Source organism: Mixophyes fleayi, chromosome 6 (genome assembly GCF_038048845.1).
Source record: "Mixophyes fleayi isolate aMixFle1 chromosome 6, aMixFle1.hap1, whole genome shotgun sequence".
NCBI classification, from domain to species: Eukaryota; Metazoa; Chordata; class Amphibia; order Anura; family Limnodynastidae; genus Mixophyes; species Mixophyes fleayi.
The window spans coordinates 15,009,785-15,131,534 of NC_134407.1; the positions used below are offsets into that span (position 1 = coordinate 15,009,785).

Sequence of the window (121,750 nt, forward strand, 5' to 3'; positions counted from 1 at the left end):
ATCTGGGGAATTTGGAGGCCAAGTCAGCACCTTGATCTCTTTGTCATGTCCTTCCAAACCATTCCTGCAGAATTTTTGCAGGGCGCATTATCCTGCTGAAAGAGACCACTGCCATCAGGGAACACCGTTGCCATGAAGGGGTGTACTTGGTCTACAACAATGTTTAGGTAGGTGGTACATGTCAAAGTAACATCCACATGAATGCCAGGACTCAAGGTTTCCCAGCAGAACATTGCCCAGAGCATCACACTGCCTCCACCGGCTCGCCTTCTTCTCATAGTGCATCCCGGTGTCATCTCTTCCCAGCAGTCCACATGATGTAAAATAAAATGTGATTCATGAGACCAGGCCCCCTTCTTCCATTGCTCAATGGTCCAGTTGTGCCCTTTGTAGACTTGCAGCAGTAGATATGGGCCAGCATGGGCACTCTGATCGCTCTACAGCTACTCAGCAAGCTGCGATACAGTGTGTTCTGACACCTTCCTATCATAGCCAGCAATAACTGCTTCAGCAATTTGTGCCACGGTAGCTCTTCTGTGGGATTGGACTAGATGGGCTAGCCTTCCCTCCTATGCATATCAACCCTGTCGCTGGTTGTCCTTCCTTGGACCACTTTGGTAGGTACTAAGCACTGCATACCGGGAACACCTGCCGTTTTGGACATGCTCTGACCCAGTCGTTTTGCCATCACAATTTGCATTGTCAAAGTCACTCAAATCCTTACGTTTGGCCATTTTCCTGCTATATATATGTATATAGTGCATTTACACTTTTTCCTCCACATTTTCCTTACTATATAGACCCCAGCGTTCTCCTCTTCTTCACATTGATCAGAGGAGTGAGGGGTACCCCAGGAGTCAGGAAGCGAGATAAATCGATGCCATGCGGAGTGTGTGCCGCTACATCCTCTCCTGGTGGAAGTTGGCCGTGTTCCGCTATGGAACAAAGTTGCTCTGCAAGTAATAATGAATTCAAAGCACTGTGGCAGCACAAGGCTATGTAGCACGCAGAGCCCATATTCAATTGTTGCACAGAAAGCCAAATATGTTTTACTTTCCATGTTTTTCTCTTCTGTTTTAGAAATTATGTTGACCCAGCGTTAATGTATAGAGTCCATACAGACAGCACTGCACCCTAAGGAACACAATATGCATAAATTATCTTGTTTGTTTGTTTAAATCACACGTTATTAGAGAAGGGTTTTACAATTTCCTATTGTAACGTTTAACAAGTTGGCTTTATGGCTCATTGATATTTCACAGGGCATTAAACGGTACTAGGCCTTTATTATTTAACAGTACTTCTGAGAAATCAGCAGTGTTGTTTTCATGCTTCCAGAACAGACAATAAAACTGGGGCAGAGAGGAAATCAATTCACCTTTGTCTTAACTAGTAGATTATGTTTAACAGAAAAATAATGACCGTCATAGGTGTAGAACTGTTCAGTACGTCCGGTGGGAGCCTGACATTAACGTGACGTTTCCTGCTGCCATCTGCATGTACAGGTTATATGAAATACAGCTTGAAGTAAATATACTTAAATAATTTGTCATTTCTACATAAAAAAAAAAGAAGAAATGGCAAAGACGCTTATATACGATGGAAATCAATATATGAAAGTAATTACCGGTATCTAAATTCCACAAATTCAGACTCACAATGATAGAGAATCATTCAGCAATTATACACCACTGATTACAAATACATCAACACAGCCAGACTGAAAGGAAGAGGCCACTACATCCGCCACTTACCAATACCCGCCACTATCTGCAATACAACACGGCTTGTGAAAACATTGCTGCAGACCAACATGAAGAGAGAGAGAGAGAGACACAGAGAGAGACAGAGACACAGAGAGATACACAGAGAGAGACAGAGACACAGAGAGAGACAGAGACACAGAGAGAGAGAGACAGAGAGACAGTGAGAGAGAAAATAAGAGACAGAGAGAGAGAGAAAATAAGAGACAGAGAGAAAATAAGAGAGAGAGAGAGAGAGAGAGACACAGAGAGAGAGAGAGACACACAGAGAGAGAGAGAGACACACAGAGAGAGAGAGACACACACAGAGAGAGAGAGACACACACAGAGAGAGAAGATAAGAGACAGAGAGAGAGAGACAGAGAGAGAGAGAAAATGAGAGACAGAGAGAGAATAAGAGACAGAGAGAGAGAAAAGAAGAAACAGACAGAGAGAGAGAGAGAGAGAGAAAAAAAGAGAGAGAAAAAAAGAGAGAGAGAGAGAAAGAGAGAGAGAGAGAGACAGAGAGAAATTTAATTTTAAATACCATTATTGCCATTTATTTTCTAGGTAGTAACATCCAGTAGGAATTAAACACAAGCATACAGAAGGATAAATTACCCGTGGCCTTATGGTGATTCCAATAAAAGACAAGAAGGTTTAGCGGTACTTCCCTCTACTAGGAAGATACATTAATTTATTCACTGCTCAGTACAAGTTATAACAGGGATTCATATTTTATTTTTCTTCATATTTCATCCTATTAACATCACTCATCCATGTTGTACAGTAGTTAAATTTTGTTAAAAATTCATCAGATAGAAAGAAAAGTAATAATTGGATTTTTTTTTACGACACTGACACTAAATGGTACGTAGGGAAATAGGAACAAATAAATCGAAACAAAGAAGAATAAATTAATACTACTTGAAACGTAAACTCCTTATACACCAGATTGTGCAGCTGGAAGACTTTAAGCACGTCCGCACACATTACCATCCCATTGTTCAGTCCGGCTACTTGCTTCTGTAACAGGGGGGTTCTTCCCGTAGGAGAGATGGCCACTTAATTGCTACAACTTTTAGGGGAGGTCAAGTGGCAAGTGTAGGGGTGGGGGGGTTTGGGCAGGGTGTGGGGGTGAGGAGGTGTGGCCTGTGTGGACACGGATGCATATAGATGACTAAAGGACTTGTCTGCTTTTGGACACCCCCCCCCCCCCCCCCACTTTATGAACAGACCAGTCATACGTAGATTATAATCTTGGACAGTGAATTTTTAGAAGTTGAAATCCTTGTTGTGTCGTTCTCTGTTCTATGACCACATTCACATTATATTTAAGAAGTCAGTCTAAACGGATCTTCACTGAAAATGACGATTTGTTATCTGTAAGGCAACGTGTAGATCACATTTTATTCATCACGATACAAAAAGGGGGCAAAAAAAACAAACACACAGCTATTCTAAAATATTACACGGATTCTCCGGACTTGTCCCAATCTCACCGGCATGTCGCACAAAGCGCTAGAGTATCAGAGGGCCATTCCCGGTTATTTTATGGTAAAGAAATTGGCAGAGTAAAATCAAAAACTCCTTTTTCTGACCTTTTTTTCGGTCATATTCTCATCCACTTTAGAGAATACCACTCAACTGGGTCACACGGGTCAAATTCAATATACATCTATATTAGGTCCTAGAAAGCAGATTATGTTTAAAAGAAACAACAAACAAACTTGTTGCCCCAAGCGCAGAATGGATAGTCCTGACGGGAATCCTCTAGTGATGGACAATATTGTACAAGGGGGCAGTTTTCAGGAGATAGTAGAGAATTCTTTCAGTAGTGTCTCTTGGCTCAGTGTGTTGAAGGCAAGGTTTTTCCGTACATTGATACTAATTGATCGAGCCTGAAAAACAAAACTCAGTGTTAACATGTGTAGAAACGATCCTCTCGGAATCTTGTAGATCTGCAAACTCTTTACAGTTTCCGATGTGATGCGGCTCGTCTGCATCCAATAAAGGGACGTTCATTATCTTGGTTGTTGCTGTCTTTGGTGGTATTATTATGTTTCGGGTTTACTTTTGCATCAAACCGGTTACAAATCCCCACAAAATGTTACCCAAACTGTTACCATAAATATGGTTCTTGCCTTAGGGCTCAGGTATATAGGTCTCTTTAGAAAATGGGTGAGGGATCATGAATAGGAAGAAGTGGTAAATGCTGCCTGTCTTCCATTTATTTAAAAAAAAAATTGGGGGGTCCATCGTTCTTTTTTATACAAGCTATGGATGCTAAAAGGCCACTTAACATAGGGATCAGTGACCCCTAGGTCAATTGGAATTCTGTTCTTCAAAAGGTGAGCAAAGTATTTTAAAAAGTGAGAATAAGGGATATATTTACTAAACTGCGGGTTTCAAAAAATGGAGATGTTGCCTATAACAACCAATCAGAGTCTAGCTGTCATCTTCTAGGATGTACTAAATAAATGACAGCTAGAATCGGATTGGTTGCTATAGGCAACATCTTCACTTTTGCAAACCCGCAGTTTAGTAAATCTAGCTCTAAGTGTCGATTTACCCAAACCTTACCTCTCCCAATACTTAACGAAGTAACCAGAGTTGGTGCCCTAAATAGGAGGCTGACAATTTGGACAGCGGAGAAGATGGCTGTGTACATAACTCATGCCAGGCTAAGCCTGAAGTGGAGGGTACCAATATGGTATTCAGTAATGCTAACAAAAAAATCACCTAAAGATTGTTTTTATCCTATTTAGGACCAGGGCTTTTTAGGGCTTTTTATGCATCATAGCATCTTATGGTCCAAAAACAATGTGCCCTAAGAGTATAGAAAGTTAGGGATTTGGGGAAACTCACCAGCTCCTTAAAGAAAGCGGCTTCTTTGTGTTGCTCAGAGTATCGTTCATACTGGTCAAGTCCATCCTGAAGTTTCAATGTCAGTGTGTCGTAATTGGAACGCACAACTTCCAACACCTAACAAGCAGATAGAAAGAAAAAATAAAGTATAATATGTACAAGTAACGAAAAACAACACCCAGGAAACACATTACATGACTGCAAACATTGGGAGTTCTTCACTTGAATTTTATCAAAGGCAAAATATCCCCAAAATTCGCTCCGTCAGTACCTCCCAATGTATCCGAGAAAAAGGCTCTATTCACTCTTTCACATCCTTAATTTCGAAATTGCATTTCACAGTTTAATACAGAAGAGAATATCCTAAGTAAAAGCACCTTTCAGATAAGGAGAGGCAGTTAGGTTTATAGCCAGTCTTACATCATTTATTGTCCCTATAGGATTTCTGTAATAGAATTAGGAAGATGCCTGCTAGCTGCAAGGCTTGGCACACACTGTGAAACATTACCAGCTACAGAAGCAGCTTCCCAGTAATTTGAACCACTTCAATTTACTGTCTGTGTTCTTAGATAGTTTTACCGAGTTTGCTGAAAACGTGTACAGTTTACACTTCACTCTCTTCTCTCCCACCTTTATTCTCTTACCAAAATTTGAATATAGACAGTGACACCTGAACCAACACAGGGCGCTTTCTTCATCATTTATTTATATAGCGCCACTGATCCCGCAGCGCTGTACAGAGAACTCACTCACATCAGTCCCTGTCCCATTGGAGCTTACAGTCTAAATTCCCTAACACACACAGAGAGAGACACTAGGGTCATTTTTAAAGGCAGCCAATTAACCTTCCAGTATGTTTTTGGAGTGTGGGAGAAAACCGGAGCACCCGGAGGAAACCCACGAAAACACGAGGAGAACATACAAACTCCTCACAGATAAGTCCATTGTCGGGAATCGAGCTCATGACCCCAGTGCTGTGAGGCAGAGGTGCTAACCACTGAGCCAATGTGCTGCCCCACAGGGCACTTTGCGAAAGAAGGTGGGAACAGCTGGACAAACACAGACATCTAATGGACAGAGGCAAAGTAGCCTAAATTATAGCTGTCTCCTTAGTATGGAGACAAAGGCGGTCACCCCACACTAAGTTCATTGACTAGACATAATCCGATGTGTAAAAATCGCATTGTTCTGAGTGTCTTTCCTGAAAACCAGAAGGATATGCCAAGTGAGGAAGCACATCTGGTGTAGTATGTCTGATATAGATTTGACTTTAATTAAGTCAGACACCTATTGAGAGACGATCGACTTTGGCCTCATTAATACGACAGGTGGATGAAGCACAAACTTCCCACCTGGACGGTTTCCAAGTCCCGAGTTGCTGACCGGAGAGGGGCTGAAAACAATCCTATTGAGTCAATGTTCAAGAATAAAGGTGTAAGCCTTGACTCACAACTATCATTTATTCCCCACATCGACTCTATATCTAAATCACGTTACATACATCTAAAGAACATTTCCAGAACACGCGCATATCTCACACAAGACACATCGACTATTGCAATTTCTTCCTTACTGGTCTTCCCAAAGTCAGACTTGAATCCCTACAATCTATTTTGCACACAGTGGCTAGATTGATTTTCCTTGCAAACCGTTCTTCCTCTGCTGAGCCACTCTGTCAGTCTCTACATTGGCTGCCTGTATTTCAATGAATCCAATATAAAATTCTTCTACTAACATAAAAGGCCGTCAATAAAATGGACATCGTCCTTATGGAATTGGTGCAATAAGTGATGACCACTAACTTTAATCAACATAAGAAGAGCGGAATTTACCAAACAGGTAAAACCAAACAGATACACAGCAGAAGTCATAATAATGCTCCATCGTCTTTTATAACTGTTCTATTATATTATTTCAAAAGCAAGAAACACAGCTATATTATCAGTCTAATATCACAATAAAGAAGAAGAATGGTACTTTTATAAACAGTATTCACCAATAATTGCTACAGTAAGTGCTTCTGTGGCACAATGTAGATAGTACAAATTACATGTGTCCAATAACTCCAGACGGGGCAGATAACAAGTGACAAACCAGCTACAGAGTCTCACACTTAGATCTTATATACCCAATTCAAACTACAAGGAAAATGTCTATGAGGGTGATTAGAGTGGAAATATTAACTAAATCTTAGGATAAGAAGACACTGGACTGATAGGCCTTTTATCCATACTTCTTTATTGTACACTTTATACTATCGCTGCATATTGAACACAGCTGTTTAAGTTATAGATTAAAATTACACAGAAACATGAGTAAAAATAAGCTGTATGTCATGATGTGATGCTCTCCAAAGATGATGATTAATGGTGCGGTGATGTAAGAGCCTCTGGCAGCTACACATGATGGAAATAGTCAATGACCTCACTAATGATTGATGCATTCTCAGTGATGTCACTGGTTCCTAGTGACTGGATAAGCTGCATTCTCAGTGATGTCACTGGTTCCTAGTGACTGGATAGGCTGCATTCTCAGTGATGTCACTGGTTCCTAGTGACTGGATAGGCTGCATTCTCAGTGATGTCACTGGTTCCTAGTGACTGGATAGGCTGCATTCTCAGTGATGTCACTGGTTCCTAGTGACTGGATAGGCTGCACTCTCAGTGATGTCACTGGTTCCTAGTGAATGGATAGGCTGCACTCTCAGTGATGTCACTGGTTCCTAGTGAATGGATAGGCTGCACTCTCAGTGATGTCACTAGTTCTTAGTGAATGGATAGGCTGCACTCAGTGATGTCACTGGTTCCTAGTGAATGGATAGGCTGGACTCTCAGTGATGTCACTGGTTCCTAGTGAATGGATAGGCTGCACTCTCAGTGATGTCACTGGTTCCTAGTGAATGGATAGGCTGGACTCTCAGTGATGTCACTGGTTCCTAGTGAATGGATAGGCTGCACTCTCAGTGATGTCACTGGTTCCTAGTGACTGGATAGGCTGCATTCTCAGTGATGTCACTGGTTCCAAGTGAGTGGATAAGCTGCATTCTCAGTGATGTCACTGGTTCCTAGTGACTGGATAGGCTGCACTCTCAGTGACGTCACTGGTTCCTAGTGAATGGATAAGCTGCACTCTCAGTGATGTCACTGGTTAGGCTGCACTCTCAGTGATGTCACTGGTTCCTAGTGACTGGATAGGCTGCACTCTCAGTGATGTCACTGGTTCCTAGTGACTGGATAGGCTGCATTCTCAGTGATGTCACTGGTTCCAAGTGAGTGGATAAGCTGCATTCTCAGTGATGTCACTGGTTCCTAGTGAATGGATAGGCTGCATTCTCAGTGATGTCACTGGTTCCTAGTGACTGGATAGGCTGCACTCTCAGTGATGTCACTGGTTCCTAGTGACTGGATAGGCTGCACTCTCAGTGATGTCACTGGTTCCTAGTGACTGGATAGGCTGCATTCTCAGTGATGTCACTGGTTCCTAGTGACTGGATAGGCTGCACTCTCAGTGATGTCACTGGTTCCTAGTGAATGGATAGGCTGCATTCTGAGTGATGTCACTGGTTCCTAGTGAATGTATAGGCCGCAGTGAATTAAAAGGCTGCATTCTCATAAATATTGGGTTCAGTCTACAAAACAGTTGCCTTTATTCCCATACTTTGTGTACACAACAGGTGATTATTAACTAGTGAGGCTGTTTCCAGCTATGAAGATGTGATATCGGTAGTGGCCAAGAGATGTGAAAACATTGGATTCTCATACAAAGGAAGAAAATAAGCCTAATGTAAAAGTAAAGAATCCACTAAAATATGAAGCAATGGGATGGTGCCGGAATCCCCCAAAAATTGAACACTGCTGACCTTAGGTAAAATGCTCCCTAAACTCCAGGCCATCAGCACTGGTATCTCCCGGTAGCTGGGCGTTCATGCCTTGCTCTAGGTAGCGCATTGCAGATCTTTGTATGTTAATGGAAATTATTACAAAGGAACCGCTGACTGGCCAAGTGTGTCAATCTAAAAGTATTTCCCCAGTAACCTCCACCCTGGTCTGTGGATCCATGGTGACAACACTACTAGAGAAACAAATCAATCTTCAGACCTGCAAAGATAAAATGCTTTCACTGTGTGATTCCAGTGACGTAGTAAGTACACTGCACAGTTACTGCGCTAATCTAGTGCAGTGTATAAAGCGCACCGCAGCATCCCATAACACGCCGTTAGATATAAACTATATACCAGAAATGCATTTATGGTTCCACCTTCCACTGTTTCTCCTCATTTCAACCAAACCGCACCACCAGTAACAGCCAACTGCAGCTTTAATTCTGATAATGCTGCTGCCTCACAGTACTATTCCGCTACCGTATGTATCAGTTGTTCCCCACACCTCTTAAGATTGTAAGCTCATATGGGCAGGGCCATCTTAAGCTTCTCTTTCATGTCATGGTATGCTATTTATTTGTATCATTATGTAGGTGGTCCTATAGTGGAGTAGACTAGACTTTGAACCAATGTTTCACACTATACACCATGCACAGGTACATAGGCCAACCTAGGACACATCTTGCAATGAACCAGGAGGACCTGTAAGCACCCTTAAAGAAGTCAGGTCACATTTATTACATAAATGACCCATATTGTCAAAATGAGAGAAGCCTTTATATCTCCGAAGCAGAGTTATAATTTTCTTACACACACACGCACCTCTCCTATAATCTGTTGGAGAGGCCCATACTCGGATATTATATGTACAGTTTATGCCAATGCTTTTATTAGTGAAGCTCTCCGCTAATCTATACCCGAATAAAATTTAAATGGCCATAATTATAGGTTGAAATCACAGGAATAACAATGAATGCGCATGAAAGAGCAATCACCATGATTGAATTATGTATCACAGCAGTGAATATGCAGATTGATCAGACATTCTCAGCTCGGTGGAATAATATGAAAGCTAAATATCAAAGGGCACATCATTTTTCGGTGATTGCTTTTAAAGTACAATAAGCTGTTTCTTCACACGTTTTTTTTTTTTTTCCTTCTATAAACTGAACACAGAAGAGTCAGATGGAAAATAAAGTTCAAATCTTCTTAGACAATGAAGAGATTACTCGGAGGGGTTGTGTTTGACCTCTAGGCATCTGCACATTGTATATGGGGGCAGAGGTAAGCTCCACCTGCGTGGGATTGCCAAATCTGAAAATGTTATAAAGTTAAAGCACAAAGTCTAAGTTGAAGTCAGCAAAAAGCACAGTATTGATATCCTACTTTAAGCGCCCTTGAGGGCAAGTTCTGTCATCATTACACTTGCTGTCTGTCTCAGTAGGCTTACGGACAGGAAATGTAGTGTGCGTAGGGACAACACTACCCCCACAATGCACAATCTTATCGTAAACATGCTCAGAAATATTCCTCATTTTTACATACTGTATATTTCATAATTGTTATTATTTGCTCTTTGTTATAATGCAGTTGACATTTTAGATTTAATAGACCTCTATATAAAACTACATTGGTGTCTTTGAAATAGCAAATCCATGTTTATTCTAAATGACGGTGGGATAAAAATAGAAATGACCTGCTCATCCTTCTCCACAAAGCTGCAATGCAAGTGTGCGCCCTTCTCTTTATACTACTAGAATGTCGCTGAATCTTCTTTTCTTCCTCTGGATCTAACTAGAATGTCACTGTTATTAAGCACAACATGCAAACAGGTAGAAAGGAAAGGAAAAATAATACGGAACAAACAACGTTTTAATGTACCACCATTCCAGCTAAACTGAGTAGTCTGGAACAAAAGTGTCAAAATCTTAAACTAATCTGTCGTTCAGTGCAACTCTGCACAATGGGCCCCTTCCTTCCCCCAGCATCATCAATCATTCAGGATTTCTAAGACCCCCCTCATAGATGGTTCCACATGTGCTGATCATGAGTATGAAAGTAGGGTTCCCGTACTTCTTTTTCAGGTTTCAAATGAGGTAAATTATGTATAAGAACCTATTCCTCCGTATTCTATAAATTTGGGGGCTGTGCATTATTATTATCATTTGTTTATAAGGCGCCACAAGATTTCCGCAGCGCCGTACAGAATACAAGACAGTAGGACCATACATGGTAAACAGAACAGCACAATAAACGAGTATTACCAAGACTCCCGGAGCAATTATAGTGAGGCTGGAGCAGAAGAAGTGGTATAGAGACAGGAGGGAAGAGGGCCCTGCTCCTAAGAGCTTACATACTAAGGGAGGGCAATCAGACAGCAGGCACAATGGGAAGCCAGTAGGGATAAAGTGCAGGGGGAGCGAGAAGGGACAGGGAAGAGAGAGGTGCAGAGAACGAGTATGGAGAGAGGGTTAGGTGGATGGCTGCTAGGCTTTAGGGAACAGTTGAGTATTAAGTGCTCGTTTGAAGGAACGCAGATTAGGGGACAGTCGGATGGAGCGAGGGAGGTCGTTCCAGTGAAGGGAGGCAGCTCGGGAAAAATCTTGGATTCTGGAATGTAAAGAAGTGATTAGGGTGGAGGAGAAGCGATGGTCATTGGCCGAGCGTAGTGAACGGGAGGGAGTGTGAATGAAGATGAGGTTGGAGATATATGGGGCAATAGAGCAGGAGAGAGCTTTGTAGGTGAGGGTGGGGGAAGGGGAGCTTGTGTAAGGCAAGGTAGAGGGGGAGGCAGAATAGCGGCGCATATAGGAAGAGGAGTCAGCCGTGTATAAAACGATGGGGGGAAGTTGGGAGCGGGGGAGGCCTGTGAGGAGAAGGTTACAGTAGTCAAGACGGGAAATGATGAGCTGGTACCCCTATAATTGGGAGAACAAGCAACAATTATATGGTAAATTTTTGGGGTTGCACTCGCTGCATGAGCGTAACTATGGGATGTCTATACAATAACAGAAATATATTTAAATGTGTAGGTTACAAAACGATTTACCTAGATCTGTGCTAGATACGCTCTACTAGAGGATGCTTCTACCAAAGAACTGGAGACAAAAATGGGAACCAACGTAAAAAGATCTGATTCTTTTACAATTACATACATCAAAATATGTCCAGACATGGGGCATACTGTCAAAGCTCTAAATCTATAGCTATACAAATAATTGCCCTATTATAAAACTATTAGACGTTAGCATATTACGCTATGACGGGTGTAGCTATCAGACCTGTATTTTTCCAGGATATACAGCTAGTTCTGTGTCAGATTTATTTATCATTTTCTTTCATACCAGCGAAGAAATAAATACAGTTTAATTATTAACCAGGCAACTAGAACATTTTAGGAACGAATGCATAAATCCGTAGCTGACTGTACCAAATATTTACAAAAGTGTTTCTGCCTCCACAAGTTTATGTAGGTGGCTGCAGAGAATTCACATATTCTGCTATTTAGTGGAACGAAGAGAAAGATACAATTTATTCTGTTTTGCACAAGAGTTAATTTTGCAACGTTCTGCAATTTTCATGCTGCTCCAGGATCCGCCAGGAGAAATATTCAGAAGAAAATGAGCAATTACGCGTATGCATGAGACACAGAGGATAATCACAATGTGATGTAACTAAACATTATGGGTCTGATTCATTAAGCCACACAAAATGAATGTAAATTGCCTAATTTTTATAAAACGCACATAATTCGGGCTCACGCACGTCCGTATTCAACTACAGGCGGGTCTGAAGAAACCTCTTTTGTTAAATACAGGTCTAGGTACGCTCTGCTCGGACAGACAATACACTGCAGGATACATATGTGGAATATAGGGTCCCAAAAGAATGCACAGAAAAATAAAAACATTCAATTATCAGCATCTGTTAATAATATAGGGCCTGATTCATTAAGGAAAGTTAAGTAAAAAAAAATTGAGTAAGTAGTCTCCTGGACCAAACCATGTTACAATGCAAGGGGTGCAAATTAGTTTTCTATACCAGTTAAATATTGTCAGTTTTTTCATATAGCACATAAATACTTGATAGCTTATTTGTACACTGAAATTTAAAGTAGATATTTGTGTTCTACATGGAAAAACTGACAGTATTTAACTTAGGTGCAAAATAGAAAACTAATTTGCACCCCTTGCATTGTAATATGGTTTGGTCCAGGAGACTACTTACGCAATTTTTTTTAACTTAACTTTCCTTAATGAATTAGGCCCATAGTCATTAATGAAAAATGTTTTTAAAAAATATATTCTTCCCCCCTGTTTTTGTCAATGAAATACAATTATCATGATGCGATTAATGTCTACTGTACATAAAAAGCATTTTTACAGTTGCACCTGATTGCAAACACATGTTCTAGCATCATACACAGCCGTCATCACCAGTAATCGGCACTTACACCCGACCTGTAGCTGGTACAAGTCACACGACAGGAAAACACGTAGCTTTGAGATACCCAGAGCTTGAATCCGACGCTGCTGGGTGAGCTGGAGCTTGGCACGCCCTTACTGTACACTGACTACGTGCCTGCGCCCAGTTCCCTCCCCATTCCGCAAATGAGATCGTAGGCCATGGTAAGTGTTCTTGGCCTCAAAGACGAATTTGATGTTCTTCCATTCACTGGTGTATAGTACGTTACTGGCAGGGCCGGACTGGCCATCTTGCACTTCAACAAAATATATTTGTTGATAGCTGCTCTCAGTTCCCAGACAGGAGACAGCCTGCAGAGGAAGCCGAGGAGCTCTAAGTACAAGATTTGGTAATCTGGTGAGACAAAGTGCTTCCCTGCTCACTCTGCAGGAAGATCCCATCCTTACGGCTGTCAGCAGCACCAGAAGCATAGATAAGTACAGTGGGCTGGGGATGGCATGGTAAATGTAATTAAAAGAAAAATGTTGTCCGGTGCTCAGAAACAAACAGAATTTAAAAATCACTGTGTCAGCATAAACATAAAGGAGAATTTTGTGCACAATATAGCTATATTGGGGTTAAGCTCACCTGCCGGACATCAAGGCATCTCCTGTAGGTGAGTCCCTAAGCTAGTGATACAAATTTACATTCAGGGTGTTCCATTTAAAACCTCCCTTTATGTTTATGCTGACACAGTGATTTTTAAATTCTGTTTGTTTCTGAGCGCCGGACAACATTTTTCTTTTATTTGCACTTGCACATTGGTCCTATTTGTCCTTGGCTGCCGTTTCAAATGATTTTATACACTTGTACACATTTCATTAATTTAAAGAAGCGCCCTTTTTTTCTTTCACTATGGTAAATGTAATGTTTTATTATAATCTATGTATCAATGCCCCGTGTTGGCCACACCCACAACATATGCAGCCACGCCCTTTTCAGCAGTTTCTTTCGTGCTTGCCCTGAGGTGGGCCTGTGTATTTTAAATGCCAGGGCTGATTTTTAGTCCCAGTCCGGCCCTGGTTGCTGGGGATGCGTAGAGTGATTTTGCGCAAAACATGGCACGTATTGGCATTTATGTTTCCTTCATTTATCAGGCCCCATGTTTCATCAGATTAGGGCAAATTAAAGCAAATGTCTGATTGGCTGTATTAGGATAGAGCACATTTGTGTTATTTTCATCATGTTAATAAATCAGCCTTTTAACCGAAAGTTTGTGAGCGTTGGGTTTCAAGCTTATGGGATCAGGGAGGTGAAAGAGAAACAATTATAGGTCAAGGCAACTGAAAGTTGGGGGTGTAACTCCAACACTTCTGATCCTACATAAATTACGCTATCTTCCTCTGTAAAACCATGTGCTTCGTGGAAAATCTAGGTGCAAATTACAAAAAAACCACTGGTTCAAACCTGCTGCTGCACTGCACGGCGGACTATTTGCGTTTCATCTTTATGAGAACACAGTCTATCAACCCCCGAGGTACATCCGTGAGGCAAGAAGGATGACATTAAAGTAGATTTACTAAAGCTTTTAAAAAGGAAAAGTGGAGATGTTGCCCGTAGCAACGAATCAGATTCTAGCCATCATTTATCTACTACATCCTAGAAAATGATAGCCGGAATCTGATTGGTTGCTGTGGGAAACAACGCCACAGTTGCTTTTGGAAGGTTTAATAAATCTACCCTTAAGTGTGTGCGCACAACATGTTCATTTTGTTTCATTCAGTCACACTGCTGCTTCCTGATGAACGGGCTGCCTTCATGAGCACTGGTTCGGCTTACAAAGTGACCGCTGTGTATCAGGTGACAAGTTCACTTTAAGAGGGTTTAGCTCGTTTTATAGAAGTGGTAGAATAGAAACTTTAGAGAAAATAAGCAGACACGGTGAAATCTACAGACAGTCAGTAACCATCCTCTGCAGTGACACCTCAGCAGGTCAGAGTGTGCCTCGTTCCTGGCAGCAATGCCAATGACACTGGGACAGGTGTGACACGGCTAAATCTAGCGAACGCGGGTGACTGAGAACAGGAGACCGGGAGGATTTCACAAGGTGAGCGCTGTACGGTTTGAAATGCAAACTGTACATTGTAACCATGTTCAGTAAATGTTCCCTTAGATGCACTACCGGAAGTTGTACTTCAATGTTGGAAACTATATGAATGCTGGCTGTTAAAATCACAAAACAGAGACATATGTCTGACCATGTTGAGGACTTGGCAGACATCTAGCTCTCCATAGGAACAATGGGCAAATAGGCCCAATAAGTAGGAATGACAATACAAATATAAAATCTCAATAGGAATAAAGCTTCATTATATAAAATATGTCTCAACATTGAGAACGAAACGTTTCTATATACACCTCAGACGTCCTGTCTAAAAGCCAGCAGAAGAAACTAGCATGAGGGTAATCAGAGACTAAGGCCTGTGTTCATGGGTGGTTTCTGATCCGCCCTCAGTGCGCTATCCTGCGCTACGTTCACTGGAAGGAGAACACAACAATAACACAAGGTCGGTACTTCTGGCACCAGCTGGAAATGCTGGATGCCGAAGGCTACATTTTTGGTCTTCCTGGTTTTTACCGTTAGTACAGACAGTGTGGTCCTCTTAGTGATCCATAGATCCTATACCTCAAGAAGCTCTAGTGCTGCATTCACCTCCTGTACAACAAAGCTGCAGGCCAGCGTTATAAACACATAAAAGGCCAAAAGCTTCCAGTGGGTGGACAAATGCAACTTATAACATTGTAGTGTATATTGTATTGTAACATTCAGAGATGTATGTTCATGGCTTTTCATATTGGATCACTTTATGCTAAATTACAACTTTGCACTGTGCGGTTCATCTTTAGATGCAGTAACACAAAAGTCACAGTTCTATAACTAAAGTAGATGAATCTCCTGACATAACATGAGCAACCAAAATAACGTAAATACAGATTGCTGTAATAATCCTCTTCAGGCTCAGATACACCACAAACAAGAGGGACAAAGAGGAAGAACTATGGTGCTGGCGGGTGGTGCTCTAGAACCTTTCACCTCCAAAACACAATGACCTGAAAGGGACAACCCAGCAAGCATATTAGTGTTAGTGCTGTTCACGTGGAGCAATCAAACACAATGCTGCCAGTTATCCAAAACAGATCCGCTGCTTCAGAAGACTGACTATTTAATCATGAGTCTGAACGAGCCGGTGGAGCCTGACTGCGGACTAGAGAAACATTTCTTTTCACAAATTAGCCAGAGATGTAGCAGTTTCCGAACAGAGATTCCAACCAGGAATAACTTTTTCCTGACTACACCACCATCAAACATAAAATAATTCAGTTTAGTGTAACGCCTCCAACATCCTGGTTCACTCACTTGTCACGCCACGACTACTGCAATGTTATTAACGGTTCTTTGCCTCCACTTCTATCCATATTGAATTCTGCTGCCAGGCTCATTAATCGCACTTGTTTCACACACTCCTTCGGCCGCGACACTCTTCCAAGCCTTGCGCTGGTTCGCTCTACCGTCCAGAACTCAAGTAATATCTATTTACCCTGGATAAGCAGTGAGGGGGAAGCAGACGTAGGCACAGCACAACTGCTGGACCGGGGTCTTTTCATGTACGCTGTGCAGTGAAGAGCTTTCAGCAATAAAATAAAAGCATTTATCAACTGGTTCTGAGCTGTCTCGTGAGTGTTGTATTTTCTGTATGTGGATTAAATGAATTTGCCATTTCTTATCCCGTCTAATGTTAATAATAAAGTAAACAATATAGATCTTATTTTTTTTATACAGTATCATCCAACAGAGCTATATGGGGAAAGTTACATGCACTAACAACGCGGACCAGGCACCTTGCAGACTGATTGCCATTGTTCAGATCAAATACAGTGACTTCAACTCCCGTGACTCCTGTTCTTCCCATTATCGGGTCATCACCAATACTCAGCACGGACCCTGATTTGACGGGAGCCCCTGGGAATATCCAGGGTTTCCCAACCACGCCAGACATCGCTGAGAAACAGCAAGGAATTTTTGCAGAGAGTTGCTAAGTTTACATTAGTTCAGAAATTAAAAGTTTTATGAAAAAAGCGTTGTTGTAATGTGCGCTTACGACCTCACATACTGCAGGTATGACTTTAAAAGTTGTGTTGCTCAGAATTACTGTTGGATCTCTCCCTGTGTCCTTTAGCTTACAGTACATAATTGATTCAATTTTCTCACATTCCCTGGTCTTTGAAACCAGCTATTGTAATGTAAATTCATTCAATCAGCCAACTGAAAAACAAATACAAGCCTGACTCTTGTGTACTGTGGGTAAATGACATTGGGATTGGTGTCCAACATTAATTCGAATAGCTGTTTAAAATACTTTTATATATACAGGGCCTGATGTACAGTTACTGGGAGCCATGCAAATAATTCTCTGTCTATAAACTATTTCCCTGACACCCAGTACCCAAGGAGTGCCCAAGGAGTGCCAGGGTGCGCCCCAGTGCTATTTAGCATAGGGGTGGTTTGCCATTGGTACAGGGAGGGGGGGTGGGGGCTCGTTTATTGGGTGTCATATTCTCACACGGAGGTTCACCCCATCCCTGTTATAGTAAGATCAGCCCAGCGCCAGATGAGGATTTTGTAGGTAGACCCCACTCTTGTTGTTCCTGTGATTTAGTGTTCACCAGCACAAGCTTTGGCACTGGAGTCAGTTATTTATTTAGGGGAGGGGGGGGGGGGGGTTGCTCGTTTTATTTATTTTTATTTAAAATGGGAAAATCAATTTTATAATGAATGAATAAAATGTGTGGTAGGAATCACCCAAGTATCTGGTACTACACAGAGAACAGTTACGTTATAGTGGCGCAATGCAAAATTGTAACTCAGAAATGGTAAAATCGCCATGTGCCGGATGTCCATTTAATGCTACATTTGTACACACAAGTTTCTGTTTCTTAGGAAGCAAAGTGTTGTTATATTTTATTTGTATCTATGTCTGGGAAGCGGAGGCAGGTGCACTGGAGCCTTCTAGCGTTATAACAATCCCATTTAATTAGCAGTAGAATCTATTTGGTGCCGCCACGGAGCTGTGCAGTGATGGGGAAGTGAGGTGTAATGTGGCACATCATTTCCATCTAGATGTGGTATGGATAAACTGCATCAATGGCTCCCAAAAGCTCGGTTGGTGTTTAAACTGGAAATAGCAGATCACTATAATGTGTTTTAGTGACTTGTGATGTTTGTATCTGTACAGAGTAAAGTGTGTCTTATGATGATTTGTATCAGCAAGTCTGACAAACTGCGTTTGTGTAAATGAATGTGAGACAAAGCACGCTGCTCATTAACACTGTCCTGGCGTGTGCTTGGCATTTACGTTTGCTCCGCTTTAAATAGGCATTGTCTAACACACTAAGCCTGGTTTATATCATGGATTAAAAGATCATGTCACAATATTATTATGTATTAAGTGCCAACATATTCCGTAGAGGAATACAGCAAACGTACATTGGTAGCAATGCAGGAACCAAAGTGGTCAAGGAAAATGTTCATCACCTTAGACGGTAATGGAGCTTTAAGTAGTAACAAAGGATAAGCTATGTCTATGAGCATGGTGTGACCACTGTCCTTTTCCCCTTCATTTTAAACTAGGGTGATGGTCAAATTCCAGACCACTAGGCCTCTGTTGGGCATGGTGTGTTTGGCTGTATAGCTGGTGTATTAAGACTGATATATCATAATTCAGAGTTATATCAGAGGTTATCTTAGTTAGCTCTACACCTACGACTAATCTCTTCATCGTTTCTTGCACCCACAGGTAACGATCTTATAACCTATCTGCACCAGTTCCCAGATTGTAAATTCTGGTGTTTTTTTTTTTACAGAATACATTGACAAAATCTATCACTCGTCACTAAGATCTGCTACCCTCCGCCTGAAGCACCTACTATGTACCATACTGACCTGCTGGCATGATTACTGAGCTGCTTGCAAACCTTATCTCTCATTTAGCTTCTCAGTGTGGCCACTTTGCAATTCTTCAGTATTATTGTGTTATTCATTTACCCACACTACACTGACTGCTATCCATGTCTCTCCCCCACTACCCCATCCTCATCTCATCTTCCCCATACTCTCTGCCCAATGCCCTTACCTACTTTACCCTACCCTATAACCACTTCTTCACCCCACCCTCCTGCCACTTCAGCTGTTTAGCTTACATCTCCTCTGCTACCTTTAATTTTAACTAGAGAAACTCGGCAGAAAACGCCTTAAATTAAACTGAAATGTAATGACTACATTACTTTATTAACAGAATTCAACAACTTTTTTTAAACACTACAGTACATGCAGAAATTTTACAACAGAGTATAATGTATAAATAACTATATTACCAATCACTATATTAAATGAACTAAAGAATTTCTTTATACACTACAATATATGTATAAGTTTTTCAATCAAAGTTACATTGCTGGGCATGGGCCCCGCAAGACGCGCTGATATATGTGGCTGTAAATAACGGTCACAGTTTCCACACCACCTAGCAGGTGACATGTTCCAGACCACCCAGCAGGTGCACAGTGAGTTCACTAAAAGTCACATTTTCCAGAGGACAATGGTAAAGCATAGATTAAAATGGCGGGCAAACGTTTTGCAAAATAACTGTGAAACAATACAAAAGAGTGTAACGCCAATATTTTTCTGCAAATCTAAAGTTTTAGATCCTGATGTGCCCTGCTCAGACAACGGCATCATAGAAATAAGTCACTCATAAAATTTGTACTTATACTATTAATATATAGGTGTTCCCTTAGCTCCTATTGTCTCTCACTACCCCCTCCCTCTAGAATGTAAACTCTAACGGGCAGGATCCTCTACCCTATGTCTTAGGTCTGTCCACTCTCAGTCATCCTCGTTTGTCCGTCATGTTTTGCGTTGAATGGTTTCTCTATGCCATGCAATTTTTTTTTGTTAATTGCACCCATGTATTAATTATTCTGTTATTATGTTTACTGTTTTAACGTGTGTCATATCTGTACGACTATTAAGCGCTACAGAATTTGAGGCAGCATACATTTAAACAATGGTGATGGTAGAAATGCCCATCACTTATACACACAAAAATTACAAAGAAATGAAATTATTATCATTTTGACACACTGTGCGAGGAAAGCCCCTGTACAAATATGGCTGGAGATGTATATTCCTTTGTCAGTCCGTACCTAGCTGTGTGGTGAGAACCATATGACGGCAGAGTCTTTTCAATTTCTGCCCCTGTTTGGAATTTTGCATGAATTTATATTGCCATTGTCCTCATCCTCAGATGTAATCTTCTTTGATAAAGTCCTTTCAAAGGTAAAATAGACGTATGTTTCTCAGTTTGTAGTATCGGAGCAGATATGGTAAAATATAAATATGTGTTTGGAGGAGGGAGAAATGACCATTTCTGACGTCGATGGGTTGGTCTGAAGCTCTGCAGTAAGTTGTGGTCCGCTGGGTACTTCCCTTTGATGCAGACTGTTGTGTCCAAGAACGCAGATGTCAGCAGCTCAGTTGTGAAAAGTACTAGGTTCTGTCCACCAGCAGCCTGAAGGACCAGGACATCATCAATGTAGCAGAAGCAGGCCATGGGTTTGGTGGCGCAGGAACTTATAATTTACAAAATATTACTTTAAAAACAGCTAATGGCTATTACACTTCATTTACATTGGCACCCACGCAAAATTGGAGATGTAAAAAAACATTGATAACAAATAGGTGCTCTGACCTTGTCACATGCACCTTAATAAAACCTATCTTCATCTCATACTCGTCTGTATTTTAGCTTTGCAGGAGGCAACAATAGAACAACCTGTAACCAGATCACGGGAATTTACACAGCAGCAGCACAGATGTATTTCAGGATATATCTGCTAATCTTGTTGGAAGCAGTAAGCTGCCCACTTAATGTGTGATTATGTTAGAAAGGTCATGGCTGCCTCTGACATAAGCAATGTGATAATGTGCAAAGAGGTCTAGAAGCAAGCAGGAAGCTACATACTGAGAGTTAGAGATTGGAAGTAGCAGGGTCTTCCAACAGCACAGAGTAGTGATGTGAGTCAACACGGCTCGGTAGGAAGCAAACTTCATTCACCCAATTTGTTTAGATAGGAATAGTGAATTTATTATCACCACCTCTGTATCATACAGCCAATAGGAAGAACAGTGAGTATGGCACAGAAACGGTAATTGAGGTCCAGATGTCCTATGTGCATACTCCTTATTAAAAGTCAAACGCAAGTAAAGAAAAGACACACAAAATGTATCTACTGCAGCGAGCTGGCAAGTTTGTATTTAGTATGGATCGGGAAAGATGTAGGAGATTGTTACATAATCTATTTGTTGTACAGTCATCTACAGTACTTAGTGAAAACAGTTTTCTTAATGGTTTTATATGCTATTTAAGGGATCATATATCTAATTAAAGAAAGAGCTGGAAGGGTATGTACAATGATTCAGAACTGTTAGTAACAATGTCACAGCAGCCATGAAACCAAACTGGAGATGTCTCTCTACTGTCGTTGCAGAAGTTGGCCTGGCCGTAGCGTTGTATGGATATATCATAAACAGTATATGTATACTCAAATGACGAATACTAAAAGGGGTCATTTACAATGCTGGGAAAATACAGCTAGTGAAATAAGTATTGAACACATCAACATTTTTCTCAGTAAATATATATTTAATGTGGCGATTGTAATGTAATTTACACCAAATGTCAGCAACAACCCTTGCAATCCACACATGCAAAGAAATGTAAGTTTTTTTAAAAGTTAATTTAAGTTATGGACATCTATGTTAAAAACCCGTGGGGGTGTTTAACTGCTACAGCGACCGTTTTTAGTTAACGCAGCGGTAAAACTCGTGCAATCCAATTGAAAAACAGGTACCGCTGCCCCCGCGCTTTAATCATTGGTGCTTGCGAATTTTTAGAGGAGTGAAGGGGAGGGTTTAACGCAGTCATGTATATAAAAAAAAAAAAAAAAAAGGATTGGCATACATTAGATTGCATTACACAACCTTTCTATTTTATAATATCTACATACAGTACTTTCTTTTAGCATATTTTTTATTTTGCTATTTTTTACTATAGAATCATCTATACCATGTCAAAACACATTAAAACATACATATTAGTACAAAAAACATTAATATAATTAAACTAGTGATTTTAGTGTTTTTATTTTTTTCATTCTTTTTTTTTTAAAATAAAATCAACTTTTTCATGTTATGCATTGCTGATAAACATTTTTTTTTTTTTATTGACAATGCACAGTGCTCATTGATGAAGGACACCAACAAACTAGGCAACTAATCGCCAATGGTCTTCTGACCAGCCTAGTCCTCTATACCCACTGTGCTCTAGGGCACTTTATATCAATTGGATTTTTTGAATGGTGGGCACATTGTGTTTTTGGTCATACACTGTTTAGTGTACACAGACTCATTATACAACCGTGGTTGCTTTTATGTTTTTTGTTTTTTTTATTTTTCTTAATAAGGTACTGCAATGTCAACTACTGTTTTATTATATACCTATGTATGTATTTTTAAGATTATGCTTTGATTGACAACGCATCGTTAAGCATAATAAATATATATTTATATCCGTTTTGGTCTATAGAGGGTAGTCTCTCTTTGCTTTTTAGGAGAACCTCCGCACCAATAGGATTTTTATTTTTAGTACATTTATTAGACTTCTTACAGCGCGACCCTCATTTGTTTTTTTGCCGATTTGTTTTTTTGCTGATAAACTGGTTTATCTTTTTGTTTTTTCATTATTACTGATTTCAAATAGTTTTCTTAGTTTCACACCCCAAAGAGGTGAGAGATAAAACAGCATATTGGCCTGTTTAACGCACCGCGTTAAAAAACAACTGAATAGCTTTTAACGCGGCTGCCTCTCGCACACCCTATACTTTCAGTAGATCTTCTACTTGAGCAAAAAAAAAAGGTGCGTTAAAAATTTAATTGAATACCGGGTAAAATTAACGCACTACAAAATGAAGAAAAACCGTGTTAAAATGATTTAACACAGTGTTAAAAAATAATTGGCGGTCAATTGAATACCCCTCTATGTCTGGATAACAGCCACAGAATCACTGACCTAATTTGTTATTCATTGTTATTGGTCATCATGCCTACCCTATGTACACTGTTCTGTATACAAGAGTCCACTACTTGTGTTGTCTGGAAAGCTGCACACACACACAGCTACCTGGGCTGCGCGCTCTAATGCACATTACACTGTGAAAGGGGAACCGTCATCCCAACTCTAGGGCGATTTGACACCAAATTAAGCCAAAACACAAGTGTGGAGAGTGTTGGCTTGCAGATGCCATCCTAATAAATGTATTTTAGAAATAAAAAAACTAGAACAACTAAACAGATAAACATTTTGCCACTTGGGGTTTGTGAAAATAAAAGAAATCCTAACATTTCAATTTCTAGGAATAATATGTAAAAATATAGCATTGCTCCTTTAATGGCATGTTTTAATATACACTAAGTGAAGCGTAAAAGCAACACAAGGCTACTTTTCAAACATTTAATTCGAATATGACTTGCAAATTGGGTTTAGCGAGAGCATTGGCTAACATAAGCAGGATTTTTTATACACACTCAACCCGCTCACTGAATGTGCATTGATCTTTGTCAATAACTGCAGGGACCGATGCCAAATAATACTTCAACTAAAAGCTTTACCAGAAATTACATTAAAATGTTACTGAAACGGAGAGAACAAAAAAAAAAAAAACACAGACTTATTTATTTTTTTGGGCTTACCTGTTCCTCTGATAACTGCGAAATGTGATTCACGGCCGCGTAGGACTCAATTTTAGGATTAAAGTGGTTTATAATGGCCCTGAAATAGAATGAAACAGCAATTTATATTATTACGCATGTCTATCTTCTCAGTCTGAGATTACAGGTTCTCTATACTAGCCACTGTTTTGATAGTTGCAGGAAACCCATCACTAAGTATATAGGGTTACATGCCCCAGAGAGGGTTACATGCTCAGTTCAAAAAATAATTGGCTGTATGCGGATTGGAAGCAGCAAGAGGTGCAGTTACCGAAGAGCAACGGTCATCAATTAGATGTGTAATCTTCACTGGATGTCAAACCTACAACTCAAAGGCTGGCAAAGATTTCTAAACCACAAGTTTCAAACTAAACCGGTATTTCAAAGAAGTAATTTAAATGTAAAGAAAAAAAGAAACTAAATCAATTTGACAAACTATAAATTATATATCGGACAGTATATCCCCATCATGTAACTTATTATAACATAGGAAGACACCAAGTAGCCCCAAGACTATAGAAGGGACGACGTCAGTACTCACCTTTTATCAGAAATTATTATTATGTTTATACTTGTGTTAGCAACACTTGTGTATTACAATAGGTTTAGCGAGGGTAAAATGTAACACTAGAAAGGTAGACTGAATTCTAAAGTGTATCAGCCACTTTGGAGTGACAGTCACCCCCGTCATCAGCCCCTCCCTCCTCCAAGGACTCAACTCCTTTAAAATAACATTTTTTAAAACACATCTGAATATAATTGTAGGCTTTTAAAGGCTTGTAAAAGAGTTGTACGCAAGATCCCACTCTGGATTTACAACACACAAACCCAAAAACATTCTAAAAAGGGAATGGAATCACGTCACAAACACAACAAAGAACAAAAATCAACAAATATTATACACGAAGCTGCCCCTTATGTGCCAGCGCCTCCACCCAAACCCCACCCCTAGAACACAACTTTCGACCAATGAACGCTAGAGCGCTTTCAGTTGCAGCAATAGACGTCTAAGTAGGTCCACGTCGACCTAGAATAATGTGTTTGAATAATGATGAAAGTGTATCGGTATAATATTGGTTCAGCCCACAAAATGCTCTGTCTAGTTGAAATGCATATAGTTTAAAAAATATATGTATTTTCAAAAATAGAACATAGTTAGCAAATAACCTAGATACATGGACTGATCCAGCATTTACTCTACCATGATGTTCTCAGCTACCCCGACAACCAACACCATGGAGGTGATGTTAGTCTCCCTGTCAGTGGTTGGGTCTCCCATCTGTCATGAAGGAGACGACTGACGGCCAATGCAATGCAGCAGTCTATCCTCTCCCAGGTGCTGTCGGTCACGGTGAGCCTGATTCGGTGTTGCCATAGAATAGGCAACATGGGATCAATATTAGAATACCACAGTGGTATTTGCTAATGACATTGTATTTATTTGCTTCAATTAAACTGGTGACTTTTACGAGGAATTTTGCACTGGTAGTTGTAAGTATATTAAACTTTTTAATAATGAAACCAAGCGGCATGAAATAAAAGTACATCCAGCCCACAGGACAGCTTCACCATCTCATAGACTGATAAACTCTGACTCATAGATTACATAATAAGCAGCACACTGTGAAGCATTCGTTGTTACTGCTAGCGACTCATCGTTCTTCCATTAGAGAGTTAGGTCCCGAGTGCACTCTCTATGCTCCTCTGTATACAGCTCCTTAAAGTGTCCTGATCCCTTTATGTGACTTGAGCCAATAGTGAGTGCAACAATAACTGCTTACAAGGAAGAATAGAAAGTTCCCATGTGCTTCCACCAGACAGGTTCACTGAACAGTGTCTGCGACTGTCCGAATCAGCTTTTACAGAGAAAAAGTGCAAGTCAGTAGCTGAGTGATGGAGAGGAAACACAGGGATGGGCCACAATCTAAACAGTTTCAACTGAAGTGACAAGTGCTATCCATGGCCATAGCTTCAGGCACAGCATGGAGCTCCAGAAAGGAGCAGAGGATGGATTCCCAAGCAACTAATAGAAGCGGTAGTATTATCAGGACACTAATAGAGGCGGTAGTATTATCAGGACACTAATAGAAGCGGTAGTATTATCAGGACACTAATAGAAGCGGTAGTATTATCAGGACACTAATAGAAGCGGTAGTATTATCAGGACACTAATAGAAGCGGTAGTATTCTCAGGACACTAATAGAAGCGGTAGTATTCTCAGGACACTAATAGAAGCGGTAGTATTCTCAGGACACTAATAGAAGCGGGAGTATTCTCAGGACACTAATAGAAGCGGTAGTATTCTCAGGACACTAATAGAAGCGGTAGGATTCTCAGGACACTAATAGAAGCGGTAGGATTCTCAGGACACATATAGGCGATATGATTCGCAGGACACCAATAGAGGAGACATGATTCGCAGGACACCAATAGAGGAGACATGATTCGCAGGACACCAATAGAGGAGACATGATTCGCAGGACACCAATAGAGGAGACATGATTCGCAGGACACCAATAGAGGAGACATGATTCGCAGGACACCAATAGAGGAGACATGATTCGCAGGACACCAATAGAGGAGACATGATTCGCAGGACACCAATAGAGGAGACATGATTCGCAGGACACCAATAGAGGAGACATGATTCGCAGGACACCAATAGAGGAGACATGATTCGCAGGACACCAATAGAGGAGACATGATTCGCAGGACACCAATAGAGGAGACATGATTCGCAGGACACCAATAGAGGAGACATGATTCGCAGGACACCAATAGAGGAGACATGATTCGCAGGACACCAATAGAGGAGACATGATTCGCAGGACACCAATAGAGGAGACATGATTCGCAGGACACCAATAGAGGAGACATGATTCACAGGACACCAATAGAGGAGACATGATTCACAGGACACCAATAGAGGAGACATGATTCACAGGACACCAATAGAGGAGACATGATTCACAGGACACCAATAGAGGAGACATGATTCACAGGACACCAATAGAGGAGACATGATTCACAGGACACCAATAGAGGAGATATGATTCACAGGACACCAATAGAGGAGACATGATTCACAGGACACCAATAGAGGAGACATGATTCACAGGACACCAATAGAGGAGATATGATTCACAGGACACCAATAGAGGAGACATGATTCACAGGACACTTATATAGGCGATATGACTCACAGGACACTTATATAGGCGATATGACTCACAGGACACTTATATAGGCGATATGACTAACAGGACACTTATATAGGCGATATGACTAACAGGACACTTATATAGGCGATGACTCACAGGACACTTATATAGGCGATGACTCACAGGACACTTATATAGGCGATGACTCACAGGACACTAACAGAGAAGGTATGATTCACAGGACACTTATATAGGCGATATGATTCACAGGACACCAATAGATGGGACATGATTCACAGGACACTAATAAAGGAGGTATGATTCACAGGACACTTATATAGCTGATATGACTCACAGGACACTAACAGAGGAGATATGACTCACAGGACACTAACAGAGGAGATATGACTCACAGGACACTAACAGAGGAGATATGACTCACAGGACACTAACAGAGGAGATATGACTCACAGGACACTAACAGAGGAGATATGACTCACAGGACACTAACAGAGGAGATATGATTCACAGGACACTAACAGAGGAGATATGACTCACAGGACACTAACAGAGGAGATATGACTCACAGGACACTAACAGAGGCGGTGTGGTCTCAGGGCTAGGTGAGTGATCACTTCCAGTTATGCAGGTATTCATTGTTCTCTTTTATTTGTTGGCTTTGTTGTGCTTTTAAACAAGTGTTGAACAGCCACAGAACATGGTACATAATAACTTCCACAGGCTATAACAGGCACTCAGCATCTTTCTTGTATCCAAACAATGTGTCAGCAACTGAGAATTGAAGCATTTATTTCCTGAGCCGCCATGTGCCTTGTAAATCTCGTACGGAGAGGTAATCCACAGGTTTGGCAGACTGATTAAAGAGACTGCAGTGAATCTTGATGAATCTTTTTATCATATACTGTCATGTTATAAGTTGGCTGATGTTTGGTAGACAGAAAAGCACTGAGGCTCTTTTATGTCCCTTTGCCTGTAATACATCAGTTGGCGCCCTGGGGTGTAGCGTAATACAGTCATAGTCTATACAGAGCCAAATATTAAATAAAGATCAACCAACGTATACAATCCTTAATTAGTTGGATTAAAACGTCATCCGTTGGTAAAACACACCTAGACAAGAAACACTGAACATAATGAAGGATCTCTAATCAAAGTATTAAGTTATTTTAAGATGTTTCAACAAAAGCAACAATAATCTAATGAGGTCCTGTGAACCATCCGTCAGTCAGTGTGCACCACCTACATCACTGGTCCTGGACGCAGAGGCTGCTTGCTCCCTTGAGCATTGCAGCGCTATTACGCCACGTCTGTGACACTTCAGGGAGCGGGAACCTCTCTGTATACAGTTTGGGGATAGAAGCTCTAAGGCAAGTCATCAATGGGACACAAGTATTAATTACAATCATCAAAGGACACGACTATTAATTACAATCATCAAATCTGAACTACTATTAATTACAATCATCATCAAGGAGGCACTATTATTAATTAAACTAATCAAGAGGGAGCACTATTTTTAAATTAATCAAAAAGGGAACGATTAATTACACTCAATAAGCGGGAGCACTATTATTACTTAAAATAATCAAAGGAGGCACTATTATTAATTAAACTCATCAAGGTGGCACTATTAAACTAATCAAGGGGCACAATTATTAATCACACTCATCAAGAGGAGCACTATTATTAAACTAATCAACAAGGGCACTATTAATTACACTCATCAAGAGGCAGCCCTATTATTAATGAATCTATTCAAAGGGGGCACTATTATTAATTACACTCATCAAGGTGGCACTATTTATTAATTAAACTAATCAAGGGGCACTATTATTCATTAAACTAGTCAAGGGGGCACTATTATTCATTACACTCACCAAGCGGGGGCACTATTATTAATTACACTCATCAAGAGGAGCACTATTATTAAACTAATCAACAAGGGCACTATTAATTACACTTATCAGGGGACGCATTATTATTTATTTATTAAACTAATCAACGGTGCCACTATTATTAATTACACTCATCAAGAGGCAGCAGTATTATTAAACTAATCAATTGGGGCACTATTAATTACACTCATCAAGAGGGAGCCCTATTACTAAAGAATCTATTAAAAGGGGGCACTATTATTAATTGCACTCATCAAGTTGGCACAATTATTAATTACGCTCATCAAGGGGGAGCACTATTAATTAAACTAATGAAGGGGGGCACTATTTTTAATTACACTCATCAATTCTGACTTTAGATCATAAAGGGTATACCATTATTAATTTAGATAATCAAGGGGCCTAGTAGGGTAGAATATTCTGAACCATGTGACTCAAAATTGGGTTAGTAACAGACAGATTCTGCAGATGTCTAGAACTTGACATGAGGGGCTGAACATCCTTATCCTAAAAGTAATTCCACCAGTTGGCATCATGTTGATAGTGCTGGAAGATACGGTCTACGATGGTGCTCCTGGATCTTCAATAAGAGTTTACCTGAATGGAAATGAAGCAATGGGGGACGGCTAGTACAACCTTTATGCTCATAAAATCAGTGACCACTCATGCACTGGGGTACTGTTGCCAACATTTCAAGAGACACATTGCTGGTGCATCTAAGCATTTTACCAATGATGACGCTCAACTGAAGTGCACTACAACCACCATCATGTCGAAAATAAATACAATACACTTTTTGACATTTAAATGCTCTTCAATAAATATTAACATTATGACCAGATAATTAAATTCAGAATCTGAGAATTACGTTTCTTATACAAAATTGTATTGGACAGGTAGGTCTGAATAATAGGGACATTTTAAGGGACAAACCTTTAAAACCTAGAACCTATCACTGACAATTAGGAACAGTTGTCATCTATGGATGGGGCACCAGGAAAGAAATACTTCACCATTGGGTGGAGGTAATCTCACAGAATTAATTTTATCTATTGGAACTTACCGCACCTTGCCTCTAAGAGAATGAAATGTTCCCTTGTTGTATTGGCATTTACCTGCGTAACTTACTCTACGTACAGTTCTCATGGATAGGTGCTTTAGTTTAAGTACGAGCATATAGTTAATCACATTCAGTCAAGTGCTCATTCCAAACGGCAGTTGTAAACCACATATGAACAGTGACATTTAAAATAAAAATAAACGTCTTAAAAACTACTTCAGTATTTTGTGTTTCAAAATTGCATATTTTCAACCTATTGTGGGAGTTTAGCTCCCTCTACTTTTAGTTGCAATAACAGTCGTATAATCCACAATGTTTAAACCCAGCATCAAAACAAAGTCCACAGTGCTTTCTGGGCTGCGTGCTGTCACACAAGAACATAATACTAACCCTGCTCGTCTGAGTTCCAACTAGCAGCAAAACAAATCTTAATTATACAGTGTACAGTCCCACAGTCATACTCTCCTTATAAGATATCAGCCACCAGGTGATCTCTACCACAATTAAACCCTTCTTTAGAACACATAGGATAACGTCCTGGGAGAAAAATACTTCCCTTCCCAGACTATATCAATCACTTTCTATCACTATGTAAATAAATAAATGAGCAATAAATAAGTAGGAAACAGATGTCATTTCAACATATTTATAAACAACCTTAAACTGTTAAAATTATGCGTTCTGCTTTTTTATTGTGCTTCAGAGGTGGTTTAATTTTAAAAGAACGATCTACTTTATAATCCTTGTTGTGCATTGCACAGAAAGATTAGTCCAATTAACATAGCCAGTAGTTACCCCACTCAGACGCAATGTTCTACATAAGGTTAATAAAACGTGCCACTCCTGTATGAAGAATTACATTTACGTCCCTTAAGTCCCATCACAAGTTATGTCAAGGAAAGTATGTGTGATATCACCCAAAATGGGCAAAGGTTGGGGTAGAACACTTCTACTACATATCTGGAATGTCCCAAAAATGGGCCATTCGGTGTAGGATTGAGGATGAGGAAGTCTGATTAGGAGCCTGTCAAATGTCACACAATGGTATTCGCTTTGATTGTGAGTGTTTTACACTATCTTGTAAATTATGGGTGAGATTTTTGGCGATCTTAGCTGATGTCAAGTGTAAGAAAAGATTGTACTGCAAGTCCACGCAACTGACACAATGAAACACTAGTCAATAAACCATGTTTGCGATTTGCTTCAAAAGACAATAATTTGCATTAAATCAGTAGATGCTTGGGCTTTAAATCGGCTGTAAATAATGCAACTTAAATACATACACCTTAATGTATCCATTATCTGTAATGAATATACTTCTTGGTACACAATGTTGAAATTTACTATAAGCAATAGGAAAAAGAATTATTGGGCATATATATCTTTTGTCTGCACAGGAAAGTTACAATCAATATAACTTTCTTTACATTTGGGATTGAAATTATCTTTAAAACCTGCAGCTAAATTTATATGACCTTCAAATACGTGATGATGATTGAGTAACAGGCAGCTGGCTAGTGCTACAGTATCATTAATACCAATCATTGTTCTCAGCCTTCTGTTTTTCTCACGGTACACCTCTTGGTAAACTTGTTCCTTTAGCCCCCACTACAACCACTACTCTGACAGTACTCAAATCTATCTCTGCTTTCCGTCTCCCCTTCTCTACCATCTTGTTTGACCAACAGTCTCTCTACTCAACGGGCCTGAGTCATTAAAGAGAGCAAAGCATAAAAAAGTAGTAACTTTGCACCTGGGCAAAACCATGTTGCATTGGAGGGGATGGTAGATTTAAAATGTGGGCACAGATTTATAGTTGGGGTAGGGCATGTCCTAGATCAAACTTTAAATTTCAATGTAAAAATAAAGCTATCAAGTGTTTGTGTGCTAGATGAAAAAACAGCCATTATTTAACTTATGTGCAAAATAATAAACTAATTTGCACCCCTTGCGTTGTAACAAGGTTTGTCCCGGAGAACAGTTACTCCTTTTTTTGCCTTACTATTCTTAATGACTCAGGTCCAGTGTATCTAAAACAGAGCTTATCTTATTCCCTCAAATCTCCCTCACTGTCAACATCTGAGTCTAAAAAGTCCATTGCCCACATGTCACCCTTAACTCCATTCCCTGCTTTACTCAACAATTTCATTCTCCCACCCTTGTCGCTTCCATATTCAAAATGTGGATAGAATACGCCCTTTTGCTGCTCAAAATACAACCAAACTCTTATGCATTCTCTTATCATGTCCAGCCTTGACTACTGCAACCTCCTCCTATCTGGTATTCACCTCAATCATCCTCACCTACTAAACCCTCAACACCACCCATTCATACATCACAAATCTCATCTCTCCCTTGGCTGTGTCTTACTTCTTATCTGGTAAATACTTCTCACTCCTGCCTAAAAGACTTTTCTTGTGCTGCTACCTACTTATGAAATTCCCCACTACGACTGTTTAGACTCTACGCAGCCGTCATATCTCTAAGGACTCTCTGAAAAAACCCATCTATCTATTAGAGCTTACCCTTTTCGTACTTAGACTGTAAGCTCTTACGAGCAGGACTCTCCCTACCCTTTGTTTGCATGTCTGCATCTATAATGTCTACCTTGTATGCCCCTGTTTTACATAGGTCGTCTCCAAGGGTGCTGAAGAGCTCTGTGGCACCTTTACAAATCAATGGCAATAATAATAATGGGTTTTAGAAGATAGAGGAATCCGTCCAAGATTCTCTTCTTAGTTCTTCCCTTTGACTTGCAGTATGCCGAAGTCGGTGGTGCTAATTTAAAAAAAAAAAAAGAAAAAAAGTCTGCAGAACAATACCTTCCGTATATTGAACTGAGAAGAACAAGTTATTGACCATATGATTAATTCCTGCATTCTGATTGGTGCCTTTTTGAACATCTGGATTTATGACTTGTTTCAAACCTTGTGAAGTGATTGAAAGGTGCTGAATCATTGGAGTTCCCAAATTCTCAAACCCTCAAATCTCAAGCACAATGCATAACGCTAAAATCAATTTGTCACAACAGCAAGTTTATTTTACTACAGACACAGGCAATTAAATAACAAATATCTTCATAATCAAGCAAACACAATTAAGTGTGTTACAGGGCACACATTTTTTTTTTTTACAATTTAGTTCCTCTCTGCAATCAATTAATCAACGACAAAAAGAGATAAATGAGCATTCATAAAATAGATTTCTTATGTGACATGAATACAAAAACATTCCCGTTCTGAAGGAAATGGCAGCAACATATTGTAAATATGTAGTGTAAAACTGGAATCTCCAGATGCCATTGTAGCGAAGTGTATAGTGTATATTTAGTGTGACAATTGAGAAAATGCGTTCATATTGTATTATCCCTGTGTACTTGTGTCTTGTGTAATATATATATATAATAATCATCATCATCTATTTATATAGCGCCACTAATTCCGCAGCGCTATACAGAGAACTCATTCACATCAGTCCCTGCCCCATTGGAGCTTACAGTCTAAATTCCCTAATATAGACACACACTCACATACAGACAGAGAGGGAGAGACTAGGGTCAATTTTGATAGCTGCCAATTAACCTACCAGTATGTTTTTGGAGTGTGGGAGGAAACCGGAGTACCCGGAGGAAACCCACTCAAACACATGGAGAACATACAAACTCCACACAGATAAGGCCATGGTCAGGATTCAAACTCATGACCCCAGTGCTGTGAGGCAGAAGTGCTAACCACTAGGCCACTGTGCTGTCCATATATATATATATATATATATATATATATATATATATATATATACATACATACATATACACATACACACACACACACACACACACATATTGAGATGTATGTGTCACAATATTAATGTTGCTAGACTCCCCTAGCCTCTATGATGCTGTTACTAAGCTTGCTTATGAATAGTGTGTCTACAGAGCCATTGCTTTGCCCATGACCCATAATCCACTGTGTCTGCTCCTAAAGCCCTGTTTCGTATTCAGGTACAATAAACCTGGTGCTTATGCTATTGGGATCATGGTTTCACTAGATTTCCTGACTGCAATGTGCCCTGAACAGTGTCATCAGCCTCTAACCAGTCTCCCTGCATCCTACTAGAGAAGAGTAATCTTGTTGTAAAAGCGGCTCTATCACAGAGATATAAACCTGTGGCTCTATAGTGGTTGTAAAATATGGCACCAAGAACTGTAGTTCCACAACAGAAAACAGGTTGATAAATCTGCATTAAATCATACAAAGAAAACACTATGCACAGTTACCCTTGTTTTATACTGTGGCTGGAAATATAAATAGTACGCGGCATTTCTACGTCTACTTGGATTGCGGTCTTGACTTCCTAAATATCACACGTTTTAGTGCGACACACAACAAATGGATTAACCTACGTTATTTCCCAATTTTCTCAATGATTTCTGCAACTAGAAACCAATGTTCTCCCTTAGACATCCATTAGCTGTAAATGGAAAGACTGTTAGTGAAATCTCTATCAGCTACAAACCACCAGTATATATCACCACTACCTAAGCACTGTGAGTACAGAGACGATTAAATGATGATAAATATACGGCTTTACTTATTTACCAAGAAGAATTTCCACTGATCTAATCCGATCATACTGAACAAGCGCCAGCACAACAGCAAAATGCAAACGAAACGTCCAGATTTGTATCAGGTTTTCTTTGAGGCCATTTTCATGGAATCTTACCTCTGGGAAGGATAAGTAAATGGCTTGATGGGAAGAGGGATATATACAATGTAGTCCTTTAATCTCCTCTGCCTGAATGATTAGACTATCTATGACGCGTCCACAACTTACTAGGACCCACCGCACAGGAATCCTCACATAACATACTATTCTCTCCTGTTGGCTATTTAAAAACGACATGTAAATTAAATAAAACAAAAATTCACACTGTGAACGTGTGTTCCCCATTTCCCATGTGGGGAAAATGAAACGCATTATTTTAAAAAACAAAACAAAATTCTAATCAGGTTATTTAAAGGCCACTATCAACTTTATTTACATATTTTACATAAATTGATTGAATGGAACTTAATGCATGTTACAATTACAGCAGACACATCCGAGTGGTTTGTAATCAGGATTTTGGCCTTTAACAAGGGGATTTCTGTGTATAGAGTTTTACAATCTACCAAATCCAGGATATTAGTGGCTTTAAAAGAGGTTAACAAAACAGAAACGCCTGAACGTTCACAATCGTAGACACACTGACTCTCCGTAGAATTCTTTCAAACAGCAACAATAAAAAAATTGTACTATGATATAAACAAACAAAAACCAGCTAGATGTATGAGGTTTATGTTCTTTTCGTCAACTAATATTTGAAAAGCACATTAAAGATAGGGAGACTGGTGCGGGATCATTTCCACCACTGCCTTCTAAAACGTAAGTGTTGCGTTGAAAAGGTACAATGTGGTATTTAGTGGTATTTGCCATATGCAGAATATAGTTATACAGACACCACTTATCCAGAAAGTTCCAAAAACCAGATACGATCACAACAATGTAATGAGCAGGAGGTGCATTGTGGGTAAAGATGGCAAACCTAATTTAGTAGATTTTAGACGCGGTGCTGGAAATTAGGTAAAACCCACCTTATCTGAAATACGTCAGCTCCGAAGCATTTCGGATTAATAGATTCTATACTTTAAACACACCCACATATATATTCAAAATAATTATCTCAAACTGCAGAAACACAGGACAATGGAATGAAGATTGACAGTCTACTCATTTTCAAATTAGAACCTTTCATTAAACAGCCAGTCCACAACAGCTAAAAAAGAAACATCATTAAATGGGAATTGTACCCTGAATCCCATTACAATTGCTAATGACTTACAAGTATTAAAATGAGATAGAAATGGAAATATCTGACTTCATGGGCTAAACGTTATCTTCTTACATTCGTTTGGCAGAATAATATATGGAAATACAAATGCATAGAGAAATACAAGATTTGTAGAAGAACACAGCACTGAAAGGACAAGTGATGATGGATCGGATATAATTTCTGCTTAGCATACAGTAATGAGGTTTTCAGTTTGACGTACAGGCAGCAATGCCCATGGCATTTAAGAAATGTTGTTGCTTTCTGTCATCTCCTCACTGATTACAATGCATCCATCGCACCGCACCGTGTAGGCAGCCATTTTGTTCCCGTGTCTCAGTGACAGCACTGGGTCCTAGTGAATGGATAGACTGCAGTCTAAAAACACTGGCTCAGCTACTAAAGTGGTTGCTTCCCCTGTCTGCAGGTAATGGGCGCACTTTAATATAGCCCAAATCCCTGCACTCAGACATTGTGCTCCTCTATTGACCGATTTTTCAAGCCTGGACAACAAAACAACAATGTTACCTGTTCACAATCTAAAGATGCTGGTAACGGGGAATGGAATCAATGTCTAATGCTGTGTGGGCCCGAAAATGACTATTTCCTATCAAAATCGATTGGCTCCTTACCGGGCATGTTGGTAAATGTGATCGGAAGACATCTGCTATTAGCTTGTAAGCCGTCATCTTCTGACAATATTTACTGCCCCAGTGATGTGAGACCAAATTGCAAACTGATACCATCAAGCATCGAGATCAGCCCGTGGACCGGACTGTGTGTTCTCTGCTTGAAGCAAATGGTGATGTCTCTCCAACAGAAAATGGATCTTAGCCAGGGTGGTGTTTCTCCAAGAGAGAATCACCTTAGCCAGGGTGGTGTCTCACCGAGAGAGAATGGATCTTGGCCAGGGTGGTCTCTCTCCGAGAGAGAATGGATCTTGGCCAGGGTGGTCTCTCTCCGAGAGAGAATGGATCTTGGCCAGGGTGGTCTCTCTCCGAGAGAGAATGGATCTTGGCCAGGGTGGTCTCTCTCCGAGAGAGAATGGATCTTGGCCAGGGTGGTCTCTCTCCGAGAGAGAATGGATCTTGGCCAGGGTGGTCTCTCTCCGAGAGAGAATGACCTTAGCCAGGGTGATGTCTCTCAGAGAGAATGACCTTAGCCAGGGTGATGTCTCTCAGAGAGAATGACCTTAGCCAGGGTGATGTCTGTCCATTTATTAACATGCTTCATAGGGGAACGGGCCACTTGAAGGGCTTAAAAGGACCTGAATTGCTGCCATGTTGATGAATTACAGTGCTACTCGAGAGCAATCCAGATCTGAAGCTGTGTGCAGGGCCCGCAGTGTGAAAGCTTTGTTATGTGATAGATGAGGACCGTTTTCACATCACTTCAACCTGCTACAACGGCAGCAATTCAGCTCTTCTGAACGTTGTCCCTTCCGCATGGAGAAGCCCAACAATCATGTGACACCAGCCTTACACTCTGATGCTGAAGTGTCAAAACTATCTGCAGAACTACAAGACATTCGCTGGTGTGTAATACTTTACTCCCACTGAAAGCCATGTTGTAGTCCATTACAAGCCCTCTACAAAACAGATGATCTTCAAACACTATTATAATAATGGATTGCTCCGACAATACAAATGCACTCAATGTTTCTCTTGAACTTAAATGAGGAGAGTGGGGCACCTATCGTGTGATTTGGTTGGACAACTTGGTCTTTTTTTGACCCATCTGACCAATCATTGTACAGTGTTTGGGTTCATTATACACAATCACAACCTTATCTTATAGGATAAGACTTGATTAAGTAGAATGTAATCACTGTGCATGTGTCTTATTGAATACCTACTGTTCCTGCCCTGATGAACTTAAGTAGGTCCTACAGTGCTTTGTAACTACTGAAAGAAAAAACATTGTATGGAAATATTTACTGAGAACTCTATATATGTAGTCCTGCCTAGGTAAAAGACAGTCTGTTATTGCCTACACTGCTGCTAAGAGTAAACAGGACAAATAAGTGAGATACCATAACATCTGCAGACCAGCAATGATTCTTCTGTCCATATTTCTAGGTACACAGCCCCTCCTAGTCTTGGGAAACCCCCCCATAAAATCTTATGGGTTAGCGGATACTCTGGAAAATGCACATAATGGAAATGTCAAAAGACTAAACTACTAGCACTTCATTAAACCCCTTTGTATATCCTCTCTTATGCCCTAAATTAGTTATGAGTGAGGAGGCATCAGGACTCACGGGTCACTTGTGTGTTTTTCTAGGTTTTTGTTCCATTGGTCAAAGTCCTTCCCGGCATCTGGAAGGTACAAGATGCATCTCATTCCAAGTATCTTTTGCGGTGAGAAAAAGGCTGTTAGGACGCCCAAAAGGAGAGGAATCTGTACCAGCGGCTTCTCCATTCCTTTATCTCAATTAAATCTATTCCCACAAAACATAATCTGGTTTCTTACATAGTTTTGAAAAGTCTGCAAAGAAAACTCTTAATGCGCTCCTCCCATTGGCTGGCGGAAACCTTTGCCAGGCTGGCAGCCAATCCATGTGCTTGCCTGAAAATGGGCAAATTTCTGTAAAAGCAGCATTAGTTATTTAACATGTGAGAGGGACTTTCAAGGAAATACGTCAGTGTGTAGGGAATTACCAAAAATTCTTTTCTGAGTAAACAGAGCAGCTATGACCTTCTAGAAAGGAGAGACTGCTCCCGATTCCCAATAATCCTGCCAGCTTCAAATTCTACCAAAAAAAAACCCACTAACCTAGTAAGCAAATACAACAAACACCACAATAAAACTTGAGTAAAAATAGCATTTTTGGCCATAGAGTATATATATATTTATTCTAAAACAAAATGAATCCGAGAACGAACTTTAGATGCAATCTGCATAGGCAGCAAGTACCCATTACCCCCCGAAACCATCACCATGAAAAGTGATGAAGATATAATTCAAACATTGGTTCTCTCAGTTCCCGAAGAAATTCATCCTTGTAACTTTATATTCCGTCCCTAAAGCTCACTTTATTTCTGAAATCAGTCTGAGCACATGAAGCTCGAATGAATGCGCTTTAATTACATAGTTATGTGCAGATTCCTAGAGACTAGAAGCATTCAATAATGTTACAACATAGCTCAGTGAACAACTTCATTGACTGATTCTGACACTTGACAAGATTTACAAATCAGCCACCAGTGAGGACTATGTGCTAAGTCACCTACCTGCAGACCAGCTGAGTGATCCTGTCATGCTCAGGAAAACCAGGCAGGAAATGATGGAATCAATTAAAGTGTAACTCTGCTTAAAAGTGACAAAAATCATCCTGCCCAACTAGAAACTATTACGTTGGGAACCACAACCTGCTCTAAATAACTGACAACTGCCTGAAATCGACACTTGATCATTTCTGTTGCTGCCATTTGTCACCACAGTTGAAGTTTCCATAGTAGCATTTTGTGCCAGGTTGGGCTCATTGTGCCACCTTGTCTGGGGAGGGGGTTTACAGCTTTACCTTGGTGTTCCTCTCACCATCAGTAACCTGCTGCTTACTGACCACTCACACTGGGGCTACTCGGCCACCAACTGTAATGGTCAACTACACACCACAGTGATGCCCCCAGTAGTAGGAGAGTAGTCACTGCCACCATCAGGGGCAGTCACCGACACCTGGAGCCGCTTACTCCTGGGTGGTGGATACAGCTGCTGCAGCACCTCCTCACTGTGGCTGGTTCCTCCTGACCACTGACTTGGATCAAGACTGACGGGTAACAGTCCAAGCGTTGGCACAGGACAGTCGGGGATGGTTTAGAGGGCTAGGACTATCTGGAGGTCACAGGATCCAGCAACGTCACGTTGACCAGTACAGGTTGATCCAATTATCTTGTAGATGAATCCGTCTTACCCTGGTTCACACTTTTAACATTATACTCTGCTCCGGAGAGAGGCTGCTTTCTCCCTCTATACGCTGGGCAGAGGGGGGCTCAGCCACTTAGCCACCCTGGCACCACTAAGTCTCCTACCCAAAGTATCTTCCAGCAGACATGCTCCGGAGTCTAGCACCCCTTCCAGAAGCTTGGCAGCCAGACCCCTGGGGCAGTAATTCTCCTGCTACTGCTAATGGCTCCATGCTGCATCCCCTTCACTGTACCACCCAGGACGGTAGAGGACCAGCCTCAACACCAGCGCATCGATCCCCTGTGAAAGGGAACAGGACACGGCCTCATCCACACTCACATAGGGCCCGATTCTTCAAGGTATCCAAACTGAGCGATTGTTTTAAAACACATGTAAACCGTCTCTGTGTTGTACTACACAAGACACTGCAGGACACGTACAAAGCCTATGTGGAGTATAAATTCACTAAAAAAACGCTCAGTAAAGAAAATCTATAGAATTAATGTCACCAATCAATAATAAATGCATTAATGAAAAAAAATACATTTATTAAGATGATCTTAATGTCTACGAAACATTAAAAAAAAAAAAAAACATTTTTACAGTTGTTCATGATTGCAAACACACATTACAGCATGCAAGACTGTCATCACTAGAACTCAGGACTAAGACTACCGCTGTTACTGCAGATAACTAGTAACTTTGCGATGCCCAGAGCTGGATTCAGACGTGGCTGCGTGAGCTTGAGTTCAGCGCACCCTTACTGTAAACTGACTATGGCAAAACACCTCTTCCCTGCCTCGTTCACTCCCCGAAATCGTATGCTGTACAGGGTTCAATCCAGAAAACTTTGCCAGCCGGGTGGCATTAAGAAGCAGCCGGGTGGGGGCAATTGTAATACTTTGCAATAATAATGAAAAATGTTGGATGTTATTGCCCACACCTGCCAGGACTGGGTAGACTGGTGGTCAGTGGTCTAACACACACTGCTGGCTGTAGTGCTCACATAGTGTCTGTTCTAATAGGAGAAACAATGGTTTATTTTATTGTAATAGGACTCTGTGGATCTCCAAGAACCAGTTGGCAAGAAAAACAGCCTGGTGGAGCACCGAGAACTAGGTGCTGGGGAGAGCACTGCTGTAGTCAGTGTTCTTTGTGCTCGGAGACGGGGCTGCATTAATTGGTGTACGGTCCGGTTCTGGGAATGCACAGAGCGGTTCTGCGCAAGATACAAGTCTGAATGAATCAGACCTATAGTATTTAGTAGTTTGCACCTGCGACACCACTAGCAGATATTGGCAAGAAAAGTAGCGTATTGGGCACATTGGTGGGGGCTAGGATATAACGATGTCCATACTACATTAATGTGATGTCTACAATCCCTCTTACACATATCCATACTGTTATAAGCAGTGCAGAAATCTTTCAGTATAATCCATACACTTACTGCAACGTGTATGCAGAATAAAAATATCAAAGAACCGACTATGTGCCAGAAACCTCCGGAGAAAACTTGTCTTGTATAAAAAGATTAACCTTCCCGGGTCCCATCAGTCAGCTACAATAAAACTTTAATAAGCTTTCCCTATGCAGAGATGCCCCCTGAGATCAGTCACTGCTATGAGGAGCAGAGTCTTGCCAGCTTGATTGGCACATTCCAAGAAGACAGACACTTTGGTTTCAGGAGTAACGTTCAAGGCAAGGATATTGCTGCTTGTAGTAGAGACAGTCTTTCTTAACTGTGATGTATCCTTGATAAAACTCTTAGGGCTAGATTTACTAAACTGAGGGTTTGGAAAATCAGATCCTAGCTTTCAGTTATTTAGTACAGTCTACAAAAGGACAGCTAGAATCTGGTTGGTTGCTATAGGCAACATCTCCACTTTTTCAAACCCGCAGTTTAGTAAATATACCGCTTAATGTGGATCTGTTAAACCTCAGAGTGCAGTCCTTTCCCACATAATCCAATGGGATCAGATCTGGCAGGACAGAAAGCCATGTTGATTCACATAGACAAGGTAGGGAGAACGTGGAGTCCATGAGATCTGATCATTTTGCCCAGCGCCAGATTAGTGGAATCTGTGGCTCAACACAAAGGGGGTTACCTGTAACTGTACCTCAGAATTGAGTGTACAAAGCACTTTCAGAACACACATTGTGAGAGGCTTTCTGACGTGTTTGGAATTTGGGGAGACAAGATTAGAACTCAATCTTGAGCCAGGGTTACCCCAAGGAGTTGGGCTGATGTCAAGTATGGTCAGATTTAGCACTTAGGTTAATGTTAGGGTTAAGTAAGGGTCACAATTAAGATTATTAGGTTATGGCTGGCGTTAGTATTTTATTTGTTTGAAAACCTGACACAGGAGATGACTTTGATCATTTATGACCTCTACTGTCCAGGTTCTATAACGATGAAGACCAGTATTAGAACAGGTCATGCTTAATTGCCCCTTAATTAAAATATCCCCAATAGCCAGTAAACACCTCCAATGTCTGCGTGGGAAAGGTGTAGTTCCTCGTTACACACTGTTCTTGGATTCAGTGGCCAGAACACACATAATCACGTCTAAATTAAAAATAAAATACATGTAAATGAGGTTAGCATATCATTAGTATCCTAATTGTTCAATATTACTGTAATTAGGAGCAGACCTCTCTCCTCCCTGTAGTGCTCCTGAACCATGGCTGCGAAAAGTATGAACTAAGGAAGATTTGGTCAATATGAGCGGAGTGATCTGTCATAGAGATACACAGACAATTTATCTGCAAAATCGACTTCCCATTAGCTGCTGGACCAGCGGAGATATTTATTGCATTATCCTGTTCTGGGGGAATGATGAATATATGCTTCAGTGTGAACAATCAGCAGCTGGGAAAATCTATTGGTTCATCTTTTATTGCAAAGTTTGACTTCAGAAGAAAAGGAAAATCGTTTAAGCGGAGGTGTGTGACTGTACATTACAATGAGGGAAGTGTAACCAATGTGTGTCAGGGCAGAAGACGATACGTTTACCAGCAGCAATCGCTCTATCTTCACCGCTAAACACACCTATATTCAGGTATTTCCGCTGTTTGTTACATATGTATACACAACACCACAGATAATGTAAATAACAGATTACAGAATAGGATTATGTTGTCACTGCCTCTTTCTGTGATTAAACCTTTGTCATTAACATATACTGACACGTGAGTATGCAATATCCCACAAGCATTTAAAAAACAAATGACAGGTCACAAAGACCGCTCCTCCAACTACAGGGAAAAGGAAAAGGTGCATAGATTATTTTAGCAAATTGATTCAGTGATGCTTACTTTCTTTGTCACTTGCCATTAGATTTCTGGTGTATTTAATTCTGGTTGCCCAAATTCGCTCTATAATACTGTAAGCTAACACCGTTACTTCAAATGTCACTGTTTACAAGAAATACTTTGTGGTTCTTCTAGTTCCACCTGTCCAAAACTGCAAAAAGTAGGATTCTACACATAGGTTTTTATAATAAAATCTGCACTTAAAAATGAGAATGCATTTTTTCTAGTTTGCACGGTCTTGGATGAAGTAATAAGGTAGCTCATCAACCCACATCATTTTGAAATCTAGACAACTTACAGCATCAATGAAGATACCACTGATTTTATTGAAGCCAAGATAGAATGGGAAGTGACCATTATAACCTCCAACCCCATCTCTGGACTTCTGAGCACTTTCTATAATTAATGTAGGGTTTTATGGTCTGGTTCACCAGACAATAACTACTAAAGGGCAGATAAATTGAAAGATCGGACTATCCTCTTTCAAGTAAGGGGTCCCCATAGTTTCTTGTAGACTGGATGGAGGAGATCTTGGCATAACAACACCCCAATCCCTTGACTCCTTAATGTTTTCTGTAGTGTAGGAGGTTATTACACGTAATCACCAAACAATAACTACTTTGTGGCCACATCATTTGAAAAAGGGGACTACTCTTCCAAATAAAGGAATCCCTGAGTTTATTGAAGCCAGGATGGGGGGGATCTGAGTTTCGGAGCAGTGCCCTCTTTCCCCATCCCTGGACTTATTCATTTTTAAGGGGTGAGGGGTCTGGCTTCTTTGGTCACCAAAATAAGAGATACTGGACATCTTTAAAGCCCTATCCCCTGGCTCTTCAGGTTTGTCCTGTGGTGTAGGGCCGAGTGCTGGGTGGTCAATGGCGTCATCATTAGTGGACTCTTTTCCCGGCTCCCACAAACAAGAAATACCGGTGGGGGAAGGGTAATTATTATTTTTAGATCTTTGAACTTCATGGGGTATATTTACTAAACTGACAGATGTTGCCTATAGCAACCAATCAGATTCTAGCTGTCATTTTGTAGAATGTACTAAATAAATGATAGCTAGAATCTGCAGTTTAGTAAATATACCCCCATGAGTGCTAAGGATGAGCGAGACCAAGCACTTTATCGGTATATGTAGATAACAAGTCCCACTCGCCTTTAGCTCTGAAAGGGTTAATAAATTGATCCGACAGGGTAATCAAAACTGTGGTTACTCTATCAGATGCAATCGCACAAACAAGAAGTACCTTACCTGATATTGACCAATGCATGGGTCACTTTACTGGCAGGCTCTTTCCACTGTCCCGCATTGGTAGAAAGGCGAAGCACTACCAGGAAAAAAAAATTAAAAGAATTGTTATACTAAAGAAAAAAGAAGATCTAAAAGAAGTTATACACAAAGCATGTGTTTTACAAAAGTGCTTAATGCAAACAACTAATACAAAACATTGATGAGTTACAACAGACTAGATTGTGATGCTCGTTAACATAAAAGTGTCTTCCCGCACACTAAGGTCTATTCAATTCTATATAAACCACAAAAAGTGCACATTTCACGCAGAGACAGATGTTGCCATGGTTATAGGACAGTAAAGATACAGTATATTTGCTGATCAATGCAAAGTTACTTCAGGCTGCGCTGCGGTTGCTATAGCGACAGGGATTTCTGACAAGCCGAGGACTAGGTCATGTGACTGTCACAATGAGAAAATAAACTGGATTCTATACATCGCGTTTTATCGGTCTGCTCAGACATGTGACTGTCCAGCGAGCACAACATTCTCTTGTAAGTTGCTGTAAACCTCACGGATGTAAACAGGATATCGAGGATGTTCATGAACGCTGGTCTACAGCAATAGATGTAAATCACACACCAGCATTCTTTGAGCTAGTGCAAATTATACATTGAAAACAAGTGTCAGGAGATGAAGGTTATTTGTGCAGATATCGTATAGTTGTGTGTAGGTGACAGTGCAAACTGCACAGACAACACATAAACAAACATGATATATTTACTGCGTAGGTTCTTATATATTCACATTTTTACCAGCCAGTGTGAAGCAGCAATAGCAATATTAGTCAGTGTGAATGCACATCTTCTGACTTGGGATCTCTGTGAATCGGGACATGGATACGCCTCCTTCAAAAAGGGGGGCGTCACAGCACCATGTTGTTGGCATGGTAGCACCAGGTTGTCAATCGCTAAGCAACTCTGCTCCCCTAAATGCACCCATGCCTTGCGGTGAGGCACCCATTCAGAGCAGCGCTGGCACGGCATACCAGCCGACATTTAGGCAGTCTGAACAAGTGTCCTGACTAGCGGGACAGTCTGCAAAAATTAGGACTCTCCTGCTTAAATTGGGAGAGTTGGGAGCTCTGTTAATAGGAGCGCGAACATCCTATACACTGGCGCACAGTGCTGAGAAGCTTTCCGTGACATCATCAAAATGCCAGCTGGCAGTAGATTGGCTCTGAATGATCACATGAGCTCAGTGTCACATGAACATCTGTCCACACCATTTAAGAAAATACCTATTTATTGCATGAATTATGCTCATGCGTCATAAACATTGAAATGAAATCACTCAGTGGAGTCGCCTGTTCTTACTTTATAGGCGGCAATTTTAAGTTTGTTAATCCACAAAATGGCTGCGTCCACCGTGCGCAGGTGATGGGGGCAGTTATAAAGTAGTTACAGGTTGAGCTGTACATTACACACGTAATGCTGGTTTCTTACCCATAGAGTAAAGATTGTCAAAAATCTGATGCATACGGATGATTTCATAGTATAACTCATCGTAACTGCTTGGGGTCGGGAGGAAGGTGTCTCCATACGTGATGAACATATTAAACAAATTGACTACCTATTAAATGACAAATAGAGAACAAAATAAAGAACAAAGCAATACCATAGGAAACTGTGACACAGAGGTGCAACTAGGAACGTCTGCATTTGTGACTAAAATCCCGCCTCGCACCGTTTAGACCCCACCCCCTTTTCACCATGCCACACCCACTTATTCACTATGCGTTGTCGCTATGACAACTAAGGTATAATATAAAATATCCAGAAATGGTTATATGCAGCTGTCATTATACACAGAAAAACAGGTACTACTGAGGATTACACCTCCATCGTACAATCGTGGCAATATTTTAAAACAACACATATTTTGGCTGATTCTGTTGAGCAAACAAAACAAAAACAAACCAGACATGAACAGTATTAATGTAGAATATGAACAGTATTTCTGCTGGATGACTGGGAATAACGATGGCAGCAGAGGGAGTGTATAGTGCACAGCATGAAGAAGAAAGGCACAGTACTACCGCCAGAGAAGTGCGATAAAAATGCCAAATACTGGGATGTTACCGCGCAGAGAGGAGAAGTACAGAAAACACTGTGCTGAAGCCCATTGATGACAACTGGTGTACAGGAAAGGACCACGGTGGCTCACGGTGACCTCCGGGTGCTCCAGTTTCCTCCCACACTCCAAAAACATACTGGTAGGTTAATTGGCTGCTATCAAAATTGATCATAGTGTGTGTGTGTGTGTGTTAAGGAATTTAGACTATAAGCTCCAATGGGGCATGAGTAATGTCTGTACAGCGCTGCGTAATCAGTGGCGCTATATAAATAAATGGTCATAAGCCAACGCTCTTTAGGCTACTAGAAATGTATGTGTTTATTATAGTGCAAACAGCTATGAAAATTAGTGCAGAAATAACAACAACAAAAAGGAAATGCTGCAATCTACAGTTTTCATTTTTTTGGTAAATAAAGCAAACATTTCATTATTATTATAGTTTATGCCAATTTTTTTTGTTCAAAACACACCTGTGCACCAGTTTTCCTAAGTACCAAAATTTATACAATGTCCCCAATCTCTCTCAATATTTCATACAGTCAATAAAGAGACGGTTAAAGACACGTCCACCTTTAGGGGAGCCCTCATTATTAAACATGGCCAAGACTGGAAACCACCCCCCTCCCGCTAATGAAATTCTCCCTATAGCGATGTCACAGGGCCCTAGACCTCTATTATAGCGTTATGTCGGACTCGGTTATCCAGTACAGAGACCTGTGACGGAAGCCACAGCTTACACTGAAACTTCGGGCGAGATGGGGGTGTCCCTATTTTCTATATGTGTGAGGACATATATGATTAGTGGCAAATTAACAATGTATTTCATGCTGCACATATGCCGGTGTTGGGAGTTTAGTGGTCCTTCAAGAGAACTGGAAAAACTTATTTATATTACATTTATACATCTATGTATATTAAAAAAAAAAAAAAAAAGGGGGACAATTTGGAATTAAAGAGGCAGAAGGGTGTTTGATCCCAAAGAGGTACAAGTTGATATATATATGGTCATGGAATAAATGCCTCACAGCCGCTCATGTCCATAAATGGATAAGCTGCGTTCTGGTGTCCAGTCTGCAAAGCGACTGAACATTGAAGGCCGCGGGTATATTATATATTATATTATATACATGTTCGTTATACGTACCATTAGAGCCAAGGTAAAAATGTTGTGCTTTGATAGTAGAACAGTCTCGTAAGACATGAGGAATTTCAACAAATTTATCAGTGCTGAAAAAAAAAAAAAAAAGAGACATATTTGAAGCAATACAGAACAATACAATGTAATACAGTGCAGGCAAAGTGGGGGGTTGATGTGAAGCAATTGCTGGAAAGTAATCACCACACGGGGCTTCTAGGTCGCTCTACGAACCTGTGCGGCTGCTTCGGAGTGGAGGCATTATATTGAAATATCTCCTATAAATATTACATTGGAAATGGATTTCTAGACTCGGTATTCAGACACTGGGGCCTGTGTGACCTTTTCTGAGCAAAGCTTTCCCTAGACTAACATTTTCAATAAAGACACAAGGTAGTAATCTTCTAGCAGCATTCATACAGTTATTTATTAAGAAAGCTTGTAATGTCACTGAGGAGGTAATAAGTGAACATGTAGTTCTGTGCTTGCGTCTACGACAAAATGGAGATCAGGAGACGGCAGGACAGCAGGAGGCCTCGGAGCACGGCGAGAGGATGAGCAGATAATGGCAATGCTTTTATTGTACAGATCTGCATTAGGGTTTGCATATATAGTGGTGTTATATCTGACCTTAGTAGAAGAGTAGAACCTTAATTGAACACACACAGTTCCTCCGAGACAACGGTTACTTAGAAGCAAATGATCCCACACATCCAGGACGAGGCTGCTGTACCAGCAATGAGGAATAAAGCAATTAAAGGAGCAGACTCCTGGAGGACTATTATATGTGATGGCTAAGTGTTGTCAGGTGTTCCTTTGGATTCTACTTTCATTACTGGAAACACATGACAAATGCCCTGCATTTGTGTTTGCACAAATCTAGTTCTACAATGCTCAACCTTTATAGGTGTCAATATGCCATTGTCCTGGGTCATCGAGAGTCAATGCACCATTGCTTTGGGTCATTGAAGGTCAATGGACCATTGCTTTGGGTCATTGAAGGTCAATGCACCATTGTTTTGGGTCGAGGGTCAATGCGCCGTTGCCCTGGGTCATCGAGGGTCAATGCGCCATTGCCCTGGGTCATCGAGGGTCAATGCGCCATTGCCCTAGGTCATCGAGGGTTCAATGCGCCATTGCCCTAGGTCATCGAGGGTTCAATGCGCCATTGTTTTGGGTCATCGAGGGTCATAGAACCTCAATGCGCCATTGTTTTGGGCAGTCAAGCATCAATTATTATTACCTTTTATTTACAAGGTGCCACTAAATTTCCACAGCACCTTACAGAATACAAACAGTTGACAAAACGAGGTAAAACAGTACATAACAAAAAAACAAGTAAATTCAAGACTCCAATAGCTCCAAGCATAGCTAGTATAGTGACAGTAGAGGAGAATAAATGGTACAGAGACAGGAGGTAAGAGGACCCTGCCCGTAAGAGCTTACAAAATCAATGCGCCATTGTTTTGAGTCATCGAGCGTCAATGCACCATTGTTTTGGGTCATCGAGCGTCAATGCGCCATTTGTTCTGGGCCCTTAAAACTCGACTTTAAACCCATTGCTGTTTCAAATTATGCCGACAAAGTCGTCGTACATCTGTGATTTTGCTAGAAACGCTGCTTAATGCATTTACCCCCTAGAATCTATTTTTACGGAGGCGATGGGGTAGAGTGAAAAGATCAAAACCACATTTATGAATTAATCTCTGCATGTGGTTACACACAGACATAACAGAGCACAAAAACAACTGCAATAGGAGCGAAGACTCTCAGTAAATCACAAGTGAATCAGGTTTGATAGCTCAGCAATATGACCCTTGTCTGTTACACGTCCCACATAACGGTCGGCACAGACTGCTAGTCCTGTGCAGGTTGCTGGGCTGGAAGGACTAAGCGCACAATGTTTGTGTGCGCAATTTCTTTGCCTCACTTTCAGAACAAGATACTATTCTAAATACACTAGTTCATAACTGCAACAAACTGGAGAAGTAAGAACAAGCGTCTGCACTACAGTCTATCACAATGTAATAATCACATTAGGCAAAGTACATCAATCATTGGAAAGTGTCCCATTGAAGTGCTCTAACATGGGGCTGGGGCAACACATGTAACACTAATGTAACCAAAAATCTAGCGTGTTGTGCATATGGAAAATAAATATATAGTGTGACATGGGAATCAGACAATACCATGGGTGATGATCAGCATGTTATATTGCTCAGAAACCAGCACATAGAGCCCCAATTCCAGCTTAAAGATCTATGCACTCTGTGGGTCCCACCACGTAAATCAGCCCAGCGAGAGGGATCATCATCTATTTATATAGCGCCACTAATTCCGCAGCGCTGTACAGAGAACTCACTCACATCAGTCCCTGTCCCATTGGGGCTTACAGTCTAAATTCCCTAACACAGACAGACTAGGGTCAATTTGTTAGCAGCCAGTATGTTTTTGGAGTGTGGGAGGAAACCGGAGCACCTGGAGGAAACCCACGCAAATACGGGGAGAGCATACAAACTCCTCACAGATAAGGCCATGGTCGGGAATTGAACTCATGAACCCAGTGCTGTGAGGCAGAAGTGCTAACCACTGAGCCACCGTGCTGCCACTGTGAGGGAAAACTCAATTTACCTTTAGCTGCTACAGTGGACCAGGTGACTGCTCACAACTGCACCACGTGGCTTTTACACTATGCATCCATTACACCAACACTGGTCTAACTCCACAGCCATTGTGTGTCTAATGTACAAGATCGTGGCTTGATAAATTGACCCTACCAGCGACGTACAGTAAACGGCACCTAAATCTTCCCTCTTATCCCTCACTATGAGCTGCTGCCTAGTTTTATTAGTCAGAATCCTATAAATGCTGAATAAACAAAGGCAAGTGAAGTAATGCTTCGCTATAACTATAGTTATGTCTGTACTGCTGATCTTTGTTGTGTCTCTGCAGGACAATGTATCTTTCCTGTGTGTATTCAGGGAGTTGAGTTAAGTATCTGGGATAAATCGTGCCCCACTTATTGATCCAGTATCCACGTAAAAGACATGTCTTCCCAGAAAAGTGAAGAGCGTAGTAGTCTGGTAATTAATAGGAGACACTGCAGTCAGCAGAGCTAAAATTAGAAAGTCACAGGTGTCGTCCTTTCTCCCCCGACAGGCAGGATTAATGACTGGATGAAAACCGCTATCACAAACTGGTAACGTCTTATCAAGAGGCACCAAACAGAGCTACATGTGCTACATCTATCATAGGTGAACGTGTAATGATCTTGTCAATAGCACAATGCCTGCGCTGTTATTACTCAACCCGTTCTAGCACTTAATCCCCAAGGGGACTATGACCAAAGATGCAGGTTAGCAGCTGCCCCTACACTTCCACTGTTACCATGGACTCAAGATCTGCAGGAGAAGGGACGGAGTGCGCAATTGTGAGAGCCTTTATTTAATAAATCTGCTCTTACACAGGAATATTTATACCAAACGGTGGGAAAGGGGAGGGCATCCATCCAATGCAGCTCTTAGTGCTGATTAGAATAAAGAAGTGTGAATCCAGGTTACAATCTTATGATGGAGTAACCCCTCATGTGCTCATGTTCAGCAACACCAACGCATTTCATCACCAAGGCTTCATCAGGAGTGCTGCATTGGATGGACGTCCCGCCACGCATTCTGCAATTGAGCTGTACACAGACAAGAGATCTGAATGCTTGACGTGAATATTTTTGTTAGGGACAGTTTTATTAAATACTAGTTCACTGTACTGTAAGCCATTTTTCTTATTTAGTGCATAAATAAGTATAAATAGAATATTTCAAGATATTGTCGCTAAAATAAACATTTAAATGATTACTCTCAAAATCAATGAAAACAGGTTATTCCTTGTATTACAATAATTCATAAATTATGATTTTATGCATTACTATATTTACTATAATTATATTTTGTATAGCCCAGTAAGGCTACTAGACAACAGTTTCAAGGTAAATGGAAGTCTGTGCTCTTCTTATCTCTGCTTATTTATCCTAACCACAGTGTTGTTGATTTTACAAAGAGCCGAAGTGAAATGGAATTTAGGCATTACAAGTGAAAAACAATCATTTATGTATCGCAGGGACTGAAAATCAAATATTTTCTAGCTTGGTATAAAAATAATTTGATGATGATTCCCTTAAATCGAAAAATGTATTACTACTTTGCATAGGATGGCCTCGCTCCGTCCAATTCCTCCCCTCTACCTGTGACCACATCTGCTCCTCCGCCAATAAGGCACACAGAGGGGTACGAAGCCGCGTTTTCACTGCGCAGAAGACTATTTGCTTCGTACATTACCCCAATCAGCTTTTCAGAGAGTGAAACCAAAATTGAATTATGCACTATGCTGCGCATTCAGCAGGTCCTTGCAGCATTTGTAGCGCACTGTAACCGAAGCGACAACAGATTGCAAACATATATTTGTTTTGCATGTATAGTACTTTATACAGTCAGTTACACACATCTGAGGGCAGCATGGTGGCTCAGTGGTTAGCACTTCTGCCTTACAGCCCTGGGATCATGAGTTCAATTCCCGACCATGGCCTTATCTGTGAGGAGTTTGTATGTTCTCCCCGTGTTTGCATGGGTTTCCTCCGGTTTCCCCCCACACTCCAAAAACATACTAGTAGGTTAACTGGCTGCTAACAAATTGACCCTAGTCTGTGTGTGTCTGTATGTTGGGGAATTTAGACTGTAAGCCCCAATGGGGCAGGGACTGATGTGCGCGAGTTCTCTGTACATCGCTGCAGAATCAGTGGTGCTATATAAATAAATGGTGACGATGATACAACAACGTATATACACACAGTTTTCCGAGACCCTGCTACGGACAACGCTCACACTAATTCTGGAGATGGTTTGTGTTGCAGTAATGAAAGCGCTGGATAGAGTACTTTACTGCAGAGAACATATGGCATTGGGAGGTTGATTGTCTGAGATGAATGTCATTAGTGGTAAATTCTGACTGACGGGGTTGGCAGAGCGGATAGAATGGAGATTTTGCAGCTCAAACAACAAAATCATCCAGTGTAATCAGCCTGGGAGGCTGCCCACATCCGATAATTGTGCACAGAATAAATAGAACAATGGGCACAATGAAGGCGTTTGACACTGTCAACTTCATTTATACACCTTAGTTAATTCATGAGGAAATGTAAGATAATATGGAATGCTTTATAAATAAGTAGGGATTTAAGTCATTAAATTCTTTCCATCAGCAATCATGGTGAAACGCAGAGCTTTATGCTTAATCCCTGTGCATACATTAGTGTGGACATTCCTCCACTGATTAAAAGGACAATTAGGTTTGAAGGCCCCAAGCCAAGGAGAACATGGAAAAAACTACTTGTCCTCTGATACCACAAAATCTTTAACCACTTAATGCTATTAGGGCTTAACCAAAGAAAAATCTAAATATATGATTGCTTACTCATGGGATTAATATACCTCTTTCCCAGCTTCATCTGAAATGGATGTTATATGTGAAGGTGTCAGTCTTGTCACTTAGCAAGATGTCAACAGGCTGTGTGAATAGTTAGCTGGACTGGATGGCTGAGTCACAGCTTTGGAGCTGATGTTTATTACCAAATGGCATTCTAGCTCTAAAGTCCAACATGTCCTAAATATTAACATAGGAAATGGAGTACATCCAAGAAAAAATGTTCATAATTCATATTGGCATCATTGTCTGCATGCATGTATAATCAGCGAAGATAGGTGACTAAAATTAAATACCAACTCCTTAAGGGAGATATATGATCAGAACATATCGTTTCCCAATAATATACCCAATATTGTCATGTTTCATATGTATGCGAGTAAATTTGTGACCAGTTGATTGGAAGATGTTCTAGGTTGTACAGGTAAAGGGATATGTAGTTTTAAAGAATTCCCACAGAATTGTGTGTACAGTGGAAGTTATAAATGCAAACACACAGCCCTCTTCTAGACACCTCAAAGGATAGGAGGGCTGAGCTGAAGAATGAACATGTATGTGAGCAATAATTGTCATTTCTTTGGCAGTCCATTTCATATTGGACATTTGTTCCACTTTTCTAACCTCTCCAAGGTTTAGCTGCACAAAACTAAGTGAGTTTTCTGCTTCTGTTTTTATTCCTTTTTATTTTAATAAACTGTGTTTTGCATTTTAACAATGTATGTCATATTATTCTTCTTTTGTTACCTTACGCATTGTGACTATTTTGCCATATTAAAATCTATTTAATAATGTTCTGCCTTTGTGTTCTTAACAAATTCATGTGCCAGATCACTTGGTTATCAAATGCTACATAACTCAATACAAGTTGTTGTTTGGTTAACAATAACTTAAGAGCTATAATTCGTTTTATCTTTTTTTTTTTATTTAGTAACTAGCTGCATGCGGATGTCTTTGTTATTACAATTAGGAGGTTATCTATACTGAAGTGAAGATGCATCAAAAGAACATTTTAAATTATCAAACATTCGACCCATAAAATGAAGATATATCCACCGATAGGTCAGATACTGCTGGGAACATTTTCACTGCTGGGCAGTAGTGTTGTAGAACTTTCCTGGCTATTTCTGCAGATGGTGCAGCTTCTACTGCTGTAAATTCAACTTTGCAAATATATGCAACTTATGTATGCTACTTATTTTTACTTCCAAAAAGACAAACAGCATCTATCCTCTAAACAAAATCTATCCCAAATTTATTCTAGAAAATAAATTCAAATCCCTATTTTATACTTTTTCAAGGTATCAGTGAAAACTGGTTTAAAATCCGGGAAAGCGTAAAATGAGAGAAAGATCAAGAAGATAACGCAAAAGATCATTTCATATCAATTCACTACAATGTATTATTTTGCATAAATAATTCTCCAACATGCAACGTGTATTTTCTGTGAAACAATAAATCAAAATATTAACTTGTGAAGACAAACAAAGCTCTCCTTCTCTGAGCAAACACATCCAGTACCACCAACAGTATTTTATACATTTTGCATTGTTGAAACCTGAATTACACATCAGTCAGTTACACACATCTGTGGGCAGCACGGTGGCTTAGTGGTTAGCACTTCTGTCTCACAGCACTGGGGTCATGAGTTCTATTCCCAACTATGGCCTTATCTGTGAGGAGTTTGTATGTTCTCCCCGTGTTTGCGTGGGTTTCCTCCCACACTCCAAAAACATATTGGTAGGTTAATTGGCTGCTATTAAATTGCCCTTAGTATCTCTCGGTCTGTGTGTATGTTAGGGAATTTAGACTGTAAGCTCCAATGGAGCAGGGACTGATGTGAATAAATTCTCTGTACAGCGCTGCGGAATTAGTGGCGCCTGTGAGATTGGTAAGCAAGGCGACTACTTGCTACTTATTTTGGCTTAGGGGTGCCTTGAAAAAATTATGAAGACCCTAAGGGTGTCTCGAACGGAGAAAGTTTGGGATCCACTGCTGCAGAGTATTATCACATTACAAGATATAGGTGTTTGATTTCTGTGGTGTAAAATTTGGAAAAGGTCATTGGAAAGAATCAGGGAATTAAGGGGTCGTGATAAAAGTTTAAATTCTGGGAAAAGTGTAAAATCAGGGAACATAAATTCAGGGGTTTGCCATGTACAATACACAAAAGGACATACCTGACCACAGCTCTCTCCAGGTGTAGTGCAGGCGCACTCGGCACTTCTTCTGGTAACAAAGGAGCTTGTGCACGATCTGTATACAACGCCTGCCAGAGAGGAGCACAGTGCGCTTATAACACAGGTATACTTACAGTGCTACTCACAACAACAAACTAAAACCAAATACGTAATAGTCCTAAATATTAACTCTTGGGGGTAAATGTATTAAACACCGCTTCTTGCAACTCGCCAATATTCGGTGACTTTGACAGCTAATTTTAAAACGGCAATGTGTTTAAAGGCAAGATCTGCCTTTAAACACGTTACCGGTTTAAATTTAGCTGTGTCCTATCCATCTTTCTTCCTAATGGCAGGATTCTGGCTAGAATGGACATTTATGGCCCTGGCTTGGAATCTATAAGGGTAAAGATATCCTTTGAGGCACTGAGGGGGAGATTCAATTCAACACGCCGTCTCTCTGGAACAGTCTGCGGAGACACATCGTAACTAGAAAGTATTGGTACATTGGGCCTTCCTCATTCCAGATTGAGGCGACATATTTGTCACACTAAGAGGCTTTCAGACATGGAATAGGAATGTGGCGTGAGTCACAGATTTATTTAGTATTAATAAACAAATGTTTAATTTTGCTCACACAAACGCAAGGGTTATATATAGAATAGCATCCAACAGTTGGTTAATTTGTTATTTACATGCGAAAAATAAAACGTCTGTTAAGTTCATTATCTTATCAATTAATCAGCAGTAGTAATTGTTACATAGTATCATCTATGCTAGGGTGAAAGGTCACACTATGTAGAAATGTCCAATAGGCTCAAAGCTTAAACCGACATGGAGCCAGTTGTTACTGGAGAGGCTGCAAATTTAAAAAACAAAAATACATCCTTTGCATTCACTCACAAATCCTATTGTTAATTCAGCAGAAATTTAAAAAAAATCTTAATGAAAGGGTTTTATGCCCTTTGTCAAATTAGAGACCTGTGAAATACTGGTGATTATGTGACTGTAGGAACAATTATTTTAAGAAGACGGACTGTAGACAGAAAGATAATACTATAATGATCAGCAGAAGTGGAGGGGAAGTGTATGATATCTAACAACAGGAATAATGGTGGATCTTTATAACAGTTTGTAACAATTTTTCTAAATGTTTTAAACAGAATATTCCAATTCTAAGAAACTAAACTACAACGTTTTATCACATATTAAATGGAAACCCTACATTTTGTTGGTAGATGTCCATCAACAGTAAATATTTGTTATGGAAATTAAGAGACAGGAATATTAGTACAATTTGAGCTGCACAGTCTAAGCCTTGCAGTATATATATCATTGCACGTTGCAGTAGATTAAGACTTTATAAATGACTATCGCTGCCATCTGCTAAACAGATTTCCGTGAGTTGATGTTGGATTACATAATTTATGAGATCAAATGCTCTTAATCGCTCTAGCTGATCCCGGCACATAGCTCTTTTGTTCCTGTCATGCCTCGTATGGGTGAAACACATTTGGAAAATGAAGTCATTCATTAGAATGGAATTAGCTGGAAGGTGTATGCTAAGGTTACTATAATTAGCTTTAATAATTCACAATGTTTGTGTCGTTACCCTTGCATATTTCAATGTGATACAGAAGAGAACAGGTAATAGGGCAAAATAATACTTTATAACCTTTCCATTCCACGGAACATTTCTGGCGCCCTCTACAGCTGACTAGAGGCGGAAAAAGTTGCTCTAGGCAGTGGAACATTTAAAAGAGCACAGCCAGGAACGAAGGTCATGTAATACATTATATGAATGAACAATGGTTCCTTAGAGTTTCCCCATCACTAGAGGTGAGCACTGTGTCAAAACGACTCTGGGAATAACGGCTTTGCAGGGTGGCTCAGTGGTTAGCATTGTTTCCTCGGAGCGTTGGGGTCATGGGTTCGATTCCAACCAAGTCCCTATCTGTGTGGCAGTTGTATGTTCTGTTGTCCGTGTTTGGGTGGGTTTACCCAGTCTAAGAACGAACTGGAAGGTTAATTGGCTTCTGATGAAATGGACCCAAAATGTCTGTGTATGTCCATGTGTGTGGTAGGGAATTTAGAATGTAAGCTCCAAGTCCACATTGAAAGCCAGTATAAGAAGGATAACTGATAAGGGGTGCAATTTAAGGCTATCTAACAGCTTGATTTAGGTATGCATTTGCACTAATAAATTAATACATGTATTATTTAAATATAAGTTGATAGAACAGTGAACGTGACTGTCTCTCTAACGTACTGTAATCACTGACAGCAATCACACAGCACACAAATGTCTGCAGTGACCGAAAGACGGAAATAGTTGTATCTTCCAGCTCAGAGCTCCTTATAAATGGACAGGACATTAATTCTAATAGTCTGGAAGAAAAATACCACTTTAAATTTAATGTCCTGTGGGAAGATTTCAGCACCCCCCCCCCCAGCTCCGATCCCGTCACGTATTCCACACAAGATTGGTTTCCATCTGTCACCAATTCCACACACCGTCGCCTGTGCACGCCTGGTATAATATAACCGCCATCTGCCGCTATTCCAGGACCATTACCGGTGATCCGGGTGCTGGTTCCATTCTCACAAGTTTTTAGACTTTAAACGAGCATTGAAACAGTTAAGAGAAACTGATAAAAAGCTTTGAAAACCATCACATCAATCCTGATATTAGAATACGTGTCTGGTGCAGCCGCGCACTTAACATCTGCTAGATTTTATTACTATTTTCCTTAAGGGGGATCCTTGCAGAATGAGTCATGTATGCCAATGAGACAAATACTGTTCAATAAATATTCCAGATTTTAAAACAAATAAAAGAAACTTCTCTAGAAGAAACACAAATAGGTAAATCTATATAAATTGAGGGGAGAGGTAGACAAGTAATCTAAATAATACAAAAGAAAGATTTCAAGTCTGATGACCATTCAGGTCTAGAATTCAACTTAGAATGGCTTTACCTAGGTATAGGTCAGCTACTGTGAGTGGCAAGAATTAAATAGATATGTCGGCCATCTTGAGAGGTAATAGTTAAGTAAAAGATATGTCAGCCATCTTGTGAGGTAATAGGTAGAGATATGTAAGCTATCTTGTGAGGTAATAGTTAAGTGAAAGATATGTCGGCCATCTTGTGAGGTAATAGTTAAGTATCAGATATGTCAGTAACTTTCAGGTCAGACAGACTTTCTACTTACCTCTTAAATATTATTAGGAATGGGAAACGGACATTTAAATGTAAGTTGAGCTTATAACATGTTACATCTGTATTGAAAACCACTCTAAGTCACAAATATATGGATTATATTGAATGTAATAGCACTGTGCATTCATAAAGTCAGAGTAGCAGGTAATCTATTACTGAAGAGTGAGGTTCTCTCATCCAGGACACAGTGTAACCTACTGAATGTATCCAGCACTTTTCATCTGATACCATATTGTAGGGAGAGAGCCATAGAGGGATCCAGGTAGGGGCGGAGCCAGTGGAGACACGCCTCTATAAAGAAGTGTGGCCCCTGAGAAATATAGGACCCACGAACTCTATCATATTTCCCAACAGGACATTGGAGGCTAAAGAGGGGTGCCAAAGGTAATATAAAATGATGCATCTTACAGAGTGTAGTAATACTTAACAACCAATCAGTAAATAGCATGGAATGGTTTATACGTGGTGATTTAAAAAAAGAGTCTGAATGGTTGCTAAGCGTTATTGTACTGTGAAAGTTTACGCCCATATGTAAATAGCTCTCATTACTCATTCTGTTTTGAAAAGTGGGCGGGTACATACATCACTTACATGCTAACATATGCAAATGAAGCTTAAATAAGCATAATGGAACCCACTATACTGACAATGTGCTTGTATACAGGGAACTGTTGTTGCATTTTTGCCATCTGGCAATGAAAGTGCCAAGAACGGTCTGTAGAACGGCCTGTAGAACGGCCTCCATAGCAAGCCTGAGACACTTACGTGTAGAGGTCCATAGGAAACTCCTTCATCATGTGCGTGACTATGAATTCCACCATCAGATCTAAAAAGAAGAGAACAGGGAATGAACGGCGATGTCTGACCACCAGGCTCACCACATCCACAGCGATGTACTGACACCAGGGCAGGCACAGGGGTCATGTCACTGACCACCAGCCCCATCACATCCACAGTCAGGGCAGGGCACAAGGGGTCGTGTCATTGACCACCAGGCCCATCACATCCACAGTCAGGGCCAGGGCACAAGGGGTCGTGTCACTGACCACCAGGCCCATCACATCCACAGCCAGGGCAGGGCACAAGGGGTCGTGTCACTGACCACCAGGCCCATCACATCCACAGCCAGGGCAGGGCACAGGGGGTCGTGTCACTGACCACCAGGCCCATCACATCCACAGTCAGGGCAGGGCACAAGGGGTCGTGTCATTGACCACCAGGCCCATCACATCCACAGTCAGGGCCAGGGCACAAGGGGTCGTGTCACTGACCACCAGGCCCATCACATCCACAGCCAGGGCAGGGCACAAGGGGTCGTGTCACTGACCACCAGGCCCATCACATCCACAGCCAGGGCAGGGCACAGGGGGTCGTGTCACTGACCACCAGGCCCATCACATCCACAGTCAGGGCAGGGTACAGGGGGTCGTGTCACTGACTACCAGGCCCATCACATCCACAGCCAGGGCAGGGCACAGGGGGTCGTGTCACTGACTACCAGGCCCATCACATCCACAGTCAGGGCAGGGCACAAGGAGTCGTGTCACTGGCCACCAGGCCCATCACATCCACAGCCAGGGCAGGGCACAAGGGGTCGTGTCACTGACCACCAGGCCCATCACATCCACAGCCAGGGCAGGGCACAGGGGGTCGTGTCACTGACCACCAGGCCCATCACATCCAGTCAGGGCAGGGCACAGGGGGTCGTGTCACTGACCACCAGGCCCATCACATCCACAGTCAGGGCAGGGCACAGGGGGTCGTGTCACTGACCACCAGGCCCATCACATCCACAGTCAGGGCAGGGCACAGGGGGTCGTGTCACTGACCACCAGGCCCATCACATCCACAGCCAGGGCAGGGCACAGGGGGTCGTGTCACTGACCACCAGGCCCATCACATCCACAGCCAGGGCCAGGGCACAAGGGGTCGTGTCACTGACCACCAGGCCCATCACATCCACAGTCAGGGCAGGGCACAGGGGGTCGTGTCACTGACCACCAGGCCCATCACATCCACAGCCAGGGCAGGGCACAGGGGGTCGTGTCACTGACTACCAGGCCCATCACATCCACAGTCAGGGCAGGGCACAAGGAGTCGTGTCACTGACCACCAGGCCCATCACATCCACAGCCAGGGCAGGGCACAAGGGGTCGTGTCACTGACCACCAGGCCCATCACATCCACAGCCAGGGCAGGGCACAGGGGGTCGTGTCACTGACCACCAGGCCCATCACATCCAGTCAGGGCAGGGCACAGGGGGTCGTGTCACTGACCACCAGGCCCATCACATCCACAGTCAGGGCAGGGCACAGGGGGTCGTGTCACTGACCACCAGGCCCATCACATCCACAGTCAGGGCAGGGCACAAGGAGTCGTGTCACTGACCACCAGGCCCATCACATCCACAGCCAGGGCAGGGCACAGGGGGTCGTGTCACTGACCACCAGGCCCATCACATCCACAGCCAGGGCCAGGGCACAAGGGGTCGTGTCACTGACCACCAGGCCCATCACATCCACAGTCAGGGCAGGGCACAGGGGGTCGTGTCACTGACCACCAGGCCCATCACATCCACAGTCAGGGCAGGGCACAGGGGGTCGTGTCACTGACCACCAGGCCCATCACATCCACAGTCAGGGCAGGGCACAGGGGGTCGTGTCACTGACCACCAGGCCCATCACATCCACAGTCAGGGCAGGGCACAGGGGGTCGTGTCACTGACCACCAGGCCCATCACATCCACAGCCAGGGCAGGGCACAGGGGGTCGTGTCACTGACCACCAGGCCCATCACATCCACAGCCAGGGCCAGGGCACAAGGGGTCGTGTCACTGACCACCAGGCCCATCACATCCACAGTCAGGGCAGGGCACAGGGGGTCGTGTCACTGACCACCAGGCCCATCACATCCACAGCCAGGGCAGGGCACAGGGGGTCGTGTCACTGACCACCAGGCCCATCACATCCACAGTCAGGGCAGGGCACAGGGGGTCGTGTCACTGACCACCAGGCCCATCACATCCACAGCCAGGGCAGGGCAAAGGGGGTCGGTGTCACTGACTACCAGCCCCATCACATCCACAGAGATGCAGGGCACAAGGGGTCCTGTTACTGTGCATCCAGATCATTCGCTTGGCAGATATATCTGTCACATACACCAGAGCTAAGACAATTGCAGGACTGGATTACAGTTATAAACTCCCAGTTTTCATTAGAAAAAAAAGGATGGATGGATTTCCATGGAAACCGAAACTGCTAAAAATAGGCTCAGGAGTACCAGGTCTGTTTCTCTGAATGAAGCTCTCATTATTCAGTACAGATAAGCCCACAAGCTGAACTTAAGGAGCCCGGCTGCCTTCAGGAACGAATCAGGATTGTTTAACTCTTGCTGGTAATATCGTATGAGGATTTAGTTAGTCGTCATCTCCATATCCTATTCCTGACTATGTACAGTCTTTCAGGGGTTTTCCCTTCATGAACTATAATTATACTGAGAGCGTCACAATAACCACCTTTCTGCTGATCTCGTATTATAAACATCTTATAATTTTATTTATTTTTCAGATATGTCATTTACTTGTCACCAGCATAAATAGTGGTTTTATAACCTACAGCACATTCAGGACAAGTTACTGAAGGTGGTCCAAACACAGTACAAAAACACGCGTCTGCGGACAATTCTAAAAGACACGAACAAGTCCAACCATATTGACCATCCATCCCAAGAGACATCTTATATATAGTGGTATTATTGTGTTTAAAGTCAGTTACTTAGGTCTAGAACAGCCTAAATGGCCATGAAAATGACAGGCGGTGCGAAGTGCGCCATAAATCAGAGATTCTGATAATTAAGTAACTATCCACCGAGTAATCCCTCCTACCTGTAACTATCCACCGAGTAATCCCTCCTACCTGTAACTATCCACCGAGTAATCCCTCCTACCTGTAACTATCCACCGAGTAATCCCTCCTACCTGTAACTATCCACCGAGTAATCCCTCCTACCTGTAACTATCCACCGAGTAATCCCTCCTACCTGTAACTATCCACCGAGTAATCCCTCCTACCTGTAACTATCCACCGAGTAATCCCTCCTACCTGTAACTATCCACCGAGTAATCCCTCCTACCTGTAACTATCCACCGAGTAATCCCTCCTACCTGTAACTATCCACCGAGTAATCCCTCCTACCTGTAACTATCCACCGAGTAATCCCTCCTACCTGTAACTATCCACCGAGTAATCCCTCCTACCTGTAACTATCCACCGAGTAATCCCTCCTACCTGTAACTATCCACCGAGTAATCCCTCCTACCTGTAACTATCTACCGAGTAATCCCTCCTACCTGTAACTATCCACCGAGTAATCCCTCTTACCTGTAACTATCCACCTAGTAATCCCTCCTACCTGTAACTATCCACCGAGTAATCCCTCTTACTTGTAACTATCCACCTAGTAATCCCTCCTACCTGTAACTATCCACAGAGTAATCCCTCCTACCTGTAACTATCCACCGAGTAATTCCTCTTACCTGTAACTATCCACCGAGTAATCCCTCCTACCTGTAACTATCCACCTAGTAATCCCTCCTACCTGTAACTATCCACCAAGTAATCCCTCTTACCTGTAACTATCCACCAAGTAATCCCTCTTACCTGTAACTATCCACAGAGTAATCCCTCCTACCTGTAACTATCCACAGAGTAATCCCTCCTACCTGTAACTATCCACCGAGTAATTCCTCTTACCTGTAACTATCCACAGAGTAATCCCTCCTACCTGTAACTATCCACCTAGTAATCCCTCCTACCTGTAACTATCCACCAAGTAATCCCTCCTACCTGTAACTATCCACCAAGTAATTCCTCTTACCTGTAACTATCCACCTAGTAATCCCTCCTACCTGTAACTATCCACCTAGTAATCCCTCCTACCTGTAACTATCCACCGAGTAATTCCTCTTACCTGTAACTATCCACAGAGTAATCCCTCCTACCTGTAACTATCCACCTAGTAATCCCTCCTACCTGTAACTATCCACCTAGTAATCCCTCCTACCTGTAACTATCCACCGAGTAATCCCTCCTACCTGTAACTATCCACCGAGTAATCCCTCCTACCTGTAACTATCCACCTAGTAATTCCTCTTACCTGTAACTATCCACCTAGTAATCCCTCCTACCTGTAACTATCCACCTAGTAATCCCTCCTACCTGTAACTATCCACCAAGTAATCCCTCCTACCTGTAACTATCCACCAAGTAATTCCTCTTACCTGTAACTATCCACAGAGTAATCCCTCCTACCTGTAACTATCCACCTAGAAATCCCTCTTACCTGTAACTATCCACCGAGTAATCCCTCCTAACTGTAACTATCCACCGAGTAATCCCTCCTACCTGTAACTATCCACCGAGTAATCCCTCCTACCTGTAACTATCCACCGAGTAATCCCTCCTACCTGTAACTATCCACCGAGTAATCCCTCCTACCTGTAACTATCCACCGAGTAATCCCTCCTACCTGTAACTATCCACCGAGTAATCCCTCCTACCTGTAACTATCCACCGAGTAATCCCTCCTACCTGTAACTATCCACCGAGTAATCCCTCCTACCTGTAACTATCCACCGAGTAATCCCTCCTACCTGTAACTATCCACCGAGTAATCCCTCCTACCTGTAACTATCCACCGAGTAATTCCTCTTACCTGTAACTATGCACCGAGTAATCCTTCCTACCTGTAACTATCCACCGAGTAATCCCTCCTACCTGTAACTATCCACCGAGTAATTCCTCCTACCTGTAACTATCCACCGAGTAATCCCTCCTACCTGTAACTATCCACCGAGTAATCCCTCCTACCTGTAACTATCCACCGAGTAATTCCTCCTACCTGTAACTATCCACCGAGTAATCCCTCCTACCTGTAACTATCCACCGAGTAATTCCTCTTACCTGTAACTATGCACCGAGTAATCCCTCCTACCTGTAACTATGCACCGAGTAATCCCTCCTACCTGTAACTAACTATGCACCGAGTAATCCCCTCCTACCTTAAACTATCCACAGAGTAATCCCTCCTACCTGTAACTATCCACCGAGTAATCCCTCCTACCTGTAACTATCCACCGAGTAATCCCTCCTACCTGTAACTATCCACCGAGTAATCCCTCCTACCTGTAACTATCCACCGAGTAATCCCTCCTACCTGTAACTATCCACCGAGTAATCCCTCCTACCTGTAACTATCCACCGAGTAATCCCTCCTACCTGTAACTATCCACCGAGTAATCCCTCCTACCTGTAACTATCCACCGAGTAATCCCTCCTACCTGTAACTATCCACCGAGTAATTCCTCTTACCTGTAACTATGCACCGAGTAATCCTTCCTACCTGTAACTATCCACCGAGTAATTCCTCCTACCTGTAACTATCCACCGAGTAATCCCTCCTACCTGTAACTATCCACCGAGTAATCCCTCCTACCTGTAACTATCCACCGAGTAATTCCTCCTACCTGTAACTATCCACCGAGTAATCCCTCCTACCTGTAACTATCCACCGAGTAATTCCTCTTACCTGTAACTATGCACCGAGTAATCCCTCCTACCTGTAACTATGCACCGAGTAATCCCTCCTACCTGTAACTAACTATGCACCGAGTAATCCCCTCCTACCTTAAACTATCCACCGAGTAATCCCTCCTACCTGTAACTATCCACCGAGTAATCCCTCCTACCTGTAACTATCCACCGAGTAATCCCTCCTACCTGTAACTATCCACCGAGTAATCCCTCCTACCTGTAACTATCCACCAAGTAATCCCTCCTACCTGTAACTATCCACCAAGTAATTCCTCTTACCTGTAACTATCCACCTAGTAATCCCTCCTACCTGTAACTATCCACCTAGTAATCCCTCCTACCTGTAACTATCCACCAAGTAATTCCTCTTACCTGTAACTATCCACAGAGTAATCCCTCCTACCTGTAACTATCCACCTAGTAATCCCTCCTACCTGTAACTATCCACCTAGTAATCCCTCCTACCTGTAACTATCCACCGAGTAATCCCTCCTACCTGTAACTATCCACCGAGTAATCCCTCCTACCTGTAACTATCCACCAAGTAATCCCTCCTACCTGTAACTATCCACCTAGTAATTCCTCTTACCTGTAACTATCCACCTAGTAATCCCTCCTACCTGTAACTATCCACCTAGTAATCCCTCCTACCTGTAACTATCCACCTAGTAATCCCTCCTACCTGTAACTATCCACCGAGTAATCCCTCCTACCTGTAACTATCCACCGAGTAATCCCTCCTACCTGTAACTATCCACCGAGTAATCCCTCCTACCTGTAACTATCCACCGAGTAATCCCTCCTACCTGTAACTATCCACCGAGTAATCCCTCCTACCTGTAACTATCCACCGAGTAATCCCTCCTACCTGTAACTATCCACCGAGTAATCCCTCCTACCTGTAACTATCCACCGAGTAATCCCTCCTACCTGTAACTATCCACCGAGTAATTCCTCTTACCTGTAACTATGCACCGAGTAATCCTTCCTACCTGTAACTATCCACCGAGTAATCCCTCCTACCTGTAACTATCCACCGAGTAATTCCTCCTACCTGTAACTATCCACCGAGTAATTCCTCCTACCTGTAACTATCCACCGAGTAATCCCTCCTACCTGTAACTATCCACCGAGTAATCCCTCCTACCTGTAACTATCCACCGAGTAATTCCTCCTACCTGTAACTATCCACCGAGTAATCCCTCCTACCTGTAACTATCCACCGAGTAATTCCTCTTACCTGTAACTATGTACCGAGTAATCCCTCCTACCTGTAACTATGCACCGAGTAATCCCTCCTACCTGTAACTAACTATGCACCGAGTAATCCCCTCCTACCTTAAACTATCCAGAGTAATCCCTCCTACCTGTAACTATCCACCGAGTAATCCCTCCTACCTGTAACTATCCACCGAGTAATCCCTCCTACCTGTAACTATCCACCGAGTAATCCCTCCTACCTGTAACTATCCACCGAGTAATCCCTCCTACCTGTAACTATCCACAGAGTAATCCCTCCTACCTGTAACTATCCACCTAGTAATCCCTCTTACCTGTAACTATCCATTGAGTAATCCCTCCTACCTGTAACTATCCACCGAGTAATCCCTCCTACCTGTAACTATCCATCGAGTAATCCCTCCTACCTGTAACTATCCATCGAGTAATCCCTCCTACCTGTAACTATCCATCGAGTAATCCCTTAGATTTACAAACATCTACCAATTACCCACATACAGTAATATCTGGACAGGTGTAAACTGGATTTCCTATGGAACACAGGTCACTCACCTAGCACAGCGCACACTAGTGGACGGCAAGGAATATTCTTGTCAGCTGCTTTCTTCCGATGCCTCATGGGCTGCAAAGATTCGGATTACAAGTGAGAAATAAACTGACTAAACTACAGCAGAAATGTGACATTTTATATTTATTTTCAGCCAGTGAAGGATGCTACTACTTTACACAGTAATATCATTCTATTATAAAAACTCAGTTTTAATCAAACTGAACTGATACATCACATGTAATAAACATATTGGGAACTGTACCCAGAAGAACAAATTACACAAACTACAGAGAGACAAAGAAGCTGTACTGTGCAGATGACTGTGATATAACATGCACATACACTGACAATAAACCAGCGTGTTACATAACAAGGCAACAGTATAATAAAATCCCACATTCAGAAATGTATTTATAAGATCTTTTGCTTTAATTGTAGTGATACATTATACCCTGAATGCACCAAGCTCTCCCTGCTGTGAGGAGGTCTGTGCTCCTCCCACCCACATCAGCTGGCCAATGACATGAATGGAACATTCACAGGGGAGGGGCATTGACACCTGCTTGTCCAATTTAAAATAGTCCCAACAAACGTAAGGGTAAAAGGCGACGTGGACCGTTACCGCCAGCAGGCGAACACATAAATAGCGGGAACAATTTGGTCTGATTTTAACTTCTTGAACTAAACTCAAAAAATATTTTATGTTTGGTATTCTCCGTAAATTAAGTAATTTTTTTTAAATGGATTCAACAGGTCATTTTTTCTTTTGCTAAATGTTTTTTCTTTTAGGTTGGGGGAGACGGAGGTGAAGGTGGGTGGCTCCAATTCTACCAGTAGATGCATTAACACGGACACTTTGGGGTTGTCCTTGGTAAATTGAATTCACAATATCTTTATTTTTATGTTCAGCGTTACGACCAACCTATCAGAGACACCATGTAATGGGTGGATGTTGGTGGCTCATGTATAGTATGTAACTAAAATCTCAGATTTTATTTTAAAAAAAAAATTAATGTCAGTTGTAAAAGGATTGTCTAGCTGCCCCCACCCAAGCTGAGTCTTCCCCTGGGTAGTGAGAAGATGGGGGTCCTGGCACCTCAATAAATTACCCTAACATACACAGAAAAACTTATATAATGACATATCAGGAAGCACAACTGTGCTGTAACCAGCGGAAACCAATCAGATATCAGCATAAGCAAACGTCTGATTGGCTGCGAGGGATTACAGCCCATTTGTGCTATAACATACAGAATTGATTATAATCATGAAACCTTTCTGAAAAGTGGTGAAAGGAGAACTGTGGTGTGAGTCATAACAACATATGAGCTGCCAATTTTCTGTTACAGTTCAGAAAATAAACGCTAATGTCTCATTGGCAGCTACGAGTGAAAGCATTTCCTGGGCACCCATCTTATTAATTGTCCCTATTAGTTCACAATGAAATTTTTAACCTATGGGTAACTTCAAACCCTATTTAATTCCTTTATTATTGAATATTTTATATTAAATTATATTGATCAATTTTTTAATTGGAAAATAAAAAAAGAAAAATAAAACCTACATAAAAAGTCTACATTTAATTTGAAAGACTCCGTGTTTATTTGCAAATGTCTGGTAATGTCTGTCTGGCAAACGTGAGGTAAATATTTAACATACGTACAAGCAGAATATGTGGCAATCACTCACCATTCTGTGGAGGTTGACGCGGAAATTCATGTTGTCATCATGTAGAAACGCATTGGCATATTGGTCCTGTGCAGACAGACAAAATGTGCAGATGCTTTATTTACCGTGACTGGTCCCTGTATCAACAACAATCTGAGGGAACATTTGGTACCTTCTGACAGGAAGTGCGGAACCGACTGGAATCTACGCTAATGAGGCCACACAACTGAAAATAACATTTCCTAAACACTCCCGAACCCAACTTCTCCTAGCTGGTGAACGACATATAAGTGACCCTTCTTTAATAACGCAAGCTCTAAAGCAGGCCTGTCCAACCTGCGGCCCTCCAGATGTTTTGAAACTACAAGTCCCAGCATGCCCTTCCAGCTATCAACAGGTTGTCTACTGGCAAAGCATGCTGGGGCTTGTAGTTTGACAACACCTGGAGGGCCGCAGGTTGGACAGGCCTGCTCTAAAGATTTGTCAGGCTTCAGTTAAAATGATAAAAAAAAAAAAAACTCTGGTTAAATTCCTAAAACACCACTGTGGTATAATTAAAATGTTGGTGAATTGGCAAAGATAGGGGAAGACGAGACCTCAAGTTCATATGGCGTCCTTCACCTTGGACAATTATATGTAGATGGGATATTACTTTCTCTTGAACTACTTCAGGGATTGTACAAGCTACCTGAAAGTCATTTCTTTAAATATTTACAACTTAGACTCGCTTTGACTTTGCGATTTCGGGAGGCCAGACCCAAATCTCTTTGAAAACCCTCTAAGAGTACAAATAAAGAAACTAGATATAAAACACCAAGGGCTAGATTTACTAAGCTGCGGGTTTGAAAAAGTGGGGATGTTGCCTATAGCAACCAATCAGATTCTAGCTTTCATTTATTTAGTACCTTCTACAAAATGACAGCTAGAATCTGATTGGTTGCTATAGGCAACATCCCCACTTTTTCAAATCCGCAGCTTAGTAAATCTAGCCCCAAGTCTTGACTATATTCTCAATCTACTTGGAAAATGGGAATGCAGATAGCCTACAGAGATTACGACACACATGGGAAGCTGTAGTAATAAAACTTGGAGTAATATGCTACAAAGTCAATATCAAATTACTGCTTCCTCAAGTCTTCAAAACTTCAAGCGTTCTCTGAAAACCCACCTCTTCGGGCAAGCTTATAATATTCCTCAACCACCCTCTTAATCTCCCTAGGTTACCCTATTACCACCCTCTACACAGCTAACACAAGACAACAACCCTCTGACCAACATTGGTACACACACAGCTCACTCAATACTTTTACCTTTGCATTCTAGCTGGTCCATTGTGCAATATGATGTAGCACATGCCCTTGTGTTTCAAACTCCCATTGTCCCATAGATAGTAAGCTTGCGAGCAGGGTTCTCTTACCGCTCTGTCTGTATGTATTACCCAGTATTGTCTTATTAATGTTTGTTCCCAATTGTAAAGCGCTACAGAATTTGCTGGCGCTATATAAATAAATGTTGATGATTATATCGTCAAACTCAATTACTCCTCCTGTACAGAGCCTACCTCACTCCCCTACGACTCTCCAAATTTAGTGGAAGATGTCCCAGCATACCCTTCCAGCAATAAGCTGCTATATATTGGCAAAGCATGCTGGGACTTGTAGTTTCACAACACCTGGAGTGTCACAGGTTAGCCAACACTGCCCTAGACAGACACTCAGCCACTATTATTTTAATATTAGAACATTAAAGATCTAAATACTTATTTTAAAATAAATTTAGCGATAAGGTAAAAAAATAATAATTTCCTTATACATTTATATTTGACAGGTCCGCTAAACCTAAAATAAAGATCATTTATATTAAAAGTGCACATAATATTGTATGTGCCCTTGTTAAAATGCCTCAGTGACATCACTGGTGTCAATTGAGATGCAGGGTCATGAAAACTGGTTTAGGCCAGGCCAGGCCAACCTGTGGCTCTCCAGGTGTGGTGAAACTACACATCCCAGCATGCTTTGCCAGCTGATAGCTAGTCTATAACTGGCAGGGCATGCTGGGACACCACACCCGGTGTGCCACAGATTTGGCCAGACCTAATTTAGGCCATATCTTAGCTGCCTCCATTGGGTCAGGTACATTATAATTACGCTATAATTCTTTGTATCAGCAATTTTAACTGGTGCATGTCAATAGACCTATATAGAAAGATGCTTTCTCACAGATCATGACTTGAAAGATCATCCATTTTACATTCTATATGACAGAGGGAAGACATTTTGTTTTTCATACTCAATGAGGACCACTTAGCTACTGCTGTTGTCACACAGACAGAGCACAAGGTGAAGGACGATGAAAATGAAAACTGGGAAACGAATACGAGTATAGACCACCGCAGTGATGAGAGAAATGGTTGTGGAGGGCCAGCGCTAAGGAGTACTGAACACGCCCACCAGTCGTGGCCACACCCACATCTCGCACGTGCTCACTGTCCCGATTCCCCAACTTCAAAAGTTCTCTCAACTAACCATATGAGTTTGCAAGATGTAAATAAAATCACCCTGTAAATACTAAAATTTACAGGCAACCAACCTGATTTGAGGCCTAAAAAGTCATTTATAGAGTATTTGTAGTGGGGCTTTTTGCAGTTCTTGTGGAATTTGCAGTTTTAAGGCCACATTTTAAGTAGCAATTAAAGGCCAACTTTAGCAATTCAAATTGTTTAATAAAACACTACGAGCAAACTTCCTCAGTTTTGTTTCATGGATTGATACAAGAACCTCAAACGAAGATGATCCAAATGAATTATGAAAACGGACAAATGGCTTAAATCATTCATTTTGTCCCAACAAGCCCTACTTGTACTTATCAAGAAAACAAAGAGTCCACTAGGTAGACTTGCGGGATTCTGGCACATCTGCCCGTCTGCACCTGGTGCAGCGAGTTAGGAGAGTGTTACCCAAATGCGGGTCATGCAGACCTGCAGAAACGCCACTTACTGTAGAGAAGGTGCAAATGCTCAGTGATGATGATGACTTGTAGTAACAGGTGTATGTACTGATGAGGTGGACGCATGTGGGAGGTAATACACTATGGTTCAGTCCTTTATGTCAGAGCTAATTACTACCATTTTACGACCAACTCTGCACTGACTGCTGTGTGCCTTTCTATATACGTCCCAGCATGTTACATGGCCTAAGAAGTTAACTGGCCAAAATAAGTTGTGATGACATCATTTCCAGGATCATGTGACTTCCAGTTGAATTGCTGGTTTGACTACAAATGCTTAGTTCTCGAAACATCACACGTTTGTATTTCTCTTGGATGTTTTGCTTCACTACTATATAGCTTTGTGATGTTAAAAGGCTTTTGTTGAAATCAGAGCGGGTCTCCTGGTGAACATAGATTTCTACCAGGGTTTCATGGGAGCTTAAATACCAACGGGAAAAGGGAACAATTGAGACATAACGAGGGGGCTGACTGTTTGGCGAGAGGAAAGTGTTAGTGGGTTTGACAACTGAGAGACGTCAATAAGCTTCTTTGGCAATATGAGTTTTCAGCAAAAACTTAAAGGAGGAGAAGCTAGGGGACAGGTATTAGAGCGAGGGGAGAGAATAGAGCAAGGGAGAGAGTTCCAAAGAGAGAGTTCCTTACCTAAGTTGGGAAGCTCTAGAGAAGTCCTGTAGGCATGCACATGAGGGGACAACAACATGTATTGGGATGAGCTTAATGAGAGTAGTTGGGAGACTATTTTGATGAGAGGTTAGATATGAAGGATGGAGCAGACAAGGCCCTAACATTTACATTATACTGTGGGCACGCTACTATGTTAAAATTAAGAAGAGAAAGGTACTTTTAGGAACCAATTGAGTTTACCCATACAGATCTATACAAAGTACCAACAAGAAATAAGGACCGGGGTATGAATACAAAATGGCACAGTTTGGTCGGTATATTATAATATGATAACAGATTTGCATCCAATTCCCACGTAGATCCCCTTCTTCTCAAAAGAAAATCCCCTCAAAAATGTTCGTACAAAGCCACAATCTGATTAGTAATTATACAGCGTATGTACTCACTACCAGCATCATTTCTATCAGCTAGGTAATCGTGATATAATACTGCAGCCCAATACACTGCTGTCTACAATGTACTTTTAGTTCTGACAGGAATTTTCCACGTGTAGAGGGTACACAAGCAGCCGGGGTACACAAACTGTAGTATAAGTAGTAATAAATGCATTGTAAATTAAGTGGTCCATGAACAGCGCGAAACATCACGGTTCCCAAAAAAAGGGGTAAAAAAAAAAAAAAAAAAAGGGTGAGATGATTTGTGCCTTGAGTTCAAAATCCTACCCAATCACACAGCAGAAAGGACTGACCATCTCTGCCGCAGCTCTACAGACTAGGGGGTAATTCAATTACCCACAATGAGCTACTGGAGATCATGGCATCGTCAAGCTGCGCTCATATCCGGGCATTGTGGTACCCAAATATCACTCTTTTACCTGCGCACCTCTATGAAGAAAATCCCGTGAAGTATCCCCACCAGGGTGTGCCTCTACGACCGTTTCGGAGGCACTCCGCGGGGTATTCAATCCCCCCCACCACCCATAAATTCAGCGAAATGTGGATTTACAAAAACGGTGTGGAAAGGCGTTGCATGCAATGACTGAGCAAAAAGTCTATTTACTTGAAATTTCGCCACAATCTTCTCTCTTATCAAAAACATCAATGTAGGAAGCTGAGGGATATCATCCTGATGATTAGGATCACCGCATCCTGCTGGACCGATAAAGGCAGCAGGCCCCTCCATCGCGCCATTCTCACGTGCAGAAATCACTACGCGGAGGACTCCGTTACAGGACAACAAACTCAAGAATCAATGCAGCATAAGAATTATACTAACTATTCTATTAGTTGTTTATTGTGCATTTGTCAGCACACCCAAAAAGTTTTAATTTCTTCCCAGAGCTTGAGAAACTAAACAAAAAAACAATGGATGTATAAGCTTTGTGTGCCTGACACCACAATCCTTATGCAAGCCTCACATCACAACACTAGCCTGTGCTGTTGGGAGGACCCTGCTCTTTCCACTATCAGACTCGAAGCCACGGTATACTGGTCCTTCCTGCCCCTGAAATCTCCCACCCTCTAACTACAGAGATCATGTAGCACAATCAAAAATGTATAAAGTGGATAACCCGTTCCAGGCGGCACCTGATTGGACAGACACTGCCGCCACCCACACTAAAGTATGTACTCAAGAAACATTTCAATAACACAATAATGTAACAGACTGCTTTGAACAAATCGGTTATGAGAAGTAGCAGTATAGGGTTATTGAAGGAGAGACCTAGATTTATAACTCCAAATTATTGAATTACCAGTGCAAAGGAGGTGTCCCTGGATATTGGGGGGTGGGGGTATATAATAAAGTATGTAAGGTATGGGATAGCAGGAGGCCAGTGGAATAATGGCATAGCCTACACCTGGATAGGCAGAAACAAATGAAAATAACCCTGATATTTACAATATCTCAGTAAAATGCACAACTCTCCTCTCAGTTGGAGGCTGCGGCAGGAATATTATAATGAAGCTGTCAATATTTCAGCCGTCTGCCTGAGCCAGGATTCTTTATCGTACACAGAGCATATTTGTCTTGCTGGAAAACCAATTCTAAGTCGAAGTGAACAGCAAATGACAGTGGCTTTAATATGCAGAGAATAAAGTAATCAGTTATACATTCCAGATACGGAATCTTATCTTGGCTCCCCGCCACCCTGTACTTAGCAAACGTACAGCAGAGATTGCTTTTGTGTCCAATCTTAGAGACTAATTAAGTTTGACGCATCGCCTTGTTCCATTGGCTCGGTCCAGCTCATTAGCTTCTAGATCTTGGATTTAATTTTGTGCTTTCATAAGCAAATATGTTTGTATCTGCTGTCAACGAGGAAAGCTCCTGACTATTCAACATTATCCGTGTCTCTCTTTTTGGACAGTTGCTTGAAAATACAGGAGACGTACAAATTGTTTTTGATCAAATATGACTTAGTCATAGTCAGTAACATATCTGTAATATTATTATCTTACACCCACTATCAAATATCTTCCTGTAATTATTTTTCCACCTCGTAAAATGGACTACAACCCTATTTTTTCCCTGTCTGTCGGTCTAAAGCTGCGTTTCCCAAATCTGGTCCTCAGGCTTCCCTGCTAACAGTCCAGGTTTTAAGGATATCTGTGGTTGAGTACAGGTGTCTTAATTAGTGCATCAGTTTTTTTTTTTTTTATTCAAACACCTATGGTCGCTCATAGATAGCCTTAAAACCTGGATTGTTAAGGGGCTAAAGAACTGGAGTTGGAATCCACTGGTGTAACGTAAATATAAAGCGACAAATGTATACATATAATCATCTTTTAGGACTTTATTTCCTAGTTTCTATGCTGTGGTCAGGAAAAGTTGTTATAAGTACAGTTTCCTTGGTTGTTTTCTCTTCCCCAAAATTCCTTTACGTCCAAGAGATTTCTTGCAAATCTAACTGAGGTGTTATAATCCTTTCATCATACAGTAGCTTGGGGAACATGGCATAATGGCGAGCGATATCTGTGACATCGCGGGGGTCCGTGCCGGACACGGCGCCGCCGGGGGTCCGGGCCGGACACGGCGCCGCCGGTCCGTAGCCAGGTTCAGAAATGTATGACAAAGAGCAGACAAATAATTAGCAGCCCTCTAACTTTCTCCGTAACCTGCACAGCGGAATAACAAAATTATGTGCAGCATATATATGCCCAGTTTAGCGACTCTTTAAGACCTAAAAAAAACCACAGGGTATTGTACAGGAACACAATACAAGGGACATGAAGTCAATCGGACAGGCAGTAGAGAGTAAGAGTAATCGTCCAGCCACATCTCATCGTACAGGGAGTAAGGCACAGAATTGTATTACAGAGGAAAAAGAAGCATTTTGAAAATGCTGCATCACGCAAAAGACAATGGGGCATATACAATTGTTGGCGTTATAGCCAAAATTAACGCGCCACGCGCACTATTACCGTCATTACGGTAATAATGCGGATAAATACCGGTATTACAGTACTTTTTTCACTGGATTTCTATTACCGTAACACTGTTATAATAATAGTTTTTCCGCGGCGGAAACCGCAGAGAATTGAATATGCCCCCAAATGTCATCCAATCAAAATCAGCCTCACGTCTTACACCCCCAGATGAAACTGCAGAAACATTTTAACATGTGTCCATACTGAACACCTTGCCTATCTCAAACTGCAGCCATGCACCCCAATATCAGCATCATCATCATACACAGAGGGGGGCTTTGTCAGGCAAATAAAAGTGCATCTTTCAATTTTGCAAACTTGTATAGTTAGATATTAGAGCGTCCCATAGGATGTATACTATGCTAAACATACACACATACAGGGTATTAATTCATTGTAATGAAGACTCACCTCAGCAATACACGTCAGGATGATCAGACACAGTTTACCGCTATTAAGCCGGTGTTCATCTACAACAAGGAATAGAGACAGTGATGAGTATGTCACCCTGTACACACATTATAATGTAATATAATGTATAGTAAGTGTTGTGTGAGCTCTCCTGCTTTACATTAAAGGGGAGCTCCAACTTCCAGCTGATATTTATTGATGTTGCCCTTGGATATGACAACAGATAAGCGCAGGTCTGTGCATTGAATACAGTAGTCTCTACACAACATATCCTTCGTTGTATGTAAGAGAATGGAAAATAGACAAAACTGCCTGGACAATAGTATTCTCTGTATTCTGGGACCAGTGGCGGGATGAAGACGTATAACTGCTCCATTGTCCACATCATCACAGCGTCATAACACGCAACATTCCGGAACGGAGACTTGGACAAAATAGGCCACACCCCCAATATGCTAATGTTATGATCCACCCCAAACCACACCCTCATGGGGTGAGAAAGGTCACAGATCTTGCCTGCCAAAAAACAGGACTCTCTCAGCAACATCAGGACAGATGGCAGGTGTGCCATGTGGCTGTCTTATTATCAACCCGTGCTGTGAAGTCAGAAATGAAACATAAGGAGGTGGGGACACCAGGAAGACTGCAGTCCCCATTTATGACAGGTGCTCACATATAAAATAATGATGTTGGAAACATTAATTTCAGGTTACATTAATGATGACAATCAGCTGACCTGTCCATAGAGAGAAGTATATAATCTTGGGCTACCTATAAAACTAATTCTACATCACAATCTGCACAGACTACCAGTAATGTGTGGATGTCGGTGCATTTGCACATAGTTATGCTCATATTTTGTTTCTTTTTATATTCAAAGACTGAAAATAAACGGCAGTGTATGGAGGCATTGGTGAAGAGCACTGAAGGACAGATTAAATAAATGTAATGCATTAAGCTAAGATTGTAGGTGGAAACCCCTTGAATACCATTTATAGAAAACAAGGACTGAATTCAATATATTAATACTGTGCACAGGAGAAAACATATTAGTCTAAAAATTAAACCAAAATGGGAACCATAAACATAGGCATGGGCACAGGGGCGGACGTAGCGGTGGACAGGTAAAAACTACCCAAGCCTGGACGTATCTTGCACGCCTGGCAGCAGCATTGATGGCGCGGTGTGGATTCACGGCCCCATCTGCACCGGATTGTGAAGGGGGAGGGGGGGTAATAACTGCACGAACCAATAGCTTCCCACGCCTGCATGTGCAACATGGGGAGGAAAGCTGCCAAGAAGTGGCCGCACCAAGGTTCAAGTTTGCTCTCTGCAGCCCTGGATCTTCCCAAACAAAAAGTTGTATTTTTTCAGATCACCTTTTACAGAATTTTCCCACTCCAGGCGACGGTACCAGCTGTCCTGCTGCTTTTACTAAACATACCGCCTTATCTTTATAGCTTCCTTCTGTGCTTTTCAGTCATGTCTTTATATTATCAAACAGCATAGATCATTTTCCCTGCTCATAGGATAACACACAGGTCTCTGCACTGGACCCAGAGAGAAGCTTTAAGGTGGCAATACCAGGGCAGGAAAAATAAACGACTTTGTCTAATGAGAGGATACGAAACTCTTTCTGAAAACCACAGACGAGAGTCTAGAAGAGAGAGCATTATGCTTAGTCACCGTTGCAGAAAGACACAAACAGTCCAATAAATTAAAGTCATCAGAAGGTGGTGAAACCCCTTTAACACAGAACAGTGCAGAGCTACAAAAGCCTGCAAATAAATCACCTATTGGGTCCTATCGTTAAGGGACTGACAATCCCTCTACAGAGAATGAAGCAGTCTCTGTACACAGAAACGGAGACCGTTATGGCAGGTAGAAAAATACTGATTAAAAGACCTTCACAGCATCCAGATAAATCACACAGAGAACCAACGTCAACGTGTCGGTCACAGAGCTCTCTGTATGACACGGTCTGTCAAGGGAATCGCGGCACAATGGAGCTCCGCTATACACAGAACTCGCTGGCGTCTGGACGATTGTTCGGCATGATCGCCAGCGTGACAGAGACAGGGATGACAATTCCCAGCGTTTACCTTTAGTGTCCTGCATGACAAGGGAGCTGTACTTCAGGAAGGTAATGAGCAGATTACTGGTTTGCACATCGGCATCGAGGGGAAGCTCCGTCGGGCTGATCACTGCAAGAGATAAATAATTATCAACGTGGTACTGCTTAATAATGGAATGATTCACAGCACAGCTAAGGTGATACTATTACTGGAGTGTACCATCAGGGCGCACGTCTAAAGGATTTACTGGTTGTGTCGCAATTAATTATGACGACAAATTGCACATGAAAGTAAAAATGTGAAGAGTGTATCAAATTCACTGACATGTTGTACTCCACTAACACCCAGATTATTTTAGTTCACTTATAAATAGTGACACTGATTCCAGGGTAAATAAAGGAAACACAAGCTTAGGTCAGTAAGAAAGACCAACGCCGGGCGACATATTGTAAACGTCATCTTAAATACGAGAGCCACCAGCCTAATATAAAAGCAGGTCAGCCTTAATAAATAAATGACAGAACCACTAGCCAAAATAAGATCACAAGATGTGCTGTGGTGGCACTGTGGTTAGCATTGCTGTCCCACAGCGTTGAGGGGGGTCATGGGTTAATTTCTAACCAGGGCTCTACCTGTGTGGGGATTGTATGTTCTCCCCGTGTTTGCCTTGGTTTCCCCCGTCAGTTTCTTGTGCGGTAGGGAATTTAGATTGTAAGCTCCATTGGGGCAGGGATTGAAGTTACATATTCTCTGCACTGCAAACAAATGCTCTGGGGGATATTCAATTGTTAGCGAGTTATTTTTTTCCCCACAGCGTGAAAAAATAAAAATCTTTCGCAGGTTTTTGATGACAATAGCGACCGTTTTGAATTAGCGGGAAAACTCGTGCAATTCACTTGAAAAAGAGGGAACGCTGCCCCTACGTGTTAAAAATTGTGTTTGCGAGATTTTGGGTGAGTGAACGGGAGTTGTAACGCGGTCATGTAGAACACAAAAAAAAAGGTTTTGCATACATTTCCATACATTAGATTGTTTTACACATTGATGATATCTACATTACAGTACTTTCTTTAGCATATTTTTTAATTGAACTATTTTTTACCATACAATCATCTATACAATGTCAGAACACATTACTACATTCATATTTGTACCAAAAACATATATAAATATAATTAAATTAGTAATTTTATTTTTATTATTTTTTTTATGTTTGTTTTATGTCATTATTTTTTCACAAGAAAATCAACTTACACAAGTTAGGCATTAGTGAAAAACAATTTTAACTTTTTTTCCACATTATTACATGATTTCAAATACTTTTCAGAGGTTTTTTATTTTTAACACACCCCAAGAAGATGCGAGATAACACAGCATATTTTCCTGTTTAACCCGCCGCGTTAAAAAACAATTGAATAGCTTTTAACGCGGCTGCCTCTTGCACACCCTATACCTTCATAAGACCTTCTACTGGAGCGCGAGAGGACCGCTTCATGAAAATAAAACGTAGCGTTAAAAATTAAATTGAATTGCGGGTAAAGTTAACCCGCTCGAACATCATGAAAAACAGCGTTAAAATGACTTAACGTGGTCAAAAAAAACAACTCGCTGACAATTGAATACCCCCCTCTCAATTGAACGTTCTCAAATACTTTTTGCTAGAAAACAATTGTATTGCTATATGTGTATATGAGTTAACAGATCTTTTTTTATGCACGTGCTAACTAAATTATATTTATCAGATTTAGATTGCTCTGTGTGTTTAATGAAAAGATCATTTGTGAAAAGAACTTTCAAATAAAATTCATATAACCATTGCCTGTGTGAGTACCTTTAATAAGCCTAATTTAAAAAAAAGCCAAACGATAGCCTTGGCAAAAGGCAGCGTACATAAGGAATTAACGAAACCAGACTAAAAAAAGATTATAAGAGAAAAAGTAGCCTAAACAAATAAAACAATAGCCTAAATAACAACAATTCACAGCTTAAATAAATAAGAGAATCGCCAAACAAAGAAACACCAGCCTAAAAATACAACACAGTAGCCAAACTAAATACATATGGGAAACCGCAAAACAAATAAATAAAATAACTGCCAGCCTTAATAAATAAAGAGAATCACCAGACGTAGAAACACAGACTGAATAAAATAATTGGCAGCCTTAATAAAGAGAATCTCCAGTTTCGGATAAATAGAATTTGTAATCTAAATAAATAAGAGAATCACGAACCTAAATAAATAAGAGTACGGTCAGCCTAAACACATCCTAATTCCAAAAGACACACGGCAGCCTAAATGAGTAAAATTATCGCAATCCTAAATAAATACAAAAATACCGGTCTAAACAAAAGAATCAACAACCTACATAAATAATAAAACCAACAGCCTTAATGAATACAACACCAGCCTAAATAAATACATACAAAAAACCTTCTTCAGCCTAAATAAGAGAATTGCCAACCTTAAATAGAAAAGAGAATCACCAGATTGAATAAAGAAGAGAAACGGCAGCCTAAATAAATAAGAGAAATCACCAGACTGAGCAGACAATAGAATCACCAAAGACAGAGTAATCTAAATAGCCTATATAAAAGAAAACACACAGCAGCCTGGATAAAGAACACACAAGGAAATAAAAAATAAACACAAATAACCAAAATATATAAAACACCAACCCAAACAAGATCATCACCAGACTAAAAAGGAAAACATATTCAAATATAAAAAAGAGAGAGAGAGAGAGAACAGATATATGGGAAATACTAGCTGAAACAAAAAGTAACACTGGCCGAAATATGGTAAATACCACCCGAAGCAAAATAAAATTAGCCTAAAAAAATGAAAACAGCTAAACAAGGTACACACAATTTCTATAAATGAAAAGCACCAGAATAAACAGCCCAAACACTGATCCTCACTTACCCCCCTGGTCACCGGCTGTCTTAGACATCAGGGAGCAGCAGGTAGCGCTTTATATTCCCTTGAGCTTCACTTGTCCGTGTTCTCCCAGATTTAAAGTGTCCGGGAGGTTTCTGTCCTCCCTGAGCTCGCCTTAAGACACCTGCGTTACGGTTTGACAGGTGCACCGCCCCGGTCAGACCCCCCACCTGCCACTGTCCTCACCATCAGCATGCTCACAGAAGCACAGAGTGTTTCAGGAGACGAGAACGGCGATCTTGTGGGACCCATCCAATACTGTGATTATATGATGGGAGGACAGAGCTGCATTTGGCAGGGACAATGTAATATACTCACATGAGTAAAGCGTTAATAACCTGCCATGCAACATGACAAACTATATGGGATAATCTACGGCCAACTGTAATTTATAAGGATATTATAAGTAACCCGGGATCCCTAAGACCATAGAGACAGTAGGAGGCCGGATGCCTTATTCCTTAGAATACACAGGTTGTCCTAATAAGTGGCGATGATGACATCATAACTCACAGATTATAAGTGATGACATTAGACCTCTCGGTGTATAAATTTATTATCTTCTGGAGATTATACACATATTAGCATCACTTGTGCATCATAAATCGATATGTATACCACAGTGCGTCTTTTACACCAGGAAGGAGAGGAGACCAGTTAAATTACATGAACTGTACATAATAAACTAATTTCACGGCAATGGAGGATGTCAGACATAATGCTGGTATAAGTTCTGTCCAACACAAACTGTGTAAATAGCTGCAGAGAGCGCGGCTCTGGGTATAAATCTGAGCAAGATATTTTTACAAACGCACCGACAGCCGCATGAATTGTCCTCCAAAAACACAGCCGCAGATCACTGTGATTACACGAATGAGAGAAACAGACTCCGCTCGTTTTCAAAGCCGTCTCTGTATATATATATATATACACACACATACACACAATAATATTTTATTATTAAAGCAGAATCGCTGAGAAGATGAATAGAAGAACATTTATATATATTTTGGGAAGGAAAACCATTTTGTGAGATGTTGTACATGTCTGGGGCTGGAAAAGTTCAGGAGGAACGGTAGATAGTGTTATGGAATAAACTTAGTTCAACTACATCTAACAGAAGGGGACTTTTAAAGTTGCAGTAAAGATGAATCACATGATGATACACATATTTCAGGCATTTATGTACAACACAAATACAACAGATTCTAGAAGATCAGTCTGTGGGTTATAGGTTTATCTGGTTATGTAATAATAGGTAGTTAAATGTGTATAATTATCAATATGCTAAGTGTGGTTGCAGGATATATATCTGCCTTATATAATCATCTCTATATTATTATTATTATTATAAATTTTTATTTATAGGGCGCCACTAGGTATCCGTAGCGCCGTTATTATTCAATGTGAAAGTATGAATGTGAAACCGGCTATTAATTACAGTGTTCTTATCTCCAAACACAATACATAAACATATAAACAATAACAGAAACATTAAAGAAAAAAAACAACTGATTAAATAATGTCATAAAAACGGACCGTACCATCGGAGGAGGGGGGAGTTGTACCCAGCGGGGTTGTTGGCGTGGTAGGAATCGGGCTGATTGGTACCGTCACTAACCCCATCTCAGGATGACTCTAAATACAGGTGGAGAGATGGTGAGAGGTCGTCCACAACAATAACAAAGACAACGGTAATATAATAATGGGGTATCGAGCATTCAGAACCTACATGAAGATTTCACCACACATGGGAGAATCACAGAAAACAGGGGACAATGAGAGCTATGGCTGCAACAGAGAGTATTGCGGATATAATATATAGAGGAAATATAATTAGAAGGCAAACAAATCATTTAAAGTATGTACCCAGCTGTGCTGTACTGCAGGGGAGGAGCCACGATCATGCTCGCGCAACATTGCGCTGGAGGCGGAGACTAGTGCTAGTTAAGTGCTAGATACGCCCCTTCTATTGAAACAATATATTTACATTGACAGATAAGTACAGCAGGAAGCGGGAAGGACTCACCTGCGCCAGGACCGTGATGAAGTTCCTATTGAGATGCACGGCTTCGTACAGTGCTAGTAAGATGGCCTCATTAGTTCTGTTCAACACAAAACAGCCTCAATTACACAAAATATAACGAATGCAGAAGAATAAGCCTAATTCTGTAAGTACCGCACATACGTGTAGCTAGGTCTACTAGCGGTAATAAACAAGTTTACATTAGAGATGCTCACTGACCCCAGTGGTTTTGGTTTTGTAACTGGATTAGCTTCGTGTTTTGGTTTTGGTAAAACCGCCCTCGTGTGTTTTGGTTTTGGATTGTTTAGAAAAAATCCTAAACTATGCTAAAAATCACATAATTTTTGCTCTTTTTTTGTTCCCCCGTTATTATTAACCTCAATAACACTAATTTCAAGTCGTATATTTAATTAAGCGGATATAGGTCCACACTCAGCGCTGGAATACCAATTGCAGCAGATAACTCCTAATACAGCTGCACACAAGCTGTAAATAAATTTAATAGATAGTGGTGTCAAGTCATTTGCAGTCAATTTTGACTACCTCACAGATCACAATATTATTTTCATACACTTTCGGACAAATACTGCAGCGACCTGGCTGGATGGTAAGCGACAGAGCAATGACACAAACACACGGCAGTTCCTAGCACATCTAGGACACATTGGCACACAGCAGTGGCAGAAAAGAAAAAATGGGGGTCCGCCCTCCCTCCCACCGTTATGTTGGAGTTCAAAACTCGCGAGATCCGACTACGTCACAATGAAGTTTTGCCAGGGGTGCGCGACAGTACCGAGCCGGATCCCCTAAGTTCGGGTGTGTTCAGTTTCCGAGGAACCGAGCCTGAGCATCTCTAGTTTACATTGTCAGATGCTGGCGGAAGGTCACAGCACGTAGTGACCGGAGACTCGGGGGATGTAGGTTTATCCTCTGTGTTCCCCTAGTTATCATACAAGTACTAAGTGTATTATTATTCTAGATATTCTATATCCTGTCAAGGAACTGGAATCAATTTACAGGGAATTTATTAATATCCCCATTTAATGTAGCAATTAATCCTGCTGTATTCAATTGCCAATTAATAATATTGGAGCCTTTACCCCCCTGAATCTACCTGTATGTCATGCTGGACATGTTCCAGATCTGCGTCCTTATATTATATGAGGTTTTATGACCCCCCCCCCCATATCCCTCCATACAGTCAGTAACATAGTATGTAACTGACAGGAGACAGATTCAGCACACATCCATCATAGAACAGATTAACCTCATACGAGAGACCATACAGGGATCATTACATATATTTATGTGACATCTGAGTCTGCCCAGTGGCCATAGAGTCTCAAAGCTGTAATTCCAATGAAAGGATAATTCTACCCGGTATTAAACAAGGGCAGTGACTACTTCAATAATCACTGATTGTCTGTTTTCATCAATTACACTTCAGAGTTTATGTTGTTATTTGACACTGATCAGCTGAAAGAATCCAGGAATAAACGGATTCTATTATGTAAGAAAACTAAAGTCACAGCCGGTGAATACTTTGTTATAGCCAATAGATATCTTTATAACACACTTGTAGAAATCTTATGGAAAATATATAAAACATATGGGATCGGGGGGGATTTAGAAGAAGAATTCTGTCCAGTTGCTGAAATGTTTTTAATATATTGAAATAGTTCTATGGTCTCAGAGCCATTGGCTGAAGGGTCCGTGTGTGTCCTCGCTGCACAGTCATCATTCAGTAGCTGCTATACAGTCTCTAACTACAGGATTGGAGCAGCCACGGTCAAAACAGTGTTTGTCTGCCAAGGCATGCTGGGAACTGTAGTTCAACAGCAGACCACAATTTTCAATAAATAAAAAAAATGCTATAATATGGCACAAAACTGCAATAGCCACATTGTTCTGTATTTCCAGCCACTGCAGCTACTGTTTGTACACATGAACAGACGCTTGTATCTCATCACATAAGTCACAATAAACACAAACACAGGAACGCTTACTGCACGGAGATCTTCTCGTCCGCGTCTGCTATGAACATACTGCCCACCTGTGGAGACAGAGAGAATTGCAATGTTTGAAGCAATGTGGTTAAGTCAGAAAACAAGGACTTGGTCAACGTGTTTCTTAACATTCGTCTTCCACAGCAAAAAGCAGACAGTAGGACCAAGCACTGATTACACTGGTTACCTGTTCACAAAGCTGGAGGGGAGGGGGGGGGTGGAGTTATTCCACAATAAATGTTTTAGAGGATGCCAAACCAGGAAGACACAGAGGAATCCACGTGAGCTGGACCTTGTTCAAGGATCAGAAGATCCAATAGAGGATATAAAAGCGTCCCTAGAGGCTTCCAGCTGCATTACAAAGCTCTGCGGTCGGGCTCCTAGTGGCTTCCAGCTGCATTACAAAGCTCTGCGGTCGGCCTCCCTAGTGGCTTCCAGCTGCATTACAAAGCTCTGCGATCGGCCTCCTAGTGGCTTCCAGCTGCATTACAAAGCTCTGCGGTCGGCCTCCCTAGTGGCTTCCAGCTGCATTACAAAGCTCTGCGGTCGGCCTCCCTAGAGGCTTCCAGCTGCATTACAAAGCTCTGCGGTCGGGCTCCTAGTGGCTTCCAGCTGCATTACAAAGCTCTGCGGTCGGCCTCCCTAGTGGCTTCCAGCTGCATTACAAAGCTCTGCGATCGGCCTCCTAGAGGCTTCCAGCTGCATTACAAAGCTCTGCGGTCGGCCTCCTAGAGGCTTCCAGCTGCATTACAAAGCTCTGCGGTCGGCCTCCTAGTGGCTTCCAGCTGCATTACAAAGCTCTGCGGTCGGCCTCCTAGAGGCTTCCAGCTGCATTACAAAGCTCTGCGGTCGGCCTCCTAGAGGCTTCCAGCTGCATTACAAAGGTCTGCGGTCGGCCTCCCTAGAGGCTTCCAGCTGCATTACAAAGGTCTGCGGTCGGCCTCCCTAGAGGCTTCCAGCGGAGCAGTAATTCCTCCAGGATTTCTCTGGGCCTAGATGTAAAGGACACAGCACAGTCAGGACTCACTGGGCCCCGGAGCCCGGCCTAACCCTAGAATCACAGAGTGCAGTGTGTGACAGCAAGGGGGTCTTACCACCTCCGCTTCTGAGAGCCCAGACAATACTTATGGCCCCCTGCACCTACCAGCTGGTACCCAATTCTTACCCCACCGGTTACCCAGACACTGGGCCACAAGAAGCAAAGCCATCAATAAATTATTAATCAAACCAAATTATGATACTCACCATATTCGTTAGGGCTGAAAAAAACCCTGTCTGGTTCTCTTCCTGCTTGTCCCGGTATTGTCTGAAAGAGAAAACCAACACAATCCAGTAAGATGCGGAGCAATCCTGCGGTTATACAACATGGCGCACATGATGTGCTGTAACCAGCATCGACCAATCAGAAATCAGGTTCCACCAGACTAGTGTAAGTTAGAGTAATGAGAGACTTAGCAAACTGCTACTACATCCATAATGATATCAGGACCTGTCTACAGTACCTCATCATACATCTACACATATATATATATATACACACGGTGCAAAACTCAGACGAGATGGACACAGGGGACCACTAGTGAATTCATCACGGTCATTACACTATCCAGACACCAGGTAACACAAGACAGACACATGTGGACATATTTCTGTATACATACGTGTTGTATTCGAATAATGCCCGGGCAATTACCAGTCCCATCCCCTGGAATAAGAAAAGCAACAACAAAGTTCCAAATTATTATTATTATTATTCTTATAACCATGACATATCCGACGTCACAGAGATAAAGGAGGAGGAGAATGGAGACAACGACGTCACAGAGATGAAGAGGAGGAGAATGGAGACAACGACGTCACAGAGATGAAGAGGAGGAGAATGGAGACAACGACGTCACAGAGATGAAGGAGGAGGAGAATGGAGACAACGACGTCACAGAGATGAAGAGGAGGAGAATGGAGACAACGACGTCACAGAGATGAAGGAGGAGGAGAATGGAGACAACGACGTCACAGAGATGAAGAGGAGGAGAATGAAGACAACGACGTCACAGAGATGAAGGAGGAGGAGAATGGAGACAACGACGTCACAGAGATGAAGGAGAATGGAGACAACGACGTCACAGAGATGAAGGAGGAGGAGAATGGAGACAACGACGTCACAGAGATGAAGAGGAGGAGAATGAAGACAACGACGTCACAGAGATGAAGGAGGAGGAGAATGGAGACAACGACGTCACAGAGATGAAGGAGAATGGAGACAACGACGTCACAGAGATGAAGAGGAGGAGAATGGAGACAACGACGTCACAGAGATGAAGAGGAGGAGAATGGAGACAACGACGTCACAGAGATGAAGGAGGAGGAGAATGGAGACAACGACGTCACAGAGATGAAGGAGGAGGAGAACGGAGACAACGACGTCACAGAGATGAAGGAGGAGGAGAACGGAGACAACGACGTCACAGAGATGAAGAGGAGGAGAACGGAGACAACGACGTCACAGAGATGAAGGAGGAGGAGAATGGAGACAACGACGTCACAGAGATGAAGGAGAATGGAGACAACGACGTCACAGAGATGAAGGAGGAGGAGAATGGAGACAACGACGTCACAGAGATGAAGAGGAGGAGAATGGAGACAACGACGTCACAGAGATGAAGGAGGAGGAGAACGGAGACAACGACGTCACAGAGATGAAGGAGGAGGAGAACGGAGACAACGACGTCACAGAGATGAAGGAGGAGGAGAATGGAGACAACGACGTCACAGAGATGAAGGAGGAGGAGAATGGAGACAACGACGTCACAGAGATGAAGAGGAGGAGAATGGAGACAACGACGTCACAGAGATGAAGGAGGAGGAGAACGGAGACAACGACGTCACAGAGATGAAGGAGGAGGAGAACGGAGACAACGACGTCACAGAGATGAAGAGGAGGAGAACGGAGACAACGACGTCACAGAGATGAAGAGGAGGAGAATGGAGACAACGACGTCACAGAGATGAAGAGGAGGAGAACGGAGACAACGACGTCACAGAGATGAAGAGGAGGAGAACGGAGACAACGACGTCACAGAGATGAAGAGGAGGAGAATGGAGACAACGACGTCACAGAGATGAAGAGGAGGAGAACGGAGACAACGACGTCACAGAGATGAAGGAGGAGGAGAATGGAGACAACGACGTCACAGAGATGAAGGAGGAGGAGAATGGAGACAACGACGTCACAGAGATGAAGGAGGAGGAGAATGGAGACAACGACGTCACAGAGATGAAGGAGGAGGAGAATGGAGACAACGACGTCACAGAGATGAAGAGGAGGAGAATGGAGACAACGACGTCACAGAGATGAAGGAGGAGGAGAATGGAGACAACGACGTCACAGAGATGAAGAGGAGGAGAATGGAGACAACGACGTCACAGAGATGAAGGAGGAGGAGAATGGAGACAACGACGTCACAGAGATGAAGAGGAGGAGAATGGAGACAACGACGTCACAGAGATGAAGAGGAGGAGAATGGAGACAACGACGTCACAGAGATGAAGAGGAGGAGAACGGAGACAACGACGTCACAGAGATGAAGAGGAGGAGAACGGAGACAACGACGTCACAGAGATGAAGGAGGAGGAGAATGGAGACAACGACGTCACAGAGATGAAGAGGAGGAGAATGGAGACAACGAGATCTTACTCACATTCAATGTTCCCTCATCGTCCACTATAGACAGCTTTACGATGTACGGGTTCACAGACTGGAGAGAGAGAAAACATGACAACGGATTACTGAACGTACATTAACTGTAGCTGGAATAAGCTTAGTTACAAATTAAACTGTGCAGGAAAATCTCCTTACTGGCAGTAATATATATTGATGGTACAGACACATGCGGTCACAGCGGGATATTAAACCAAGAGATAAACTCTCCCCCTCCCCCCTTTTACATACAAAACATAATTACATTAGGGTTGGAGACTCTCTAGCTGTTGGGGAACTACAAGTACCAGCATCTACTGACAGTCTACACCTGGTACTTGGAGTTCAATAACAGTTGGAGAGTTACAAGTTGCCTGCACTACATTTTTCAACAGACCAGTTAACAAGAAATATCCCCCCCCTCATTCCTGCCATCTACCCCTGCCTGTGCAGGGCTTCCATGAAAAGCTCTGCCGAGATAACACTGCTCAGCAACATAGCAAGAGTGAAGCCTCTCTGAATGCCTGCCCCTATTTATGCCAGGAGGGGGCGGCAGAGAGCACAACGGTGTCGCTGCAGCGCTCAATGACAGACACAGGCTAACCGCTGACTGTTTAGTGTGTTCCAGCCATTCTCTATTTCTGCACGTCATCAGCCAAGCTCTCTGACGCCCCCTTCTGATATAAATGTGTAATTGCTACCCTTTACTTCATCACCTTTTCGCCTTCATGACTGTCAGCATAAAGAAAACAATCATTCTAAATGACTGGTGGAATACACTTATTTACATTACACACATGATATGTGGGAGGACACTGCGGTCCCGGACTTCTAGGACAATGGGAAGGAGGATCACTCCAGTCAAGCTGTTGCCATCTGTTATCAGCCAGTTTGTGTGTCTACATGCGCTCAGCCCCCATTCTTCTACACAACGCACCTATTATACCTCATAAATATCACTCACCTCATATTTCCTGTAATTGACCAGAAGAGCGAGCAACACGACCGAGTCATATCCGTGTTCCCTGCGGCTGGGGGGGTTAGACAGGATCTGAAAGAACGTTAACAATATTATAATATAATATTATTCAGGTTGTCAGAACAGGAACGTGCTTATAAGGAGTTACAACTACTAATATCACAGGGGGAGCACAAGGTGGGGCCTGTGGTACAGACATAGACAAAGCTTTAATGGTAGAAACAGACAATTAGGAGAATTCTAACCGCATAGATGCGTCTTGTCCATCCTGATTATAATATAACATTATCCGGCTATCTCTGGTGAAACATTATATAGCTTGATGCTATCACATGGGGGTCAACATTCCTAAGTACCCATTAGAAGATGGAGACATTGATCCAGCAATTTGGCCCCTACATCACCTCGGGGCCACTACTGTCAAAAGCTCAGCCTTGAATAAAAACCTGCCCCACTAACATGTAGCTGGAGCACCTCCTTCTATACTACAGGGAAAAATAGGGACTGTGTGGCGCAGGCTGCTGGTGACGGCTGATCTACACTAACATGTAGCTGGAGCACCTCCTTCTATAGTACAGGAATAAAATAGGGACGGTACGACGCAGGCTGCCGGTGACCCCTGATCTACAGACAGGAGGAGCAGAGCACAGGGGCCGACAAGTGTGTATTTGCGGTTGACACTTCATAGAATTTTATTCTTTATTTTTCTATGTTCAACTGATGGAAACAAGAGTTAGGGATAAATCTAGGAAATGTCCGTAACATGACAAGAGCGAGTCAGTGTTCTACTGAGTTAGAGCAGGACACGGGCCAATGACGAGACACCATGAACACCTACAGCAGGCGGATTCTCTCAGGGTGCCCAGAAGTCTGTTCTCCAGAATAGGAGGCACTTATTCCCCTTCTTGTACACAAAGTTCCGTTTATTTTTGGTGCTCCTTTCACTTTATGGACATAATGCTCAGATCATTGTGCAGGAAGAGGCCAGAATACATCACATTCTATATTCTGCTTTATGACGCTGAGAGTCACACGACAGCCCAGACGGCCACACGACAGCCAATGCGATCACACGACAGCCAATGCGGCCACACGACAGCCCAGGCGGCCACACGACAGCCCAGGCGGCCACACGACAGCCCAGGCGGCCACACGACAGCCAAGGCGGCCACACGACAGCCAAGGCGGCCACACGACAGCCAATGCGGCCACACGACAGCCCAGGCGGCCACACGACAGCCCAGGCGGCCACACGACAGCCCAGGCGGCCACACGACAGCCAATGCGGCCACACGACAGCCAATGCGGCCACACGACAGCCCAGGCGGCCACACGACAGCCCAGGCGGCCACACGACAGCCAATGCGGCCACACGACAGCCAATGCGGCCACACGACAGCCCAGGCGGCCACACGACAGCCCAGGCGGCCACACGACAGCCCAGGCGGCCACACGACAGCCAATGCGGCCACACGACAGCTAAGTCGGCCACACGACAGCCAATGCGGCCACACGACAGCCAATGCGGCCACACGACAGCCAATGCGACCACACGACAGCCAATGCGGCCACACGACAGCCAATGCGGCCACACGACAGCCCAGGCGGCCACACGACAGCCCAGGCGGCCACACGACAGCCCAGGCGGCCACACGACAGCCCAGGCGGCCACACGACAGCCAATGCGGCCACACGACAGCCAATGCGGCCACACGACAGCCAATGCGACCACACGACAGCCAATGCGACCACACGACAGCCAATGCGACCACACGACAGCCAATGCGGCCACACGACAGCCCAGGCGGCCACACGACAGCCAATGCGGCCACACGACAGCCCAGGCGGCCACACGACAGCCAATGCGGTCACACGACAGCCAATGCGGTCACACGACAGCCAATGCGGCCACACGACAGCCAATGCGGCCACACGACAGCCCAGGCGGCCACACGACAGCCCAGGCGGCCACACGACAGCCCAGGCGGCCACACGACAGCCCAGGCGGCCACACGACAGCCCAGGCGGCCACACGACAGCCCAGGCGGCCACACGACAGCCCAGGCGGCCACACGACAGCCCAGGCGGCCACACGACAGCCCAGGCGGCCACAACGGCTCCTGTTCTACAGTAAATCCTCCGCTAGTGTATTATGCGCTGAAAGGAACCTTTGTGACACGATCGAGGCTGTATGACAAAATGGAGGTTTACGAATTGCATGTTTGCAGCACAGATTTGACGCACAATAAGCACATTGTAGTTAAGTATTAACAACGACAAATATTCTTTTCCAAATGTTGTTCTTCTGGATTCTGTTATTAAACAGTGTTTTATAGGTAGAATCTGGTAGTTCCCCAACAGTCGGAGTTTACTGTGTAATGTTTGCACATTGCTATACACTGGGGGGACTGCACAGGCAATTGGTGCAAAATCAAAGCAATCTGCGTTGTGCACTAACTGCGTTTAGTAAATGTTGCCCCATATTGCTCATCTTATTAGAATAGACAGATTTCCCAGATCCAGAGGTTGCACTGATTCATTCCTATCTTGCTCCGATTTCCAAAACCACCGGCAGCACAAGGAGTGGCAGGCGGTGGATGGTCTGTACACCTGTGACATCACCAGCGGCTCTCCTGGTCACATGACTCACTGAGCCTGTATCACAGGATTAATCACTATGTACTACAGAACATATAACCTCCAACAAAGCAATACCAAGGGTCTGCAAAGAGTCGCCGACCTACAGAGGAATAAAATCTATTTCCTCACGATTATATCCATGTAGATGGCGCCATTTCTATTCCTCAACATATATCACTTTGGGAAGGTCTTCCCAAACATACAGAAGAGGCTGTATTCATTTTATTATTATTTATAGGGTAATATTACACAGTGCTTTATACAGACTATCCACCTTTCACTGTCCCCATATCTTTTGAATGTACAGATTGATTGATCTTTGAATACTATCCAGCAACGTAGATACCTGCAAGATTGCCTCAAATATGCTGTTGATCATAACATACTCCAGTATTGTATTCTGGCTGATGTTATCCGTCACCTGAAACAAAGGAAAACATCATTAATAATATCCAAATATCTGCATTGTTATATATATATTCCTGCAACAGATATTACACAATCTCACTGGGGGAGATCTATCAACTCTCCTATATGTTAGTGATTTACATGGCGAGATGTAATCCACCTATACCACGAAGGGCAGACTGCCACGGAAATCTAAACTCTTATTGTTTAAGTTTTATTAAACTTCATAGAGATGTATTTCCAAATAAAATGAATGGGAAAAAGATCCGTTAAATAAATAAAAACATTCTTATAGCAAACAAAGAAAGAAAATGACAGTGGACACAGCAGTCTGTGGGAGCCACGGACTGCTGGGACATGTAGTTCTACAAGCACCAGCAAAGTGTGAGGAACCAACGATCAGGTTAATGGACTTTTATAGCCCTAACATGGTGCCTCTAAGCTCAGGACCTCTGGGCCCTACCAGCACCAACGTTATCCAGTGGGGTCAATGTGGTCTAATGCCGCACATGTGTTTTATAGTTTATATCACAAATATTGCTATTTATTGTGAATATACAGTATGTCAATGTTGAGAAATATTTCTTAGGTTATTATTAACACAGTTATGAACTAGACAATATGTATTTATTGTATAATATAAGCAGGGGCGGATCTAGGAAATTGCTACACCCGGGGCGATGTAGGGGGAGGGGCGATTTAGGCCCCACCCCCTTTCCGACTTCTAAGGCTGCCGGCGGCTGCACAGTATGTGCAGGTCCGCTCGGCAGTGACAGTGTGCTGCCCCGCTGCTCTGTGTTTAAAACACAATCAGAGAAGCCGGGCAGCACACTGTCATTGCTGAACGGATCTGCACAGTGTGCAGCTGTCGGCAGCAAGCCCCTGCTAGGGGAGCGATTGCCCCGATCGCCCCCCCCTGGATCCGCCACTGCAGGGGTCCAATAGCCCCCAATCACTGGGAGGGGGCAGGGGTCCAGGGTGGACACTCGGGGTTCAGATTTATAATTTTCCCACAGATCACAAGCTATTATTATTATCATTTATTTGTTAGGCGCCACAAGGTATCCGCAGCGCCGCACACAGTACTAACAGTAGACTATACAGGGTGAAACCATACAGAACAACGAACAAAAATTACCAATACTTCAGAAACTCCGGCCAGTCATACGCAGTAAAGAAGGAGCGGAAGAACAGGTATGGAGACAGGAGGGGAGCTAATCCCTAATCCTCCCACCACTACCGCCAGAACTGTGGGAATATCCAAGGGGATAAACCTGTTTTTGACTCTATGAAGGAGCAGTGTATTACTGACTAGGAACTGTGCTTCTGTCACATGTGTACGCTGTGTTCATGGATTAGTGACTAGGAACTGTGCTTCCGCCACATGTGTACGCTGTGTTCATGGATTAGTGACTAGGAACTGTGCTTCTGTCACATGTGTACGCTGTGTTCATGGATTACTGACTAGGAACTGTGCTTCCGGCACATGTGTATGATGTGTTCATGGATTACTGACTAGGAACTGTGCTTCTGTCACATGTGTATGCCGTGTTCATGGATTACTGACTAGGAACTGCGCTTCTGTCACATGTGTATGATGTGTTCATGGATTACTGACTAGGAACTGTGCTTCTGTCACATGTGTATGCTGTGTTCATGGATTACTGACTAGGAACTGTGCTTCTGTCACATGTGTATGCCGTGTTCATGGATTACTGACTAGGAACTGTGCTTCTGTCACATGTGTATGATGTGTTCATGGATTACTGACTAGGAACTGTGCTTCTGTCACATGTGTACGCTGTGTTCATGGATTACTGACTAGGAACTGTGCTTCTGTCACATGTGTATGCTGTGTTCATGGATTACTGACTAGGAACTGTGCTTCTGTCACATGTGTATGCCGTGTTCATGGATTACTGACTAGGAACTGTGCTTCTGTCACATGTGTACGATGTGTTCATGGATTACTGACTAGGAACTGTGCTTCTGTCACATGTGTATGCTGTGTTCATGGATTACTGACTAGGAACTGTGCTTCCGTCACGTGTGTATGCTGTGTTCATGGATTAGTGACTAGGAACTGTGCTTCCATCACGTGTGTATGATGTGTTCATGGATTAGTGACTAGGAACTGTGCTTCCATCACGTGTGTATGATGTGTTCATGGATTAGTGACTAGGAACTGTGCTTCTGTCACATGTGTACGATGTGTTCATGGATTAGTGACTAGGAACTGTGCTTCTGTCACATGTGTATGCTGTGTTCATGGATTACTGACTAGGAACTGTGCTTCCGTCACATGTGTACGCTGTGTTCATGGATTAGTGACTAGGAACTGTGCTTCTGTCACATGTGTATGATGTGTTCATGGATTACTGACTAGGAACTGTGCTTCCGGCACATGTGTATGATGTGTTCATGGATTACTGACTAGGAACTGTGCTTCTGTCACATGTGTATGCCGTGTTCATGGATTACTGACTAGGAACTGTGCTTCTGTCACATGTGTACGCTGTGTTCATGGATTACTGACTAGGAACTGTGCTTCTGTCACATGTGTATGCTGTGTTCATGGATTACTGACTAGGAACTGTGCTTCCGTCACGTGTGTATGCTGTGTTCATGGATTAGTGACTAGGAACTGTGCTTCCGTCACGTGTGTATGATGTGTTCATGGATTAGTGACTAGGAACTGTGCTTCTGTCACATGTGTACGATGTGTTCATGGATTAGTGACTAGGAACTGTGCTTCTGTCACATGTGTATGCTGTGTTCATGGATTACTGACTAGGAACTGTGCTTCCGTCACATGTGTACGCTGTGTTCATGGATTAGTGACTAGGAACTGTGCTTCTGTCACATGTGTATGCCGTGTTCATGGATTACTGACTAGGAACTGTGCTTCTGTCACATGTGTACGCTGTGTTCATGGATTACTGACTAGGAACTGTGCTTCTGTCACATGTGTATGCTGTGTTCATGGATTACTGACTAGGAACTGTGCTTCCGTCACGTGTGTATGCTGTGTTCATGGATTAGTGACTAGGAACTGTGCTTCCGTCACGTGTGTATGATGTGTTCATGGATTAGTGACTAGGAACTGTGCTTCTGTCACATGTGTACGATGTGTTCATGGATTAGTGACTAGGAACTGTGCTTCTGTCACATGTGTATGCTGTGTTCATGGATTACTGACTAGGAACTGTGCTTCCGTCACATGTGTACGCTGTGTTCATGGATTAGTGACTAGGAACTGTGCTTCTGTCACATGTGTATGATGTGTTCATGGATTACTGACTAGGAACTGTGCTTCCGGCACATGTGTATGATGTGTTCATGGATTACTGACTAGGAACTGTGCTTCTGTCACATGTGTATGCCGTGTTCATGGATTACTGACTAGGAACTGTGCTTCTGTCACATGTGTACGCTGTGTTCATGGATTACTGACTAGGAACTGTGCTTCTGTCACATGTGTATGCTGTGTTCATGGATTAGTGACTAGGAACTGTGCTTCCGTCACGTGTGTATGCTGTGTTCATGGATTAGTGACTAGGAACTGTGCTTCCGTCACGTGTGTATGATGTGTTCATGGATTAGTGACTAGGAACTGTGCTTCTGTCACATGTGTACGATGTGTTCATGAATTAGTGACTAGGAACTGTGCTTCTGTCACATGTGTACGCTGTGTTCATGGATTACTGACTAGGAACTGTGCTTCCGTCACGTGTGTATGCTGTGTTCATGGATTAGTGACTAGGAACTGTGCTTCCGTCACGTGTGTATGATGTGTTCATGGATTACTGACTAGGAACTGTGCTTCTGTCACATGTGTACGATGTGTTCATGGATTAGTGACTAGGAACTGTGCTTCTGTCACATGTGTATGCTGTGTTCATGGATTACTGACTAGGAACTGTGCTTCTGTCACATGTGTATGCTGTGTTCATGGATTACTGACTAGGAACTGTGCTTCTGTCACATGTGTATGCTGTGTTCATGGATTACTGACTAGGAACTGTGCTTCCGTCACATGTGTACGCTGTGTTCATGGATTAGTGACTAGGAACTGTGCTTCTGTCACATGTGTATGATGTGTTCATGGATTACTGACTAGGAACTGTGCTTCCGTCACATGTGGTTACTGTGCCTGCGAGGAATCCCATCTCTCTGGTGATTGTACATCCACCTGTGTTTTGCCATCTACGGGATAAACTGCATTTTGGTTGCAACAATCTGCCTTGGGTGTGCGGTCCACACAGCGCGCCGTCAGCCACAGCACAGTGGAACAGATCCACAATAGTATTTCATTGCTCTAGTTCCACGTTTCCACTAGCTGCCACTAAGGGGTCATATCGTGGACTTTCCAATTGCCAATAAACAAAGTTGGCAGAACTTGGTGTGAATTTCACACCAAGTACCCAGTCCCTGTAAATAACGTGTGTTACCATCAAAGATGTTCTGTGTATCAATAAACCTTTTTTTTTTTTATTTCATTAGCTTTGTAAAGAAAATAATTCAACATACTAGATTCCTTTATAAAGGATAAAATAATATTGATGTTCAGTGACCGTTATAATCTGTGTTGTATCATGTATTGAGAAAGTTATCTCTCAGTGGCCTAGTGACAAGTAATGTGTGACGTCATCGATGTTGGGGTGTGACATCACTGGGGCGTGGTCAAGACTGGAAAGAACTGAAAATATGACGGAGGGTGGACAAAGATGTCAGACACAACCTCTGAATTTGCTGGTGGCCTGTACAGGTGAATAACATAACACTATGTTTAGTATATAAGTCCCTGGACCAGGTACAATTAAATATACAGTCTGTTTCCGTGACTTCTTTTTATACCCCGTGATAACTACAACAGGAAAGTAAGCAGGACATTCGAGAATGAAACATTGTGACCCAGTTGGAAGGGGCCGTGCTGGAGGTCTGTGTATAAACCTATCAAGTCTTTTGGAGCAGGGATGAATAACTGCTTAATAGGATTAAAAGGGCGGACCTTGATTTAATTACATTCCGAAAACATATCTTAGAATTCAGCAGAATGCCAAATCCTTTTACAGATGCTGTGTACCCCATATATATGTCATATATAGACAAACAAATAACAAGAGGATCCTCAGTGATAAGAATCCTACTTGTAGCTTTAGCTCCGGGAAGCTGGGGGTCCTGTACCCAGAGATTGCTCACAGGCTGTGCGTCTGTACTGTCTATAACACTGCAGGATGTACTCACGGTGACCAAGCAGAGGAGCAGCTTCAGACACAGACTCTTTAAACTTTCTGATCCGTCCCCGCACAGCAGAACATCCAAACTCTCCATCAGATTCTGCGCACAGACAAGGTTTACATGAGATCAAAGGGTGTAATAGGAAGGGGAGCCAGAGATCCCAGAAGACACTGAAAGCCTTACTTTATGAATAGATTTGTAACACTATAATTAGTGGTTTTGTGGCCTGTTGCACTGTGAAAATTATATCAAACTCTGAGAGTAAAATGAAATAAAATTACATCTATCCTTCCCCATCTATAATACCATAATGAGCGAGATCCCAGGTGCCGTAAGCTGTAGCAGCCATTCAGATCACTGCTCCTAATCTGCATATAGAATGTATCATGAGGGTACGCTGTAGTGCGTGTGCTTTGTATAAGTAGATGTAGTGAACGCTGCTGTGTTTAGTAGCATATGACCAGGTTCTAGGCATGCGCAGTGACTTTGCATGGGATACGCACATTAGCAGGTACGCGCCTTAACGAATCAGCCCCAACATGTTTAAGAGGCTTTTTAAATCCATTTAAATGTCTTTGCTGGCACAATGTCTGTCTTTGTCCCTGTCCACAGAGCTTCACAAGATCAATTCCTACTTTCCAGCAAATTGTTTAATTTGTGCTGCACTTACTGAGAATTTAATCTACAAACACCGACAGCCACTAATTGGCTGAAATGACCACGTTAGCCCTTGTACCTTCATACGAAGCTCTGCCTTATCGAAGCCCATCAGCATGTTAATAATATCAAAGCCAGACGTCGGCTTGTTCTTCTGATGAACCCCGCGAATCAACGCACAGAGTGTCTGCAAAAGACGAGATTTAGGACTTTATTCCACAACAAATCCGTTTATCCCAGGAAGACACAGAATTGCAGGAGACCGACTTTAAATCAGAGCTACGTTCAAGCAACAACATCGCTTTTGATTGTATTGTCAATTGTGTAGGAGAAAATGTAATTAAGTAATTATGGATATAAAATGATATAATAATATCCTGACAGTGACTCTTCAGGCTGCATTTAAAATGAAAAAAAAAAAAAAGTTTTTAAAGGGACGACCAACTTGAAAAAAAAAAATTATAAAATGTATTTTTCATATTATACAAAGTGGGCAAAACATATATTGTACAGAACCCACAAAACACTCAGAGAATGACCAGGTAACATGGCATCTTACCTGTAAGGAGTTGACCACTCGGATTTGGTGCTCGGCTCCCAGAGCCTGGATACAGTGCTGGAACAGACTGTTGATATTATCCTTTATCTTCATTAATTCTTCCCCATCTAGAGATTCCAGCTTCGCTTCCAGATATTCCAGGTTGACCTGGAGCGAGGAACGTTAAGTCAAAGAAGACAAAGGGGTATATTTACTAAACTGCGGGTTTGAAAAAGTGGTGATGTTGCCTATAGCAACCAATCAGATTCTAGCTGTCATTTATTTAGTACATTCTACAAAATAACAGCTAGAATCTGATTGGTTGCTATAGGCAACATCCCCACTTTTTCAAACCCGCAGTTTAGTAAATATACCCCGAAGGCTTAAAACAAGTTCACCAATGGCGGGAGGATTGCCGACAGCTTAGCCAATAAAAAACATGACATGTGCCATAGCTTAAGTGATAAAACGTGAGGTGTAACACCGGGCTGGGACTTCGTACATAACGACTTGCACTACGAACCACAAATTACACAGTACGTGAGCATCCACTGACATCAATAGAAGTTATTCCCAGAAGTTAACATGCAGAGACAATTTTTTTAGGTTTGTCAGTCAGCTTTGTTGTAAATAACAATTTTTTTTAATGCCAAAGTAAATTTGATTTATTTTTCTTGGGAATGAGAGAACTTTTGTTTGCCAATATATTATAATAAACCTCTTCTGTTTAGTTCATTAAATAGGGAAAAATAGGTACAATTAGCCAAGAAATATCCTTGTAACTTTTACTGCAAACCCAATAACTAGCGAAGAATTTAGTCACCCAGCTCCCCTGAGCGCAGCAACACCATAAATCTGTATTATGTACAAATGAGAAATGAGGAAAAACTATATATATTTATTATTCTTATTAATTTGACGGAGCTAGCGTGGTCAGTGCTTAAAGAAAAGTGAGGCCTCCATTTTCTGGAAGTTATAAAATGGCGGCGCAGGGATGCCACCGATGTGCAGTTTTACTATGGACTGTCAGTCAAAATATATGTAAAAGTTATTAAAACAGAAACTCTAGAGGTCTGGTGTTGAACAATGTTTAGGGTCCAAAATATTGGGTCACCGCTGGTTTAATAAAAAAATGGATGGTTAATGGATACCCTATTTCCTAAAATATATGACAATATAATACCTCCCTTTAAAACAGTCATCAAGCACCAAAGCTGTTACCTTCATGAGGAAAAGCTCATCCCAAAATCGAGGGTTGGATTTGGTGGGATCATCCTTCTAGAGAACAGAAAACGGGTAAAATTAGTAACTAAAGACAGCAAACACCACAGGGCAGAGACTTTCTTTCTGCCTGTACACAGGACGCACAATATGGAGGGGAAGGACATCAAATAAAAGTTGCTTTATGTGGAAAAATATATATATAAATATATATTCCTGTTCACAAATGATCTTTTATTAAGTTATCAGGGCTAAATATATCTGTGATAAAGTCATGGTGATGAAGAAAAAAATTCCTTCCCTGAGGCGCATAAGACTTCCTGTCAGTAGTCCGAACTAAAGGACAAAGGGACTTTGAGAAACTAAAATGGCTGAAACGAGGGGAATAATAACTTTGTGCTTCAGTCAGGTCACTTGTTCTTAGTGATCTGGTAGGCTCCAATCTTATGGTTCATACCCCATAGAAACATGAGGTAACTCCCCTGGGGTGGGGGGCACTCTCATCCCTATGAGACAACTCCTCTTTCCCACCATGGCCCCCTTTGACCTCATGACTGTCCTGTAAAAACCAGAAAGTATACCTTAGTAAAACTCTGAACATGAGGGAGGGCTAAAGAGGAAAACCCTATTGAAGAACACTGCCAGTAGTCCTCCAATGGCTGCTATTAGAGACCCTTGTCAAATATTTGTATATAGAAGATGAATTTATAATTAAGCTGTACTCATCGCCCCCACACAAGAATCCCCATCATGCACCAGTGATCTCTCTGGTTCATTCTCACGGACGTTACTTCAGCCAACAAACATGGCTGCCTCCGTGTGTGGGCGATAGGTCCAGCAATACCTTCTTTATACACAAAACGTTGCAACCAGAATCTCAGCCTATTTATACCTGGAAATGCTGAGATTTCCCCTAATTCATCCTAAAAATAGACAGGTAACAACATTTAATAAGAGGCCCTGTCAGTACGTTAGACAGGCTTTGTATTCATCAGCTGGAGCACAAAGCAGCACAGTGCTGTCATTATAGCTGTACTACAGGTCAGAGCACAGGCTGCTTGTTGTGCGGCTGGAGAACAATCCACTACCGAGGGCCAAAACAATCTACGGTTCATCAAACCTATTATTAACATTTTTTTATTTTTTTTTTAAGCTAAACGGAACACCATGGTAACACGGGACTGTGAAAAAGCTTCCGTTGCCATGGAAACCTTTAACGTTGAGAATTTGCATATATACATGAATAATTTCATAGCGCTACCAGCAGATATTAGGCCAAATAACGAGTAGAGAGCGGAAACTGGCAGAGAGAGATGGCATTGTGTAACAGGCCCCTCGGAAACCCGATATTAATAAATAAAAGGGACAAGATTTCAAACTAGATGTTGCTGTACTGTCAACAGAGATAAACAATTGAGCATGACACTCAAAAAAGTCTGCACACCCAAAATAATATCATCTGTGCCAATTTTGTTTTTAATGGAATGAAAAGTGGACTTTCTGGATCCAACAAAAAACGCAAACAGCGATCTGCCTCATGTTAAAGGGAAACTGTCACAACTGGGTTTATAAGACCAGGAACCCAAGTATAGAAATGTTATGTATTCTACCGGTGCCTACTAAACATGGTTTAACGGTCATAGTCAAAAAAATAATGGAACTGAATGGACCTGTACAAACACACACACAAACACACACACACTCCCTTTACGCCTGATACCGCACACACACACACCCTTTACGCCTGATACCGCACACGCGCACACACACACACACACACTCCCTTACGCCTGATACTGCGCACACACACACACACACACACACACACACTCCCTTACGCCTGATACTGCACACACATACACACACACACACACACACACACTCCCTTTACGCCGGATACCGCCTGCAGCGTTCAGAAGCATTAGAGCTCAGCGCAGTATAATGGAGCTCTATAACAACCAGCGGTATAACTATCACCATAGCAGATACTACAGGGCCCAGCAATGTGTTGTCCGTCCACTACTACTATGCCCCAGGCACTAGGTCAGTTTTGTTGGTTAATAAAATAATTGTCTATTTATTGGCTCCATTGATAGTGATAATTCAAGTGATGACCTTAAACTACATTGTCAAATTACTTAGAACCACTATTTCAGGCTGTGTATATTTGCAGCATACACTGAGGCCAGCAAAGTTAACTACTACGTGCAAAATTTGCACCTGGATAAATGATTTGAATGGAGAGCATGTAAAACGCATAATCTGATTTCGGTTTGTGAGGGAGTCTGCCTGACCAAATTGTACAATGCAGGGTAAAGATAGAGCAGTCAGCACATTAGTGCAGCATGAAGCATTTGCCCTGTATGGAAAAAAAAAAAAATGCCTTTGCATCCGCCGAAATGTAACATGGTTTAGTCGGCTGCAAATTCTGTACACAGGCAATATGAGCACCAAACTCTAAGTTAGAGCATATATACATATTTATATATACACAACCACGTACACACACGTACGTACGTACGTACGTACGTACGTACGTACGTACACAAACATACGTACACGTACACACATACGTACACACATACGTACACACATACGTACACACATACGTACGTACGTACGTACACACACACACACACAAACATACGTACAAACATACGTACACACACACAAACAAACATACGTACACACACACACACAAACATACGTATACACACACACACACACACACACATACACGTACACACACACAAACGTACGTACGTACACACACAAACATACGTACGTACACACACACAAACATACGTACGTACACACACACACAAACATACGTACGTACACACACACAAACATACGTACGTACGTACACACACACACAAACATACGTACGTACGTACGTACGTACGTACGTACGTACGTACACACACACAAACATACGTACGTACACACACACACAAACATACGTACGTACACACACACACAAACATACGTACATACACACACACACAAACATACGTACGTACGTACACACACATACAAACATACGTACGTACGTACGTACGTACGTACACACACACACAAACATACGTACGTACGTACGTACACACACACAAACATACGTACACACACACAAACATACGTACACACAAACATACGTACGTACACACACAAACATACGTACACACACACACACAAACATACGTACGTACACACACACAAACATACGTACGTACACACACACAAACATACGTACACACACACACAAACATACGTACACACACACACAAACATACGTACACACACACACAAACATACGTACACACACACACAAACGTACGTACGTACACACACAAACGTACGTACGTACACACACAAACGTACGTACGTACGTACACACAAACGTACGTACGTACACACAAACGTACGTACGTACACACAAACGTACGTACGTACACACAAACGTACGTACACACACACACAAACATACGTACACACACACACAAACATACGTACACACACACAAACATACGTACGCACACACAAACATACGTACGTACACACACACAAACATACGTACGTACACACACACACAAACATACGTACACACACAAACATACGTACACACACACACACAAACATACGTACACACACACACAAACATACGTACGTACACACAAAACCACCCCTTTCAGAGCGGCTTTTACTGTAAAGAGATTGTAAAGGACCATTAGTAGAGAAGAAATGTTTCCAAATAAAAGATTATGCGGAGAGCGTTCCTTTATTTAAGCAATTTAGCTTTACCCACACAGAAGACAGATTACAGCTGTGTTTTACAGAGAAGACAAAGTACTTATTACAGCTTCTCATCTTCTAATCCCACGTAGCAGCCACTTAAAGCATGACGTCACTCTTCTGGGATTAGTTTTACTTTCAAAAGTGACAAGGGGTGAACTAGAATGTAAGTGGGCAAAAAACGAAAGTAAGGCGGGTAAAACAACAACAACAACAACACACACTTAGGGGCCTATTCAATTCAGACGCGTTATTCTAGAAATATTGCGGCCTGCACACTACCACCATTACTACGATAAGAGTGCGCAGTGCTACAGTTAGTACGGTAATTTTAACGCTGATTCTTGCTCGCAGCCCTCAGGGCCACAAGCAACAATCCGGGGTTAAAATGACCATATTAAAGGTAACACAATTGCGCCACGTTATTCCTACACTAACGTGGCTGAATTGAATCTGCCACTAAGATTCTCATATAAAGTAGGCCAGAAAACACCACGTGTACCCACACAACCATCATATAGGAACAGGCCTTTTACTGGACCAGGTAGTAAATCCTCATCAGACCGCGATAGTGATCACCGGCCAATAGGAAACACTGGGGCATATTCAAATAAGTGCAAAGTGTCTTCGGGTCCGTTCTGGAGCCACTTTGCGCTTATTTGAATATGCCTCAGTGTTTCCTATTGGTCGATGACCACAATTGCGATCTGATGAGAAGTTACTACATGGTTACCGCAAGATCGCGGATTTCCTTTTGTCCTCCATAGGGTTCCGAACGGAAATCCGCAGCTGTGATATCCCGACTTAACTGAATATGCCCCATTGTATCTCATATGTTCTCAGAGCTTATAATATTCTTATAACTTACAGTGCTCTGTGAACTTATATTAAAAGGACCAATAAACCCCCCAAAAATATTTCATTCATACCCAGGGGTAAATGTATTAACATGCGGGTTCTTCAACACCCGCGAGTTCAGCGTCTTCGCCGCTTAAATTTAAAGCGGCGCTGCCTTGTAAAGGGAAACTTCCCTTTACAAGGCAGCGCCGCTTTAAATTTTATCGCCGAAGACGCTGAACTCGCGGGTGTTGAAGAACCCGCATGTTAATACATTTACCCCCCAGTGTCAGATCCGGGGAAGATTGGAGGCTATTGGGGTAATCGCCCCCCCACCCCCCCCTAGCAGTGGTCTGCTGCCTGAGGCCATACACCATGCGCTGCAGGACCGTGTCGACTGACTGACAATCCTGCCCGGCCGCTCTGATTAAGCTTTAAACACAATAAGAATGTCCGACACAGACCTGCACATAGTGTGCGGCTCCCCGCATCCGCCACTGGGTCTGAATAAAATATTTTCGGAGGGTTAATTGGTCCTTTAATATAACTTAACAAAACACTGTAAATTATAAGATTATTATAAGTTCTGTGAACATACTTTTATGTAGGTCATGTAGCTCTGAGGTGCTTTCTACCATCCGCAGGAAGTTATAGTATACGCTGCGTTATTCTTTATAACACACAAGTTTTCCTACTGATCACTGAAGTTATGACATCGGAACTCACCAAGTTTAAGCAATGACTGACCACTTATACAGATATTATTTAAATATATTAACATTCCCTGTGCATTATAACCTTATATATAGGAATACTTGTGACCGAAATCTCATTTTGCCATCTATTTTGGATGATTGATTTCTTTTAAAAAGGTATAGACGACAAACATGCCCATAATCTCTACTTTCTCCATGACCAGGTTCCTCTCCAAGTCTCCCCAGTGACGTGACACCTGTGCCCATGTACCACCAATGAAGGCGCCAGACCACCCAATAGCCGGTAATAAGTGGCCGGCACATCATGAAATCTTACCGTAAAGATGTCATCGTACATCAGCACCACCTTCTCTTTCAATGGCTTCTTGGAGGCCGACGACTTCCGAAGAAGCCCAACTTTCTTCTCTACTTGCGCCATAGCTTAATCATACTCTGCTGAAGAAATAAGAATATATGACAGGTTAGTGACATCTCCTATTTAATCAGAAGCCCATTACAGGCCACACAAAAACATTACAGGAAATCCCTGTAAAAGTAAAAGCATCTACACGGGATTATTACAATATGAAATAAAGTGACTAATTCGAGGGATTTAAACCTGGGTCATTGTAGCAGGATTTGAATATAAGCCATATATATATTCAATGTGAATGTCATGGTAGTATCGCAAAAGTGCAATTTAGGCTAGTCCCCAAGAGCCTTGAAAACATACTGTGCATGATCAATAATATACAAGTCTAAATTCCCTAACACACACCGAGAGAGACCAGTGTGTTTTTGAAATGTGGGAAGAAACCGGAGCACCCGGAGGAAACCCAGGCAAACACGGGGAGAACAAACAAACTCCACATAGATAAGGCCATGGTTGGGAATCGAACTCATGACCACTGTGCTTTGAGGCAGACGTGCTAACCACTGAGCCATTGTGCTGCACTATTTCTTGAATGTACCCTTACCTACCCCTGTGAGCTATTTGCCCTGTTTGACTCACCACACATAAGGGCAGAAAAGGACAGCGCTCTATAACTAACTTCCATAATGATAGAAATTGTTAACAATAATACTATGTATTGGTAAGTATCAAAATTAAACTGAAGAATCTATATCAATATAGGACAGATTGCTTTTAGATGAAAAAAAAATATTAAATAGAAGAAAAGGATCGTTGTGAGTGCACATACTAATGCGATATCGGACCGAATGTGTGATTCACTCAAATACCTGCCCAATACTCTGTACTGTGCACCCAGCCTTAAGTTCAGGGACGAGTATAGAACAATACAAGTTTATCTAAATAAACCGTTTATGCAAAAGATATACATGACTTGGCAAAAAAAAAGGATAGATAATCGAGATAAACAAACTGCAATCTTAAAACCTTACAAAGGATAGCAAACAAAAAAAAGAACTTGGTAACGAGCAAAACTGATAAAAATTTAGTTCCAATGTTTACTACAGAAAATAATACTGCAGAAAACTTGATAGCAGCACCCCTGACAAATTTTCTGTAGTAAACCAAAACCTGTCATTGGTTCTAAATTCTTATTAGATGTGCTCATTAGCAAGCGATGGTTCTGTCTCTTAATCTGGGTACACACTACAGAAGATTTCTCCCACTGCAATATCATTAACGATTTTACCAATGATTGAAAGTCCTAATCAGCAGCTGATTCCTGGGCACACACTGTACACGTTTTACCATCAGATCTGTGCTCTGCATCTGTCATAACCATCGGCTGAAAAGATTGTGACTCTAAACTCTGTGGAGATCTATGGACACTGCCGGTCCCGAGTGCACACACTGCAGAATGACATTGATTCATCGTATATAGAAATTTTTCGTCCAGTTATAAAATCAAATCCAAAGATACAATGTATTTAGGTATAATAAAACATGATCGTGGCAGATTACACACTACTGCAATATCTAACATTTATCCTGTGATTGGCATGATAATCTGGTCTGAAGTGTGTACCCAGCCTTAGATTGTCATCCATTGTGTTTTAAGGTTTTAAGATATCAGTTTGTTGATATAGATTATCTGGGTTTTGACAAACGATGTTTATCTTCTGAATAAACAGGGTTTTTTTTAGATAAACTTGTATTTGGAAGTCTTCCTTTAACTAGGTCAATTGTTTAATACCATCGTCCCCCAACCTGTCTATAGACATATTACTATCCTAATGCGACAAGCCATTTATCTCACACTATTAACGAAATACGAGCAACTGATAGATGACTGTTTCATTGAGGATATTGACTTCAGTTTACCTCATGAAAATCACACAATACACCTGATGTCAGTGACTCATATATCAAGGACATAACTTCATCTCTCTCCCCATCTGAACCATCCATACAAATCAAATAAAAGAGCCATCTGGGGGTAAATATATCAAGTTGCGAATTTCCGTCAGGTTTCAAAATTGGAGATGTTGCCTATAGCAACCAGTCAGATTCCAATTTATCATTTATTTAATACAATCTACAAAATGAATCTAGAATCTGATTGGCTGCTATAGGCAACATCTCCACTTTTTCAAACCCACAGTTTAGTAAATATACCCCATTGACTCTTGAAACTTGGATTGAAAGATGTGTAGACAGGTGTGAACTGATTGTGTATATACCCTATATACTATACTTATATTCCTCTGAAGAAATCACGTTAGTGAATATTAATAAAAGATCAGACCGGCGCTGAACGTACTTATATAGCGCCACTGATTCCACAGCGCTGTACACAGAACTCACTCACATCAGTCACTGCCCCGGAGGAAAGCCACGCAAACACGGGGAGAACATACAAACTCCACACAGATAAGGCCATGGTAAGGAATTGAGCTCATAACCCCAGTGCTGTGAGGGAAATGTGCTAACCACTGAGCCACAGTGCTGCCCTACAATGCCTGCGGCTCCTTGTTACAGATCTGTCCCAAAGAAATTGGAGGAGCTTCTGTTCTCTTAAGGTAGGGGGTGACTTTACTTTTTAAAAGAGCTTCAGTGAGCTGTCAGGGTAACACTGACAATCTATTTCATACCTCAACATTTCAGTTTTGGCCTTCAGTCATCCTTTAGGGGACTACGGTGCCTCTATCTGAGCAGCCTTCAGTGGATCAGTGAGACAGGTTGGAGAGGGAACAGGTAAAGTGCTGCTCTCACACCTCCAATGTACTGTGCCCCGGGCTAAGGACATAACACATCACTACACTGTATTGTCTTCATTTCACTTTATACTGCAGCAGATACAAATCACAAAGAAAGAAAGAGGGCGAAGAAGAAAAACTGCATTTTTTGTCAAGCACCTCATCCTTCCAGCCTGTGAACAGCGATCCCCAACAAAAGAGCGATATAACTACACAAGAAGGCTGTGAATGTCTAATAAAATCTCTGTAACTCAATATCGGTAAGACATATAGATATCCGATACTGGACACTGATGAAGCCATTGGCCGAGTGAGGGCGGAGGGTGGATATCACTGGGCTTTGGAACCTTAATCCACTACGGGGGACCCAATATGCAGAGTCTACTCTCCGGCTAGGCCCCAATAATATCTGCCATTGTCCACTGGAAGCGGGATTAAATCAGGGGTTCACAAAGCACACAGTAAGGGGGTCCCGCTCGCAATTTATTTATTTATTTTACATGTTTATATTTCTACAATCACAGAATCTCTCTGACTCCTAAATCAACACAAACATAAAAGATTCCTAAATTACATCTTACAATGTAATCCATTTACACAAACTCGTCAAACCAAATATTTGGACATTCTCCCCGACTCGCTGGCCTGATGGACACTGAAATTGGCATCGGGTACAGTCACACAAACGGTCTTTGTTTGGCAGAACTGGGCTGAACACTACAACTCTATGCAGAATATATCTGATTAACATTAACTACAACTGTGTGACACAAATAAACTATTCTACACAGAGGGGGAGAATGGGAACCAAACATGCAGGGAAAGTGAGTTGTGGGTCTATCGTGTGACTATTTTATTACACAGTGTAACCAACAAATCTACTACTGCGCTACAGCCCCTGATCCCCCGAATAACGATTCAGTAACAGACCTGACAGGTCACCTTGGAAAGATGCATGTGGTCAAACTCAATGCATTAAAGGGGATTTCCACCTTGAAAATAATTTAATTTATTGGCTTGTACATTCCTTCCTGTAACGTTTAGTATACACATGGCTTGTGATTCTTCCTGGGTTTCTCAGCCAGGCCCTTATTACATCATGCAGAGCTGTTTCATCTTGTTGCCGTGGGATACAACAGAATTCTGCTGTATTCATCAGATACAAATGTATCCTGGGTGCAGCATTGTGCTGTATCACAGGGCATTGAAAATAAGCAACAAAATATGTTTGTCTAAATGCATGGCTGAAAAGCACAGAAGAAAGCCAAACAGAAAAAGCAATTTAGGAGGACATGTACAATGCTATAAATTAAACTAATAGAAAGGTTTTCATAGTATAATATAATAGATGTACTATTAATAATCTATGGGATAATGTACCCTTACTGTTAGTTATAAGGATAAATCACCAAGGGGTTCTGTGACCATACAGAGGCACGAGCAGGGTGGTTATAAACAGGTAATGGGTTTCTGTGGTGTCTTCCAAAAGCTGTAATAATTTATAATAAGGGGTGCAACATCAGAAGTCACAATTTATACAGATATCACTTACAGGAGTATATAAATGTCAGCATCATCTGCGGATTTTTTTTTTATTGAAGCCCGAGATGCACGACTCCAAATCACTGAGTGCAGTGGAACACTGTGCTGGGGGCTTGGTACTTTGGGCCCCGTGGTTCCCTTTCTCCCAGGAGCCAAAAGGCACCAGAGTGGTTAGAGAAAAAGCTAGGGAGGAACTCTTTACATTCCCGACCTCCAGAGCCAAGAGGCCCCTTAGGAGGCAAGAGTCTTCATAACCACCTCCACCGCAAAGCTCGGGCGGTCTCCTTTACCCCGAGGGCGGAAGAGGCTTTCCCTGGTGGCTGGTTCTTCCGGTAGTCCCAGAAGGAGGGAACCTCAGAGGACTTGGGGAGAGGGTCGCCCATAAGGATCTATAACCAAACCCCTCAAAAAACATAACACACAAAAAACAAACAAAATGTAGAAAAAGTGCTGTGTGCTAAGTGCGAGTGTCAATAAATAGATAAGTGCCACAAGGCCCCAGCCTTTCGGACGGAAATATAAAAATTATCCTTGCACCCGGCCAAAAGGCTAAGACAAAGGAAAGTGCTGCCGCTCAAAAATCAAAGTGTATCAGTGCTAAGTGCCTTACTCTGTGCACCGGTGGTAGCCGTCACCATGTGCATCTTTGGGCACCAACAGTGAGGGCAGCAACGGGGGCACCTTGGGCTTCAAGCAGCCTCTTGGCCAGAGGACCAGGTTACGGCCTATCGCCTACAGAGGAAGCCTTTAAGCTGCACTGCATACATAAGCATCTACACCTGATCTTAGCCAGAAGACGGAGCAGCGATCATTTACGTATTACACAATATAATGCTTTTGGTAGTGATACTGCAGTGTGGGATCATAACCACAAACCACTATATAGGTGCAGAGGAGTGATCCCTGCCTGGCCCCCCAGGAGTGGTTAACTTCAGGATTCGCTCCTGGGAATGTGCCCTTTCCTCAGTTTGGTATTGAGCCCATATGGATGACGTTATCAGTGTGCCATGCCCTGAATGTGGGCCCTGTGAGGGTGACTCACTACAGAATAAGGAGCGTAATTCTGGGGTTGGAGAGTTGGCCGGCTTTACAATCTACAGGCAGTCGGACCATCCAAAGTTCATCCCATAAGTGGATAGGAGCGCCCAGGATGAGGGAGTGGTGTCAGGTCTCCTTCAAAGTTAAGGACACCAGGACCTATACTTAAGAGGAGCACCATCTGTATATGCTGCCAATATAAGGACATAGGAGACGCGGGGTGCGAACCACCACTGCCCTCTTGGTCATCAATCATTGACCACTAGCTTGAGTGACTGGGTAGCCCAGGAAAGTGGCCCTGGCTGGGTGTAGCTTGTAGTGACCAATCATATTAGTTTGGGCCTCAACATCCCCAACGTAAGTCACATTCAAAATGTACTACGATATAGACCAGTGCTATGTAAGCTGTTACATGAATAGGGCCACGCAGAGGTTAAATACATGGACCTCATTTACAGTTAGAAGGTACTGGTGGGAGGAATACGTGGCACAAACCACAGTGAAAGTGGGTGAAACTGGAACGGTGACAAACACCAGCCCCCTCTTCTGGGTTCGCCCCTTTGTAGTACCCATCTCCCCATTGAACAAAACTTTGTCAGGCAGCAATGCCTGGAGACTATGAGCAGCAATGTTAACCACTGTGCTGCCCATGTATTTTGAACATATTTTTTATTTATTTATTTTTTTAAGTTAAAGTTTTCACTTAGGATTTTTGTTTTACTGTATGAATTAAGTTATACCTTCCTGGTTTTGTCATTTGCAAACACAGAACAAAGCATAGCTACAATAGCTCACTTGAAGATATTGGAGAAAAAGTTACGATCATGGAAGACGGAGTAGTTTCTTAGGCTGAGTACACACTACAGGAATTTCAGCCAACTATCCGACCAAAAACCCGATAAGCGACCGTTTGGCCCAATATCGCATTAGTGTTTACTTGCACAATGAACTACAGTGGTTCCAAAGTAACGATCGTTGTTTCATTGGATTGTTCAGCAAATTTCGTTCAGCTATGGAACGAAGTCCTTCCAATCCTGCAGTGTGTATACCCTCACGATCAGGATCTCCATAGTGTTTAAGGCCACGATCTTTTCAGCCGACGGTTATGACAGACGAAGAGCACAGACCTGAGAGTAAATCTTTTAAAACGTGTATAATGCGTACACATGAATCAGCTGCTGATCGGGACTGCTTTTTTTTCCGTCGTTAGTACAAATGTTGTAGATACCACATTGCTCGGAAATTTCTGAAGTGTGTATCCTGCCTGGGCTCAACCGCATCACAAATAAAATGTCAAACATCTCAATTTCTGTCAAGATATGGGAACTATGTATATTCCACGAGTACCATCTGTTTTTTTCCGGCACCAAGCTTTTCATTATTACAGGGTAGTGTTGGCTAACCTGTGACACTCCAGGTGTTGTGAAACTACAAGTCCCAGCATGCCCTTCCAGCAATAAGCTGCTATATATTGGCAAAGCATGTTGGGACTTGTAGTTTCACAACACCTGGCGTGTCACAGGTTAGCCAACACTGTTATTGGGTTAGGGCCCATTTTTTCTAGAATTATATATATATATATTCTAGATCCAGTATATAGAATATACACTATATATGTACACTGGATATTAACAGTTTTTCTATATCATGTTTAGTGGATTTTTAAAGGGGATCTCCAGTAAAATGGAGCAGATGGCCAGTCACAGAGTGTTATGGCTGATAATCCTGCACCAGGCAGAGTCCCCCTTTAATTTTATTTTTGAATCCAAGGTGTATCTGACTCATTGGTCTTCTTCCTACAGTTACAGTTCATGCAGCCAGTCCTGGGGGTGGTTAGCAGGATACTCAGCCCTAGTTATGAGGACTGATCAGGGACAGGAAGGTATTGCTGCCCTGTACTTCCAGGACATCCTGGAGACACATGTTGCCCAGCCCTGGGTCAGCTCCTACCCATCACCCTATGTCAGTGCCCACATGCGGCCTACACCTCCCAGTACCACATTCCTGTGTGCAGCGCCATTGTTAGGACCTCCACAGAGGACCCCCACATCCGGGTCCCCCTCAGTACTCACCCACTGGCACAGACGTAGTAACAGTCCGCAGCCAGAGCAGACCCAGCCGTCCATCAGCCAGGATACATGACTGGGACCCATGGAAGTCAAATACTGGGGGTGTTCTGCACCACATTGTTTATCCCCGTGCGCTGTGCGTACTGTGCCCGCCTGCACGTTCCCCCCTCATGTCTGCTGGGATAATGGTATATTCCATAAGAACCCATCTACCGCCCCTGTCATGCCTTAGCCACGCCCCCTGGTGACGACACCTCACACAGCACACGCCCGTACTGTGCGATAACACATCCTCATTGGTCAATCTCCAACGCTGTCGTCACGTGAGCCGAGAGTCATTGGGCCGAGATGTTCCCTGTCGACCAATCGGAGGGCGCTGGTGGAGAAGGCCCCTCCCTCTCACAGGTGATCCGGAAGTCAGGCGGGGGTTGGTCCCGTGATGCGCTGTAGGCTGCGGCACAGATGCCGGGATAAGGGGCAGCGGGCGGGGGACGGCCGGACCTGGAGATGACGCAGCGAGGCCCCCCGGAGCTCCTCTCGGATTACAGCCTCTTCGGGCGGCCGCAGCTCCTCCGCGATGCTCTGCAGGTGGCGCCGGGTGACTCCCGGGTGTTCCGCAGCCCGGACGGCGGACACTTGTTCCTGTGGCTCCATCGTCAGCGGCGGCTGCTGTCCTTCCTGCGGCTGCCGGCCGGCTCTCCGCCGCTGCCCGGGGCTCACCTGGAGCAGACCTGGCCCAGCCACTCCCCGGAGCTGTGCGGGCTGCTCTTCCCTCGATGCCCCGGACAGGACTGGCTGATGACCCTGGTGTGGAGGACCGGCCGGGTGGACGTGTGGAGCCCTCCCCGGGGACCCTCCGGCTGGGACCTGCTGAGGTCACTGGAGCTCTGTAACAGCCCCCGGGCCCGGGTGTCCTCTGTGTGCTGCAGCGGGGGGGAGCTGGTGTGGTGCGAGGAGAGACCCCCATCCAGGGCCCAGGACCCCTCCTTCACCTACTGCATCTGCCGGAGAGCCCTCAGGGGGAGCGGCCAGCAGGTGACCATGGGCAGCATGAGGATTGTCCTCCATCACAGCCCCCTGTACACCCTGCTCTGCTCCCACACACACATCTACATGGCCCCAGAGACCCCCTCCCAGCCCCTGCTGGTCTACTCCTCAGCGGAGGACACCATCATCATGGTCACCCTCACCCTGGGGGTCATCCACAGCAAGTCCCTGGCCGAGGGCGAGGCTGACTTCAAAAAGATGATCCTGGAATACGTTGGGTTCCTAGATGGTCAGACCCACTCGGCGATCAAGGACTTGGTGGTAACCGGGGCCGGGCAGCTGCTGCTCATGACCACCGCCATGAAGATCTACCTGGTGGATGAGAATGGAGCTGTCAGACATATCTTTGATGTTGAAAACCCCTCCGTTGCCAAAGCCAGAGTCAAAATGCAGATATTTGGTGATACGTTGGCTTGTGCCGTGGACACAGTGTTGTACCTGGTTGATATCCACACAGGCAGACTGGTGACCAAGCTGTTACTGAACGCAGAGGAACTGTTTTTCCTGAAAGTGTTGGATACAGAGGACGTTCAGCTCTTGACAAAAACTGGCATCTATAAAATCGGCCGCTCTGCCGGCGTCGAGGAGGACGGTGGTAGGTCTGAGCCGGTGCATTTGGAGATGGTTTATGAGGAGGCGTGCAAGTATTATCAAAAGAGAAGTTTGAGCAACGCTAAGCTCACTGTGCAGGCGCTGAAGAAGGAAGGAATGTTTCAGGCTCCGATTATTCTGTCTGCAATACTCAATGGCTACCAAAAGAATGGCCGGTCAAAGGACCACAAGAAATATGCAGATTTGTTAAGCAATATGAACAATGAGCTTCAGAGTTTTATCAGCCTGGAGCTTCTTAAGGCGTGCATCGTCAACGCATCGGAAGCGGATATCGAGCAGTATTGTGAGGAATTGGTGGATCATGAAATCACACGTCTCCTTCAGGTGGACTTGGATAGAGACAGCTTGGTATATATCAACTCTCTGTTCCGCACGTTCCCCAAGCCTGCGTGGATGTCTCTAAGGAACAACTTTCAGTTTCAGCAGAACAGTGAGGGCAAACTTGTTGTCAGGGCCACTGCTGACCTGTGGAAAAAGGTATTAAGCCCCCTTCCTTCAGGATCAAGGGAAAGCACTGGCAACGGGGTATATCCTCTGTTTGAGGTCATCTGTCGGTCTCTGTGTACATATAAACCAAAGTGGCTTCCTAGATTTGTTCAACATGCCCAGGATTGCTCTGGCCTTTGCCGGACCTTTAACGCCAAAGATAACTTCGAGGGTGTCCCATTATATAAAAGGGCTTTGTCTGTTCTCGGTAAATTAAAGGAAAACACTAAAATCGATCTGGAGGTTGAGCTCTTGCTCGGCAGTGGAAGGCCCCAGGCTATCATTCAAGCTATACACGTATTGATTGGTCTCCAACAGTGGTCAAGGGTTATGGAGGAAACTCAGAGGTTCTCACAACTAAGTCCACTCATTAAAAAGGACATCTTTATAACACTTCTTGTAGAGTTTGTGAAGCACAGACATTTAGACTCCTACGTAAACCAGCTGTGTGACATTTGTCCTGAAGGGACGACGGCTACAGACATCTTACGCGTTGTCCTCCAGAACATGCCCAAAGCCCAGGCAAATCCTTCTCCCTTTTCCTGCGATGGGGCACATTTGACTATAGGTTTTCTGAAACCACTATTAAATAAAGTATTGCAAAGCCAGGACAGGAAAGATGAGAACTATACAACCCAGAATTTCCCCCCGGTTACGCCAGAGCGGGCGAACAAACCTGTTGCTCAGCCCCCTTTCGTAAATGGGGACATTCCGTCTCCCACTGACATCTACGCTACTAATTCTTCAGACATTGCTGCTTTCTGTACAGTATTGAAATAATACAACTTGACTGAAATTCCTTCTTCTGTTGCAGCAGTTCAGTTATATACTCTGTTTCTTGTGTTTAAGTCCAGTGTTATGTTTTCAATTTACAGTCTATTTTATTTTGAACTGCAAGTCACTCCGGCACATTCTGGTGGTGTGGTCACTTTATTTGCTTTGACTGAAGGTCTCGTTATGTGGTGTTTATCGTTTTATTATGACGTATCCAATATTTATAACTATGGGAGACTTAATATTGCCCTCCTTCCCTCTGTAAATTAATGACACTTAATGGAACAAACACCTTGTTTAGGTGGAACTGATATGAATATTTATTAAATGGTCTGAGCATTGTCTTCTACATTTCTGGTACATTTTATACAAGTGCCAGTTCTAAAGATGATCTATTTAGTTCTAAAAGCACATTGTAGTTATTGAAATTAGATTTTAGTGTTTCCCCTTATGGTTAAAATAGTGCATTCTCTATTGCCCAAAGCACCTTTTTACATATCGCAGTGTTTTACAGTGTTAACAGAAATAAATGATTTTAATTGTAAAACAACTCCCTTTTTATTTTCTTTTGTCAACAGAAACTGATTAAGCAGGTAATGGGTACACGATAACACCAAACATTCCTGTGCAGCTGTTACTGCATTACAAGTGTAAATCAGTTTGTATTTATTTTCATGCAGATGTGAACTTCTAGAGAATTCAGTTGAATAGGTAGCCGGTGCTGGGCTAATTATCAAAGAAGTTGTTAGTGGGAAGGTTTAAGATGAGGAATGTTGTAAGGCTCTGACTTAAAATATTTATATCCTTGAATGCTCTTTTCCTGAACAAAGAACCAGATTTTTTTTGAAAACTCTTAGTTTCTAATAAGTCAGACTCTTGTCCCTATTATTATTATTACTATTATTATTATTGTAGCCCTCAATCCATGGACAATCCATACTTTCCAGTATAATGCTATCGCGGTTATCTGTGACTAGCCAATTAGAGTGGTTTTCCAAAGCTCCACTCAGGGGCAAGCGGCTCTGATTGGCTAGTCAGACAGGCGCTATATCTTTCATGCCACAAAGAATGTGTGTAGTAGGTTGTTAACCTTTGCATTGTCTTGGATGTCTATGGATGTAGGAATAGATTAAAGATGGGACTGAGGGATGGGGGTCAGTATTTCTAATAAAGATCTGTGTTTATTTCACATTGTGTGTGTGTGGAACTACAAATTCCAGTGAACCCATGCTGCAGATCTCCCAGCCTGGCCTAGGTTGCTGTCTGTCCCTCCGTATTAGCGATAACCACCCCAGGCTGGGGGAACATGTTTCTATTTATCCTTCAGTTAGCTGCAAGCTGATGTTGATGAGTGTTGTCTTTACTGCGGCTGCATCAGGATCGATAGACTTAAAGTGTATTTAGATTCAGCCTCAGACTTACTCCGGTTTTTGGGTTGCAGATATTGTGGGAAATAAGCAGCCTAAGATGCACCTGCTGGTCTGTAACTTTGTGGCCGTATTCTTAAATTGTGTTCTGCTCTAAAAAGGGCCGTTATTCTGCAGGAAATCTGATACTAGTAGGGCTATGTCCTGGGACAGATAATACTATAGGATGTCGGATATATATAGGATGAGACCTTTTCCATGAAACCTGATCTAGTCAATGGAAAGTGCTGGGGTATCAGGCAATGGAAATAGGATGATTGGCGTTACTGCTGTCCATTAAACATGCATGTGATGTGTACAGAATATGTATATATGCGCTCTCAATGTACAGACTAGGATGCAAGAAAGGGTTGCCAGACATTGTATAAACAAAACCATGGTAACTCTGCACTCTCAAATACACAATAAATGCTGTTCTAACTACTTGTCTATATTAAAAACAGGGAATGTTAGTGCCACATATTGAAATTTATGTTAAGATAAGCAAGTTCCCCCTTGTGGCCAGTCCTAACATTTAATTAATGTAAAGAACCAAAAAATGAGGTGCAAGAGACTTGGGACTTACTTTGTATAAATATCAGCTTAACGTATATTGCAATATGTGCAACTAACATTCCGTTTTTAATGTAGAAAATAGAACAGCATTTATTATGTATTTGAGTACAGAGTATCCCTGTGGGGTGTATGTGTGTCGGAGTAGTTACATGTGTTTGGGTAGTAACTTCTATATAGAACTTTGCCATATATGAAATCATTTTGTATGTTCTGGCCACGGAACTTTGCAATGAAGTAACACTTTTTTTTTTTTAATGAAACAAAACGTAACGGTCACAGATATGTTACTAGTAATGTGCAATAATGTTCTTTTAATTTCATGTGGTAAAGCCTTGCATACAAGCCAGCATATCTAATATCTGCACAATGTCTGTGGAGCTGCTTTCCTTGTAGAATAAGTTGCAGTGATTTGTCCTATTCACACAGAACAAACAAACGTCACATTGACTTACAACATTCCAAACCAGCAACGCCTTATCCCCTAATGGGCTCTGTGTACTCTGTGAGTGGCTGCCTTCAGATCTGTGCCTTTTATTGTTCTTACTGATCAGACTAAAAATGTATGAAAATGTGATCTAATGAATCATTAATATAGACACTTCCTGTTTTCCCACAAGAAACGTCTTCTCTGAAAATTGGAAAATGCGTATAAAATACATATGAAATTGTTGCCATGTGTTTTTTAAAAGCATTTATTTTTTTTTATTTTTTTTTTACTAAAAAAAAGTGCAAAACTCTCACACACAGTTACTTATGCGTTACATTTGACATATGTGTGGGTTATCGAGCTGAATATTTGAGTGTTTATAAATAAATGGCCACCATGGTCTCTCTCACTCCTCCTCGCTTCTCTAATGAAACAGTGACTGACAGGCAGGCAGACTTGCCTTGTGGAAATGCACTGTGTCGATTGGTTGATGTAACAGAGGTGGGGTTAGTGATGTCACAGTAACTCAGTCCCAGGTTTGTGACCTGTTTTGATCCTATGAGGACACTGCCCTTAAGCTGTGGGAGGAATTGCATAGAAGTGTAATGAATACTGGTCAGAAACTGTGTTTTTGGGTCCATTTGCTTTATTGTTTTTTTCGACTATCTCTGTTAGTGCTTTTAGCTGGAGTTAAGCATAAAAGTTAAACACCTGATTTCAGTTCTCTGTGTCCTAAAGCACACATCGGTACTCTGAATTTACCTTACCCTATATTATACAAATGTAGCTATAGGAACCAATATTCCTCTGTCAGAAGTATAAGTTTCCTGCATCGTGCCTGTTTCAATATCTTCATTTACTTTAATTATTGTATATGGAAATCAAGTAACAGTTTGCTCTTGCAAACATTTGGGGTTGTGCTCTGCCCCCCAACACACACGCATCCCACCCCCTACCTGCTTGGCCTGAGCACTATATAGTCAGATCTGTGACCACACATTTCTGTGTGTGGGGTGAGTCCTAGTCACTGGGTGTTTGGGTCCAGCATTCGGATTGCCCTGTTATAGGGTGAGCAGAACAAATTGCGTGGTGTACAGAAACATGACTGGGACATACACTGTGGATCAGTGGTTAGCACTTCTGCCTCACAGCACTGGGGCCATGAGTTCAATTCCCGACCATGGCCTTATCTGTGTGGAGTTTGTATGTTCTCCCCGTGTATGCGTGGGTTTCCTCCGGGTGCTCCGATTTCCTCACACACTCCAAAAACATACTGGTAGGTTAATTAACTGCTATTAAATTGACCTGTGTGTATATATGATATGGAATTTAGACTAAGCTCCAATGGGGCAGGGACTGATGTGAGTGCTCTGTACAGCGCTGCAGAATTAGTGGTGATAAATAGCTGATGATGATGAAGTGTAGAGTTAGGATGCATGTGGCAGACAGTGTACTTTAAACAGGAATGACCGCTCGGCAGAATTACCATGTTTGTCTTCATATAGTGAAACATGACATGGGCAATAATTTGATCTATTAAACCTAGAAGACTATGTTTCTCTTGTTTTGTTCCCACTTATTGTCTTGGATGCCTATGTTAAAAAAACACAAATATGGCTTTTCATTCACACCTGGGTCATTGCAGTGGAAAAATAAGTGAGAACGCATGAAATTAAGACATTGTAGAAATGGGTCATGTTTGTGAAGAATTGTAATATTGTGTTTCTTGTGGGTAGATTCTCTAAAAGGGAAAAGTGGATGTGCTGCCCTTAGGAACCAATCGGATTCTATCATTTGTTTGGTACATTCTACAACTGTTATGGTCAACATGTGGCCCTCCGAGCCTTCCCCTGTGTCCCCAGCTCCTTCCTGTTTTGTCAGATGTGTTTGTTGTAACACTTATATAAAATGCTGCTGATCTGTCACGTAGGGGTCTCTTTCTTTGATTAAATGTATTGTTTAACTTATTACTGAGATTAATGATGTGCGGCCCCGCTGAAGGTCTGAGGGCCACACCAATGTGGCTCCCACAGTGTGCCAGGTTGCCTATTGTTCTAGAACATAACTAGAGTTTGGTTGCTATAAGCAACACCTGCACGTTTCCTGTTTAGAAGTCCTAGTAAACCTACCCCTCAGTCTTCTACAATGGATCTGTGCTTTTAAAGGGCTCCTGTTGCTGCCACATAGTAGATCTAAAAGTTCTGCTTCTCTGGTGTTCTATACAACACCCAGTTGTTATATTCTTTACCTAGTGTTATATACTAAACTTCCTACTATTCTTGTATTGAATGTCCTGGACTTTGCCCACTGTCTTCTCCTCACCTTGTAAGAAGTTTATGCCCCCACTGTATGATGCATATTTTTATGGCACCTCATAAATACTGGTTTGTGGGCTGAGATAATATTCATTTGAATGCAGCCTTTTAATTCAGTAGGGACCAGTGACATTGAGGCTGCATTATCCTGAATAAGAGTGGTGGTTGTTGTATGTTAGTGGGAGGTTTACTGTAAGAGTCGGGGTTACATTTGCAGCTTAAGATTCCAGAACCCCCTGTTTTAATTGACATCAGTTTGTTCGGACAGGTTTGGGTCAAACAATTGTTTTGTAAAGAAAGATCCCCCACCACCACCACTAGTTTCAGAGAGATGGATGAAAAGGAAATTACATCAGTATCCTTCACACAGGGGCACCTGGACACAGTGTTGTAAATACACAAGTGTGGTTTTATGAGCGAGACCAGACGGCTTTCAGATAATGTTTCTGTCTAGCGGAGGTTTCGGTGCTTTCCACTCCTATAACACTGGATGTAGCTTATCTCAGCTGAGATATAGAGCACATTGGTCTGTATTGAAGTGTGTATTGATGTAGAACGTTTGGAGATAAAGCTGGCACAGATTTTGTTTGCTTAATAATTCTTTGCTGCTGCCATGTAAATCTGCCAATGAACTGGCTGTGA

At 42.3% G+C, this 121,750-nt stretch overlaps 2 protein-coding genes across 2 annotated transcripts; one reads left to right on the forward strand and one right to left on the reverse strand.

Annotated features, from left to right (window-relative positions):
- Positions 1-2,401: 2,401 nt before the first annotated feature.
- ARMH3 (armadillo like helical domain containing 3) lies at positions 2,402-113,656 on the reverse strand. Its single transcript, XM_075215893.1, has 26 exons — positions 113,469-113,656; positions 105,986-106,104; positions 100,325-100,381; positions 99,125-99,271; positions 98,645-98,752; positions 97,915-98,007; positions 92,606-92,680; positions 89,605-89,691; positions 88,642-88,698; positions 86,605-86,648; positions 86,189-86,249; positions 84,944-84,990; positions 82,941-83,016; positions 82,456-82,549; positions 78,001-78,102; positions 75,899-75,957; positions 68,448-68,513; positions 66,761-66,830; positions 59,145-59,205; positions 55,160-55,248; positions 47,520-47,602; positions 45,745-45,871; positions 44,260-44,335; positions 23,762-23,840; positions 4,611-4,727; positions 2,402-3,643 (listed from the first exon to the last, which is right to left on the reverse strand). The coding sequence occupies exons 2-26, from the start codon at positions 106,085-106,087 to the stop codon at positions 3,551-3,553; spliced, it is 2,070 nt and encodes a 689-aa protein (XP_075071994.1). The 5' UTR covers positions 106,088-106,104; positions 113,469-113,656; the 3' UTR covers positions 2,402-3,550.
- A 192-nt stretch (positions 113,657-113,848) lies between these two features.
- HPS6 (HPS6 biogenesis of lysosomal organelles complex 2 subunit 3) lies at positions 113,849-117,573 on the forward strand. The gene has a single exon (XM_075215892.1). The coding sequence runs from the start codon at positions 113,973-113,975 to the stop codon at positions 116,388-116,390; it is 2,418 nt and encodes an 805-aa protein (XP_075071993.1). The 5' UTR covers positions 113,849-113,972; the 3' UTR covers positions 116,391-117,573.
- Positions 117,574-121,750: the final 4,177 nt, after the last annotated feature.

What these genes read in the sequence shown, in the direction of transcription:
- ARMH3 (XM_075215893.1), bottom strand. Translation starts at nt 106,087, where the DNA reads ATGGCGCAAGTAGAGAAGAAAGTTGGGCTTCTTCGGAAGTCGTCGGCC. An exon ending in GACGAGAAGATCTCCGTGCA is followed by an intron (nt 83,017 to 84,943) that starts GTAAGCGTTCCT and finishes TGTGTTGAACAG; the next exon opens with AACTAATGAGGCCATCTTAC. An exon ending in CATGCATTGGTCAATATCAG is followed by an intron (nt 23,841 to 44,259) that starts GTAAGGTACTTC and finishes ATTCTATTTCAG; the next exon opens with GGCCATTATAAACCACTTTA.
- HPS6 (XM_075215892.1), top strand. Translation starts at nt 113,973, where the DNA reads ATGACGCAGCGAGGCCCCCCGGAGCTCCTCTCGGATTACAGCCTCTTC.